The sequence below is a fragment of the Carya illinoinensis genome, chromosome 5 (assembly GCF_018687715.1).
Source record: "Carya illinoinensis cultivar Pawnee chromosome 5, C.illinoinensisPawnee_v1, whole genome shotgun sequence".
NCBI classification, from domain to species: Eukaryota; Viridiplantae; Streptophyta; class Magnoliopsida; order Fagales; family Juglandaceae; genus Carya; species Carya illinoinensis.
The window spans coordinates 15,028,034-15,172,212 of record NC_056756.1 but is presented as its reverse complement, the minus strand read 5'-3'; the positions used below and the strand labels follow the sequence as shown (position 1 = coordinate 15,172,212).

General features: G+C 37.0%; 7 protein-coding genes and 1 pseudogene across 9 annotated transcripts in view; 2 read left to right on the top strand and 6 right to left on the bottom strand.

Moving 5' to 3' along the window:
• Positions 1-54,414: 54,414 nt before the first annotated feature.
• LOC122310121 lies at positions 54,415-61,284 on the bottom strand (annotated as a pseudogene).
• A 4,160-nt stretch (positions 61,285-65,444) lies between these two features.
• Positions 65,445-67,278, bottom strand: LOC122311780. Its single transcript, XM_043126454.1, has one exon. It carries the CDS (start codon positions 67,086-67,088, stop codon positions 65,619-65,621), a length of 1,470 nt encoding a protein of 489 aa, XP_042982388.1. The 5' UTR covers positions 67,089-67,278; the 3' UTR covers positions 65,445-65,618.
• A 2,861-nt stretch (positions 67,279-70,139) lies between these two features.
• On the bottom strand, positions 70,140-78,770 carry LOC122312013. Its single transcript, XM_043126827.1, has 4 exons — positions 78,601-78,770; positions 77,379-77,501; positions 70,820-70,922; positions 70,140-70,710 (listed from the first exon to the last, which is right to left on the bottom strand). The coding sequence occupies exons 1-4, from the start codon at positions 78,693-78,695 to the stop codon at positions 70,468-70,470; spliced, it is 564 nt and encodes a 187-aa protein (XP_042982761.1). The 5' UTR covers positions 78,696-78,770; the 3' UTR covers positions 70,140-70,467.
• Positions 78,771-80,337: 1,567 nt separating this feature from the next.
• Positions 80,338-99,336, bottom strand: LOC122308969 (phosphate transporter PHO1 homolog 3-like). The gene is made up of 12 exons (XM_043122264.1): positions 98,369-99,336; positions 97,823-98,213; positions 97,660-97,708; positions 97,340-97,411; positions 96,997-97,126; positions 96,769-96,889; positions 95,684-95,942; positions 95,471-95,575; positions 95,174-95,368; positions 80,958-81,239; positions 80,722-80,858; positions 80,338-80,629 (listed from the first exon to the last, which is right to left on the bottom strand). The coding sequence occupies exons 1-12, from the start codon at positions 98,961-98,963 to the stop codon at positions 80,521-80,523; spliced, it is 2,445 nt and encodes an 814-aa protein (XP_042978198.1). The 5' UTR covers positions 98,964-99,336; the 3' UTR covers positions 80,338-80,520.
• Positions 99,337-112,929: 13,593 nt separating this feature from the next.
• On the top strand, positions 112,930-117,648 carry LOC122311345 (ribulose-1,5 bisphosphate carboxylase/oxygenase large subunit N-methyltransferase, chloroplastic). 2 transcript variants are annotated; one of them, XM_043125886.1, is made up of 6 exons: positions 112,930-113,531; positions 113,634-113,662; positions 114,432-114,643; positions 115,179-115,304; positions 115,687-116,091; positions 117,147-117,648. In XM_043125886.1, the coding sequence occupies exons 1-6, from the start codon at positions 113,020-113,022 to the stop codon at positions 117,357-117,359; spliced, it is 1,497 nt and encodes a 498-aa protein (XP_042981820.1). In that variant the 5' UTR covers positions 112,930-113,019; the 3' UTR covers positions 117,360-117,648. The 2 variants fall into 2 exon arrangements, with proteins under 2 accessions (XP_042981820.1, XP_042981821.1); XM_043125887.1 differs by having other exon boundaries at positions 113,327-113,531; positions 113,629-113,662.
• A 924-nt stretch (positions 117,649-118,572) lies between these two features.
• Positions 118,573-123,608, bottom strand: LOC122311344 (rhamnogalacturonan I rhamnosyltransferase 1-like). Its single transcript, XM_043125885.1, has 8 exons — positions 122,653-123,608; positions 121,954-122,021; positions 121,784-121,872; positions 121,534-121,696; positions 120,678-120,967; positions 119,911-120,115; positions 119,234-119,391; positions 118,573-119,123 (listed from the first exon to the last, which is right to left on the bottom strand). The coding sequence occupies exons 1-8, from the start codon at positions 122,903-122,905 to the stop codon at positions 118,847-118,849; spliced, it is 1,503 nt and encodes a 500-aa protein (XP_042981819.1). The 5' UTR covers positions 122,906-123,608; the 3' UTR covers positions 118,573-118,846.
• Positions 123,609-134,704: 11,096 nt separating this feature from the next.
• On the top strand, positions 134,705-137,731 carry LOC122311343 (transmembrane emp24 domain-containing protein p24delta9-like). Its single transcript, XM_043125884.1, has 4 exons — positions 134,705-135,020; positions 135,127-135,336; positions 137,230-137,306; positions 137,412-137,731. The coding sequence occupies exons 1-4, from the start codon at positions 134,814-134,816 to the stop codon at positions 137,554-137,556; spliced, it is 639 nt and encodes a 212-aa protein (XP_042981818.1). The 5' UTR covers positions 134,705-134,813; the 3' UTR covers positions 137,557-137,731.
• A 1,438-nt stretch (positions 137,732-139,169) lies between these two features.
• The window catches only part of LOC122311342 (integrin-linked protein kinase 1-like), an 8,490-nt gene continuing 3,480 nt past the window's right edge, over positions 139,170-144,179 (bottom strand). For both annotated transcript variants that reach the window (XM_043125883.1, XM_043125882.1), the window contains 8 exons: positions 143,842-143,936; positions 142,762-142,882; positions 142,571-142,650; positions 141,649-141,708; positions 141,271-141,392; positions 141,090-141,175; positions 140,886-141,001; positions 139,170-139,814 (listed from right to left, as the gene is read on the bottom strand). In XM_043125883.1, the coding sequence (XP_042981817.1) occupies positions 139,688-139,814; positions 140,886-141,001; positions 141,090-141,175; positions 141,271-141,392; positions 141,649-141,708; positions 142,571-142,650; positions 142,762-142,882; positions 143,842-143,936 (807 nt within the window). In that variant the 3' untranslated portion in view covers positions 139,170-139,687. The remainder of the gene's footprint in view (positions 139,815-140,885; positions 141,002-141,089; positions 141,176-141,270; positions 141,393-141,648; positions 141,709-142,570; positions 142,651-142,761; positions 142,883-143,841; positions 143,937-144,179) is intronic.

Below are 144,179 nucleotides of genomic sequence, written 5' to 3'. Positions count from 1 at the left end.
GAATGGCGATGACGAACGGAGTGGTGCACTGGCTAGGGTTTGTGAAACGAAGGGAAGAGGGAGAGGGAGTCGGGACTCTGCCTTGGTTCAAGAATCCAAACGCACGGACGGTATCAGTTTTGACCGATAATCAACTTGGTTCAACCCGCAAATGACGTGGATCCGAATAACCCAACTTTTGTCGGTTGGGCTTAGGCCGGTTATTACGGACGGATCGGCCCACTGCTTTTTATACACTGGCCTAGGTACTAAAGTGATTTGATTAGTAAAAGTATCATTTAATTTTTTCAAATATTCTTTTCTTTCTTGTGGATTACCAATCTTATCTATTAATTTTAATATAATATTTTCATGTGTTGATAATACATTAATAGTTTGGTTACAAATACAATTATTTTTATCTAAACAATTACAAACCTGTACCTCGTCTTCTTCTGACTCACTATTAGAAAATTGTTCTGAGAAACTTGATTTTTTTAATTGATAAATTTCCTCTTCTTGTGAAGAGCTTTTATCTTCCTCACTTAATTGTATAAAAATATTTAGTAATTTTTCTTTTACCGTTTCGTTTCAGTTACATATAATTCGTTAATTTCTTTTTTAACCTTACAATTTGATGAATAGTGTCCAATTTTTCCACATTTATAGCAAACAATTTAGTTTTTCCTTTTATTAAACTTTTTTGTACTCTTTATTGGTTTATTATATATTTGTTTATCTTTCATCTTTTTATAGGATTTTTTATATTTTCATTTTTTATTTGGATAATTCTTATAAATTCTTTTTCCATTTTTACATCTTTTTCCATTTATAAATTCTTATAAATTCTCATATCTTTTGGGCGAAGTAATATGGAAGTTCCGCTATGAACTTTTCATTTTAGTATGGTTGTTGACAGTCATCTTTGATCATAACTTTAGTTAGAAAGACATATTTGTACCATCTAAAATCAGATAATTGATAACATCTTAAATTGATTAATGAATTACTAATTCTTTCTTTAAATTGAACAGGATCACCAACAAAATACTTTGCTAATATAAATATTAAAGTATTAACAGTAAATTCTATAGGTTGACCATCTTCCATTTTAGTCTCTTACATACTTTCATCATGTTTAAAAGCGTTTAATATTCTTATTTTTTGTTCTTGTGAAAGATAATGATCCCACCAACCCTTTAGATGGCTAGTAAAACCTATAACCAGAATATGTGCTACTTGATGGTCTATCATTATACTGGCTTTATAAACATTAGCTACCATAATCATTTTTTGAAAATGATTTAATATTTTGTATTCAAATAATCCATCTATATTTCATTCATATAATGCATCTACTAAAAAAGCAGATTTTACTATATGTTCTCTTTCCTCAAATTGCATATCTAGAGAGGTAGGCATTGGATACCAATTACGAGTTAAAGAAGTATGTCTTTTAGACTCCATAGGATAATATTCATTAGTATGATTTCCTCTAATTTTATTTATTTGCAAATCTTTAAATTGATTTTCAATATTAATAATTTCAGAGTCAGATAAATCAGATGAATCTTTTTTACTTAATATATTAATATGAGATTGCCTTGAAGTAGATGTAGTATTATAATTTGCAAGATATTTGTTCTAGCAAATTGTCTTTAGTTTTAAAAAAATTAGATCTTAAGTGAGCAGGAATTTCATGGGGATGAATAAAGAAATTTCTATTACTTAATTATTTAATAGGAGTATTAATATGAGATATTAGGTTTTCAATAATTTTTAGTTGCTTACTCATGGTTTTTAAATATAAATTAGTATAATTATTTTGTTGAATTATATTATCAGTGTTTTTAATTTTTGGTGAAGTTAATTTCTTTATTTGTGAGGCTAATATTTGTGCACTTCTTTGATTATACTTAATTGCTTCAAAAGGAGGATATTTTTTATAAATAATTTGATTATTTTCTATTTTAACACTTTGATTAGTTGTCCTATTTATAGTTGATAATTGATTTGATTTATATTTTTCAAACCATGTAAAGAAATGTATATTAATTTGTATACTTTCTAAACATTCATAATAAATTGAGTGGATATAATCTCTTTCTATTTTTGAGAAAGTAGAGAAAAATGCTAATCTTTTATGTTTATTTTCTTCGTTCATATAATATTGTTTAAGATAATTTTTTTGATTTTAAATTCTTTTTTACTCAGAGTGAATATTTGAGCATCATCTCTAACTATTTGTGAATATGTTGGATAAGAAAGTTTTTTAGTCTAATGGGGATTAGAGCTGGATACTAAATCAGGGTGATTGACTGAATATATTGGTGTATTAATAATATTTCTAGGAATAACTCCCCAGATTTGAGTATCCAGATTTTGAGATTTGGTATCAAAATTTTGTGATCTGTTTCTAGAGATTGAAGTGAGTACAAATTTATTATCAAAATTTTGTGATCTATTCCTAGTGAGTGTAGATTTGTGAGTATGGTAGCTGGAGGGTGCTGGAGAAGAATAATGAGATAATGATATCATAAAACGTTAAAAATTAATTTGGACTGTTCCGTCCTGATTTTGATTTATATAATCTAAATCGTCTTTAGAATTATTTTCTATTTTTGATAATGGAATAATAATTTCTAATTACCATTCATTAGGAAGAGTAGTCTGATTTCAATGAATCTGTTCAGGAATTTATATTCTAGAATTTGGTATACTAAATTGTAATAATAATGTGCAGCCTTTTAGACTAGTAATAAGAGCTTGCGGCTCTAATGTCTTTTTCATTCATTTATAATGAATCCTATATACTATAATTAAAGGATGTGGTCCTTTCATCATATGATAACCATTTGTTTTAATATTTAATGTTAAAGCATGTAAATATTAACATCAAATAATGAAAGTGAATAATTATCATAACAATTAAAACAAACTGGGCATTGGAATAAGTTAGATTCAACCATGCCAAGTAATGAATCATGGAAATTATAATATCTTCCATCTCTTAAGAGTAATATCGAAACATTTAATCTATTTTTGGTGAGTGATTTTATGTCCACTTATACCAATCCATTATGTATAAACTAGTCTAATTATGTGTAATGACTTAAGATTAAAAAAGTAAATGTAAAAAGGAAAGAAATTTGCTAAGAAAGAGTTAGGTACCTTTTATAAATAGTTTTGTTATTCCTCATTATTAAATCATTCTACAAGACGTAAAAATGGAAAAAAAATGTATAAGAATTATCCAAATAAAAAATGAAAATATAAAAAATCCTATAAAAAGATGAAAGATAAACAAATATATAATAAACCAATAAAGGGTACAAAAAAGTTTAATAAAAGGAATAAAACAAATTGTTTGTTATAAATGTGGAAAAGTTGGATATTATTCATGAAATTGTAAGGTTAAAAAAGAAATTAACGAATTAGATGTACTTGAAACAATAAAAGAACAATTACTAAATATTTTTATACAATCAAGTGAGGAAGATGAAAGCTCTTCAGAGAAAGAGAAAATTTATCAATTAAAAAAATCAAATTTCTCAAAACAATCTTCTGATAGTGACTCAGATGAAGATGAGGTACATGTTTGTAATTATTTAGATAAAAATAATAGTATTTGTTACAAAACCATTAATATATTATCAACACATGAAAATATTATATTAGAATTAATAGATAGGATCAGCAATCTACAAGAAAGAAAAGAATATTTAAAAAAAATTAAAGGATACTTTTACTAATCAAATCACTTTTGTACCTACCTCGACCGCCTCATCTTACAACTTTCTAGAGATAATAAATAGATTCAAAATAGAAAAATAAAATATTAATTTAAAAGACTTATAACAAGAAATTAATGAAATAAAGAAAGAAATTAGAGACTTGACAACTTCTAATATTAAACTTGAAGTTTCTAATGAACCATTATTATAAGAAATTATACTATTAAAAATAGATAAAAATATTGATACTCCTAAAAAAGAGTAAGGAGAAAACTTAGCAATAATTACCAAAGAGGAATCAGATAATTTTATTAATATATTTAATAAAATACATTTTTAAAAATGGTATAATGAAGTAACTATCTCTATTAATGAAGAATTTTTTTTTTTGGTATGATGACCCGCTTTTGCGTGTATTTTCACTGAAGGGTTGTTTTTATTTTAATTAATATTAGTTTATTTATTTAATTATTGCATTTTAAAATTGGTTTTTAATTTATTTGATGTTGTGTTTTATTTATTTTAGTTGTTTTACAGTTTTTAATCTCATTTCGGCGGATTTGTTTTGTTTTCCCGGAGTGAGGATTGGACCTCATTTCTTTCCTACATCTCTTTTTTCCCTTTTTTCCTTTTTCCTTTTCTCTTTTCTTTTTCTTCTTTCTTTTTCTTTTTCTTTTTCTTTTTCTGTTTTTTCTTTTCTTTCTTTTCTTTTCCTTCTTCCTCCTTCCTCCCGCGTCGACCCATCTCTCTCTCTCTCTCTCTCTCTCTCTCTCTCTCTCTCTCTCTCTCTCTCTCTCTCCTCTCCCACGCCGTTGCAGCCCAACCCCTCGACCCGCCGCCTTCCGGCCGCCGTGTGGCACACCGCCCCCACCGGTCGAACCCCCTCCCTCTGGCACACCTCCCCACCAAATCCCAGCCCCATCCGGCCAGCCGTTTGGCCGGAAAACGCCATCAAAGCCCCCACAGTTTTTGCTCTGATCCGCCGCCGTCGCTCCACCTTCGGCCACCATTTCTTCACCACTTCATCACCGGTCCCTTGCCGTCCTAACCCACCCATTTTCGGTCTCCAATAGTCACCGGAACAGCTCCCACGAGTTAGCTTTCCATTTTGGGAAATCCGGCCATCAACCTCCATTTCTGCCGCCACCCACGGCCAACTACCACTTCCAATAGCTTCATAATCATCCTTAGACCATTCCCTATCAATCCCAAGCTCTGGTTTGTCCCCGTTCAAAAGTGGGTATTTTACAACCCACGGCCACAGTGAATTTTCACTGTTACGTTGCTTTTTCTCCGTCATTTGCAACGCCGCAAGCTTTCTAAAAATACCATATAGCGCTGTAAGTATTTTCCAAACCCTATGTTCAGATTTAAAAATATATTGCTCATTCAATAATTTTATCTGCTGGTTGGTTGATTCCGGACTGAGTCCGAGGAGTTCGGGGGTCAGATGGATGGAGGACGGAGTTGCTTGTTTTATTGAATTATGTTGGTTGATTATTTTTTGTGCATTGATATAGCATTTACATGGTGCATGCACGTGTGTTTTTGTTTAATTGTGAAAAGCCTGTTTATTGGCGTAAGTGGACTTACGGGTGCGTGTGTATCACGACCCCAAGCCGGGATGGGGTATTATCTCGGTGGAGCTCCTCTTGTCACTCGGGAGCGGAATAAACTGAGTGATGTCCCCTGGGTTATCGCTGGGCGACGACGGGAGCGGAGGCTAGAGGGTGCTTGGCTACGAACGCGCCGGGCGCGGAACCGGGCATCGCTCTAAGCACCCACTCCGTGGCCCTTCGCTGGCGAGGGCTAGAGGATGCCTGGCTACGAACACGCGGGGCGTGGAACTGGGCATCGCTCGTTAGGTATCACATGCGTGGTGGTACTCTGCGGTGTGGCACTGGAGCCAGAGTGTGCGGATGACCCCTAGGGGAGGTCATGGTGCATACGGGTTAAAATGGATAATGGTTTGAGATGAATAAAGGCCAAATGTGACTTTTGGCGTGATATTTGGAAAGGTTTGTTTTTGGGCCAAATGAGATTTTTGGCGTGTGTGGAAAATTATGTTTTATGGGTTTTGCGCATTGGCATCACTTCATGCATGTTGTTTGAGTTCTATGTGTTTTTATCTGGTGGTGTTTGGGTTTTACTTACCTGCGGTACCTTTTTGATTCCGTAGATTTTGGTGCAGGATTCGAGGATGAGGAGGAGGAGGCTGAGCCCGAGGATGCGGCTCCGCCGGGTTGTTGATGTTATGCTTTATAGTTTGGTTTAAAACTATATTCGTGTTTTGTAATATTTTAATTATGTATGTTTTAAACAGCTTGTATTACGTTAAGAAAAATTCTGGTACTTAGTTATATGACTTTCGTTATCCACTGCGTGTTTCTTCGTGCACATATGTTGCTTTTGCACACACTTGGCACTCGTCGATAGGGTGGTGACCCGGGTTGTCATCATCCGGACGTCTCGATTTCTCCGTGTCCGTGCGTGGGGATTTGGGGGCGTCACATTTGGCAATCGCTTTATTAGATATAAGTGCAAATTTACACTATATACAAAAATGAATAATACCTTCTAAGTATTTTGAAAAAATAAAAGAGACATTATCTCAAGTTAATAGAGCAAAATTAAATATAAATTATAAATTATCAAATGCACATATTTGCAATAATGGAATTTGCTTTAAAATCCATTCCTTACTTTACTTTACACTTTCTTTGTAACAGATGAATGAATTTCTACTAAAATATTAGAAAAAGAAATTCACTTTAAATTTTTATTTCCTCTAGTTTCAAGAAGAGATTAATTCCTTAAAAGAAACTTCATTAACCAAAGAAATTAATTTTTTAATAAAAAATATGATTAAAAGAAAAGAAAAACAAATAAATTTATTAAGATAAGAATTAAAATATAAAAGAATTGAAAAACAATTAAAAGATTCGTTATTGATTCAAAAAATTAATAATTTCAAAAATATAATTGAAAAAGAAGTATGTTCCAATTTACCTAAAGCCTTTTGGAGTAGAAAACAACATATAGTTGAATTATCTTATGAAAAAAATTTTCTAAAAAGAATATTCCTACTAGAGTTCGATCAATCTAAATGAATAATGAATTATTAGAATTTTATAAAAAAAGAAATTAATGATTTATTATCTAAAGGACTTATTAGAAAAAGCAAATCACCATAGAGTTGTGCTACTTTTTATGTAAAAAAAAAAAAAAAAAAAAGAATTTGAAAGGGGTGTTTCTCGATTATTCATAAATTATAAACCGTTAAATAAAGTTTTACAATGAATTAGGTACCATATTCCTTGACTTTATGATGCCACTATATTTTCAAAATTTGATATGAGAAGTGAATTTTAACAAATCCAAATTGCTGAAAAAGATGTGACGCCCCCAACTCCCATGTACGGACACGTGGAAATCGAGGCGTCAGGATGATGATAACACAGTCACACATCCCATCGTCAAGTGCCAAGTGTGTATACAACAAAAATAACGTAGCAGGTAATAAAAGTCTTTTAAATAAGTATCAGAATTTTAAACACAAACTCGTTCAAACATAATCGTATAAAAAATATTACAAATTAAAGTAACAAGTCATAAACCAAAATACAAATATGAAAGCTGAAAATAATTTCCAACAATTACAGCTAGAGACTCCAAACTACTCCTCCGGTAAAGCCGCCACTTCGGGCTCAGCCTCTTCATCATCTGTATCAAAATCTCGGATACCAAGAAATAGTACCGCAGGTAGTAATCATCCAAACAAACTTTGAGATAAAAATACATTCATACAATAACAAAATGCATGAATATGATGGCATATGCATAAGATCTGAAAATAACATTTCCCAAAAATAATCCTTTCCCAAAAAAAGACTAATTTTCCACACGCCAAAAATTTCATTTGGCCCAAAATATTTCCTCACCATTTTCCCAGAAAATTGCCCAAAATCAAATTTCAAATCAATATCCAATTTATCCGTATGCACCATGACCTCCCTTAGAGATCATCCACTATGGCTCCCTTCATCACACCATGGATAACAACCATGCGTGTGACTTCGTAATGAACGATACTTAGTTCTGTGCCCAGCGCGTATGTACCCAATCATCCTCTAGCCGCCGCCAGTAGAGGGGCCACAGAGTTAGCACGACATCGTTACCATCCCGTCCAATCCCGTTGTCGCCCAACGACAACTTATGGGACGTCACTCATTATATTCCGCTCCAGAGTGACCAGAGGAGCTCCATTGAGATAATGTCCCATCCCGGCTTGGGGTCTTGATATACATGCACCCAAAAATCTATTAACACTTGAAAACCCAATTTTCCATTCATGTCCATGAATGTGCATGCACTATGCAAAAACTCAATTTTCATTTTACAACACATGATCATGAGTGCACCATGCAATACATGCAACAAGTCACAAAAATAATCCAACAAATCCCAACATCAACCAAACAAGCAAACAACTCCTTCCTCCAATCCAGCTGACCCCCAAACTCCTCAGACTCAGTCCGACACAACAAACCAAATACAGAATATTGTTAAAGTATAAATATATTTAAATCACAAGAGTTGTTTGGAAAAATACTTACAGCACTTTAAATGCAAAGTTTTGGAAGATTAAACACTAACTTTAGCTCCCAAAAGCTAGCTTGAAAATAAACTACCAAAAATAAAATTTTTGGGACGTAAATGGGTTTTCGAAAACAAGGGGATTTTAAAGTGAACTTTTCATATTAAAGAGCTGATTTGCTGGGATAAAATGAGAAGATTAAAGCTGGAAAAGGAGGCTTACAGTAGAGGAAAAATTACCAAGAAACTCCAAGGTGAAACTCACAGTTGGGCCAAAAACACATGCATGGATTGTTTTCCATTACTACAAAACATTAGGCCATCCTATAATCTATTTTCACCATTATCTTTTCCAAAATTATCAACATACTCAAAAGTTGTTTCTTCTTCTGCTTCTACTCCTTTCTAAATTATCAATCCTCCACCATTATCGACTTAACCTTCTACAACTCCTATTATCCTCAAAACTCATTGGCACCCAGTCTTTCCTATTGAATCTGAATTACAGCACCTATCCGATTATCAAAAATTACTTAATGTTTTTTTTATTACCAAATCAACATTATGTTCTACAAAATATTACGAAAATTCATAATTTTTATGAATTTATTTTAGTAGATACAAATTTTATTATTATCTCTGAAATCCACTATTTCTCCAATCTCAATCTTCTCTACCCTCAACTTTGATTATTGCATTTCACAAAGTCACTATTAAACAAGTTCTTACCTTAGAATAGTGGGGAAAAAGCCCTTATCTGACGAGACGATTTTCTCAGTCATATGATCCTCCTTACTTTGATTATTATGATTATTAGCAGGCATGGACAAAAAGATTTTTAAGACAGAACAAGAATTTGCGTCATTCATAGTTTCTTCATTTTGACAAATTATAGGAAATTAAAACACTCACACGATGGTTTCTAATATGGTGGGATCAGTTTGGACTAGAATCTCTCATTCTTCCTATTCCTCTCAAGGAAAGTCTCTAGGCTTTTACATTACAAAATGATTATTCACTTTCATTATCATACTGTCCACCACTTCTTTAATCTCTTCCTTAAAATCAAATTAAATTGGATTATGAAGTGGGAATATATCGTTAAATCTCATCATTCTCTCAAAAACATTATGTTCTTGGTCCGCCAAGTTTTTGTAAAATGGTAGGAAAAATACAATTATTATCAAGTTGTAAAAATGTTTTTAAAAATTACCAAGGTCCTTGAAGTTCTAGTTCAGAGAAGCAAATTCCAGGCTCAATTAGCATCAATTACCAATAAAAAGGAATAGAAAAAATTAGCTAAGGCAATGTCACAAGTCTTGGACAGTGATGAAGAAGAAGACCATCAAGTCAAATTATCTTCAGTACAGCAAGCAACATCGTCACCATTACAACAAGCCTCTCCCTCTCAACAGACTTCTCATTCTCAAGACAACTTGTCATATTATCCTTCACAGATGATAGATTCTGAAGATCCGTTTTAATTGGAATTTGAAAATTATGGCCCTCAAATTATGTAATTTCATAAGATTATTGTCCTTTTTGTCTGTTATCAGCTTACTGTTCAAGATGTTCATCAGAATATGTCAAAACCATTATCTCTTTCAGATTACTATTCAAGATGCCTATTAGAACATGTCAGAAGCATTATCTCTTTGGAGAAAAGCCAATCCTCTAGCTATCCATTTACTGTTTAGCTGTCCATGCCTATTTAATGTTTAACTGTGTAAGAGTTATTGGAGTTACTATTTATGTCAGACATATCATTGTAATTAAATTACTGTTTGTCACTATTGTGGTGTCTATAAATAGATTGATTGTAAGCATAGAAGGGCATTCAGAACTTCTCATCTGAAGCAATTAACATTCCTTCTCTCACACTCAATCTCCAAAATACTCTCTCTTGTAAACTTCTTTTCATGTCTCTTGCTCTTCAATCTTTTGAGAATTAATCTCCTTATAAGTATTATGTTTTCAATGAAGTTAATTTCATCGTATGATGTTTTTTACTTTTATTCATGTATCAAGGATGGTTGTACCGCCTGCCCTTATATTCTGCACTTCATGCATTTAATTACTATTATATATTAATTACATATCCTGGTACATATAGTTGGTATTAGAGCCATTGGTTATTATATTGATATATTATATCTTATTGTCATTTTATATATAATTTAATTTATAATAATTAAAATTAAAATTAAAATTTTATTTTTTAAATTAAATTAAATTATATAAATAGTATGTTATGTAAATGTCATCAAATATAATTATTAAAATATTAATGATATATTATGTCGTATAGGAATACTTGTTTATTATAGATAGAGCAAGTCCCATACTTGAACTGTTTGCATAGTTTGTACTATAGACCACCCTCACCGAGAAAATCCATTGGGAGAACGTGTGTGTTTTTCAAAATATTTTTTAAATCTCTCTAGATATTTAAGAAAAATCAAAAATTAATTAAAAAAAATTTCCTTAACTGTTAAAAAAAAACTACAATAAGTAACCTTGTTGAATTTTTTCACTGGAATAGCATTTTCCTTCACCAATTTAGGAGTATAATCGGTTCGGTTTGAGACAAAATTTGGGACCAAACCGGTATGCACCGATTTTGTATTTTCAAAAACCGATTACACACCAGTTTCCCTCTTAAATCGGTACCTCAAGTTTGACTGATTTTGATCCAATTCGGTCTGGTTTTAATAGTATTATTATAAATATTAGTATTAGTTATAATGATTAGAATAACTATATATTATTATTTTTTACAGTAATTTTAATTTATTAAAACTATGTCATTGATAGTGATAGTATTAGTATTACTATATCATTATTTCATATATAATTATTTAGTATAGTGATTTATATAGTAATTTATATATAGACTTAAAATATATTAATAATAGTAATATAGTATTAGACTATTAGTATTAGGCCCTAAAATGTAAATTGTAATTAATATACATTATATACTAATGTATATTAGTTTTACTAATTTACTAATGTACTTATTAAAAAGAACATGTTGAGAATTTATTAGGTTATAAAATGTTATTAATATATATATTTTATGATTAAAGCATATGATCAAATACATTTTCTTGTTTAAGATTAAAATTTTATATTATAAATTATGATAACATTATCTTATATATAATTATAATTTATATTATTATATATATCATATATTTAAATTATATATAATATTAAAAAATAATTTAAAATATATAATATAGCGAACTGGTTCGATTCTAAAAATCATAGAACCAGAACCGAACAGATACCAACTAATTTTGAAGCTAAGGAACCGGTCCACCTGTCCACCGGTTCGGTTTTTCGGTTTCCCTTAATTTTTATCCCCTACGTACCATAGAGTTTTAATTCGTGTACTGTTGAGTGTTAGATCGACTTGATTTGATTTATGGGACACTAGTACATATATGTACAAACAAAATTCTAATTCCAGTCACTTTTACAATCTTTTCTGTAGACTCCACTGATGTGATTAGTTGTGTATTAAAAAAATTGAACCAACCAATCACATCAGTGAAGTGTGCATAGAGTACGTAAAAGTGACTATATAGCATTACTCATGTACATATATGTAGTACCGTTTTGAGACAGTACCAATCAATGCGAGGCACATGATCATGCATGGATGCATCAGTTTACATTTCCAAAATTTCAAACCCGTACTCTTTGTTGGATGAGATCAAATTATTTTAGATATAAGTTAAAAATTGAATAAAATATTGTTAGAATATTATTTTTTAATATTATTATTATTTTAAAATTTAACAAGGTTGAATTGTTTATTATATTTTGTTTGATAATTTGAAAAAATTGTAATGATAAGACGAAACAATTTTTTGATCCAAACTAAGCCTTGGTGTCTTTTTCTTCTCAAGTCGATTTCTCCATTTTTGATATCATATTAATCCGAATAGGATCATGCAAAAGAAATTTTGGCCGACATTTTTTAATTAAGGAATGCTACACATCATTCCACACCACACTTTATATATTAAAATATTATTTTTTATTTTTTATTACATTTTATTCTTATTAAACTAATTGAATTATTCTATTTATCATCCACACACTACATATTTATTATTGAAAAAATGAAAAAAAAAATTAAAATAAGTGTGGTGTGTGAAGTATGAGGATGATAAGAAGAATTTTCATTTCTAATTCTATAGCGTCTGAATTTCTACAAGACCACTAACTCATGATTTATATTCAGAAATCAAAACTCAGTTAATCCCTAGGCCAACCAATTAGTCTACATGAAAATGTTAAAAATGTTGATGCTCTAGTCCTGAGAAATGTCAGCCTAAGATTTTTACACCACACATCATTTACGTGACAAAATTTGATTTGTAATATTGAAATTTTAAAATTTATCTTTCAAATCAAATTCCGACATGTGTATGATATTTGATGTAGATGCTTTATAATAGAGTTATTCCTCCTTCAATGTTAAGAAAAAGTTGAAAGAGAATTTAGATGAGTAGATCTTCCCTTGAGAACTCAATTAGGGAACAATTGGCCGATAATAATTGTGTGTATTCCTAAATCTTTTGTATATTTATTTTAAAGTAATGCTACATAAAATCATGAAGTGCGCAAACGTTAAAACTTTATTATATCACATATATAGATATGGTCACCATTGATAAATCTAGGAAATCGTAAAGCCATGCACATGGAATAATTGATCTCGTTACCACGCGCGATTAGAGCAATATCCCTATGTTTGGTGGATCAAAATCATTTAAAGTTTTAAAACACAATATTAGAATGATTGGCATATTAATGTTTAGTCTTATAATTTTTTTACTGTCCATTTGAATATTGTAGATCGATAGTACTAAAACTCAATAAATATTATACAACTCCACAATATTTTATACTTATTTCTCTTCAAATGTAATGTTTAGAAACTCCCGGAACGAGAGACGTTGATCATGATCAATAATATCTATTAATCTTTGTGTTATATAATTGGTCTTAAAATATGACAAATTAATAGGATTCATTTTTCTTCTGATCAATTCGCATTGGACGACCACATTTGACAAGTAGTGATCAGAAGAAAAACATCATCATGTAAAACATGCCAGAAGATTAATAGCTTTTCTTTTCAATTAGGACGACCCTAATTAATGAAAATCTGAGAACCAAGGATTCTGTGATCAACCTCATGAAGTCATGATGATCTCTCCTTATGCAAGATTAACAAAATAAAACACGTTTTAACCCTAATGGCCGCTAGCCCTAGTTTAATTGTGGTAAGCCCAATAATTCGAACATCTTGAGTTTAAGTATTCACTACGTACATGCATTCACATATTTAAAGCCATCAAACTGGCACTACAACAAATTGGAGTTTTTGCCACGAGTTCTCTTTACGCCATACAGATTGGTGACAATAAGTGGGCTATTGTCACATAAACTCTTGGTGACTTTTTCCCATGAGATTATAGTGGTGGATAAATATTGGTGAGAAGATATCCTTTGTAACAAGAAAGCAATTTTTCTTCACGAGTTGATATCATGGAAGGAAGAAATTATATCAACTTTTTTTGGTGATTGGGAAGCTTTTTCCCATGATGTATGCACTAAATCCCGGCTAATGATTCTCGCCGCAAAAACTATTTAAATAAAAATTTGTCCTCCCCACCCCTGCGATAATCTCCTATTTCAATAAAACTATAGACTTTCACTCTTGAAGTTCCCATACGATTTCTTCTTGCAAACTAATCAGAAACCATTCCCTCTGTCTTACCCCTCCCCATTCCATAGCCAATATCCCCACTCTCTCCCTTTGCTGCAGTCACTGATCCCCACCACCTCTCGCTCTTGCATAGACGAAATCACCACCCCCTCCCTCGCATACCTAGTTCATCTCCCCCATTGGTAGTCTAACCGATTTCTCCACACTAACCTCTCCCTCCTATGCAGCCCTGATTTGCCCACCACCTCCCTTTCGCGCAGCCCCGTTTCCACCAAGGACTTTACTTCACGTGTGAATTTTCTCTTCCTCACGCCCACCTCGACACCCATTGTTTGTAAGTTTTCAATTTCTCCCCTAACCCATGTCATTTTCCACTGAATTTTAGGGTTATTGCTCCCATATAACTTGTTGCATTTCATGCGAATCAATTTTTGATTTACACACCCTTTTTGGTAGTAATTTCTATCTTGTTATTCTGCTGCATGGATTTTGCCCTGTTTTTATTTTCTTGATAATGTGCTACATAGTTTGGGTAGTGATTAGTACTGCTGCCCAGATTTTCATTTTTTGCTGCATCAATTTTCCAATCTTATTTCCATCTATTCTGGTTATAGTTTTGCCTTTCTGCTGCCGTGTTGTTTGCCCTTTTTGTAATTGATATGACTGAATTATGCTGTCATGGATTCTACCTATATTTCTGGTTGTCATCTCTTTTTAGAGTAAGTGATTTTCGCAAAATTCATAATTGAATACAACAGAGCATATAATGAATGAAATTTGTGTTTCTATCTATATGGTTAATGATAGCTTTAGGATTTGCTACTACCGGTCCACTACCCATCCAAATTGTTTTTTCCTTTTCTTCCTATCTTCTATCTTCTCTGAGATCCCTTAATTCAACACCAGACCCCTTTTTCTCCCGTCTACTCTCTCTCTCTCTCTCTCTCTCTCTCTCTCTCTCTCTCTCTCTCTCTCTCTCTCTCTCTCTCTCTCTCTCTCTCTCTCTCTCTCTCTCTCTCTCTCTCTCTCTCTCTCTCTCTCTCTCAATTTCGTCTTACTCCCAACTCATGCTTGCCAACAAGACCCATAATGCTTAGTACCCAACACACTATTTTTTGCCACAGTTTATCACCGAGTCCTAGCAGGCTTATGACTCCTTGTTAAATAATTTTCCAAATAACATCTAAGGCAACTGATTTCTAATATATAGAAAGGATTGAGAAATTGAGCCATTATTACAAGTTGGCTAAACTAGAACTCCAACTCCTAGTAGGTGTCATCGAAACAATGAATACACAAGGGTCGAGATCAAAGGTTGCATCCAGCCCCTTCAAACTCATCCAACCGCAATTTCTTAGACAATTAATTCATCCCCTAACTCTAGGATGTGTAAAGTCAATCTTAAATCCATGAATTTGGTTTTAAAATTGATTTATAGCCATTCTCATTCACCATAAAACAGTTCATGTAGGTCACCACCATACTTGCAATATTGATGGAAACAGTTTATACAATGCTTTGGTAATGTTTTTCTAAAAAGCTATATAGAGGGGAAGCTCACTTGGCTTCCATCCACTTAAGTTTGACCCAAAACCAACAACAATTGTTTGTTTTTAAAAGTTATCCATGGGAAATTTGATGATAAGAGATTGGTTACCCGTTTAGAACAATGCCACATGCGATAACCATGATTTGTAACCCTAAACCTACACATAAACTAACTCAAATTTGTCACCAATACTTCTGGAATTGTGTAACCCCTCCTAATGGTCCATTCCTTTATTCACCAAAATTACTCACTAGATATACAGTCTACAATATTTAATATTGGAGCCCTTAATATATGTTATATAAGCTTGTAAGATATTGATAATACATTGTACCAAGTGTAAATAGTAACACTTTTATGGTCAAGAAGTATTCTTCAGCTTTTAGCTTTTGCACCTTTTATATGTGCATAGAATCCATCTATTCATTCAGTATTGAAACTTGTTTTCAATGTAATCAAACTTAAATATTTTTCTGAGAAAAATGCATTATTCTCCCTTAATTTTCAGCATGCATCCCCTCTACAACTGAGAGCCACTACCACTCGATCCCCTACTTCCTCTATCAATTAATTTGAAAGATTATTGCTAACTACAACAATCTTAAATGAATAAGCAAGAATTGAGATTATTGGTACTGAAATTGGGAAATAAGCCAATGGGGAAGGTTAAATTATGCCATGAAATCCTTTTGTGTTTGTCTGATGCAACAATCAAGTCCCTTGGAAGTTTGAATTAAGCATGCCCTTTCAAGCTGACACCCACATACACAAACTAAAACTCAACCATCTCTTTCATTCTCTTTCTTTTTGTGGCTCACCTTTTTAAACTCCAACATGGATTCTTTTTGCCAGTCCAAAACCCATAACTTTTGTCAATAGAGATAGTTGTAGATTCGCTCATTCATCCATTCATCATCTTTGAATACATACTAGCAGACACATGATTGAGAGCCACTTGAAATATATTGTCTTATATTTTGCATGAGAATCTTAGACAGGCCATAGAATTTATCTCCTTGATGGTACTAATTGTGGTTTTAAGCTTTTAATAAACCCACTACCAAGCAATGCTGGCATCATTGTAGCTGAGGTGGTGGGGATATGAGCTGCTTTTAACTTTATTTAATCCTTTTTTGGTAGTGTTGAATGAATGTATGTTTGCTTGAGATTGTGATAATCAAACTTTTTTTTCCTTATCCTTTTGTTCCTTCACTATCCTGGATTTGACTACCTTTTGTATATTAAATGAAAGAACATCCAATCACAACCTTTAAATCTTTGTAAATAAATGCTTGCAAGTTCCCATGGCCTATCACTTCATTCCAAACTATCTTGTATCTGGCTGATACTTTTACATGTGATAGATTAGCCACAAAAATATACTAATGTCATAAACTTAATTGATACTTGTTGTTGAATTGAGAGAAGAAACGTTAACGAGGAATTTTGCAAGACATAATTTATGTAATACAATTATTCAACAGATTTCATGGAACAAAAACTTCACAATAACTATCTTCTTCTGTTAAATGATATATAGAACGAACTTTTCAACACTTAACAAAAGGAGTTTCAGATGTGACAACTCCAAGTCAAGTCATAGAGAAGCGTCATTCCAAATGAAATTCCAGTGAAAATAACAAAACATCTCTTGCCGACTAAAGTATAGATCCACTCTTCTTCACTTCATTCCATTAGTCAATATTACAACATTTGAAAACAACTACTGCCAATAATTAGTATTTGAACACAACCCTCTTTCATATAATTTCCCATTTCTAAATTTGTATTGTCCATCCAAGCTATACTCTTTTCATGACATGTATTGTCACCTCTTTTGAGCATAAAAACAAGAGATAAAAGATATTCAACAAGATTTTTCTGTGGGGAATAATCTCTGCATCATGTTTTCCCTATCACCAGTAAACCATAACAATAATCTTATTTACTACATTAAATGCACTATATCAGTTATATACACATGTCATGGACGATATCATCCCATTATCAAAACACTAAGGCTTTTCTATCCTTGCAGAACTGGTTTTTATTGTTCCTATCAGCATGTACTATTTTGTTGTAACGAGATTAGCTAGATGTTCAGACCTCACACTTGGCATCAATGAATTTTCCAAAAACCATGCACAAATCTTTTTCTCAACAAAAATGGGTAAAAATCTCAAGATACCCGAAATAGCATGATGGTTTGCTGGGAAACCCCTTCAAACTTCGTGAGATGGGTCCCCAATTTGTGGAAAATTTATTCATCCCCCCCAACTCTAGGATATGTAAAGTCAGTCTTGAATCCAAGAATATATGCATTCTCATTTGTTTAACACGGAGTCATTCACCATAAAACAGTTCATGTAGGACACCATCCTACTTGCAATATTGATGAGAACAATTTATACAATGCTTTACTAATAGTTTTTTCTATTAAGCAATATAAGTAGGTATAACAACCTATTTGGCTTCCATCCACTTAAGTTTATCCCAAAACCAAGAACAATTGTTTGTTTGCGATTAATTCTCTCTCTTGGGAACTATGATTCATAAGAGATTGGTTATCCTTTTGAGAAAAAATGCCACATGCGGTAACGAAATTATGAATCCCTAAACCTGGACTTATGTAAACTCAAATTAATAAATTTATTTGGAATTGCTTTCCCCCTCCTAATAGTCTATTTCTTTAGTCACCAAAATTACTCCGTAGATGAATAGTCTACAATATTTAATATTGTAGCCCTTACTTTTTATTTATTAAGTAATTCAAAAATATCATTAATAAAGATATGCAATGCCCTTATGTCCAGTTGCTTTGTCCGCATAGTTGAGTTGATGACAAATGTGTTCTTATTCTTCATAAACTATGGATAACCTACTACTTACCATCTGTACTCTTCACCATTGCATGTTTTGTAGCCCTTAATTTTGATTTCTTAAGTAATTCGAAAGTAGGCTATGGTATTGAAATACTTTGTTGAAACATAAATTTTGTTATAATATTGTTTAAAATTACCTACACGGAAGTAGAGTCTATAAACTGTTGACCATTCTCAAACTATCCATAATCATGGCATCTCATTGATTGTGAAAAATCTATTGAATTAGCTTCTGGTATGGCATGGTATACGTACTACAATACTTTATTGCTTTTTAATCCCCATAATACCACCGTATGTAGAATATTGTACATTCCAAGTCAATATGACTATTGGTTAATAATCATTAGTCATATTTTTTGACCTAGTTTCATATACTAGATCACAAGTATAAGGAACTCTTATAGCTTATCCTTCGAATGTGAGCATTTTTTTAATGAGTTATCACATAGTTATCTTCATTATAAGAATTTTCAGATTTTACTACTGGTTAACAGCATTGTGCTTGTTAATTAATGTAGTTATCACGATGGTATTCGTGGATACAAAGCTCATCTAGAGATGATAGAAGACTAATATCTCTTTATTTTCTATTCGAAAGTCATTGCACAATGTGCCAAAGCTATCCTAATTAGCCTTTTGCAAGTTTCTGAGTTGATACATAAGATGGATAAGTCTTGGATGCATATTGAAGATAGATTGCATTCCACTGAGTATGATCAAGGTGTTCGACAATTCTTAGCCATGGCGCAAGCTCATTCATCGACAATTGATCAGATTAGGTGTCCATGTAAGAGATACCGGAATAGAGCTTTCCACTCTATTCGTATCGTGGAAGATCATTTGTTTTTAAAAGGGATTGATCCAACCTATACAAAATGGATTTTTCATGGAGAAGAGGATCCGATCCTAAATTCTACATTCTCTAACGAAGAAGATGATGATGCATCTCCTTCCAATCACTACATGGATGATGTCAACAAGATGTTAGATGACATTCATCATGGGTCATTCATGGATAATTTCGGTAGCAATGATGGAAATGCCCACTATAATTATCAAGGATCCACCACTGATACTCCAACCAACTATAATTTCAAGGAGTTGGTTGCCAATGCGCAACGGCCACTTTCTCTTGGATATGCTAAGTTCTCGAAACTATCATTCATCGTCAAGCTGCTTCACATCAAGAGCATAGGTGGTTGGACTGTGAAGTCCTTTGACATGGTAATCAAGCTTCTGCATTCTGCATTTCCCAACCTCATTTCCCATATTCATATAAAGATGCTCGTCACTTAGAGTGTGGCTTGGGCTTCAGTTATGAAAAGATACATGTGTGCCCAAATGATTGTGCATTGTTTTGGAAGGAAAATACATCATACAATGAATGCCCTAAATATAAAGCATCTAGGTGGGTTGTAAGCACAAGTGAGCAACGAATGGTACCACAAAAGGTTCTTCAATACTTCCCCCTGAAGCTGCGCTTGCAAAGGCTATTTATGTTAACGAATACTGCCGAAGCCATGAGATGGCATGTCGATGCATGTGTTGACGATCCAGGTGGGTTGTAAGCACAAGTGAGCAATGAATGGTACCACAAAAGGTTCTTCAATACTTCCCCCTGAAGCCGCGCTTGCAAAGGCTATTTATGTTAACGAATACTACCGAAGCCATGAGATGGCATGTCGATGCATGTGTTGACGATCCAGATTGCATGCGACATCTAGCAGATTCAAAAGCATGGAACGATAACAAACATAGTGCCTTTTCCCAAGATCCTCATAATGTTAGACTCAGTTTGGCGAGTGATGGGTTTAACCCATTCAATAACATGAGTAGGTCGTACAATATTTGGCCAGTACTAATTGTACCTTACAACTTGCCCCCTTGTTCATGCATGAAAGATCCATACACCATGTTGTCGTTACTAGTCCCTGGCCCTAAGTCACCAGGGAATGATATTGATCTATTCTTGCATCCTCTTGTTGATGAGTTGAAGGAACTATGGGAAGAGGGTATGCGGAAGTTTGATGCATACAGTGGGGAAATGTTTATCTTACATGCAACACTTCTTTGGACTTCAATGACTTTCCCGCATACGCCAATATTTCTGGATGGAGTACAAAGGGCAAGATGGGATGTCTTTCATGTAGAGAAGGCTCAAATTCACAGTGGTTGGTATATGGGTGAAAGCATTGCTATATGGGGCATCGACGGTGGTTGCCACCTAATCATAGTTGGAGACCAAAAAAATGCTTTCAATGGGTCCGATGAGTATGGACTCCAACCATCAAGGGTCGAGGGAGAGGATTTGATAGAACAATTATGTGAGGTCTCTCATTTTTAGTTTGGTAAAGCTTATTTGAAGAGGAAACGAACGCCCAATCAACTAAATTGGACCAAAAAATTTATCTTCTTTGAGCTTCCATACTGGTTAGACTTGGGCTTGAAACATAACTTTGATGTCATGCATATTGAGAAAAACATATGCGATAGCGTTTTGGGAACATTGCTGAATATTGAAGGAGAAACTAAAGACTCCGACAATGCCCATAGGGATTTGGCAAATTTTGGAATAAGCAAAAAGAATTGCATTTACAACATGATGGGGAACGAGTATTTATGAGTCTTGGTTGCTACATGTTAAATTCATACGAGTGAAGGATTCTGTGATTGGGTGTCAAAAGTGAAATTTCTGATCGATTTGCATCGAACATTTCCCGTTGTGTGAACGCTAGTGACAGAAATATCAGTGGAATGAAAAGCCATGACTGTCATGTCTTCTTGCAATCACTCCTGTAGGTTGTCATTGGTGGGTTCTTACGGTCTTATGTGCGTCAAGCCTTAATAGATTTAAGCTCGTTCTTCAAAGAATTGTACTCTCGAACTTTGAATTTATCAGTGTTGATATCTATTTAAGCTAATATTCCCATCATTCTTTGCAAATTAGAAATGATATTCCCTCTAGCTTTTTTTGATATCATGGTGCACCTTGCCATTCACTTACCAGATAAGGCATTCCTAGTAGGACCCGTGCAATATAGGTGAATGTACCCTTTCAAAAGGTATCTAGGGAAGTTCTAGAGGTACGTCTACAATAGAGCTCAGCCAGAGGGCTCAATTGCTATGGCATATGTACATATCGAGTGCCTAACATTTTGCTCTATGTACCTCCATAATATTGAAACTAGATACAATTGCGAGGAATGCAACATTGATGTTCGTATTGGCACAACTGAGGCAGGAAATGAGCCAAGTTTATATGTGTTCTCACAAAAGCTTAGACCGTTGGGAATAGCAAGATCCCACAAATTGTCAGACACACTATTGGTCAATGCCCAATGGTATATACTTAATAATTACATGGAGATTGAGTAATACATTGAGTAAGTGAATCATCTGTTAATTAAAGTAGGAAATTATCATGTGTTATATAATGTTATCTACCTCCTGGTGAATGATCATGTTACATATATTGATAGGGAGCACCATAAGAAGATCCAAGAAGAGGACCCTCAGAACATCGATCAATCACACCAGAATCAATTCCCATCGTGGTTCAAATCACAAGTAAGATATGAAACTGTCCGCATTTTTTAAACTACATTCTTCTTAAATTACACATATAACTAATTCAGCATAAATCTTCTTCATCTGGTAGATTTGAGAGGTGAGTACAGTTAGGCCAGATGCGGTAATCGATGAGATATATGCCTTAGCATGTGGTCCAGATTCGTGGGTTCCATCTTATGCCGGATGCATAATGAATGGTGTTCGCTTTCATATGAAAGAGAGAGAAAGGCATCATCCTAGTCAAAACAGTGTGGTGAGCATCAGAGATCCCATATTGACTTCTACAATGTGTTGCATGATATTATAAAGTTGCGCTACATGGATTGGCATTCGATATATCTCTTTCAATGCGCTCGGTATGACATTGGTGACCTGAGAAGGGAGAAACGTATCAGGGACAAATTAATAGTAGTCAATACTACTAGGCAATGGTATAAAGATGAACCTTTCGTCCTTGCCTCCTAAGCAAGTCAAGTTTTTTATCTCAATGATCCGATATTGGGGGGAAGTTGGCAAGTAGTCCAAAAAATTACAAGTAGGAATGTTTATAACATTCATGCAAATACTACTGTTGATGATGGGATTGACGATGAGGAAGCATCAAATGATGACTCAAATGATGATGGTGACAATAACACTAACAATTATTCCCTTATTCTCCAGAGTGGACCAGCCATGGCCGAGCCATTGAATCGAGATGATTCAGAGCATTTGCTTGTTGATCCAACTTCCATATCGTGTTGAGACCCAATACAATCAGTTGATGATGATGTATTCATTGATGATGAACTTCATGATGATGACTTGAGCCTGGATGATGTATGTGCGGATGATAGCCCTGGTAGCGAGGCTGAGAATGAGCTGAATGAGGAGGATGATGAAGATTTTTAAAACTTGCCCCCTTTGTATTTGTGACTTGGTTGCCAATGAACTTCATCGGTGTAGTTATTGAAATCATGATATGTACCTTAATATGATTCACATTCGTAAAACAACATATTGCTGTGGTATTCTTCCTGGACCCAGACTGGTCCCCCTTCTCTCATTTTTACAACAAATCTGTCTGTCAAGTATGTCAAAAAATGGGTCATATTGTTGTTACTTGTTATTATTGGTTTAATTAGGGATATCAATCTCCTCCACCACAATCTCTCATAGCAAATAACACAGCCATTACCCCTGCTCCCTCTCAAACTAACTTGGTTTCCAAATTCGACAACATCACATCATTTTACATCATAATTACAGAACCTCAACTTGGACTCATCTACTTATCAGGGCCTTGACATAGTGAGCATCGGGGATGGCTCTAATCTTCCCATTCACAACATAGGCTTCGCTCAACTCTTTTCAACAATTGGCAAATTTCTTTTAAATAATCTTTTACATGTTCCTTCAATTTCTCGTAACCTTATTTCAATACATCAATTTTGTCAAGCTAATAATGTCTATTTTGAATTTCACTCCTCTTTTTCCCATGTGAAGGATTCATCCACCCAGGTAGTGCTTCTTCAGAGCCACATTAAGGGGTTTGTATGTGCTTAGGATGGATGCAGAGCCTACATCATCCTCTCCTTCTACTTCTCCTCAAGCTCATGTTGGTCTTCGCAATACAATTCAGCTATGGCATGCCAGGTTGGGCCATCCTTGTTCACGTACAACATCTCTCATTCTTCATCAATATCATCTACCTCTCAGCACCTCAACTTCCATTCAACACTGCTTTGCATGTACCTCGGCCAAAGCACACACACTGCCTCACCCTCTCTCACCAAGCCAATCCACCTATCGTTTTCAGTTATTGTTTTTTTATGTATTGGGTCCTGGGTCTACCTTGTCAACTAAAGGATCTCATTATTTTCTATCTATCGTAGATGATTACTCAAAGTTTATTTGGTATTTTCCAATGCAATTGAAATCCAATGTCTCAACTCTTTTTATTGCCTTTATTCAATTTGTGCACAATCAATTTTCCTACAATATTGCCTCTATCCAAACAGATGGGGGGTGAATTTCGCCCCCTCAATCTATTTTTCACAATTTTGGCATTTCACATCAAATTACATACTCTCATCAACAAAATGGGAGTGTGGAACATCGTCACCATCACATTGTGGAAAAGGGTCTTGCCTTACTTTCTCATGCCTCGATTCCTCACACTTATTGGGTCGAGGTCTTCCACACCACTACTTACCTAATAAATCGCATGCCTACCTCACTTCTTAAAAATCAATCTCCATTTCAATTATTAATCGGTCAAGTTCCATATTACTCTCTTTTGAAAGTTTTTGGGTATGCTTGTTGGCTCAATTTAATGCCCTATAACCCATAAAATGGACTACAGGTCCAAAGAGTGTGTGTTCATGGGATACATCCTAGATCACAAAGGCTATCTCTGTCTCCACATAAATTTGAGCCACACCTTTGTTTCAAGGTATGTCATATTTAATGAATCCAAGTTTCTTTTCGCTCCAAAGCCCAACCCAGAAAAACTCTCCACTTTGAACTCTTTATCAGCATTTCTTCTCCCGTCTCACATTAATGGTCCTCAGCTCAATATTTCTCTTGGTCCACTCCCACTTTCCTCCATGTCTCCTCTTCGTAAATCCTCTCTAAGCCAAACGACAACTCCTCACTCAGCCCATACACCCCTTCCACACACTATCTCTGATCCAATGACCTCTCGATCATCTCCTAGGGTTTCAAATTCCCCTTCACTTATCTCCTCTCCATCGACCTCTCAACCCATAACAATCACATCTCCCATTCTCGAATCTGAGTCTTTGTCTCATCCTCTAAAATAGCAAATGGTTACCCAAACTCAAACCCACTCTCTCTGTCCTCGTCGGCGCACGGATGGAACCATTCCGTGGCCTTCACCAAAGCTGACAACATCTCTCACTGAGTCATCTTCTTCATGTTCCTCCATTCCTTCTGTTCTAGAGGAACCCACTTCATACACCAAAGCATCTAAGCACCCTGAGTGGTGATCTGCCATGGCCACTGAAATATATGCTCTCATTCGAAACCACACATGGAACCTCTTCCCTCCCTCTTCCACTTACAATCTGTTTGGCTTAAAATGGATTTTGAAAACCAAACGTCACGCTGATGGAACCATTGAGAGGCGTAAGGTTAGGCTTGTAGCTCAAGGGTTTCATCAGCAGTAGGGTATTGATTACTTTGAGATGTTCAATCCTGCATTAAACCTAAGATCACTCGTCTCCTTCTTTCAGTGGTTGTTTCCTTACAACCACTGTTTCATGTACACTGCTTCTTCAAGATCCTCATGCAAGAACGCATTTTATGAATCTGGACTATCCTCTTCATGTCTGTAAGTTAAATAAGTCTATCTACAGTTTGAAATAGGCTCCTAGAGCCTAGTTTGCTAAACTTAGTGATAGATTGCTTACTCTTGGTTTTCGGTGTTCTAGTGCTGACTCCTCTTTATTTATCTCTTGATATATGTTGATGATATTATTGTCACTGGATCAAGTTCTCTTCTAATTTCTCAATTTATTACTAGCTTGCTTGAATATTTTCCAGTAAAAGATCTCGGTTTGTTGCACTAATTTCTTGGTATTGAAGTTCATAGAACATCCTCAGGTTTGTTCTTGTCTCAGACCAAATACATTACTGATTTACTCAAAAGAAAAACTATGCACAACTCTAAGGCAGTGTCCACACCTATGTCCTACTCTGAAAAACTCATTGCATTGGATGGCTATACTTATGAGGATCCTCAATGGTATCGTAGTGTAGTTGGTAGTCTTCAATATCTTGCATTCACTCGTTCTGATTTTTTTTTCCTGTAAATTGTGTCTGTCAATATATGCATAGTCCTCATCCTCATCTTCCACGTTGGTCAGCAGTGAAATGTATTCTTCGTATCTTAATAGTACAAGTCATCTTGGTTTGTACTTTTCTTCATCTTCTTCTACTAAATTAACTACTTTTTCTAATGTTGATTGGGCCGAGTGTCCTGATGATAGATAGTCCATTGGAGGATTTTGTGTCTATTTTGGAAATCATATAATTTCATGGGGTTCTAAAAAGCAACCCACTATAGCTCGGTCTTCCACTGAAGCCGAGTACAAATCAATTGCTAATACTGCTTGTGAGATTCTTTGGTTATAGTCTTTGTTAAAAGAACTTGGTATTGGTCTCTCGGAACCTCCCACACTTTGGTGCGAAAACATTGGTGCCACACATCTATCAATGAATCTGGTACTGCATTCCAGGACAAAGCATGTTGAATTGGACTATCACTGTGTCCATGAAAGGGTTATTGCAAAATATCTCCATGTTGCATTTATTTCTAGCGAAGACCAAATAGTTGATATTCTCACCAAACCGTTGTCCACAGCTCGCTACACACTTTTTCGATCAAGCCTTACACTTGCATCAGTGCCGCTTGAATCGAGGGAGGATAATAAGCTAGGCACATGCATTACCTTCAGCAAATCAACGACAATCCTCTAGAACTTTGGAGAATATTTCTACCGAATCTCATTGTAATAGAAAGAATAAAGAGTCTAGCTAGGTGTCACAATATGAGTGGTCATTAATTTCAATTATGTTATTTACATATTCTATAAATAGTCATTACTGTACACAAATCTTATATTCCAGAATACAAGCAATACAATATTCAGTTCTATAGAATATTTTCACAAACATTTGGCGTGTATTTTCTTCCTTTGTTTCTCCTGAAGTAGGTACCTCCTTGTAGTCTCAAATTATGGTTGAAATTTATCTATAATGAGAATGAAGTCCTCATGTCAGTGTAGCTGTTGGGAGGTGATGTGGAACTCAATTGGTGATTCTTAGCCCTTCTAATGTTGCTTTTATTGTTATTTTTCTTGTGCTAAATTTTATTATTAATACATTGTTTTGCATTTGAATGGTTGGATGCTTGCATAAGGGCAAGATGTTGCCTTTGAACCTGTGTTGGAAATAAAGTGAATATGTTGAACAAGAACAACAAAAGAATTTTCTGGATAATCTGGAGTACGTATCTCCTTCTCTTTGTATATATTTTCTTTCACAAGTACATGACCTTTTTATATTAGTCTCATAGACCATTTTTAGATAATGCAAAATACTAAACATTTTCTTGGTACGTACACATACATGGCACCTAGCCCTTGGTACTCACCCATACATGTATTTGCCTTCTTGATACTCACACATACACGTATTTAGTAAATCAAGAACACATAATAATCCTAGGGAACATATATTAACTTTAATACTCCTTTTTTTTTATGTAAGAGTCAGAGTCACATGTTCAAGAGTGACTCTTCCCCAAATTTATTAAAAAAACCTCACTTATGGCGGAGGAAAAACTGAAACTACAACCTGACACTTAGGACTTACAAATAAACGAAGAAAAAACAACTAAAGCCCAAGCGTCCAAGAAATAAAACACCACTTTAACCCCAAGATCAATGCAAAGAAAAACCAGTCCCAAGCAATAAATTAAATACATAAAAGACAAAAAAAGCCACCGTCCCATCTATACGAAAAGTTCCGTCACCAAGCTTCCATAAGAAGAATTTTGTCAAATTGAAATCCTCTTGAAGCTACGCACAACGCAAGCCATTTTGTGCAAACTCGGCAAGCCACTATTATCCAAGCGAAGAATTCCTCTAATTCCAGCAGGTAACTCAGAGCTTTAATTCTCCTCCTTAATGTGTTTTCCAGTAGCTCCAAGCATATCTCTGAGAAACTGAAATTTGTCCCTTGGAAAACTTTTGTGAAAATGTCTGCCAACTGTTCTTCTGCACTGCAAAACTAAGCTGAATTTCACCATTTGCTTCTACTTCACGCAAGTAGTGATATTTGATGGCAATATGCTTAGTTTAACTGTGGTACACTAGATTTTCTGTGATTGCAATAACTTACTTGTTATCACAATATAATTCAACCGAACCTTGCTTCTTTTCTCCCATATCACTCAAAATTCTTTTCAGGCAAATTGCTTGATTTGCAGCCCTTGCTGTTGCCTCATACTCAGCTTCTGGAGTAGATTGTGCCACACTATTTTGTTTCTTTGAACCCCAAGAAAGTATTCCTGAACCAAGTTTAAAATAATATCTTGAGGTGCTCCTCATATCATCTAGAGATCCTACCCAGTCACTTTAAGTATAGCCAACTAACTTGCATTAGAACTAGTCTTGTACCAAATGCCAAAGTTAGTTGTTCCTTGCAAGTATTTGAGGACTCTCTTTGTAGCTCCAAAGTGGACTTGACTTGGATTCAACATAAATCTAGACAAGAAAAACTTGTGGCAAACATAATGTCAAGTCTAGTGGCAGTTAAGTAAAGCAAACTACTAACTAAACTCTTGTAAATTCCAGCATCTGCTTTCTTAACTCTGTCTTCCTCTTTAACTTCTCACTTGGAACCAATTGAGTTGCAACTGTCTTGCATGCAAGCATCTTGAACTTTGACAATACATCTTCTTTGTATTTTTTTTGCAAAATGAAGATGCCTTCTTTTTCTTGATAAACCTCTATTCCAAGAAAGTAATGTATGAGCCCCAAATCACTCATCTCAAAGGAACTCATAATGTCATTCTTGAAATCTTCTGATCATGACTAAGTTGTTTCTTATAAAAATCAGATCATCCACATACAAGGAAACAATAAGAATGCATCTCCTTGGGTTGTCGTGTAGAGTATAGGCTCATTCTTGCTCTTGACAAACCCTTGTTGTACAAAGTAGCCATCAATTTTTCCATACCAAGCTCTAGGAGCTTGGTTGAGTATATACAAGGCTTTTCTTAGCCTAAACACCTTCCCTTCTTCCTCCATGAAACCTTCATGCTGATCAACATAAACTTCATCTTCAAGTTCTCCATTGATGCATGCTGACTTAATATCAAGCTAGTAAATTTTTCGGCTTTCTTGAGCTGCAAGTGCCACAAGGGTTTGAATGGTGTATAATTGAGCAACTGGAGCAAAAATTTCATTGTAATCCATTCCATACTGCTGAGCATAGCCCTTGGCTAAGAGCCTTGCCTTGTATTTTTTTAATGGAATTGTCAGGATTAGCTTAGTTTTGTAAATCCATTTCACCCCAATTACATATTTGTCAATAGAGCGATTCATCAACTCTCAAGTATTATTATTCTTGATCATCTTCATATCTTCCTCAATGGCTTTAATCCACACAACCTCCTTAGAAGCTTCTGCAAAATTGTTAGGCTCAATAGAAGAGAAATTACAATTTTCATAAATCTCACTTAGAGGTCTCATGTGATACCCTGTATTTTAGTATATTTTTTATTGAATGAGTATTTTAATTTAATTAAAATATTGGTTCTTTTATTTTAAATTTATCGGATTTTAGTTAGATTTTTTTAAGTTGTGAAATTTATTTTGAGGTGCTTTCTTAGTATTCATTATTGTTTTGTGTTTAAATTGCTCTTTAATTTAAATTAGTTTATTTTTAGATTTTAAATTATGCTGTTAGTTTTTATTAATTATTTATTTTATTTTAGCCAGATACTGTGTTTAAATTATTTTATTCAATTTGCTACTTTTAAAATTGTTTTTCATTGGATCAGTTTCATGATCCAAGATGTGAGGATTGAACCTCATTTCTTTTTCTCATATTTTCTTTTTTTCTCTTTTCCTTTCTTCCCCATTTCTTTTTTTTTTTTTCCTTTTCTTTTCTTTCTTCCCATTTTTCTCCAGTCTCTCTCTCTCTCCTCCCGCGCGACAACTCTCTCCTTTCTTCCTGTTGATTTTTTCATCCCACTGTAGCGCCATCGTCTGTCGATCGTGCTTCTCACCGCCCCTCCCCTCCTCTTCCCCACCTACCGATGTCCACCCTCCTCCATTTCCTGCCCCTCCCATGCCACCGATAGCCACCACGAGCCCCTCCAAGTCACGGCATCCATTTACTCTAGCACCGCCATCGCTCCACTTTCCACCACCATTTCTTCACCACTTCATCACAAAAGCAACCACCACGAGCTAAAATCTTATTGGGCCATTTTTTACTTCCACCACCACTTTCGCCGTCATCTACGGCCAACCACCACTTCCAGTAGCTTCACCAACACCTCTAAGCCCTACCCTAGCTTTCCCTAGTCTTAGTTTGTCCTTATTCAAAAGTGGGTATCTTGAGATCCACGGCTTTAGTGCGATTTGCACTGTTACATTGCCTTGCCGCTACTTCTTGTACCTCCATGATCCTTCGAAAAATATTTTATAGCGTTGTAAGTATTTTCCAAACTTCTTTTAAGATTTAAATATATTTTGCTTTAACAATACATTTTGATTTGGTTGGTTGTACCGAACTGAGTCTGAGGAGTCGGGGGCCAGATGGATTTGAGGATGTAATTATTTATGTTTGGATGATTTTGGGTTTATTGGATAATTTTCTTGTCATTTACATTGCATGGTGGATGCGTGTACATGTGTTAGAAATTGAAAACTGCGTTTTCAAGTGTTAATAGATTTTTAGGTGCTTGTATCACGACTCCAAGCCAGGATGGGGTCACTCGGGAGCGGAATATACTGAGTAACGTCTCCTGAGTTGTTGCTAGGTGACAACAGGCTCAGACAATACGGTCATGCTATCGTGCTGACTCCATGGTCCCTCGGCTGGCAGGGGCTAGAGGATACCTGGTCATGGTACATGCTTGGCACGGAGCTGGGTATCGCTCGCTAAGATGTCACATGCGTGGTCGTTACCTGCGGTGTGGAATGAGAGCTAGGGTGTGCAGATGATCCCTAGGGGAGATCATGGTGCATACGAATAAAATTGAAAATTAGTTTTGATATTAGTTAATGGGCCATTTTCTGGAAAAATGACGATATTTGTGGTAGGGATAAAAACTGATCTATAAGGTTTGGTTTTTTGTCTAAACTGAAACCGACCGACTTTTATACATTGAGGGTTGAAACCGCCCGAAAACGATCGTGAATGGGGGAGAAAACCGACCGGTTCCTTTGCCGGCCAGTCATGGTCGGTTTCGGTTTGCATGGTCGGTTTAGGCCGTGGGTTTTGGGCCTTCTATCCATTACATTTTTGGGCTTCTTTTTGGTCGGTTTGTGATTTTTTTTTTCTCAATTCATCATCCAATATCTTTTTAAGTTTTTGTTCTTAACTAATCATTCAATTCATCATCCAAGATCTTGTAAATTCATCATTCATCATATAATAATAAATAACTAAAGCATTCATCATTCATCATTCATCATACTAACTAACTAATTACTATAGTACTTACTACATAATTAAAAATAAATAAAAATAACTTCACTAGATATTTAGTATTACATATTACAAATTTACAAAACAAGCTAAGTTGTCTTAAGCATAGCAAAAAAGCAAGTAAAAAAACAAAACATAAGTAAATGTAAACAACTTGTCTTAAAGACTTAAACATAGCAACAATGCAAAAAATTAAAAATATCGATCTTCATGTTCACTCATTGCTGCTTCAAGTCTTCAATATTTAATCATCAATAGTTGTCACGTTCGATTGTGCGGCCAACTCTATAAGAATAAAATATCAAATGTTAGTGAATTTATATTATGAAAAATATGCAAAATTAAATTACAATGAAAACACAGAAAACATTACCCGATTTTACTACAAAGGTCTCCACATTATCCATAAACTCTCAGATATCAATGGGTGTTGACGGATGCCTTAACTAATTTTAAGTGCCAATAAGTGCCTCAACAGTTCTTGGAGCCAATGAACTCCGAAAAGGATCAAGCACACGACCTCCCGTACTAAAAGCTGACTAGGATGCAACCACAGAAACAGACATGGCCAATAAGTCTCATGCAATCCTCTCAAGTATAGGATAGTTGGCCTCATTTATTTTCCACCAAGTCAACAAGTCAAACGATGCACTGAGTGTCTCACAACCATCTGATAAATATCGATCCACTTTAGTTTTGGTAATACTAGATCCTATGGCGGAAGATGCCCTATACCACTTCTGGAACCATTTGGTCTCACGTTTTCCATCACCTTCATTCACAAATGTAGATGTTGGAGGGGGTTGAGAAACTAGGGTACTCGTGGTGGAACCGAATGTAGCATTATACTCTGCATACAAATCTTCTAATACCTGTCTCACATTCGAAACCAACTCCTCAACACGAAACTCATCATGAATTTTCTTCAAGTGGAAAGTAAGAAGTCCTAACTTGCTTCGTGGATCAAGTACAATAGCAATTAACATGAACAAGTTCATCCTATTTGATGAACCCCAATACTTATCATATTTAGTTCTCATGTTTATGGTCATGCTCCTCAAACAACTATTAGTACTCTCACTCAGCATAATCAATTCAGTTTGGAGATCACAAATCTCTAAAAAACTAGTGTTGGCTGTCACATATAAAGATCTAGAAAATCTAGTAGTAGGTTCATAAAACATCTCTAAAAACTTGATAAACACCCGCACTATCTCCCACTTTGTAACTTTAGGAGGTCCCATGTGCCCATCATCAAAGTAAGATAGGAAATTATAATCCTCACTCTCCATCCGCCTAAAAGCCTTCTCAAACTTCTCAGCCGCCTCCAACATCAAATAGCTTGAGTTCCATTGTGTTTGTACATCAAAACAAAACATTTTCTTACAATTAATTTTTTTCTTTTTCTGCACATCTCTTAAACTTGTCTAATCTTGCAGGGGATAAACGCACATATCTAACTACATTTCTAACCATTGTAATGGCATCATTGCACTCCTTCAAACCCTCACTCATAATAAGATTCAATATATGAGCACAACATCTCATGTGCATATACTTACCCCACAACACATTTCCTGTCAAAAACTATTTCAAATAGAAAATTGCAGTATCATTCAAACTTGCATTATCAACAGTTACAGTAAATATTCTATCAATGCCTCAATCAAGCAAGCACGACTCAACATATCTTCCAATAGTATCCCCTCGATGATTAGGGATTAAACAAAAATTAATTATTTTTTTCTGCAATTTCAATTCTTATCAATGAAGTATGTAGTTAGACATACAATTCAAATTCTATATCGATGTCCATGTATCTGTCATCACCTTTAAACACTTTTTTAAGTTTCCCATTTTCTACTTCATACAACTTCATACAATCTCTTGCAACTGTAACACGACATGGCACTTTAAACCGAGGTTCAAGAGACCAAGAAAATTTTCTAAATCCCTATCCTTCAACAACTCTAAATGGCATCTCATCAATAATTATCATTTCTGCAATAGCCAACCTCGCAATCTCCTCACTATATTTGTGGGTTACAAGAGTCCTTAATATACTATCATCACTCTCTCCAATCCCCTAGCAGCAGAGTGAGAAATCTAGGGGGAAGGGGGGCGGCGGAGTTAAACTCTATTAGAAGAGAGGGGAAGGAGGAGGGGGGGGGGGGGGGGGGAGGGGGAAGGTAACCCTAACCCGTACTTGAGAAACGACCAAACAGCGTCGTTTCCTTTAATTTCTTTTGCTGAGACACTTAAACAAAACAATGTCATTTCGTATGAAATGGCTTCTCTTTATATAAGGTATATATTAAAAAAAATATAATAATATATGGTAGCTTAGTTCAACAGCTTTCTATGTGGTCGAACCGGGACCGAGTCGACCGAAGTCGGTTTTCATTATTTTATATCACCAGCCGACAAGTTGTTCATCGGTTTCAGCATCTGGTGATCGGTTTCTGTCAATGGAGGTCGGTTCTACTATTCTCTATACACCCCTAATTTGTGGGCCATTTTCTGAGAAAATGATAAGATTTTTATTAATGCATTTTCGTGGACCATTTTCTGAGAAAATGGTGTATTCTTATTTTGGGCCATTATCTAGGATAATGGCGAGGAAATGTTTTAAAGAAAATATTGTGGGTCAAAAATGGGAATTTTGGCGTGTATTGGAAAATGATTATTTTTGGGAAATGTTTATTTTCGGATCTCATGCATATAGCATCACGTTCATGCATATTGTTGTGGCTCTAATGTATTTTCATCTTATGGGTTGCTTGGATTTTACTTACCTGCAGTACCATCTTTAGTACCATAGATTTTGATGCAGATGATGAGGAGGCTAAGCCCAAGGAGGCGGCTCCGCTGGATGATTGTGATGACCCGCTTTTACGTGTATTTTTACTGAATGGGTTGTTTTTAATTTAATTAATATATTAGTTTATTTATTTTAAATTATTGTGTTTTAAATTGATTTTAATTTATTTGATGTTGTGTTTAATTTATTTAGTCGTTTTACGGTTTTAAAATCGTTTTCAGCGGATCAGTTTTGGTTTCCGGAGTGAGGACTGGACCTCATTTCTTTTCCCTCATCTTTTCTTTTTCTTTCCTTTTTCTTTTTCCTTTTCCTTCTTTTTCTTTCTTTCTCTTTCTTTTCTTCTTCTTTCTTCTTCTTTCTCTCCCGCGTGCGCCGAACAGCTTCTCTTTCTCCTTACCGTCGCCGCCCCTTTGACCTCCTGGTTCTCCGCCGTCCGGCTGCCGTGTAGTGTACCACCCCCACCATTCTCTTCCCTCCCACCAGAGATCATCCCCACCAATTTTCAGAGCCATCGGACCAGCTGTTAGCCGCCACGCACGGTTGGAAGTCACAGCACCTGTCCTGTTTTTCTCCCCTGTCGCGGGTTGCTTTCTCAACCCAGAACTGCCGCTCGCCGGCAGCGTGACCTACACCACCCACCTAGTTTTCTTCCCCTCTCACCGGTGAACATCCCCACCAAGTTTCACCTCCATCCGAGCCACCGTTAGCCACCACGAGCTCCTCCAAGCCACATGGTTTTTCACCGATTTCGGCGCCGTCGCACCACCTTCGGCCACCATCTCTTCATAACTTCTTCCCCTACCTCTTGCTGACCTAAATCACTCATTTCCGGCCTCGATCCATTGCCGGAGCAGCTCTCACAAGCTCAACTCCGATTTGAGCTTTTTCCATTTCCTCTGCCATTTCCACCGCCACCCATGGCCGAAACTCGTTTCCCTTAACTTCATAAATATCTCAAGACCTTTTCTTATCAATTTCATGCCTTGGTTTGCTCCCGTTCGAAAGTGGGTAATTTATTACCCACGGCAACAGTGTAAATTATACTGTTACGTTGCTTTTCTTCCGCCATTTGCAACGCCGCGAGCTTTCAGAAAATACCATATAGCGCTATAAGTATTTTTCAAACTCTAATTTTAGATTTAAATGTATTTTATTCTTACAATAAATATTTATCTGGTTGGTTGGTTGATTCCGGACTGAGTCCGAGGAGTTCGAGGGTCGGATGGATTGAGGATGGAGTTGCTTGGTTTGTTGAGTTGTGATTGGTTGTTTGGTTTATGCCTTGAGGCATACATTACATATTGCATTCACGTGCATTTTATTTAAAATGAAAAAATCCTGTTTTATTAGCGTAAATGGATTTTCGGGTGCGTGTGTCTCACGAGCCCAAGCCGGGATGGGTTATTATCTCGGTAGAGCTCCTCTGGTCACTCGGGAGCGTAATATACTGAGTGACGTCCCCTGAGTTGTCGCTGGGCGACGACGGGAGCGGGGGCTAGAGGATGCTTGGCTACGAACACGCCGGGCACGGAACTGGGCATCACTCTACGCACCGACTCCGTGGCCCTTCGCTGGCGAGGGCTAGAGGATGCTTGGCTACAAACGCGCGGGGCGCGAAACTGGGTATCGCTCGTTTAGGTGTCACATGCGTGGTCGTTACTTGTGGTGTGGCACAGGAGTCAGGGTGTGCGGATGACCCCTAGGGGAGGTCATGGTGCATATGGATTAATTGGTTAATGGTTTGAGTTGGATATGGGCCGAATGTGACTTTTGGTGGGATATTTGGAAAGGTCATTTTTGGGCCAAAGGGGATTTTCAGCGTGTGTGGAAAATTATGGTTTATGGGACATGTGCATTGCATTCTTTCATGCATGTTGTTTGAGTTTTACATATTTTTATCTAGTGGTATTTGTATTTTACTTACCTGCGACACCATTTTTGGTACCGTAGATTTTGATGCAGAGATCGAGGAGGAGGAGGCTGAGCCCTAGGATGCGGCTCCGCTGTAGTTCTGAGTTGAAGTTTATATCTTGTTGTTGCTTTGAATAATATTTGTGTTTTGTAATATTTTAATATGTAATTTTTGAACAGCTTTGTATTAAACAATGAAAATTCTGGTACTTAGTTTATGACTTTGCTATCCGCTGCGTATTTCTTTTTGCACATTTGTTGCTTTTACACACACTTGGCACTCGTCGATAGGGTGGTGACCCGTGTTGTCATCATCCGGACATCTCGATTTCCTCGTGTCCGTGCGTGGGGATTTGGGGGCATTACAGGTCGTATCAGAGTGGTTTGGCTCTGGGTAAAACCACATGTCCCGTAGGGAGTACCAAAATGTTTAAAGTTGTGTTTTAAAAACTTATTTTAAGTAAAGTTGCTATTTGACATGTTTTATTTGTTTTATTTATTTGAGCTTGTTGGCTTGTTTTTATTTATTTAGTTATGTTATTGCATGCTGGTTTCTTTTGTTTCTTGCTATGTGGTGTTGGTTTTTGATTTTTGGTTTTATTTGTTTTCTTAAAGGGGTCAAAGTTTGTGTTGTGGCAGGAAAAATGGTGAGACCAAGGAAATCTACTCAGGACCCACGGGACGATACATCGAGAGATGATTCTATAGCCCAAGCAATACGGCAGATGACAGAGTTCATGCAACAGAATTTTAGGCCATAATAAGGGGGTCCTTGGCCACAACAAGAAGGGTCTTGGCCACAACAAGGAGGGCTTTGGCCACAACAAGGAGGTCCTTAGCCACATCAGGGAGGGCCTTGGCTATACCCAGGAGGGCCTAGTGGCATGGTGCAAGTTGGATGCACTTATGAGCGCTTTCTAGCACATAGAACTCCACACTTCACTGGAGAAGAGGATCCACTTCAAGCTGAAAAGTGGGTCAGAGACTTGGAAAGAACTTTTGAGGTGTGTGGTTGCACTGAGGCGCAATAAGTACTCTACGCCAGCTATCTGTTGCAAGGCACCGCTTCTGAGTGGTGGGATACCAAGAGAGTAATGTTGGAATTAGAACTAGGGACTTTCACCGTTGTGAGCTGGCAGCGCTTCAAGAAAGAGTTTAATGATCGCTTCTTTCCCGCTTCGGTGAGGCGGCAAAAAGCAAGAGAGTTTTCAAGCTTGGTCCAAGGGAGCATGACCGTGGAACAGTACACCCGAAGATTTATAGAACTTGGGCGATTTGCTCCCCACCTCATCGCCACAGAGGAAATGCGAGCCGAGCGTTTCCAGGAGGGTCTACATCCTGATATACGCCGTATGGTGGTCAGCCACCGAATATCCATTTTTCAGGATTTAGTGGATGTGGCCACTCTTATGGAACGAGAGATTAATATGAGAATGGGCTCCCCTTCAGGACATAAGAGGCGGAGTTTTTCTGGTGAAGGAAGTAGTTTGGGTTCGCCTCAGAAATTTGTTCAGCGGACCGGGATTCGACCATTAGCAGCCTCGGGAGTGCATATGGGAGGACGAGTGCCATTTTGTGGAAGATGTAATAGAGCTCACGGAGGCGAGTGTCGTATGGGTAGTAACCAATGTTTTGAGTGCGGTCAGATGGGGCATCTTGCTCGTGAATGCCCTAGTCGAGTTCAAGAAAGCCGTGGAGCTCGTCGCAGTGCTAGAGCTAACCAGAGGCAAGTGGCTCAGGCTCGAATGTATGCAATGACTCCTGGTACCATTGGAAGCGAGGTTACGGAGACTCAGAATGCTGGATTCATGGCAGGTATGGGTCTAATCTAATCCTTTGTGATGAATGCCTTGTGTGGATTTGTTTCCTTTTATATATATATATATATATATATATATATATATATATATTATCGAGGCTTGGAGAGAATGGCATGATCTGGGTGATCTTTTAGGGAAGTAGAATAATTGAGTTCTTTGGTTCCGTGGAGTTTATGATAATGGCCTATAACATAGTAGGTTGTAAGTTCAACAAAATTTTGATGTTAGATTTTATGAAGTTTCAGCAAAGTTTTAAAGTTTGGGGCCTTATAGAATTTAGGAAAATAAGTTGATGGTAATTAAGGTGTTAGGTTCGACAAGCTTTGGGGGGGGGGGGGGGAACAATTAAATTTCGAGTTTTAGATTTTGTGATTCGGATGAATAATTTGGTGGCAATTGGGGCTTTAGATTTTACAAGCTTTTATGATGAATGTTTTGGATTAAAGCCACCAATCTTGAGAATTTCAGAAAATGATTTATTATCTAGTAATGTTTTAGAATTTGAAGGATTTGAGAGTCGATTTTTCTTTTATGGGATGTAAGTTCCTTGATCTTAGAAGTTCCGGAAGATGATCCTTATTTGATTTAAGGTTTTAGAATTACATAATTGAAGGACTGATTTATAATAAGAATTGAGTTCTCAGTTTTACAGACTTAGTGCTGTAGCTTGATCTACTCTAGTGAGTGATTAGTTTGTAACCATTAAAATGGGGTTAATTGGAGTTGAGTTATTAATATGAAAATTTTCTAGAGTAGATTCCTTTGAGGATTGGAGGTAATGATCTAGTTCGTATATTTCTTTGAGGATTGAAGATATCGAGCTAGTTTAGAAAATAATTATTGTTAACTCGAGTTTGTAGTGGCAGATTTTAGGAAATGATTCTTGTTGAGTTGAGGATATAAGTCCAGGTGATGGAAATGTGATAATGGATCACTTGTACGTTTGAATGATTTTTGGTGTTAGCTAAGAGTACATGAGATCGATGAGTAGTAATGGTAAATGCATATGGATTCCGGGGAGTGCAAGTCCTAATCTCATCTATTTTTGGCTTGGTAGGAGTTGAAGAGGAATCTGTGTGATAATGTTAAATTCAAGAGATTTTGGCTTTGAGTTGTTTGATAAGTTGAACGGAATGTGCAGTCGAAGCGGGTTACGCATTGGGATGATGGTTTGAAACGACTGTTGTGTTTATCTTGAGAATTATTTGCGACTTGAAGTCATAGGAATTTAAATTGGTGAGGCTATACTTTTCTTTGGAAATCAAGTATCCAGTTGGGAGAATTGGGGATATGGTTATTTAACTTGAAATGAGATCGTTAGGTCACTATGTGTGGTGTATGAAGTAATAAATCTTGGAAGTTGAAACTTATGCACCAACGGTGGGTAGCATAATCATACGTGTGAAGTAATAAAGCATTAGGATCCAAGAGTGTTGTTTAATAGTTTTGATGGATTGAAGATTTAAACAGTATGGCCTGTCTTGAGAGGTTTTTGTGAAGTGCTATTGAATAAATTAGTTGTGCTAAAACTAAAGTTTTTGAGAGTACAAGTAGGTGGGTGAGTTACCAAGAGCGTTTTGATTATGTCTAGGTGAAGTCAATGGTAGTTTATAGTGAGTTAGTTATTGCAAGATTAGATGTTATTCAAAATATAGGTAATGAGCTTGAAGTGTGGGATATCGGATAGAGGTTATAGGCGCTCTCGTTGGTTGGCTGGGAAGGACTTGGGCCTTTTGGAGATGTTCCTTATCTTCAGGAGAGACAGGTGTATTTTGGGATGATATTATGTGTTTTCAAATTAGGGCCTAGAGGTTGATTAGTACTGGTTTCCGTCATCAATCAATGGATGTATTTTTGCGGAATGTTGGTTTTCGTTTAGGACAGCGATGGCCAACTGAGGAATGAGTGGAGATTTGTGGTTTTTGGAGGTATATGATTTTCTATGGAAAGGTGGTAAAGCTTTTCTTGTGATTAGGCGTGGATTGAGCTTATACTTCATGATATTAATTTTTTAGGACATAGCCTTTATGCATTTTGGTGAGTTATCAGAGTGTGCGCGAAAGCATGATTTTTGAAGATTCTTAGAAGTTCAAATTTTGTGTTGATTTTGAAGAATTAGTAATGATTCAAAGTTTTAATGAGAGATTAATCTTTTAGTCATGCAATTTGGTTTATGGATGGTTAACTTTGAAAGCGGCTATTAGGTTACCAAAGCTGGAATGGGATGAAAGTTTGGAAGGTAAAGTAGAGACGCCGTTGATATTAGTAATTTATGGTGTGAAGATAATAACCTTTGGATTTGTTGGGAGTTGTCGATGGTAGGTATCTCTCAATTATGTTCAGAGTTGTATCCTGTATCTTTTTGGCGCTGGTGTTTGATCTTGCAAATTTCGAGTACGAAATTTGTTTTAAGGGGGGAGAATGTGATGACCCGCTTTTACGTGTATTTTCACTGAAGGGTTGTTTTTAATTTAATTAATATATTAGTTTATTTATTTTAAATTATTGTGTTTTAAACTGGTTTTAATTTATTTGATGTTGCGTTTAATTTATTTAGTCGTTTTACGGTTTTAAAATCGTTTTCGGCGGATCAGTTTTGGTTTCCGGAGTGAGGACTGGACCTCATTTCTTTTCCCTCATCTTTTCTTTTTCTTTTCTCTTTCCTTTTTCCTTTTCCTTTTCCTTCTTTTTCTTTCTTTTTCTTTCTTTTCTTCTTCTTTCTTCTTCTTTCTCTCCCGCGTGCGCCGAACAGCTTCTCTTTCTCATTACCGTCGCCGCCCCTTTGACCGCCTGATTCTCCACCTTCCGGCCGCCGTGTAGTGCACCACCCCCACCATTCTCTTTCCCTCCCACCAGAGATCATCCCCACCAATTTTCAGAGCCATCGGACCAGCCGTTAGCCGCCACGCACGGTTGGAAGTCACAGCACCTGTCCTGTTTTTCTCCCCTGTCACTGGTTGCTTTCTCAGCCCAGAACCGCCGCTTGCCGGTGGCGTGACTTGCACCACCCACCCAGTTTTCTTCCCCTCTCACCAGTGAACATCCCCACCAAGTTTTACCTCCATCCAAGTCACCGTTAGCCACCACGAGCTCCTCTAAGCCACACAATTTTTCACCCATTCCGGCGCCGTCGCACCACCTCCGGCCACCATCTCTTCACAGCTTCTTCCCCTACCTCTTGCCGACTTAAATCACCCATTTTCGGCCTCAATCCGTTGCCGAAGCAGCTCCCATGAGCTCAACTCCGATTTGAGCTTTTTCCGCTTCTTCCGCCATTTCCACCGCCACCCATAGCCAAAACTCGTTTCCCTTAACTTCATAAATATCTCAAGACCTTTTCCTATCAATTTCATATCTTGGTTTGTTCCCATTCGAAAGTGGGTAATTTATTACCCACGGCAACAGTGTAAATTACACTGTTATGTTGCTTTTCTTCCACCGTTTGCAACACTGCGAGCTTTCAAAAAATACCATATAGCGCTGTAAGTATTTTCCAAACTCTACTTTTAGATTTAAATTTATTTTACTCTTACAATAAATATTTATCTAGTTGGTTGGTTGATTCCGGACTGAGTCCGAGGAGTTCGGGGGTCGGATGGATAGAGGACAAAGTTGCTTGGTTTGTTGAGTTGTGATTGGTTGTTTGGTTTATGCCTTGAGGCATGCATTACATATTGCATTCACGTGCATTTTATTTAAAATGAGAAAATCCTGTTTTATTGGTGTAAATGGATTTTCGGGTGCGTGTGTCTCACGAGCCCAAGCCGGGATGGGTTATTATCTCGGTGGAGCTCCTCTGATCACTCGGGAGCATAATATACTGAGTGACATCCCCTGTGTTGTCGCTGGGCGACGACGGGAGCGGGGGCTAGAGGATGCTTGGCTACAAACGCACCGAGCGCGAAACTGGGCATCGCTCTACGCACCGACTCCGTGGCCCTTCGCTGGGGAGGGCTAGAGGATGCTTGGCTACGAACGCGCGGGGCGCAGAACTGGGCATCGCTCGTTTAGGTGTCACACGCGTGGTCGTTACCTTCGGTGTGGCACAGGAGCCATGGTGTGCAGATGACCCCTAGGGGAGGTCATGGTACATACGGATTAATTGGTTAATGGTTTGAGTTGGATATGGGCCAAATGTGACTTTTGGCGGGATATTTGGAAAGGTTATATTTTTGGGCCAAATGGAATTTTTGGCGTGTGTGGAAAATTATGGTTTATGGGACATGTGCATTGCATTCTTTCATGCATGTTGTTTGAGTTTTATATGTTTTTATCTAGTGGTGTTTGGATTTTACTTACCTGCGGCACCATTTTTAGTACCGTAAATTCTGATGCAGAGATCGAGTAGGAGGAGGCTGAGCCCGAGGATGCGGCTCCGCCGTAGTTCTGAGTTGAAGTTTATATCTTGTTGTTGCTTTGAATAATATTTGTGTTTTGTAATATTTTAATATGTAAGTTTTGAACAGCTTTGTATTGAACAATGAAAATTCTGGTACTTAGTTTATGACTTTGCTATCCGTTGCGTGTTTCTTTTTGCACATTTGTTGCTTTTACACATACTTGGCACTCGTCGATAGGGTGGTGACCCGTATTGTCATCATCCAGACGTCTCAATTTCCTCGTGTCCGTGCGTGGGGATTTGGGGGCGTCACAATGATCGATTGGAGTTTTGCTTGTATTATTTGGAAATTATTTCCTTGCCTTTAAATTATGTATTTTTATTTTATGATGTTACTAGAAATTTGTAATATTTTGATACGATTGTGTTTAAGCGAGTTTGTCTTTTAAACAAATTCTGGTACTTAGTCGACTGACTTTTATTATCCGCTGAGTTGTTTTGTTGTACATATGTTGCATGTAAATACACTTAGCATTTAGCGATGGGATGTGTGACTCATTTTGTCATCATCCTAATGCCTCGATTCTCGTGTTTTCGTAAGTGGGAGTTGGGGGCGTCACTTCTCATCCTCCTAGGTGTTGTTTCTGGTGAGGAAAGCTCTTCTCCTTCAATTACTTGTGGAGTTTCTCCTGCTTCTTCTACAACATTTTGGTTGTGAACAAAATTTTCCTCTAGAATTGTGATGCTCAGCCTTGTTACTTGCTCTCCCTCCAAATTCCAAATTGCATGCTCATCAAAGACAACATCCTTACTTGTAATGAGCTTCTTTGTTTCAAGATGGTAAATTCTGTATCCTTTGGAAAGAGTGCTATAGCCCAAAAAAAATCCCTTCTTTGCTTTCTCCTCCAGCTTGGTTCTTTTCTAAGATGGTACATAAATGTAGTACACACAACCAAAGACTTTCAAATATCCTGCTGAAGGTTATCTACCACTCCAAGCTTCAATTGGAGTTTGATTAGGCACAGCTTTGGTAGGACACTTGTTCAACAAGTACAGTGTAGTGTTAATTGCTTCTGCCTAGAACATCTTTGGCAAGTTCTTCTAATGAAGCATGGATCTTGCCATCTCCATAACAGTTCTGTTCTTCCTCTCAAAAGCTCCATTCCGCTATGGAGTATAAGCCATTGTCAACTGACATTCTACTTCTTCTTCTTCACAAAATTTATCAAAGTGATGGGAGTTGTATTTAGTCCCTCTATCACTTCACAGAGTTTTCAGCTTGTGACCACTCTGAGTTTCTACAAACCACTTGAACTTCTTGAAGAAACAAGAAACTTTAGATTTTTCTTTCAAGAAATACACCCTTGTCATTTTGGTATGATCATCTATAAACAGTAAGAAATACCTATTTCCATTTTGAGATGGTGTCCTCATAAGACCACAAACATTAGTATGCACAAGTTCAAGAGGTTTTCTGGCTCTCCATGCACTACCAGATGGAAAAGATTGTCTATGTTGTTTGCCTAGCATACATCCTTCACAAAAAGCATTATTAGCTTCTACTAGAGATAAATCACTAATCATACCTTTCTGATTAAAAAGCCTCAAGGCACTGTAGTTGTAATGCCCAAACTTTAGGTCAATGCCAAACAATGGAAAAGTTTCTGCTTCCTCCCATATTGATTTGAGCAATCTTCACATCATGTTTCTCATCAAAGATTCTACACAAATTTCCCTCAAAGTGCAAAGAATACTCATGTTGCATCATCTGCCAACACTTAATAGATTTTGGCCTAAAGAAGGAACTAGAAGAACACCTTTAATAAATCTAGTACTTTCTTTGTTTGAACAACCACTGTGCCTTTTCCTTTGGACTCTACTAGATCACTATTCCCCATCTTGACCTTAGTTTTGACAAAAGGATCTAGGTTAATGAAGATGCTCTTCTTAACTGCCATATGATTGCTACAGCCACTATAAATGAACCAAGTATCATTGACTTCTTCTACTACAGCTTGGCAAGTAAAGAACAAATGCTCATGATCTTCTTCAGAATAGTTAGCCTGATGCTCTTTTTCCTTATATCGGCAATATTTTTCTCTATGACCAAACTTTTGATAGTTTGTACGTTGGGACTTCCCTTTGTGAAAACAATTTTTTGCCAAATGATTGGTCTTTTGCAAGTATCGCAAGGTGGATATTCATCATTTTTAGCCTTCCCTTTGTCTTTCTTTTGAGAACTTTCACCCTTGAACTGGCCTTTATTCTTCTTTTTGCAGTCACTTGATTTTGGATTCTTCATGTTGACTTTGGATTGGAAGGCATTCTCAAGAGACTCTACTCTTTCTGCTCAATCTCTGGTTATGGGCCTGGAAAGATCCCATAAGTTTTGTAATGGTTAGTGTAGACAAATCCTTTAATTCTTCAATGGCTGCCACTACTTGGTCATGTATTTCAGTGAGGCTAATCAACAATTTTTTAACAATCCTTTGCTCAGTAATATCTTCTCTATATGCTCTCATTTGATTCACAAACTCAATCACTCTGGTGCTATACTCCGTAGCATTCTCTGAGTCCTTCATCTTGAGATTCTCCATTGCTCTTCTCAAACTTTGAAGTTTGATGGCCTTGATCTTTGAATTTCCTTAGAATTCCTACTTCAAAACCTCCCAAGCTTGCTTTGAAGTTGTTGCTCTCATCAATCTTGGAAAGATTGCTTCACTAACAGCCTGTTGTAGAGTAAACAAAGAGTTAGCATATGTTTGCTTGTCAATCTTGTTTTGGGTTGATTCTAAAGTTCCTTCTGCTGAAGCAAAGACTCCACTTTCAACAACATCCCAAAGATCAAGTGACATGAAGAGAGTCTTCATCTTAATACTCCAATAATCATAGTTCTCACCACCAAATATTGGAATGGTGGTAGATAAACCAAGACCCGCCATGGTGTTTACCGGCTACTACTCGCTTGAGTGCTAACGCCCTGGTAAGATCGAACTTGTTCTGATGCCACTTGTTGAAAATAAAGTGAATATTTTGAACAAGAACAACAGGAGAATTTTCTAAATAATCTAGAGTACGTATCTCCTTTTCTTTGTATCTCTTTTCTTTCTTGTATATATTTCTTTCACAAGTACATGACCTTTTTATATTAGTCTCATAAACTATTTTTAGATAATGCAAAATACTAAGCATTTTATTGGTACGTACACATACATGATACCTAGGCTCCTTGGTACTCACCCATACATGTATTTGCCTCCTTAGTACTCACACATACATGTATTTAGTAAATCAAGAACACATAATAATCCTAGGAAAAATGCATTAACTTTAATAACCTGCCAAACTTTTGTGGCTTATCCAGAGTGAATTTTTACGTAAGTTGAAAAATGCTTTCCTAGAATATGTTTCATTGAAGTAAGAGAAACTCTACTTTGCTGCACGAAGTGTACCGCTCAAGTGTACAGCTCGTCATTTTAATTTTTTTTTTTAACTTAATGATTAAGGAAGTGATTTTAAGTGTATTGGTGTATTTTTTTTTTTATTTTTTTAAAATATTTAAATATATTAAAAAAGTGAAAAGAAAAATGAAAAAAAAAATGTACTAGTAGTAACAATGAGTGGTGCTATTCATGTAGCAGAGTAGCACCGCTCTTGAAGTAATTAAGGAAGCCCCATGGTATCAAGATTTTTATATGGGCTCATTACCTTTTTGAGTCTATTTGTTAACAAATAGTTAAATTCTTTGCGTCTGATGATCTTGTTGACCCCTCGCTCTATTTTATTTTGTTCTATTTTTGCAGTTCTATGGGTTTGTTGAATGGATTTATCTGGTGCTATGATGTATTGGTCCTAGTAACTTCTTCCACAATCAAGGTGATCTGCACTTCATTCTAATGATTTCAAAAGCGTTTGCATTAATATTGCAGTTTATTTGTACTATTGTTTTTTTTTTTTTTTTCCTTTGTAGGAGTAAGTACTTGTTTAGTTCTCGATTAATGTTCTGGAAAAATCCTTGTTAGGTTTTTACACTGCAAGGGAATTATTTATTATGATTTGAAGCTATCAAACATCCTATTGGATGAAAATGGACGTACAAAGGTGCTTATGCATTTTATTTTTCTTCTATGATAAGGCTATTGTTGGTATGTATGATCTATGAATGGATAATTATTCCCTTATCCTTTCTGATCATTGCAACTCTGTGATTTTGAGTTGGCTAGAAAATTGAGTGATATATCAATCTCAGGGGAAAATGGAAGAGATTGAAAATAAAACAAAACACTATATCTTAAACTTTATATGGCTATTTTTTCTTCTCTAACCAGAGCTTAAAATCATTTCTTGGAGATGTAAAACTCAAGGTAAGAACCTTCCTATACTATTGGAACAATCTATACTTTTAACTTAAATAAGTTAATTTTATATATGCTGGTTACGCCAATGCAGCCGCTTAGGCAATATAAGCTTAAGATTGCAATTTTGGATATGAGTTTTACTACATACAAGCACAGTCACGCACTAATCTGTGTACCAACACTGATTTATTCATACTTAAAATTTAAATTAATATTGATTTCAATAAAATCTACTTTTTGACCAATCACATTACATTGGTGTATAGATTAGTGCACAATTGTGCTTGCAACTATATTTTTCCTTTGGAGATAAGTTGCTAGTGAAAATCCAAGTGATTCTAGAAATCAATAGAAATTAGAGTTTCAAATGTAATAATATTATATATAATACTTAAATCACTTTCTCATGTGATTTGATTTGTAATTTCTTTTTCTTATTACATCAATAATTACTCATTATATTATATTTATTATTAATTTGTGTATTATAATTTTTTCTATTATGGTATTTTCTATTATCGTCATTTTGATAACACTACAACATATATGGATTTTACCCACAAATTCTTTCCCCAACGCATATCATGGTGGGAAATAGCTGGCTATACACACTGTGATGACCCCCTTTTACGTGTATTTTCACTGAATAGTTGTTTTTAATTTAATTAATATATTAGTTTATTTATTTTAAATTAATGTATTTTAATTGGTTTTTATTTATTTGATGTTGTGTTTAATTTATTTTAGTCGTTTTACAGTTTTTAATATCGTTTTCGGCGGATCTGTTTTGATTTCCGGAGTGAGGACTGGACCTCATTTCTTTTCCCTTATCTTTTCTTTTCTTTTCTTTTCTTTCTTTTTCTTTTTTTCTTTTTCTTTCTTTTTCCTTCTTTTTCTTCCTTTTCTTTTTCTTTCTTCTTCCTCCTCTCCCACGTACGCACAGCAACCCTTTTTTCTCCTTCCGTCGCCGCCTGTTTGTCAGCCCAGTTCTCCGCCGTCCGGCCACTGTTTAGTGCACCGCCACCACATTCTCTTCCCCTTCCATCAGAGATCATTCCCACCAATTTTCAGAGTTATCGGACCAGCCGTTAGCCTTCGAGAGCCGCCGGAAGTCGCTGCACCTGCTCTGTTTTTGCCCCTGTCTCCGGTTGCTTTCGCAGCCCAGAACAGCTGCTCGCCGGTGGCGTGGCCTACACCACTCACCCAGTTTTCTTCCTCTCTCACCAGTGAACATCCCCACCAAGTTTCACCTCCATCCGAGCCACCGTTAGCAGCCACGAGCTCCTCCAAGCCATAAGGTTTTTCACCGTTTCCGGCGTCGTCGCACCACCTCCGGCCACCATCTTTTCACAGCTTCTTCCCCTACCTCTTGCCGACCTAAACCACCCATTTCCAGTCTCGATCCGTTGCCGGAGCAGCTCCCACGAGCTCAACTCCGTTCAGCCCCTTTTTGGCCTTCGACCGCCATTTCCACCACCACCCACGGCCAAAACTCATTTCCACCACCACCCACAGCCAAATCTCAAGGCCATTTCCTATCAATCCCAAGTCTTGGTTTGTCCCCGTTCAAAAGTGGGTATTTTACAACCCACGGCCACAGTAAAATTTCACTGTTACGTTGCTTTCCTTACACCGTTTGCAACGCCGCAAGCTTTCTAAAAATGTCATATAGCGCTGTAAGTATTTTCCAAACTCTACTTTTAGATTTAAATATATTTTGCTTATTCAATAAATGTTTATCTGTTGGTTGGCTGATTCCGGACTGAGTCCGAGGAGTTCGAGGGTCGGATGGATTGAGGACGGAGTACTTGGTTTTGGTTGTTTGTGATTGCTTGATTTTATTTGAACCATGAGGCGTGAGTTGCATTTTGTGTATATGTGCATTTTTTTTAATTTGAGAAAATCCTGTTTTATTGGCTTAAATGAGTTTCGGGTGCGTGTGTCTCGCGAGCCCAAGCCGGAATGGGTTATTATCTTGGTGGAGCTCCTCTGGTCACTCGGGAGTGGATAAAACTGAGTGACATCCCCTGCGACGACCGGATCGCACGATACGATAACGCTGTCGTGTCGACTCCGTGGTTCCTAGAGTGGCGGGGACTAGAGGATGGCCTGGCCAGGTACGCGCGGGGCTCGAGTCTGGGCATCACTCATTTAGGTGTCACATGCGTACTCGTTACCTGCAGTGTGGCACAGAGCCAGGGTATGCGGGTGATCCCTAGGGGAGATCATGGTGCATGCATAACCAGATTGTTTTTATGGTTTTCGGATGTGGGCCATTTTCTGGGAAAATGGCAATGCTTGGTTTCCGAGGTTTTTGATCCATTTTCTGGGAAAATGGTGGTTTGGGCCATTATCTGGGATAATGGCGAGGCTTGGTTTTAAGGATATGTTTTTGTGGGCCAAATGGGTTTTTGGCGTGCGTGTAAAAATCATGTTTTATGGCGCATGTGCATTGGTTTTTATTTCATGCATATTGTTTGAGTTTTATATGTTTTTATCTAGTGGTGTTTAGAGTTTACTTACCTGCGGTACCATTTTTGGTACCGTAGATTTTGGTGCAGAGATCGAGGATGAGGAGGAGGAGGCTGAGCCCGAGGATGCGGCTCCGCCGAGGTGCTGATTTTATGTTTTGTATTTAGTTTAAAATTATATTTGTGTCTTGTAATATTTATTTATGTATGTTTTGAATAGCTTTGTATTAAACAAGAAAAATTCTGCTACTTAGTTATTGACTTGCTTTTCGCTGCGTATTTTTCGTGCACATTCGTCGCTTTTTCACACACTTGGCACTCGTCGTTAGGGTGGTGACCCGGGTTGTCATCATCCAGACGTCTCGATTTCCACATATCCATGCGTGGGGATTTGGGGGCGTCACACACACAACTACTACACGTGAAAAAAGAAATGGCTTGTTACAGCAACCCGTTGACCGACGATGAGGTTTTTGTGGAAATAATGTCTTTTTGCCACGAAATTGAGTTGCCGTAAAAAATATACACTTACTTTACATGCCCATTGCAAAATGTTAGTCTCATTTTGGACAATGTTTCTGTGGGAACATATTTTCCTCTTCCTCCTTCGATTTCCGCGGTAAATCATCGGTTTGCCCCACTCGATTTCTTCCCAAGATTTCCCGTTTCCTGAAATTTTTCCCCCATTGATTTCTTGTATTCCCCTGATTCATTTTGTGGGTCACGATCAACGTAATTAGGGCTTTGTACTGGAGATATTTACACTGTGCAAATCATAGAGAGTCGCAGTCCAAGAGCTGGTATCACTCCTCACAACATGTCCACAAGAAGGATTTCACAAACGCCCTCCCAATATTTTCTTCATCGTCCCAGGTGTGTGGTGCGTATAAATGTTATTTTATTTTCTTCATTTCTGTTTTCAGCATTTAGTATTGATTCTGGGCGTTGTTGTGTAGAGTTCACTCTCTATTTCTTCCTTGATAAGAGTTTGGCGGGGCTACCCAAATTCTTGCTAATGTAAGTTTCACTACTGCCTCTTTTTCTTGGTTGTGCTTGAATGTTTATTCTTGGTCGTTGGCTTCTGGGTATCAATTTTCATATGATTTGAAGTATTTGTTTTGCACTTTGGCTTTTGGTTTTGGAGAGTGTGAAGATGAGAGAAAAAATAATATATAGGCAACCTGTAATTTTCTGTGAATGGTTCATTTATAAGTGAGGGAAAAAGTCTAGAAAAAAGTATTGCATGTTCTTGGTACATGAACACAGTAGATTGATCGAAGGGTGTTGGCATCTAGTTTATGAACAGGGTACACCTTGGCTTCAACAGTTTTTAACTGTATTTGGACATAATATTTTTGCCTCTGGGTTTTGTGAAACGCAATTTTGAGGCATCAAGTAGGACAAAATACTACTTTTTAGGCAACATTTTTTTCTTCAATTTGCAACTTTTTAACCTTAAATAGTTGTAGATCTAGCCAAATGGGGTCTTGTGCTTCCCATAAAATTTCTAAGAAAATATTACTACGGCTTAGCTCAGTATAAAATTTTCATGCTATTGGGTTCGATTACCATTTCATTTTTGGAATGCACAAGACACGATCTCTTGGGTAATTTTGAAATCTTGCTACTGATGCTTGTTGGATGTTCTTGTAGAGATGATTTCAACTATCAAATTGCTTTCTATTTATCTATTTTGATGACTAGCATCTAATTGTTTCTTTAGTTTCTTTTACCTATTCATTTCTAAGGAACCTTGATTGTCATTGGTAATTTGATTCATGTACCATCTAACATGAAGAAAGGGGACTAAGAAGTGAAATACAACATTAAAATTTAATGATAATATTTAATTCCTTTAGTAGAGATGCACTTTATCTTTCTCACAAAGTTCTATATACAAATGGTAGCCAATAATATTTTTAATTCCTTCTATATGGATGAATCTTTGTTGCCGCAGAGTCTTGGAAGGGGTTCATGCATCATTTGTGGAGTCAGTACCATTTAGTATTATATAAGAGAAATATAATACTTTTCATTGTGAATTTTATTATTTTCAATCAAATCAATTGATGCGTCAAATTTTATCTTAGTTATTTCTCTTTATGTTATTAAAGTGATCGACTATAAAACCACAAAACGTGAGACTCGCGTCCCAACATATATTGATCAAACATTAATTTAAGAGTAATGCTTGATATATTTGTGGAATACGCAAGTACTATGCAATTCTCTTAAAAAATTAGAATTTATTATTAAATTTTTTTTTCATGTGATCTTATATTTACTCACTTTTTTAAAAGAATTGTGTGATACTTAGCATCGCCCTCATCATTGTAAATATATTTTTCTTTATTTATTAATTACTTAGATGCGGTTTGGGCTGTTGAACAATACCATCAATTGTTTTGAACATAAATGATTTGTAGTAAACTTCAGCACTTCTGCAAATATCTTGGAAATTATGGTGAGCCTGACCATATAGGAAAAATATCTTCTTCTCTGCAAGTTAGGGATATGTGTATTGTTTTAATTTTCCTCAGTTTTTTGCTGATGAGACTCCATATCTTGTAAATCAACATTCAGTCCAAGGATTGTGGTGAGCTATACTATAGCTAGGCTTATCTATCTAATTTCTTGTAGCAGAACTTCCATGAAGCAGAACTCTGAAGTCTCCCACATGCATTTTCCATTGACAATCCATGTAGTAATCAAAATGTTTGGAATGCATGTAGATTCAGAACTAGGCTATATAGCCATGTGAAGAGATTGGATGATGATGATAATACTCATGCAAAAGGGTTGAAAAATTATGGTATTTGTTAGTGTTGATGATACTTACAAGCCCAAAATATGGACCGACACAGAATTTTATTGTTTGTGTTTTTGTTTCTATCTAAGCGCTGGTTTGGGAAGCTTTTATCAGATAAAATATAAATATTTAAATCCACTTTCCGTGTGGGGTTTGCTTAAACATGTTTTTAAATACATAATCCTGCATTCAACCGTGTGCATGGCAGATTAGATATTGATCACACTGGTATATTGTGTATGAGAAATCTAGATCTCTGTTTATATCGCATAGTTTTTATCCTATATTGGTTACAAAGCCCTATACCTAATTGATATACACCACCTACGCAATGGTTGGTCTTATTGTCTACTCTAATAGTATCATAATCTTTAGGATACCAGCTTTTTAGTATATAATTTTGTAGAAATGTACAAGTCTAAACTAGACCAAATAATGGGTGACATGGAAGCTATGAAGAGAAATTTTTCTGAGTGTGAGAAAGGAATGAACCTCCGGATGTCTGAGTTGGAGTCAAATCGTGAGTCTCAAAGAGAGACTCCGGAAGATGTTTAGGCATCCATGTTAAGAGAAAAGCCCTACCTTTTTTGATATCATGGTTTGGTGTTAATCATGTTAGTAGGCTAAAAACTTAGTATTTGGGAACCACATGGCATTGTTGAAGTTTTGCAAACTCCAAAACTTATTTTGTGGGCCAGCAATGCTAATTGTTATTGGGGTGTTGTTTTTGTATGATAATGTTGCAAATTCACTGCTGGAGGCCTAAAACTTTATCTCCCGTACTATGGAGTTGGTCTTAGTAGGTAAGAAACAGTTTGTAATGACTAAAACAGTTTGTAACACTGTTTTTTCAGGTATGTGGAGCTGGAAGAGGTTTTGCACCCAGATTTTTTGGACATTTAATGGGAGCTTCAGCATCAGCTAGGCATGGAATGTTGAGGGAGTTGTGTCTAGAGCCTAAAAAATATGTAAACCATGTAGTTAGGCACTTGTATATGTTATGATTTAAATCTACCACTTTACAAGAGTATGCATGTTGCCAATGTCTTATGTACTTCACACTTTGACCACATTGATGTATTTGCAAAACTTGTATTGACTAGTTAACACAGTGGAATTTCCCTAATTAATTATATGTTGTGAATGAATTGTTCCTTTATGGATATTTTACTTCCTATTGCTTTCGGGACATGACAAGAATAGAATGGAGCAACATGTGAAAAATTTGCATTGATGTAGACATTCTTCTGCTTATTATTAGTATATTAAATTTAACTTATTATACAAGGAATTTAAGGATGAAGGCAGCTTGTGGGAAAAGATGCTGCTGTAGAAATTTTCTATCCGAAATTAGCTTTTGGTGGAAAAAGAGCTTTACTGATGAATTGCTTTTGTGATAATATATCTATACTGCACGATATTTCTATGTGAAAAATGCCTTATAAATCAATATTTCTCAGCAAAGGGCTTTGTGGATAATAACTTCTACACACAGGCTATGCTCTTGGCAAAAGTTGGTGATATACATTTATTTCCAAGAAGTGATTCCATCAGTTTTATTATTTCTTAGTAGCTAGCTTCGTGGGAAATAACTTTTTTCCAGGGGGTTTTCCATCACTTTTGGTATTACCAACCATTGCATTTCATGGGAACATGTGGTATTCCTCACCATATTGATATCTCTTGGAGTATTTGCGATGACCCTTTCCTCCTTTAGCCACAGTTACTTTCATGGAAAAAAATGACTTTTACCCACGAATTAGACGTCTTGTGGGAAAATATACCTAAAGTCACCAATTTTAAGTCACGAACCACCCAGGAAAACATTTCGTGAGTAAAAACATTTTCTCATGGAATCCATACCTTTTCCAACAAAAACCATTCCTGGAAAAAACCAATATATGTTGTAGTATAAATGTCAATACAGATTAAATCGCTTTGGACTTCTGTATAAATTAAGTGGCATTTCAAAAAATGCCGATAACATAAATATTGTGACGTTTATTTAAAAAACAATATATGCTAGCAATCATTAGTGATTATTATTGATGCTTTAAAAATGTCGGAAAATCATTAGATTCAGTGGAAATTCTAATAAGATGGCAGCACTTACAAAACGTTGGGAAAAAATATCTAGTGGCATTTATGTAATGTGTCGAAAATGTACTGGTGACGTTTATATAAACGTCGTTAATTTATAAAATGTGCCGACAATGTGTTAATTGTGGCATTTAAATAAATGTCGTTAATTTATACAATTTGCTGGCAAGGTAATAGTGTGGCATATAGATAAACACCATTAATTTATACAATACGTTAGTAATGTGCTAGTGCCGGAGTTTAGATAAAAGCCTTTAATTTATACAATACGGCGACATCAGCGGCGTTTAATTAAACCAGTTAATTTATCCAAAAACGCCGGCATTAAATTAAAGTTTGATTACGTAATAGTGGCGGCATTAAAGTTGTTGTTATGTCTATCCCAGTACACATTATTGTGAAAATAACTTTGATCGAATGCATGTTGAAATATTATGTTGACATACACAAATCCTATACATTGAATTATCTTACAAATGAGATCGAATTATCTTACAAATGAGATCCTACCCATCTTCTAAAATTTCCCATGTGACTGCCTTCTGAAACTGTCATTCCAATCCCCGTCCTTCCTCCATACCCAACACCTACATAATACAATCTCCATTTATCTTCATTATCCTCCATCTGAACGAGACATGGGGATCCCACTCCTTTATTATCCCATCCATCCTCTTCTGAGGGCTTAACAATAGGGTCCCCCTGAAGCCTCATCCAATTCTTCAACCCATCGGGAGATACTGTCAGCCCAATACTACTTTTCCCACCTGCAGAAACACCCTCATATGCCATCAAATAGTTTCCTTCTTTGCGGTTTCTCACCACACATGCATTCTTGACCCCAAGCTCATCAAAAGAACCGATTGATCCCCCACCATTATCTTCCCCACCTTCACCCATCTGATCCCATCTCTGGATCTTGCAATTCCAAGAGCAAAATGCCCCTTGTCCGTATCAAATGAATGATAATACATCCTGAGATCATCGTTTCTGTGCACAAAAACATGAGGTGCAGCAATAAACAAAGAATCCCACTCCTTGTCTGATCACCCCAAATCTAACAAGGCTCCACTATGATGATCCCCTTCAATTCTGGCCCAGTGCCTGCCATCCTGACTGCATACCAGGCCTGGGAGAGACCTAAAAATCTTTCCAATTTTATCGTCTCCTTGTGAACTCTTTCTGGGTTTACAATGTTGGAACGTCCTGGAAAGTTGACTTCTTCAGAACTATATCCTGTGTAATAAAGCCAGTAAACGGGATCTGTACATTGGGCTAGACATAACAACAATCTCAGAAGGCCTAATGCTCTCGGTGTCAAAAGCCCACCAATTATTGCTGCAATTCATTACCAATCCCACATCCCCACATGATCTAACATGGTCTGCTCCTCTTGCCCAATGGATTCCATTGCTTGAAATTGCTAACCCTACGGAATCGGAAGTGTTGTTAGCATCAGATCTTCCATGGTACCACATGCACCACCTTTCCTCATTGTCTCCAATATATCTTTTCACAGCTGGTGAGCCAATTTCAGCGCTATCCCAGGAGTTTTTGGGACCCAAGTCAAGCACCAGATCACCACTAGAAGAAGTAGATGTGACTGCTTGATTCGGCACGGGAGTTGCCAAATTTTGAGATTTCGAACTTGAATCCCGTTCAATGGAAGGATTCTTATTTGTTGCATTGTTGCTATCAATGCTAGGTTTTGTGGAGCATTGGGTGAGAAAGGTGCTGTTTCTAGACTTAGGACACGAACCTCTTTGGTGACTTGGGAAGCAACTGCACAAAGATGTGCTAGAGGCATGCAGAGCAAATGTTTGTAGTTGGATAGAAGGCCATGGAGATTGGATTAGATTTGTTGCCTTCGTTGCTCTTCCTGCAGCATAAAGATGCAAAGAAACAAATTGTTTTGAACCCTGTAACTGCTACTGAGTCCATTATAGGACCATAAGAGAGCTGAAAGGTAGTGGGAATGAAATGAGATTAGTGTCAGAATCAAATGCAAATTGGCGGGTGCCACATTAATCAAGCGGCTTTTATGTGAACTACACAATTTATTTTTGGACTACTTGAAAATCTGCCCAATTATTTTCTCTATTTAAAAGGACGCCCTAGCTTAGTGTGAATTTCATTCAAATGCCTCATTGACCTGAAGTATGCCTGACTATCACTTGTTACCTGAAAATCTGACGGGTGAATCTTAAGTATGCAGCAAACATTAATCTAGAGCTCAATGAGAAAAGTTTAAGTTCAAAAATTTCGAAAGGTAAATATTTTAGAAACGTCAAGTTCTGTAAGAGGTATCCATATATAAAATACCCATATGCTATGGGTTATTCAGAAATATCTACTTAATTATATATATAATATAACAACTTGTTGACAATTATGTAATAAAATAATATTATTTTAAATCTTATTTTGACTTTGACTTTTGAATCTTAAAAACTAAATTACAGGATCCTTGAATGTTTAGGATAAAAAAAAGTTAATTCAGCATGTACATGAATATCACCACCCTCTCTGATCCCTCTTCGTACTTGCCCTATCTACTACTCTTCCCATGCATTTTGGTGATTCAATCTGCTTTGATCCCTATCTACTAGTTGCTTTGGTTGAAAACTTGGCCTCTTTATTAAAGCGGCGAATTTTTACTATGCGCTGCTTTGGGCAAAAAAGATGCGATTATAGCGGCGACAGTGCAAGGATTTTTAAAGCGCTGGAATTAAGTATATACAGCAGTTTATAGGCTTTATTGCAGCGATTTTATGCGCTACAAAAGTCCTGATTTCTTGTAGTGATTCTACTAGAAGAAAATTAATATCTTTGTGCGATTGGTAATAACAGAATAATTTATTATCTGCATGGCAGCGCAGTTGTCATGATTCCCTAGAAGTTCGTTCGGTACAAATATCAACTTGCTATTCTTTTACTCTTCTCCACTTTTCTTTGGTACTCTTGTAGCAAGATAGAAACGACTCCATGGACTGATTGTCGATCAGTTGCTGAAAAGTAAGTAAATTTGGCTAAAGGCGACTAGGTATGCAAAGAGGAATATCTAATTATATTTAAGAATCCTACTTTACCATGCATGTACGTAAGAAAATACATATAGCTTCTGTAAGAAAATGTATATAGCAGAAAATTATATAAGAAGTCTGGTCTAGCTCGAGTTTTTGGCCTCTCACTGTACGTGGCTGCACATTGTCCATTGAAAGTTACCCTGCCGCTGGCCACTTGTCTTTTTAGAACTTTTGAGCTAATGATTTGTCTAGTACTTGCTTTTTTAACGAATTCACTGGATTTCAAAAAAATATATATATATATATATATATCATAGCTAGGGGTAGTTTTGCGTGTTCATCCGTTGTCAATAACACTAGAGTCGATGCTTCATATATATCAGCCCCAATAGAATTGCGACACACGTTCTTAGCCAAACTCGTTTGTGAAAAAAGAGTAATAGCCAAGGATCAAGTTGGACAGTGGAAACTAACTTCAAAACCTTAGCCACTCTCATAGGTTTACTTTGTCTCTACCTCGAATCGGTCCTATGAACCCTTGACTTTCAAATAGTGTTGAGGAGGATGCAACCAACTTTCAACTAATGTTAGTCATTCAAAGATTGGTAGATAACTAATTAATGGAGTTTGTAGACTTCTCATAGAATTGACTTGATTGAACTTTAAGGGAGGTTTGGATAGTAAGCGTTATATAGTTGAAATGAGATGAGTTGAGGTGAAAATTAAATAAAATATTATTAAAATATTATTTTTAATATTATTATTGTTTTAAAATTTAAAAAAGTTGAATTTTTTTATTATATTTTGTGTGAAAATTTAAAAATATTATAAATATTAGATGAGATGAATTCGAGAAACTTTTATACCTAAACCGAACCTAAGGCAATGAAAGAGATAGCTAGACACATGAAATGGGTGTGATAGTACTATTTATTGAGCATTGCATTAAATGTTGATTGAAAAATTCACTCGTGTAGCTATAAGTGCGGAAATGTTTGGAGAATAAGATGGTATAAGAATTTTGTAAATAATAATAAGATAATTTGTTAATAGTAGTGATGAGTTAGATAATTTGAGTTAAGTATATATTGGGTTTTAGGAAAGAATTAGGGAAAAAAAAGTTGAATAAAAAATATTATAAAATTAAAATTTTGTTAGAATATAATTTTTTTGTTTTTAAGATTTGAAAAAGTTGAATTATTTTTTATTTTCTATTTGAAAGTTTTTGAAAATTGTAATGATTAGGTTGAAAAATAATTTACAATGATTAATTTGAAAGTATTTTTATTTGAATAATGTTTGAGAAAAAATGAAATAAGAAGAGATGATATGATATGAAAAATTTTTTCAAGCAGTGCCTAAATTTTGTGGGTCAAAAACTTTGGAGATCTCAATTCTCAGAAATTTTTACAAACTCCAAAAAATAGAAAAGTATTTTAGCTACAAAGATATTACACAAAAGTAATATTAAAAAGTTATATAATTTGATGTGACTTGTCAGATTATAAAATTATTTTTAATATTGTAAAGTAGATCTAATAGATCAGATGAAATGATATCAATTTATAAGATTACTTTTTTATATATATATATATATATTTAGATATAGCAGTATTCCAAGAAATATCATTCCGGGCAGGGAGAGTTTGCGGAGACCATGTTTGCTAAAGTCCTGATCCTTTCCATCTGGGTTGTGCAAAAATATTTATGGGTTTCAGATTAATAGAGCTAATTTTTTGTTAAAAAATGCTAAATGTACTCATAAAAAACTTACCTTTCAACGTGACTTTTCACGGTTATTTTATTTTATATTTTTTAATAAAAGTGGTATGCAAACAAAAATATGACATGAGTTCATGTATATGTTTTTAATTTGTAAGTACATTTGACTTACTTCTCTAAGTTTGTGCTTAGATAGCAGAGTAATTAATATTTTTTATTTCATTATTTATTATTTTTTATAATTACTTTTCTATTAATATTCACAAATTATCTAAAATTAGCTCAATACCCGTAAATAAAATCGACGCTATGGAGTTAGACCTGACGATGACAGTCCCACTCTCATGAGAAAGCTAGGTGGTAAACATGTCAGGGAGGCACCACTCCCATTGTCAGTCAAATCTATTAAGATCTAAATTAAAACCTCGGTGGGTTACGTCGTGGAAAATGAATATTGCTAATAGTATTATTCATATTTTTTAATCATCATCTTCTTAAATAATATTAAATTAAAAATTCTTTGAGATAAAAAAAAGAAAAATGATGAAAAGTATTTATAAATAGAAAGTTAATTAGTTTTATGAATTAAAATCCAAATATTATTTTTATAAGTAATGAACTAAATTGAAATCTAAATAGTTGGGTACATAAAGCAAAGATGAATTCATCCTAAACTTCTATGAATTGGATAGGTGGATTCGTGATAAATGAATAAATGGCTTGACTACATTTTCGAAACTTCATGATCAATATCATTCTTTGCATTGTACGTACCACGTTTGCCCATAAAAAAATAATAATAAATAAATGGCTTTTGAAAGCAATAAGTTGTTGTATAAAGGTAGACAGAGACACACGAATAATCCCTACTTCAGTTTATGTCTCATTGGCAAAAGCACGCAGCCGACGTAATAACTGTAAAAAAGTTATATAAAATAAATTTATAAATTGATGTAAGTTTATAAAATTTATTAAATTTATTTTTTAATAAAAATAATTTTACAATATGATGTACCATATCAATTTATATCAATTTATAAATTTATTTTTATATAATCATTTGTGCCTAAAATATTTTCTATATATAAATATTATACCAATTATTTTTTGAGACAATTGTTGTTCTAATAAGTGGCAATATTTGTTGCAGCATTGTCACCGTCTGTTCCAAGTCACAATATGGTTCCAATATAAAACTTATGATTCTCCATCAGTCATGATATCAATGTAAAAAATAAAAAATAAATAAGCTGAAAATTTTTATGCAACACTCTCCGTATTGTCAAGGTTTTTTTTAGATCAAATGGTATAAGGTCTGATTTTCAAATAGAAAAATTAGATTCAAACTCCCCATCCCTATAAAAAAATAAAAAATTAAATTAAAAAAATAAAAAACTCTCCAAATATATTGAAAAAAGGCTCACAATCAAGAAATAACCGATTTTTACGAAGATTTGATCAACAATTACTAGATCGAGGTAATATTCTAATAATTTTTATTATTATTATGAGTTAAATTTTATAATATTTATTAAATATTTTTTTAATTTTTTTTTTAAGAAATTACAGAAAAAATAATAAACACCATGAGATCACTTTTATAATTAAATTGTTGATATAAATTCTAACAATTCTTTACACTTTCTCCTCTATAGATTAAATTTCCAATACAAATTGTTGATATTTTTTAATATATATATATAGAAATTTTTGTAACGTATTTTTTGTTAATGTTTTATTAATTGTGGTGGTTTTTTCAAATTCATAATTTAAACATTAAATTCATAATTCATAATTTATAAATCCTAGAGTTGCATTGGATTAATTGTTGGCCATTGAGTGTTTTTTAAGGATTTATGATAGAAAATGACGTTTTTTTCTTTTTTTTTCTAATCAAGCATGAAAAGTAATAGAAAACATGTTCAAGGAGGTTTAAAAGAAATGAAAAGTAAGAAATAAAATTTTGGAGTATGCTACCAAATACAAGATTGGTGGCTGCCCATTGTGCAACAGAGTGTGCACATCGATTCTGAGATTGATAAATCTTTGTTAGGGTCCAATTCATATTGCTTCAAAACCGCTTTTGAATTTCTTCAATGATTGGAGATATTCGCCATAAGGAAGAGAAGTGTGGATCTTGTATTGCTTGGTTTACCTGTGGGTCATCCCCTTCAAAAATGATTTTTCTATGATGAAGTGTTGATGCCATTTGAGTAGCTAGTAAAGTTGCCAAAGCTTTTGCTATCAATGGGTTTGACGATGGGATTTGCTCTGTTCTGATGTCTATGATGTCTCCATTGTGATTTCTGCATAATGCCGAGATTATAGAAAAGGCATTTCTAATTATAGCATCAAATGTGATGCTTAGAAAGAGAGGAGGTGGAACTTCCCATTGTTTCTCATTAGTCCTTTGTTTCCTTTCCCAATCATTTGTATAGTTCTGATAAACTTTCCTGAGATGGGTTTTTACCCTGTTCAGATCAAATGAGGCATGATTGTGGATGATGTCATTTCTCAATCGCCAGATGTAATCCATGTTGACTACCGCATAAAGCTGGAAGTGGTGTTTCTCTGGTTCTTGTAGCCCCAACTTCTTATCTGGATGTATGATCATTTTTATCCAATCCGATATAGAATTAATCGGGAGATTTTTCAAGTGCAATGGCCAAGGGCCTTGACATCAGAGTATACGAGTGACCAGGCATTGTGTGAAGAGATGCTCAAGAGTCTCTTCTGCTTGGTTACATAGCGAACATTCATTTTGAGGTAGAGAGGGAATTACTTCTTTAAGTCTTCCTTTGGTGGGGAGGATGTTCCAAATCATTTTCCATAATAGCAGCTTATGACGCTCATGGATTTTCATATTCCATAAAGGCTTGAATAGATCCCTGGTATGGCTCTCTTGATTCTCTTGAGCTTGAGCTTGTTCTTTTATTACCAATTTATAAGCTGATTTGACTGTGAATTTTCCATTATGATTTGGGGCCCATACTATTTTGTCAGTCTACTGTGAATTGCTTGAGAGTGGGATTTGTTGAATTTGTTAGATGTTATAAGGATCAAAGAGAGTTTGCATTTTCTGTATATCCCAGGATCTTTGATTTCTAAAAATTAAGTCAGAGACTTTTAAGCAAGAGACGAGTGGCATAGAGCTGTTTTCAACTTGGAATGGCTTTGGTCTGTAGTTTTCGGCAGTTGGTATCCAAGGGTCCAACCAAATATCGACTGAGGTGTCATCATTGATTTGGAAACATCTTCCTTTTTTGAGGAGTTCTCTTGTTTGGAGTATTCCTTTCCATTGGTTTGACTCCGATCATTTTGGCATTACATTCCAAAAGTCCTCTTTGTTAAGATATTTGGTGCTTAGAATGTTACGCCATAGCCCATTTCTATTTTCACTTATTTCCCAGCATGTTTTTGCCATTAGTGTTGCTTTGAGATTTTCCATTCTTCTAAGTCCCAATCCCCCTTCCTTTTTGGGTTGGCATATTGACTTCCATGATTTTAGGGTCACGTTATGAGTTTTTTCTTTTAGGAATCCCTACAAAAAAAATTTTGAATTTCGTGTCTAGGGTCTTGGACACTAATTTTGGAAATTTGAATAAGGTCATGACATATGAAGGAATTGTACTAGCAACAATTCTGATTAACATAGTTCTTCCTTCTTGTGAGAGTAGCTTCAATTTCCAACCTTCTAATTTTTTCTCAATCTTTGTCATCATTTCTTGGAAAGTGACTGTTTTATTAATCCCCATGGAGGTTGGAAGGCCTAAATATTTCATTTTCACCGATGAGCTTTTGAATGGCAGTCTTTGAGAGATAGCTTGCTTAATTACTTGGTTGGTATTCCTTGTGATGTAGATAGAAGATTTGCCCAGATTTACTTTTTGACCCGACCATTCTTAGTATTTTGCCAAACTTTTAGAAATGGATTTTGCATTGCTTTATGTGGCTCTTGCAAAAATTATGGCGTCATCTGCAAAAAGCAAATCAGAGATGGATGGGTTGTTTCTGCTGATTTTTATCCCTTCTAGTTTGCTTTGAGCTTCTTCTTTGAGTAGTATTCTGGAGAGAGTCTCTGTTACTAGAATGAAGAGGAAATGTGAGATTGGGTCACCTTGTCTAAGTCCTGTTCGTGCCTTAAAGAAGCCTCTTGGGATCCATCGATTAGAATAGAGAAAGTGGACGTGGTTACACATTCTTTAATCAAGTCTATCCATTTTTGGCTATATCCCAAAGCTTTCATTATGGCAAAGAGGAAATTACATTCTACTTGATCAAAAGCCTTTTCCATATCCAATTTGACCACCATTAGCCCTTTTTTTCCTGACTGTCTGATCTTTAGATGGTGAAAGAGTTCTTGTGCAATGATTGTATTTTCTTTTATGTTTCGATTGGGAACAAAAGCTACTTGCAGAGGGGAGATGATCTTTGGGAGTGTGGCTTTGAACCGATTTGAAAGTATTTTGGTTATGATTTTGTAGAAAACATTTGTGAGACTAATTGGCCGGTATTGGATTGGAGAGTTTGGGTTATGGGTTTTTGGTACAAGGGCTATGTTGGTGTGGTTCAATTGTTTCAACAACTTGCCACTCCTGAAGAAATTCTGCACCACTTCAATTGCTTCATTTTTTTATTATGCTCCAATAGTGTCTATAGAAAAGAGCTGTCATTCCATCTGGGCTTGGAGCCTTATGGTTTGGAATTTGCTTTAGTGCTCCGAGTATTTCTACTTTGCTTGGAATCACTAGAAGTCTCTCATTTTCTTGATCTGAAATTTGCTTCTCAAAGAGGTTGTCCAGTTGGTTTGGGATGTGCAGATTGGTTGAAGTGTATATTGCTTTGAAATGATCTATAACAATATTTTCAATAGCAAAGGGGTCCATAAACCAAATACATCGGCCCAATTTAATGGATTCGATGGCATTTCTCCAACATCTTATGGTTGTTGATAGATGAAAGAATTTGGTGTTCAAATCTATTGAGGTGAACCACGATATCCTTTATTTTTGTCGCCATAGCATCTCTTCATACTCCCTTGCTTGTTGAGCTTGGATTGTAAATCCTTTTCTCTAATTTTCCCTTTTAGCTTCCTCAGTTTTCTTACTGATCTAGATTGCATTTCCACTAGAGTTTGGGCCAAGATTGACACATCCGATTGAATGACCATTTCTTCCTTGGTATTTATGGATTGCACCATTTCTGTTGTTACTACTTTGCAAATTTTTTCCTTTGGTGACTCTGCCTTGTCATGCACTTGTGGTTCGGCTGGCCTTTTTGTTGGAAGGGAAACTATCTCCTCCATTGGATGGGATGACTGTGGGTACTTCATGGGACATTTTTTCAAGTTAATGGGATGTTCATTTGGGGCTGGTTGGGTTGGTTCTATCTCAGAGTGTGGTGGGGATTTTCCTGGAGGGATTGTTGCAAATGATTGACTATGGGCATTAGGTAAGATGTGGTAAAAGGTGGGGAAGAGGCACTGAGATCCATTATAGTCGGATTATATGCTGATGGAAAGGATGAAGGGGTTGCATGAGTGTGCATGGTCGGGTTGTTTGCACACATTACACATAATTTTTATCTTTTTATTTTTTTTCATTTAATAAGTATATAGTTAAGAGATGATGAATAGAATAACTCAATTAATTTAACACAAATAAAATAATAAATAAAGAAAAATACATATAGTGTATAATATATAAAACGATGAGTAGCAAAGTTTGTTACCTATATAGAGTATACCGTTCCGTACCATAATTATGGAGTGTGTTTGAATTGCTTTGGGCCAAAATGAAGGAATGACAGAGTTTTTTATATTTTTTTATTATGAATAGGCATTAGATGTGGGCTACGATGGCCTTTCCTACTAAGAATTGTATGGAGGGATCACTTGAAAAGGCCCATGATATAAGTGGATGATGAGTCTCTTGATCCACAGAAATTTTATGGAGCCATTCTTTTTTATATTGTTTGCAGGCCTTTCTTAATAGGTGCATCTTCTTAATTCGGACTTCGTCAATAGATTTTAGATTCCGTTTGTTTGCGAGATCTAGTAAAAATCAATTCAATTTAATTTAATTTAATTTTAAATTAAATATAATATTTAAATATTTAATTTTCAAATTATTAAATTTATTTTAACTCAAAACTTTTTTATATGTGAGAGTTATAATCTTTTTCAACTCAACACATATATATGAGATTTATAACCTTTTTTAATTTTTTATAAATAGTACTAAATTCATCTTAACATCCAAACACATTTTTAGATTATTGTATATAAATCCAAATTTTAATAGCAATAAATTATTTGTTGGATTAATTACTTAACCACTATGCGTTTCCTTTTTTTTATTTTTATCGGTAACAAAACCTTATTTAGCATAAAATAGGTAAGAATCAGTACACGGGAGATATACAAGAGCATCGTCTCCTATTCGTGCTAGCTTAAAACCTATATATAGTTCGTTTTTGGGCCAATGAGAATCCGACACGTGATATTTTTCGTAATAAAAAAATGAAAATTAAGTAAATAAATGTGCAAAATTGGAAAAAGTAAAAAGGCGCCACCCAGGCTATTCATCCCTGCTGCTGAACATTTTTTATATTCTAATTTTACAGGACCACCAAAGACTACTTGCACCAAAGCAAGAACAAGCTTTGCAAACGAAATAGATGATGCTAGACATTAAAGTTAGGCCACCCAAATGGAGATACCGGAGGGGTTTGATGTTTAAAATCATAACAAAACTGAATAACAAACTGACTCTGTGGGATCAACGTTGGGAGCTCGATCATGTATATAAAACTAGTAATTCAAGATTTTTCTTTCAAGGGTTCTTTTTCTTTTGTGATTTGCTTTGAGGCCTGACATAGATCTTTTTCTGGTTCATGAAATTGGAAATACAATGAGATACTTCTAAATTTGAATGGATAATAACATAGTCATATACCTTTCTTATAATTGAATCCTGTCCATCTTCTAAAGCTCCTAATATCACTCCCTTCAGAAACTGCCATTCCAATACCAGTTCTTCCCCCATTTCCAACACCTTTATAATACAACCTCCACCCGTCGGAGTCCCGGTCCATTTGAACCAGGCATGGGGATCCTACTCCTTCATTATCCCATCCATCTTCAGCCGATGGCGCCAGAGTGGCCTCATCATGAAACCTCCTCCAATTCTTCAAACCATCTGAAGACACAGCTAACCCTATACTTCTCCTACCATCAGCAGCAATGCCTTCATATGCCATTACATAATTCCCATCTTTCTGGTTTCTCACTACACGTGCATTCATAACCCCAAACTCATCAAAACAACCACTTCCTCCTCCTCCCATTATCTTCCCCAACTTCACCCACCTAATCCCATCCCTTGACCTCGCAATTCCAATACCAAATTCCCCATTTTCTGCATCAAATGAATGGTAATACATTCTAAGATCACCACTAACATGAAACACAACCTGCGGGGAGGCAATAAAGGATGAATCCCACTCTCTTTCAGAACCCACATCAAACAAAGCTCCGCTGTGATGCTCAGCTTCAATTCTAGCCCAATGTCTCCCATCCTGACTAATTGCCAAACCGGGCAAAGACTTTGAAATCTTCCCAACTCCACCATTTTCACCGTTCACCTCATCAATGTAAAATCTCTCCGGGTTTTCCAAACTGAATTTCAAAGAATCCTCAGAAATCTCTGCCTTCTCAGAACTGCATCCAGTGTAGTAAAGCCAGTAAACAGCACTGGCAGCTCTAACCTTTGCACTGGACATGACCACCACTTCACAAGGCCTAATACTCTCAGTATCAAATGCCCACCAATCTGTACTACACTTCATCGCCAAACCTGCTTCCCCGCTCGATCTAGTAGGTCCTCCGCCTCTCTCCCAGTGAATTCCATTTCTTGAAACTGCTAAGCCTATTGCCTCCGAACCTGGCTTTCCTTTAGACCTTCCATGGTACCACATGTACCACCTCTCTTCCTCATCACTAAGGAACCTTTTCACAACAGGTGATCCAATTTCTGCACCGTCCCACGAGTTTGTGGGGCCCAAACCAAACACCAACCCGCTAGAAGAAGAAGACGACAATGTTGATAGAGACGAAGAAAGTGCTTCATTTGAAACAGGGGCTGAGGATTTCGAGGTTTTCGGATTTGAATTGGATTCAAAGGCCGAGTTTTGATCAATTTCATTGTCAGTGTTGGTGTCGGGTTTTGTGGAGCAGCGAGTGAGATAGAGAACACTGTTCCTGAGGTTAGAGATTGACGCATAAAGGGTGAGCATGCTGGGTTGGGTTGAAAGCCATGGAGGGGTTAAGGTGGTTGGGCTAGTGATTTTTGGGATGGTAGAAATTGAGAGTGACTTAACGGTTTTAATCGATGAAGCTCCAACTGACGCTGCATCCATGGCTGCAGATGGAGGAGCTCAATGGGAGTGTATTGGGAGACGTATGGATGGTTTAAGGACCCAATAAAATGGTGACACCTTTGCAAATCGAATGACCTTGAAAGAGATAAGAAACAAGATGGACGACTGAATGGGCTAGAGAGCCTCTGGGGAAACCACAAAAGGACACGAAGTTGATCAGGTTTCTATTCTACCCTCGTCATTATCGAACTGTTTTATATAGAACTTAAAGTGTTTTGAGCTGTCGGTCGGTTCAAAAGCGAACGTATTCCAAATGAGTTTTATCACGTATAAGTACAGTTATGCATTAATCTGTATATCAATATTGATTTATTTATATTTAAAATTTAAATTAACATTATTTTTAATAAAATCTACTTTTTAACTAATCACATCATATTAATACATAGATTAATACACAATTATACTTATAATTATACTTTTCCATTCCAAATTGTCAAACTTCCCATGGAAAATACAAAGAAAGTGGTAAATTTGGAGCCGGCACCGACAGTTACCCACAGAGAGAACAGACTTTGAGGCACTTACGGTAAATGAGCATTGCTACTCATAAGCCTCATACACCACACACCACATATTTTTTATTTTTTTAAATTTTTTTAAATTTTTTTTTAGATTTATTCTTTTTAAACTAATTCAATTTTTCTATTTATTATTCATATATTAAATATTTGATAAAATAAAAAAATAAAAAAATTTAAAAAAATGGATGGTGTGTGGTGTATGGGCTTATGTTTAGAATTTTTCATTCAAGAAAACAAATTTAAGCGTTTTGTTAGATTTGGCTGCACTCCAAGAGTATCCCTTTTTATTGTTGATAAGGTTACTTGTTCATATAGGAAAGTTTTGTTCGTGTATCATATTTCCAATGTATTATATTTTGAGTGTCGCTTGGATTGGAAAATGGGCGATCTCGTGAAGCAAAAGTGAGTGCTAATGATATTAGGGGCTTCATTTTGTCCGATATGCCTCCATCTTTTCTAAACAAGTACAGTAAAAGTGTCTCGAGAAAGAATCATCCCTCACTTTTCTCTCCCCCTTCTAGGGCTCTCGTAGTTTGGACAGGATCCTTTCTTCCCTCGGAGAATCATCTTTTTCATTGATAATTTTTCTTTTGTGCTTAAAATATACAGAAAAATGAAGAAATAAAGAGTTGTATTCTTTAACTGTTGAAAAGGAGGGGATAATTGATTCAGCCGGCCCTAGTTTTTGAGAGAGAGAGAGCTCCTCCTTCTCTCCGGACACCAATCCAAAAGAGACCTATGCAGAGGGGGGAAGGAGCTTAGTATAGAGGAAGGTCCTATTGCTTTCTAGAGTCTGGCAACAACCACGCCCCCTACGGTAGGCTTTCCAACGTGCCGATCCTTTATATGGGTGAAAAAGTTCACCGTATAGCGTGGCGCTTGAGCCACATATGCAGTTTAAAGTTGGCATGTGAATCTCATGCACTTCCGCCGGAGTGCTATTCTACCGCTACACACAACTTTTCTGGGTCTAGAGTTACCGGTTACTTTAAACCTGACTGACCGCTATACTCTCAAGATGTATTTTAGTTATTTTTCATGTATATTTAATTTTATGTATTGTCTTTTATTTTAGACAAATAAAAAATTAAAAAAAACACATTGCCTTTTGGACTTTTGTCCATAAAGTATGTTCTTTACTCAATTTTAGACAAAATATGGGATTTATTCACTCTATCTTGGATAGAATTGTGTCGTCTTTCAGACTATGGGTCTGTAAGGGTTTGCAACATGGACTAGACCATGTCAGTTACAATTATGTACTAGGGAGCTATTAATATTATAGTTGACTTGTAATGTATGTTTTAAGTCTAGTTGTAATATCCGATATTAATAAATACAATATGCTTTAAAAAAAAAAAAAAAACTGTAGGAAAGGTGTGAGGATCAATTCTCTGTCTCTCTCTTTTCAATCCACTAAACCCAGTATAAAAACATAAAATTAGATAAGATAAATTCAATCCAAACCTGTTTTCCTAGCCCAAGCCTAGGGCTAGGGGATAGCAACTTTCATATAGTGAAACAGGTTATCTGAATGCGGTTGAAAGCTGCATCTGAAAGGAGGGACTAAAGCTGTGTTTGGGTGTTGAAGTCTCTTCAACACTTCTCAACACTTCTCACTACTATTCATTACTTTATTATTACTTTTCACCTACTTTTTTTACTATTCATTACTTTTTACCCACTTTTTATTACTATTCATTACTTTATTATTACTTTTCACCTACTTTTTATTACTATTCACAACTCTCCTTAACACTTCTCAACACCCAAACCCACCCTAAATCTTGTTGTTTTGGTATTGTCAAAGAGATATCCAATACCTCTTCCTCTTAATCCTTAGTTATGAAAAGTAAATACATAGATAGATAATTAGGATTGATTAACTCTAAACAATGAAAGCACAAGGAAGCCATTTTTGGGGGTACTAGCGCTGCTAATGGGCACCAACAAGGTATGTAGATATGAAAGACCCAACGGCAGGGAGTTTAGTAATACAACACATGACATTTGGCCAGAGGCATGGATATGCAGTGATGTGTGAATCTCACACTTCCATCTTTTTGCAATGTTTATAGGAAAGTCTTGATGAAGATCGGCGGTCAATAAACATGATAGATAGTATGACAGCGTGACGTTTTGGAGACCATAGAGCAATAGACTTCCAATCTAGAGGAAAGAGGAAAAAAATAGTAAATAGAAACTTACAAAGAGAGGAAAGAAAAGGAAGGAAATGCTCCTTCCTTCCCTCCAAATTCCAATCGGCGTGATTTGACGGATATTCGGGAGATTTTTTTCTTCTGGTAAAGGTTAGCACTCGCTTCAAACAAGTCCGATCTTGAAGACTAGAACCACCCAACCCCATGATTGAAGCACCAACAAAGAGAGACTTCCTTTCACAATACCCTCCCGATGATCCACATTACAATCGGACACATCTGAAGAAACTTTTGACCGTCCCGAGAACCATGAATTTCCAAAGAATCTACCACTTGTCCAAAATACATTGGGTAATCAAAACCTTTAATTAGACGTTAAAAGAAATATTGCTAAATCCACCAAAGTCACGTATGATACATATTTTCTCTAGGCTTTAATCAATAACAGAATTTATAGTTTTTGGTGACCCAATAAAAAAACATATGCTTAAAATAAAATAAAAAAATCATTTTTAAAGTACTTGGTCTGATAAACTCATCTCATATTTGACAAAAACCCCAAGGCCAATATATGAGCACTCTAATAGTTGATTGGCCATAATTATTGCTGGGGAAAAATAAAAACCAAGCATCTAGAAGGAAAACAAGGCACTCTGCTCTCCTGCCACTTTAACGTCAATAGCCACCTCTGAATCTGTCCTGCATCTCAGCTGCCCTATCCTCTTTCAACTTCTGCACAATTTCAAGTATCTTGGGGTTGAAGAAACGGTCATGAACATACTTCCTCTCCTCTGCTTGAATCTCTTTGATAGCACTAGGATACGGGTTAGGAGGAGGTTTCTTCCCTTGAACTCGGGCAATCTGCTTTAAGCGAGCATACGCCTTCTTCTTTGCTTTTTTCTCCACCCGGTATTCCATCTAGACATCAAGAAACAGCTATTAAATTAAGAGAGGGTGTGGTTGGGTGTGTGGAACGGAGAGCACACATTTAGGAAAAGAGCTAAATCCAAGAGTCTATGATACACACGTCAGCTACAGCCATTGCTTCTTCCTCACTAACTCCCTGCTCCTTCAGGTCAAGCACCCGCAAACCAAATAAACGAGCCGGAGGTGGATCGTAACCACACAACCTGTAGAAACAGGAAGTCTTAATGAATTAATGTTTGATTCATCGTCATTTGAATCCAGAGAACTAATTCCCTATTTCTAAAAGAATAAATCTACCATGCCACCCCAACATTACCGCTCCAAACGACTGCTCATCAAAAATTTTAATTTTTTTTACTTAATGATTAAGGAAGTAATTTATAGTGTATTGGTGTTTTTTTTTTTTTAAATATTTAAATATATTTGAAAAATATGAAAAAAAAAAAACATAAAAATAAAAACACAACATTGCCAGGCGGCAACCTAGCACAGCTCATTTCTAAAATGATCATGATAAGACACTAAACTTAACTTTAAGTAAATTATACAGTTGAAAAGTCCATGACCTGAAATTGAGGGTTTTATGCATATTATTTGATAGTCAGGAGTTTAATATCAGATATAGACCCACATATCACGAAGATTGATTCTTGAAAATTAAACAAATCTTCCCTTCAAAAAGATGGAAATCAGTTTAAAGTACATAAGATAGAAAAAACAAAGATACTAGAAAAACTATTTGATAGCCACCCATGACTGGGGAAACAAGAAAGGACAGCCTGAACATCATCCTAGAGCACGAGCAAACCTTCAGTATGGCAAGTAACTTATTTGTTAATAGTTGACTCAAAGTATTTCCGATACATTCAGTTCCTAACTGACATGTCTGAGTTCAACCCAAAAAATAAAGATCAACAGTCCCCATCCTGAAAAACATTTCTGTTCATTTCATTTAACTAATTCTCTTTCCCATTCAGCTGCTAATCACTCCTAGGCATCCAAAGCAGGATGAAAAATAGTAAAAATCGTTTCATCAAAACTTTTAGTAAACAATGAATTTGAAAGAGTTTGCATCATTAAAATCAAGCAACTAGTTTGTATATGTCCCGTGTACTTGGTTTTGCCTATTATCGGTAAAATACTTATTTACTGTGTTGCAGATGGAGACAAAATAGTGAACGGTGAGCCATGCACCGTTTGCTCCTTTGTTTTATTAGGCACCTTAGTTTCTGCAGCAGATTGCTGCACCATAAATGCTCTGCTCTCCTATAAATAGGAGAGCTTAAATGTGCAGAAGGTGTAGAGTGTGCAGCAGAGAAGTGCATCAGAGTGGGTGAGAGAGAGATTTCTGTAAAAATTATTTTTATAGTGAAATTACAGCAGCTGTGGACGTAAGCAATTGCCGAACCACGTTAAATTTCGTCCCTCCTTTATTTAGAATCGTCTCTGTGTCAGAACAGCTCCCAACAACTGGTATCAGAGCACTGGTTTGAGCTGTCCGAAAATTCAAGTTGTTCAAAATCAATTTTTGACAACTCCACGGTGTTCCTCGCGTCGAGACGAATCCGTTGCCGCAAATGGAATCGAAAACGGAGGTCAGACGAGGCTACACGCGCCCCTAGCGCACTGTACAGCGCGTGTATCTCACGCGCCAGACAGATCAGAACCGTCCGTTTTTCAGATCTGTTTTTTGGCTAAATCTAAGTCATTCGGAGTCCGATTTTGACGATCAAATAGTGCTTTCCAACTATTTGGATCATTCCGGACTCATCCGTACGATCGAAATTTTGAGATTCGGCATCAGTACATTGGATCTGAACCATCCACGTGTTGCAGATCATTTTGGGCTAGATCATGCCAGTTGGAGTTCCATCGCGACGATCAAATAGTGCTGACAAACTATTTGGATCATTCCGGACTCGTTTCCAGCTAATTCGAGTGTTACGGACGCAACGGTGATCTTTGTTTGTTTGAATTTGAACTCATTTGTAAAGTTATGGCTGGAGAATAAGCTAAAGGTGTTGGTATCGAGAAATTTGACGGTACAGACTTTGCCTACTGGAGAATGCAGATAGAGGATTATCTCTATGGGAAGAAACTACATCTTCCACTCCTAGGAAGAAAGCCAGATGACATGAGCAATGAAGATTGGAGTTTCCTTGATAGACAAGTGTTGGGAGTCATTCGACTAACACTGTCAAGATCAGTTGCACACAATGTGGGAAAGGAGAAGACCACGACAGATTTGATGAAAGCTCTATCAGACATGTACGAGTAGCCATCAGCCGATAACAAAGTGCATTTGATGTACAAGCTATTCTACTTGAGAATGGCAGAAGGAACTCCAGTTATTCAGCATCTGAATGAGTTCAACACCATCATCAATCAATTAGCTTCAGTGGGGATTGAATTTGATGATGAAGTACATGCACTGATTGCTCTAGCTCAATTGCCAAAAAGCTGGGAGGCCATGAGAACAGCTGTTAGCAATTCTTATGGCAAAACAAAGATGAAGTATCAAGATATCTGGGACCATATTCTTAGCGAGGAAGTTCGCAGAAGAGATACAGGAGAAGCATCAACTTCCAGTTCTGCCTTAAACCTCGAAACGAGAAGTAGAGGAGCTAGTAGAAGTTCAAATCGGGGCAGATCGAAGTCCCGAAGAGGCAGAAGTAAATCTAGGTCCGGAAAACAAATACAGTGCTGGAATTGTGGCAAGATTGGCCACTTCAAAAATAATTGCAAGGAGGCAAAGAAGAAAAATGAGCATGACTTTGCTAATGCCACAACAGCAGATCTCCGAGATGCCTTACTCCTTTCAGTCGACAACCAAATTGAATCTTGGGTGTTAGATTCAGGAGCCTCGTTCCACACTACAGCACACCGAGAAATCATGCAGAATTATGTCACTGGTGATTTCGGGAATGTGTACTTAGCAGATGGTGAAGCGTTGGAAATCGAAGGCATGGGAGATGTACCAATCAATCTGCCCAATGGAAGTGCATGGTTGCTACAGAAGGTGCGACATGTTCCCAAGCTCATGAGGAACCTGATTTCTGTAGGACAACTTGATGCTGATGGGCATTCGGTACTATTTACCGGTGGCACGTGGAAGATAACAAAAGGAGCTATGGTAGTAGCTCGAGACACAAAAACAGGTACTTTATACATGACTTCAAGTATTAGAGATACTATTGCAATTGCTGATGCAAATGCCAACCTATGGCATCAAAGGCTTGGTCACATGAGTGAGAAAGGAATGAAAGTACTATTATCCAAGGGGAAGTCACCAAAGTTGGAATCAACTGATTTCGACATGTGTGAAGGTTGCATTTTTGGGAAACAGAAAAAAGTTAGTTTCCTGAAAAATGGTAGAACTCCAAAATCTACAAAGTTGGAGTTGGTGCACACAGATTTGTGGGGGCCATCCCCAGTCGCTTCTCTTGGAGGATCGCAGTACTATGTTTCATTTATTGATGACTCAAGCAGGAAAGTATGGGTTTATTTTTTGAAAAATAAATCTGACACATTTGATACTTTCAAGAAGTGGAAAGCCATGGTTGAAAATGAAACAGGCTTGAAGTTAAAATGTCTAAGGTCAGACAATGGAGGAGAGTACATCGACGGAGGGTTCAAAGAATTCTGTGCTACAAATGGGATTAGATTTCAGAAGACTATTCCCGGGACACCGCAGCAGAATGGCGTAGCTGAATGCATGAACAGAACTCTCAACGAACGTGCCAGAAGTATGAGGCTGAATTCAGGATTGCCTGAATGTTTTTGGGCTGATGCAGTTAACACTGCAGCCTATTTGATTAATATGGGACCTTCAGTTCCCTTAAAGTTCGATCTACCAGAGGAAGTCTAGAGCGGAAAGAAGGTAAATCTTTCCCATTTGAAAGTTTTTGGCTGTTTATCATATGTTCACATAAATTCTACTGATCGTAACAAGTTAGAAGCCAAATCTAGAAAATGATTTTTCATCGGTTATGGTGATGAAGAATTTGGCTATCGATTTTGGGATAATAAAAATCGCAAAATCATCAGAAGTAGAAATGTGATATTTAATGAGCAGATTCTGTACAAAGCTAAGTCACAAGCTGAATCTGAGGAACAGTCAAAGAAACCTGAGGTTGTTGATTTTGATGTTACTAGAGTCAACACTGATCAGAACGAGGATCAAGAAAATGATGATACACAGATTGAACAACGTACACCACTCACTGTTATTTGAAGATCTTCAAGAACAATTAGGCCACCACAGCGGTTCTCACCATCTCTATACTACATCTTGCTAACAGATAGTGGTGAACCGGAAAGTTATGATGAAGCTCTACGAATTGAAGATTCGATCAAGTGGGAGGAAGCCATGCAAGATGAGATGGAGTCACTGATGTCAAATCAGACATGGGAGTTAACTAAGCTTCCAAAAGGCAAGAAGGCTTTGCACAATAAATGGGTGTACAGAATTAAGGAAGAGCATAATGGTAGCAAGCGCTACAAAGCCAGAATGGTCGTGAAGGGGTTTCAACAAAAGGAAGGTGTCGACTACACAGACATTTTCTCTCCAATTGTAAAATTGACAACGATCAGACTAGTGTTAGCAATTGTGGCTGTAGAGAATCTACATCTTGAGCAGTTAGATGTGAAGACTGCATTCCTTCATGTTGATTTGGAGGAAGACATCTATATGCACCAGCCACAAAGATTCTCAGTGAAGGGAAAAGAGAATCTAGTTTGCAAACTAAAGAAGAGCTTGTATGGCCTAAAACAAGCTCCACGACAATGGTACCGGAAGTTTGACAACTTTATGTGCAGTAATGGATTTACAAGACTGCAGGCTGACCATTGTTGCTATATGAAGAACTTTGACAACACTTATATTATCCTACTGTTGTATGTGAATGATATGCTCGTTGCAGGGTCAAGCATCGAGGAAATCAATGAACTGAAGAAGCAATTGTCAAATCGGTTTGAGATGAAGGATTTGGGTGCTGCAAAACAAATCCTTGGTATGAGAATTATTAGAGACAGATCTAATGATACTCTCAAGCTCTCGCAGGAGGAGTATGTGAAGAAGGTGCTCAGAAGGTTTAACATGGACAAGGCGAAACCAGTGAGCACACCCTTAGCTAGTCACTTTCGACTAAGGATCAGTCGCCAAAGACGAAGGAAGAGCAAGAATGCATGAACAGAATACCCTATGCATCTACTATTGGTAGTCTTATGTACGTCATGGTCTGTACAAGGTCAGATATTGCACAAGCAGTGGGAGCTGTGAGCAGGTACATGAGTAATCCAGGAAAGCAGCATTGGGAAGCAGTCAAGTGGATTTTAAGATATCTACAAGGCTCTTCAGATACGTCACTATGCTTTATAAAAGCAGATTTAAAACTACAGGGATATGTAGATGCTGATTTAGCAGGTGACGTTGACAGCAGAAAAAGTACTATTGGATTTGTGTATACGCTGGGTGGTACAGCTGTATCGTGGGCTTCTAAGTTACAGAAGATTGTTGCTCTCTCAACTACAGAAGCGGAATACATTGCTATAACTGAAGCAGGGAAGGAAATGGTTTGGTTGCAGTCATTCTTGGAAGAATTGGGAAAGAAGAATGAAAAAGTTATTCTGCACAGTGATAGTCAGAGTGCTATTTTTCTTGCAAAGAATCCAGCATTTCATTCCAGAACAAAACACATACAGTTGCGATACCATTTTATCCGATTTCTTCTCGATAGTGGACAGCTGATACTTGAGAAGATTCGAGGAACAGAGAACCCAGCAGACATGTTCACAAAAGTAGTTACTGCTGACAAACTGAAGCTGTGTATAGGTTCAGTTGGACTTCGTACTTAAAGGCATGACTTGAAGTTGCTGTGATGATTGCTATGAAGATATGTAGACTCATTTGTCTCCAAGTGGGAGATTGTTGCAGATGGAGACAAAATAGTGAACGGTGAGCCATGCACCGTTTGCTCCTTTGTTTTATTAGGCACCTTAGTTTCTGCAGCAGATTGCTGCACCATAAATGCTCTGCTCTCCTATAAATAGGAGAGCTTAAATGTGCAGAAGGTATAGAGTGTGCAGCAGAGAAGTGCATCAGAGTGGGTGAGAGAGAGATTTCTGTAAAAATTATTTTTATAGTGAAATTACAGCAGCTGTGGACGTAGGCAATTGCCGAACCACGTTAAATTTCGTCCCTCCTTTATTTAGAATCGTCTCTGTGTCAGAACAGCTCCCAACATACTGATTAAAAAAAACAAGCAACTAGTCTACTTATGTGTTTGCAAGAATATGAAGGTGTGCACACATGCAACCACAAAACCCTTGTAAATTGAGGTCAGCAACATTAAGAATTATATACAAGCACACAGATAGCGAATTCAACCTGTATTAAAATATTAGCAAGCATTCAAGGCTTCCAACAAAATAAAGTACCAAGCATTTAAAATATACATGCAAAAAAAAAAAAAAAACACGATAGTTTTGTTGCCATCTCTTTTCACAGTTTAAATTTTCTTGATGAACATACTGCTGTCGCCTTAGGAAACCCAAGTTCATAGCATGAGACGTATGTTTACAAGCATATTATAATTACTGAACTGAAAAGTAGATACCAAACATTGCAGAGATACTCAGATATAGAAATAAAGCAATACTTGATAGCATCTTCATGTTTCGAGTCCGGATGTTTCTGAAAGAACTTTTTTATATAAACATCCTCGGGTAGACTGATCCTTTTAACTTTCCCATCAGCACGAGGAAATGTTGCAGGTGGTGCACTGCACATAAATTAGCAACATTCTCAAAATTTATGAAAGGCAGCTTAAGGAAGATATGACTAATTATTATAGGGGTTTTTTTCTTTGATAGGTTAAGAACGTTCACATTATGGATCAGTAAACAGATTCTTAACATGTGCATCAATGGCATCAAAAGCTTAATTTTGATAAAGAAGTCATCACATTAAGAATTCGTGAACTCAACAACAAACGAATAAGAAAAACCTATATTCATCATCACATTAATGAAACTGAAATACGATGCCATACTCCAGGAACTAGAATCTTAATTTGATATACGTATATAAGCAAGAGGCTGAAATACAATTTTGGGTCCTTGAGATTTAGCTTTAGATGGAGTTTCCTTTTTAACTTTTAAACTGCAATTGAACAGGTTAGAAGGTAGCAATGCCACCGATCAAAAAAAGAACGTAGCAATGCCATCATCACGTCTATTAGTCATGAATTGGATCACACATATGAGTGACGGAAGGTTGAAGAAGCACAATTAAAAACAATTGGTGGATGGAAGGATAAAATTGTTCCCGGCGACGCAATTCAAAGTTTGTAAATTTCAGGAATGAAAATCCGAAATAGGTCAAACTGCAAAACTTGACTGTAAACAGAATACCTTCAGCACAAGTATTCTTCTATTATATCTATTATATCATTCACCAATGTGTTCTTTAGCAATTAAACATCTAAATCAGCACAGAAATACCCAAACAAACATCCAACAATCAATTAAGCAAGTGCAGAAATGAAAAGGCACAAATCTGAATTTGGATTGGCCAAATTTGAAACCATAACGAGCCAATGGGTCAAGAACTTAAGAAACTTTAACGTACGAAGCCCAGGGAGCTCAGAAGCTCCTTGCTAGTCTTTCCAATCCCACCAATTTTGTATCATAGAACCACAGAGTAATATAAAATAAAACCTTGAAAACCACATAAACATAAAACCTACAACTCTTTGAATTCAACCATATGAATTAGAACTAGCCGTGAACGACTTTCAAAAGCCACATAGAGAGAGAGAGAGAGAGAGAGAGAGAGAGAGAGAGAGAGAGAGAGAGAGAGAGAGAGAGAGAGGGACGAACTGTTCCATGGCTTTGAGCCAGACGGGCTCAGCCTTGGCCAGGCCCTTTACCAGCTTTCTGGTTCGAGTAAGCAAATCCCCTTTCATGAAAGACATGGCTGCCTCTTTCGCTTCGCGTTCTCTTCACCACTCTCTTCCGACCATGAATATGAAAGTACTGAAGCAGAATACGACGACGTATGCATCCATTTCAGCTGAGATAGATCTTCGAGAAACCTAGATGGGCTAGATTAAAAAAATAAAAAATTACTTGGATCTGGGCTCAGACGCAACATGCCGAGATTCTAGTCCTGGGCCAATGCGAAAATATGGCTTGCTATAGTCCAGCTGCCGTGGGTCAACGTTTGGATGATGGAAAATAATATCCCATTGTTATGCTTTTGGGTCAACTTTATGCTTCTGAGAGATTTTATTTTTTATTTTGACTTCTAGAATGAAAATAAGTTTTTTTTTCCTAATAATTTCTCGTATTTTACTTCTACGTGGACATAAAGTTTTCTTCTTCTTTTGATAATATTTTTGCATATTTTTGTTAATGAGGTATCGAAAATTGTAGTTAAAAAGTTAAGATATAGAGAAACATAAATGCTAAACCCACATTGGGATTCTGATGGTGGATCTGACAGTGGATTTTTTTATTTATTTAATGATTAAGGATGTATTTTCTAATTAAAAAAATATTTTAAGTGTTAGAAAAATACATAAAAAAATAAAAAATAAATAAAAGATTAAACTGTCACTGTCACTATAAAGAAATGATATTTATGGTGTTCCGATGTGAATCATGTGACCATTATCTCTTATTTATTGGGCTTGCGGCTCCACATTCGTGGGTCTCTAAAAGGCAAGTTAGGCCGAGGGTTGAATATGTGTCCGTCCAAGTACGGTATATTATAACAAATGAGCAATATTACTTTACCGCCTGCATTTAAACTCGACATGTTACTGCTAGATTAAAATCATCCTATTATTTTTTTTATTTTTTATTTATATTTTTTTATCATTTTAAAATATTTTTAAAAATATAAAAAAATATCAATAAATTAATAATCATTTCCTTAACTATTAAATAAAAAAATTAAAAATATAATATAATATAATAGGTATCAAAATGAAGTGTCAAAATAAGGTGTCAAAGTAGTATTTTTTATAATAAATATATGATCTTACTCGTGTTTTAAATTTATTTCTCTCACAAATTTAAAAAGCAATTCCTGTCACGCTAGCTAGCTAACAGTTTGCCAATATCATTATATCACCACTGCGGTGATTTTCTATGTAAAATTCCCTGATGATCAAGGAAATCGAATTTAATACATGGATCATTGTACGTATAAGACTCAGGTGGACGGCCCTCACACACAAAGATTAATGCGGACCCAAAAAATAATGTGAAAATAACATGATCACGTGCAGCAAAAGAAAATGCTAAAACCCACCGCTCCCAGCATCCCCTGAATCTACCATTTTCAATTTTTATTTTTATTTTTTATTTTTTTATTTCATAATTAGGGAAGTATTTTTTAATAATATTATAAATTTTTTAAATAAATATATTTAAAAGTATTAAAAAATACATATAAAAAAAGTATAAAAAATAAAAACACACTTTTGAACTAACGGGAAGCAGTGGCTGTAGAGTGTCCGCATTAGTATAAACTTTCCTTTTTATTTTATTTTTTTTATTTTTTACATTTTTTAACGTATTTAAATATGTAAAAAAAAAAATACATCAATATATTAAAATTCATTTTCTTAATTGTTAAATAAAAAAATATTTAAAAAAGTTAAATATATGAAAAAATTACATACTAGCATTTTAATTTCGTCGTAGAAAGTGTAATTCATGTATTCTCTTCTCTCCTTTTATTCGTTTCCAGTACTACAGCTCGTGCGTACTTCCTTCCTAATTAATTGAATCCTATTCATCATGATCATCCTCGTCTTCGTTTTCATCATAGTTGAAGGGTAGAGGAACAGACTTGAATGCACGGTACTTGCCAACATTGTTCAAGTGCTCATTCTCCAACCTGATCATGTTGTAAATCACCAGAAAAATCGAGAAAAAAATATATTTACACAAAAGTAATCTCAACAAGTATAAGGTAGAGCTCTTGGTTACCTGAAGAAATTCCAAATTCCACGACGAATGATTTCTAGGCTGGCTAAAATGGTGATTAAAGATTCTGGATGCAAGAAAGATAGCTCGAAACCCAAAACAGTTCTCAACCAGGCAAACCTGAGGAGGACATTCAACACCTGCATATATTGCCATGAACTCAAAAAAATTGTGAGTACTGCCGCCGGATGCTGATGAAAACTGATCTCCGTATGTACTGAAGTCGTTTAATTACTCACCATGGCTCCAAAATATACACTTTTGTGAGGGATCAGAAGCTTGTCTCTCAACCAGCGGTTCTTGGATTGCCGTTGCAGGAGTCCCCAGTCGAAGACAAGGTCCCAATATGTACTGATAATTGATGCAATGGCTGAGAAAACCCATGCTAGTGTCTTCCAACCCGATGATTTCTTGTCAAGACTGGAAGCTGTTCTCATGCAAACGGCCACGATTGTAAGAAAATATTTCAGCCCGTTGTATCCTTGCATAGCATCTTTCTCTTCGCATAGGCGACGGAGGCACTGACAAAGAGAAAGGAACAAGTGCATACAACATTAATAATCATTTCGAGTTGCAGCGAAAGGTTAAAGCCCTCGCCCGTCTCAAAAGTTAAACCCGACCCCGCCTTGCGTGCAAGCCGAAAGGCACGCGGACCCATCTATTAGGAGAGGATCGAACTTGATATTTTAATTGGAGAAGATCAAATTCAAGACCAATACTATAATATTTATTGACAGATCAGTTCCATAAATCAAGCAAAGATCTCTTCCATTTATTTAACACCATGATTTTAGGATAAATTAGCCGTTACTTTTCTAATTGTAAATTCATACCATACTTAGTTAGTTACCTTTGATAGATATGTTCTTGTATCTATTTATTTTGACCATTCTCAATGTAAAATTTAAGTTACAAAAATACAAAAGATTGAATTCTTAACATGGTATCAGCCTAAACACGATCCCTACCTACCCGAGACCCCCATGGCCTCTTCTTCCTCTTCCTCTTCCACTGTCCTCTCTTCATATATCCTCCATCCCTCTGACAATGGAACCAAACTAAAGATGTGGTTCTTACCTGGCTCTTAAATTCCATCAGTCCCTCCATAGCCAACTCCCTTGAGTTTTATACCGATCCTCGAGCCATATGGCTCGATCTCGTGGCAACAATGCCAAGATTTACCATCTCAAGCGTGAGTTATCTTCCCTGCAGCAACACAATCATTCTGTCCATGATTATCACAATCAAACCAAGCAAATTTAGGATGAACTCAGTCACTTACAGCAAACCAACAGCCTCAAACAATTGCAGCAACAAGCTGAAAATGAGAGAGTTTACTAATTTCTTCTTGGCCTCAATGACTCTTTTTCCCAACTCAGAACCCAAATCTTAGCCATGGAAACCCTTCCCCCAATCACAAAATTTTTTTCCATTCTTTTTCAAGAAGAGCAGCAATGTCTTCTCCACCTCAGGCCACCACTGATGGATGCCTACATCCTTACTGCTCACTTCGGTGGACCCACGAAACGGCTCCTGCAATGCATTGTCTGCAGCAAAATGGGTCACTTCCGTGACCGTTGTTGGCGTGTAATTAGGTACCCAGCAGGTCGCGATACCCATGGTAAGCAGCGACCGTCTCTCCTTGGCAAATCACCTTTAACCTCGGCGTCGATGGCTCATCAAGTTTCCACCTCTTCCCCACTTCTTGGTTTGACCCATGATATATATCAAAAATTACTTGATCTGCTTGAACCGACTCCTTCCTCTACAAACTTCATGGGTAAAGTCTCTTGTTCCCCTCCCTTTGACAGTCACTCTGATTGGGTGGTGGATAGTGGTGCCACCGATCACCTATGCCATGACCAACGCCTCTTCTTTACTCTGTCTCCCCCCTCTTATGACCAAAAAATCACTTTACCAAATGGGACCAGGAAGTTACTTTACCAAATGGGCATGTCATAACCATTGAGGGTGTCAGAACTTGTCATTTGGCCAAACACCTCATTTTGCATAACGTCTTTTTTGTCCCTCAATTCTTATTTAAACTCCTTTCTATTCCCAAACTCACAAATACTAATTTATGCATTATTTTTTTTTCTTCTTCTACTTTTTCTTTTAAGGACCCACAGTCAACGAGATTGATTGGAGCAGGTGAGCTTTGCAATGGACTTTATGTGCATCAGCCCTAACCCATTACTGCTTTTTCTACTCAAACTACTGCAAATAAGATCTTATGGCACCAATGCCTAGGTCATCCTTCCCTCTTAGTTATTCCTAGTCTTTTCAATAATCCATGTGTTTTCTCTAATTGTGATATTTGTGCTCATTCTAAGCACACTAGACTTCCTTTTCCAGTTTCTTCTAATAATAGTACTATGATTTTTAATAGAATTTTTTACAATATTTGGGGTGGCTATCATACTCCTTCTATTTGTGGTGCTCATTATTTTCTTACTATTGTTGATTATTTCTCTCACTCGCACTACTTGGATCTATCTCATGCGCTATAAATCTGAAACATACACTTTCTCATGCATTTTTTTTCCCATATCAAAAATCAATTCCAAACTATAGTTAAAATTATTAGAACTAATAATGGCCAAGAATTCCTTTCTCACAAATTTCAAAACTATCTTCATGATCACGCCATCCTTCATGAACGTACTTGTGCTGAAACTCTACAACAAAACAATATTGCAGAATGTAAACATCGGCACCTCCTGAATGTTGCTCATAGTCTGCACTTTCAAGCTCACTTACCCTTGAAAATTTAGGGTGAATGTGCACTCACCGCTGCCTATCTCATCAATCGCACTCCCAATCGCCTTCTTCAAAATAAATCTCCTTTTGAACTTCATTTCGCTATCCCTCCAACCTATGCCCATTTAAGCGTTTTTGGCTACCTTTGTTATGCCCAAACTCTCCATGCTTCCCATGACAAATTTTCTCCTCGTGCCTCCAAATGTATCTTCCTCGGTTATCCTAGCACTCATAAGGCATACAAACTCTATAATCTAGACACTCAGGTTGTTTTTTATTCTCGTGATGTCACTTTCTACAAACATTAGTTTTCTTTCCAGGATATTTCTATTTCTTCCCCTACACCTCTTCCTATTATTCCCCTCCCCATCCCTGAACCCATCTTACCACCCTCTACCCCTACCTTTAATATTTCCAACTCTTCCCTCTCCTCCTCCTCCTTGTCCTCGCCACACCACTACTTGACTCGCATATCTTCAGGACTATATATGTCCGACCATACACACGGAGTCCACTGCATCCTCACTTGCTGCAGCAACCTTAGGTGCTGCTCACTCCCTATCTGCTTTTCTTTCTTATTCTCGTTTCTCCCCTTCTCATCTTATTTTTTTAAATGCTCTCATTGTTTCTGCTGACCCTACCTCTTATTCCACTGCTACTCGTCATGCCCATTGGCAAGCCGTCATGTCTGCTGAATTTCATGATCTTGAAACTAATTCCACCTAGACGCTTGAGCCTCTTCCCCCTGGAAAGAAACCCAATGGCTGAAATGGGTTTTCAAAACCAAACTTAAAGCAGATGGCTCCATCGAAAGACACAAAGCTCTGTGACGCCCCCAAATCCCCACGCACGGACACGGAAAAATCGAGACGTCCGGATGATGACATCACGGGTCACCACCCTAACGACGTGTGCTAAAAGTGTGCAAAAGCAACAAATGTGCAAAAAAGGGACACGCAGCGGATAGCAAAGTCATATAACTAAGTATCAGAATTTTTCTTAATTTAACACAAAGCTGTTCAAAACATATTTATTAAAATATTACAGGACACAAACATAATTTTAAACTAAATACAAAGCATAAACTTCAGCACCCCGGCGGAGCCGCGTCCTCGGGCTCAGCCTCCTCCTCCTCATCCTCGATCTCTGCACCAAAATCTACGGAACCAAAACGGTGCCGCAGGTAAGTAAAATCCAAACACCACCAGATAATAACATATAGAACTCAAACAATATGCATGAAGTGATGCCAATGCGCAAAACCCATAAAATCATATTTTTCCACACACGCCAAAAATCTCATTTGGCCTAAAAACAAACCCTTTCCAAATATCACGCCAAAAGTCACATTTGGCCCATATCCATCTCAAACCATTATCTAATTAATCTGTATGCACCATGACCTCCCCTAGGGGTCATCTGCATACCCTGGCTCCAGTGCCACACCGCAGATTACGACCACGCATGTGACACCTAACGAGCGATGCCCAGTTCCGCGCCCCACGCGTTCATAGCCAAGCATCCTCTAGCCCTCGCCAGCAAAGGGCCACGGAGTCGGTGCGTAGAGCGATGCCCGGTTCCGCAACCGGCGCATTCGTAGCCAAGCATCCCCTAGCCCCCGCTCCCGTCGTCGCCCAACGACAACTCAGGGGACGTCACTCAGTTTATTCCGCTCCCGAGTGACCAAAGGAGCTCCACCGAGATAATACCCCATCCCGGCTAGGGGTCGTGATACACACGCACCCGAAAATCCACTTACGCCAATAAAATAGATTTTTCTCAAATTAAATAAAACTCACGCGCATGCACCATGTAAATGCAATTTCAATGCACAAAATGATCAACCAACCATAAATCAATAAAACAAGCAACTCCGTCCTCCATCCATCCGACCCCCGAACTCCTAGGACTCAGTCCGGAATCAGCCAACCAACAGATAAATATTTATTGAATGAGTAAAATATATTTAAATCTGAAAGTAGTGTTTGAAAAATACTTACAGCGCTATACGGTATTTTTAGAAAGCTTGCAGCGTTGCAAACGGCGGAGAAAAAGTAATGTAACAGTGAAAATTCACTGTGGCCGTGGGTTGTAAAATACCCACTTTTGAACGGGGACAAACCAAGGCTTGAGATTGATAGGGAATGATCTAAGGATGATTATGAAGCTAGTGGAAGTGAAGTTTGGCCGTGGGTGGCGGCGAAAACGGTGGTTGATGGCCGGATTTCCCAAAATGGAAAGCTAGCTTGTGGGAGCTGTTCCGGTGGCTATTAGAGGCCGGAAATGGGTGGGTTAGGACGGCAAGGAACCGGTGATGAAGTGGTGAAGAGGTGGTGGCCGGAGGTGGAGCGATGGCGGTGGATCGGGGCAAAAACTGTGGGGCTTCTGGGGCGTTTTCCGGCCAAACGGCTGGACGGATAGGGCTGGGGTTCGGTGGGGTGGTGCGCCAGCAGGAGGGGGTTCGACCGGCGGGGGTGGTGTCAACAACGGTGGCCGAACGGCGGTGGGTCGGGGCTGGGCTGCAACCGGCATGGGAGAGGAGAGAGAGAGAGAGAGAGACGAACGGGACGCGCGGGAAGAAGAAAAAGAAAAGGAAGAAGAAAAAGAAAAAAAAGAAAAAAGAAAAAGAAAAAAAAAAGAAAGAAAAGAGAAAAAGAGAAAAAGGAAAAAAGGGAAAAGAAGAGATGTAGGAAGAAATGAGGTCCAATCCTCACTCCGGACAACAAAACAAATCCGCCAAAAACGAGATTAAAAACCGTAAAACAAATAAATAAATAAAACACAACATCCAATAAATAAAAACCAATTTTAAAACGCAATAATTTAAAATAAATAAACCAAGATATTAATTAAATTAAAAACAACCCTTCAGTGAAAATACACGCAAAAGCGGGTCATCACATCCTCCCCCCTTAAAACAAATTTCGTCCTCGAAATTTGCAAGATCAACTACCAACTTAAAGCAAGCCACATAAAATCACATAAACCAACTGTGACAAAGATTAAGATACGTACCTTCATTACTCAAACAAGTATGGGTACTGTTCCCTCATGTCCGCTACTCGCTCCCAAGAGAAGTCTTGAGCTAACGGATCTCCCCACGCCACCTTAACCAAAGGTATCGTCTTGGACCTCAACTGTTGCTCCTTCCAATCTATGATCTGCGACAGAACAACCTCATAAGTGAGATCCGGTTGCAATTGAATACCCTCTAGGTCGACGAAGCGTGACTCTTGCTGTCCAAAGCTCTTCTTCAAGGACGATACGTGGAAGACATCATGAATATCTCCAAAATACTCTGGCAAAGCAACTCTATAGACGACGGACCCTACCTTCTCCAGAATCTGAAAAGGGCCGACATACCTCGGATCTAGTTTCCTCTTCTTACCAAAACGCTTAACACCTCTCATGGGAGAGACTTTGAGATAAACCCAATCACCAACTTCAAAAGATAACTCTCTCCTCCTGGTATCAGCGTAGCTTTTCTGGCGACTCTGAGCTGCCGCCATTTTATCTCTGATGATCCGGACTTGGCTTTGCATCTCTTGAATTATTTTGGGTCCAATAATCTTACTCTCCCCGACTTCATCCCAACACAAGGGCGATCTACACTTCCTCCCGTAAAGAGCTTCATAGGGAGCCATCTGAATGGTCGCATAGAAGCTGTTATTATATGCAAACTCTATGAGCGGCAAATGGTTTTCCCAACTCCCTTGAAATTCCATGACACACGCTCGCAACATGTCTTCAAGGGTCTGAATGGTGCGCTCCGATTGGCCGTCTGTCTGAGGGTGGTAAGCAGTACTGAACTTCAACTTAGTACCCAAAGCTGCCTGCAAACTTTTCCAGGACTGCGACGTAAACCTTGGGTCTCGATCCGATACTATACTCTTTGGTATGCCGTGCAGCCGCATTATTTCTTTCACGTACAAGCGTGTCAACTTACCCAAGAAGTCGGTGTTATTAACAGGCAAGAAATGAGCACTTTTCGTTAACCGGTCAACAATCACTCAAACATAATTTTTCCCACTAGGCGTTCTCGGCAAACCCACTACAAAGTCCATCGTGATGTCATGCCATTTCCACTCAGGAATAGGGAGGGGTTGGAGCATACCAGCGGGTCTTTGATGCTCAGCCTTCACTTGACAGCATGTGTGACATTTCTCAACATATAAGGCAATATCCTTCTTCATTCCATCCCACCAGTAATTTTTCTTCAAGTCCCGGTACATCTTTGTACTGCCGGGATGAACTTAATAAGGGGCCGCATGAGCTTCTGCCATGATCCGCTCCTTGAATTCCGAATCTTTGGGGACCACTCTGCGATCTCGGAACCGAAATATCCCATCTTTATCCATGCTATAATGCAACGACCCTCGAGATTTTTGACTCTTTTTCTGATATTCAACAGTTTTGGATCATTCCTTTGAAAAGTCTTCAATTCTTCAAAATCAGTTACCCGAATATCAAGAACTAAAGATAAAATCTCTTCTTGCTGCGAACTCTCAATAAGGAGTCTTCTCATCCCACAAAGCAACGAATTCAATTCCAATGGCTTGGCTTCATCTTCCAAGTGCGATTTTCGGCTCAAAGCATCAGCAACTATATTAGCCTTCCCTGGATGGTATTTGATCTCACACTGGTAGTCACTTATTAGCTCTAGCCATCGCCTCTACCTCATGTTCAGGTTTTTCTGGGAAAACAAATGCTTCAAGCTCTTGTGATCAGTGTATACCTCGCATGCTTCCCCATACAAAAAGTGCTGCCAGATCTTGAGTGCAAAAACAATCGCAGCCAATTCCAAATCGTGCGTCGGATAACTTTTCTCATGGTCCTTTAGCTGACGAGATGCATAGGCAACAACCCGTCCTTCCTGCATAAGGACACAACCCAAACCAAACTTAGACGCATCACTGAAGACTACGAATGGCTTATACGGTTCTGGAAGCGCTAACACTGGTGCCGTCGTCAACCTGTTCTTTAATTCTTGGATGCTTCTCTCACACTTATCTGACCAAACAAATTCTGTATTCTTTCGAGTCAAAGCTGTGAGAGGTCCAGATAAGTGAGCAAATCCCTCCACAAATCTTCGGTAATAACCAGCAAGCCCCAAGAAACTCCGAATCTCGCGCACTGTAGTCGGACGCGGCCATGACAAAATGGCTTCCACCTTACTAGGATCAACAGCCACTCCATCTCGGGAAATCACATGCCCAAGAAATCTGACTTCCTCCAGCCAGAATTCACACTTGCTAAGCTTGGCATAAAGCTGGTGTTCTCTCAATTTCCCAAGTACCAGATGAAGATGATACACATGTTCTTCAACATCTCGGGAATAAATCAGAATATCATCAATAAACACTACCACAAAGGAATCCAGATAAGGTCGAAATACTCGATTCATCAAATCCATGAAAGCAGCAGGGGCATTAGCTAACCCAAACGGCATCACCTTAAATTCATAATGCCCATACCTCGACCTGAAAGCAGTTTTAGGCACATCCTTGTCTCTGATCCTCAGCTGGTAGTATCCCGACCTCAAATCAATCTTCGAGAACACGGCTGCTCCTTGAAGCTGATCAAATAAATCATCTATCCGCGGGAGAGGATATTTATTTTTGATGGTCACCTTGTTTAATCCCCGATAATCTATGCACATACGGAGGGTTCCATCTTTCTTTTTAACGAACAACACTGGCGCACCCCACGGTGAAGTACTAGGCTGAATAAATCCCTTGTCTACCAGCTCTTGCAACTAAGTCTTCAACTCTTTTAATTCAGCCGGTGCCATGCGATAAGGAGCTTTATGTACAGGAGCCGCTCCAGGTTCCAAGTCTATAACAAACTCCATTTCCCGAATAGGGGGTAGTCCGGGCAAGTCATCCACAAACACATCGGGAAATTCTTCCACAACTGGAATGTCTACTAAAGACTTCTCCTCGAACGGCGTGGACACCATCTGAACTAAGAATGCATCTGCTCCCCATGCAATCTCTCTTCTTGCTTGAATTGCCGATATAATTACCGGCTTTTCTTTTAACTTACTCCCTGCAAATTCCAGACAATCACCATCTGGAAGCTGAAAGGTAATTACCCGACTTCTGCAATTAATACTCGCAGAATATCGGTATAGCCAATCCATCCCGAGGATGATATCAAAACCCAACAGCTTAAACACAACCAAATTAGCATCCAAGAACCTTCCATCAAAATTTAACGGGCATCCCAACGCAACCTTGGAGCACCATACCATTTCACCATTGGGTAAAGCCACCACCAATTGCTTTGGCAAAGGTTCCGTGATCAAATTACACATCCGCACAAACATGGAAGATACAAATGACTGTGAAGCACCGGAATCAAACAAAGTGCAAGCATAAAACTCATACAAACGGACTCTCCCTGAACCAAACACATAACCCATGAAATCCAAAATAACAAAGGAGAAACCAAATACACCAAAATTAAATCCAACATAAAATTAAATTAAATTAATCCATACTTGTAATTACTCCAACATCATGGGTCGCTGGTGCCTCATCATCCACCTCTCCGGGTGTGACAGCATAAACCCGGGCTTGCACTGCTTGCCTTGGATTCGTTCTTCCACCGCGTCTACCTCCACAACTTCCTTGAACTCTGACAGGGCACTCCCGAACAATATGTCACACTTGGCCGCACCGGTAACACTGGGGTCCACCACTCAGCCGACACTCGCCCTCATGAGCTCTATTACATGCTCCACAAATTGGCACCCGTCCTCCCATACGAACACCTGAGGACGCTTGAGGTCGAGTTCCAGTCCGCTGAATAAATTTCTGAGGAGAACCCGAGCTGCTTCCTTCACCAGAAAAACTCCGCCTCTTATAACCCGAAGGGGAGCCCATACTCAAATTATTCTCTCACTCCACAAGGGTGGCCACATCCACTAATTCCTGAAAAGTGGATATCCGATGACTGACCACCATACGGCGTATATCAGGGCGTAGTCCCTCCTGAAAACGATCAGCTCGCATCTCCTCTGTGGCGATAAGGTGGGGAGCAAATCGCCCAAGTTCTATAAACCTTCGGGCGTACTGTTCCACTATCATGCCTCATTGGACCAAATTTGAAAACTCTCTTGCCTTTTGCTTCCTTACTTATGCGGGAAAGAAGCGGTCATTAAATTTTTTCTTGAAGCGCTACCAGGTTACAGCGGCGAATGATCCCAACTCTGCTTCTAAAATCACCCTCTTGGTATCCCACCAATCAAAAGCAGTGCCTTGCAAGAGATAGCTGGCGTAGAGTACCTGTTGCACCTCGGTGCAACCACACACCTCAAAAGTTCTTTCCAGGTCTTTGATCCACTTTCCAGCTTGAAGCGGATCCTCTTCTCCAGTGAAGTGTGGGGTCCTATGCGCCAGAAAGCGTTCATAGGTGCATCCGGCTTGCACCATGCTGTTAGATCCTCCTGGGTAAAGCCAAGGCCCTCCCTGATATGGCCAAGGACATCCTAGTTGCGGCCAAAGTCCTTCTTGTTGCGGACAAGGCCCTCCTTGTGGCGACCAGGGACCCCCTTGTTGTGGCCAAGGTCCCCCTGGTTATGGCCAAGGCCCTGTCTGCTGTGGCCTAAAATTTTGCTGCATAAACTCCGTCATCTGCCGTATGGCTTGGGCTATGAAGTCATCTCTTGACGTATTGTCCCGTGGCTCCTGAGTAGATTTCTTTGGCCTCCCCATTTTCTTGCCACCACAACCTTTGACCCCCTTTCAGAAAACAAAAACAAATAAAACCAACAACAAACAAAAACAGAACCAAAGACCAACACCACATCACACAAGACAGAAGAAACCAACTTGCAAAAACATAACTAAATAAATAAAAACAAACAAACAAGTTCAAACAAATAAAACAATTTAAATAACTTTACTTAACATAAATTTTAAAACACAACCTTAAAAGCATTCTGGTACTACCTACGGGACATGTGGTTTTACCCAGAGCCAAACCGCTCTGATACCACCTGTGAAGCCCCCAAATCCCCACACACGGACACGGGGAAATCGAAACGTCCGGATGATGACATCACGGGTCACCACCCTAACGACATGTGCTAAAAGTGTGCAAAAGCAACAAATGTGCACAAAAGGACACACAGCGGATAGCAAAGTCATATAACTAAGTACCAGAATTTTTCTTAATTTAACACAAAGTTGTTCAAAACATATATATTAAAATATTACAGGACACAAACATAATTTTAAACTAAATACAAAGCATAAACTTCAGCACCCCGGCGGAGCCGTGTCCTCGAGCTCAGCCTCCTCCTCCTCATCCTCGATCTCTGCACCAAAATCTACAGAACCAAAATGGTGCCGCAGGTAAGTAAAATCCAAACACCACCAGATAATAACATATAGAACTCAAACAATATACATGAAGTGATGCCAATGTGCAAAACCTATAAAATCATATTTTTCCACACACGCCAAAAATCTCATTTGGCCTAAAAACAAACCCTTTCAAAATATCACGCCAAAAGTCACATTTGGCCCATATCCATCTCAAACCATTATCCAATTAATCTGTATGCACCATGACCTCCCCTGAGGGTCATCTGCACACCCTGGCTCCAGTGCCACACCGCAGATTACGACCACGCATGTGACACCTAACGAGCGATGCCCAGTTCCGCGCCCCACGCGTTCGTAGCCAAGCATCCTCTAGCCCTCGCCAGCAAAGGGTCACGGAGTCGGTGCGTAGAGCGATACCCGGTTCCACGCCCGGCGCGTTCGTAGCCAAGCATCCCCTAGCCCCCACTCCCGTCGTCGCCCAGCGACAACTCAGGGGACGTCACTCAGTTTATTCCACTCCCGAGTGACCAGAGGAGCTCCACCGAGATAATACCCCATCCCGGCTTGGGGTCGTGATACACACGCACCCGAAAATCAACTTACGCCAATAAAACAGATTTTTCTCAAATTAAATAAAACTCACGCGCATGCACCATGTAAATGTGATTTCAATGCACAAAACGATCAACCAACCATAAATCAATAAAACAAGCAACTCCGTCCTCCATCCATCCGACCCCCGAACTCCTCGGACTCAGTCCGGAATCAGCCAACCAATAGATAAATATTTATTGAATGAGCAAAATATATTTAAATCTGAAAGTAGGGTTTGGAAAATACTTACAGCGCTATACGGTATTTTTAAAAAGCTTGAGGTGTTGTAAACGGCGGAGAAAAAGCAACGTAACAGTGAAAATTCACTGTGGCAGTGGGTTGTAAAATACCCACTTTTGAACGGGGAGAAACCAAGGCTTGAGATCGATAGGGAATGGTCTAAGGATGATTATGAAGCTAGTGGAAGTGAAGTTTAGCCGTGGGTGGCGGCGAAAACGGTCGGACTTTTTGGCCGGATTTCCCAAAATGGAAAGCTAGCTCGTGGGAGCTGTTTCGGTGGCTATTAGAGACCCGAAATGGGTGGGTTAGGACAGCAAGGAACCGGTGATGAAGTGGTAAAGAGGTGGTGGCCGGAGGTGGAGCGACGGCGGCGGATCGGGGCAAAAACCGTGGGGCTTCTTGGGCGTTTTCCGGCCAAACGGCTGGCCAGATGGGGCTGGGGTTCGGTGGGGTGGTGCGCCGGCAGGAGGGGGTTCAACCGGCTGGAGTGGTGTCGACCACGGTGGCCGGATTGCGGTGGGTCGGGGCTGGGCTGCAACCGACGTGGGAGAGGAGATAGAGAGAGACGAACGGGACGCGCGGGAAGAAGAAAAAGAAAAGGAAGAAGAAAAAGAAAAGAAAGAAAAAAGAAAAAAAAAAAAAAAAGAAAAGAGAAAAAGAGAAAAAGGAAAAAAGGGAAAAGAAGAGATGTAGGAAGAAATGAGGTCCAATCCTCACTCCGGACAACAAAACAAATCCGCCGAAAACGAGATTAAAAACCGTAAAATAAATAAATAAATAAAACACAACATCCAACAAATAAAAACTAATTTTAAAACGCAATAATTTAAAATAAATAAACCAAGATATTAATTAAATTAAAAACAACCCTTCAGTGAAAATACACACAAAAGCGGGTCATCACAAACTCGGTTAGTCGACAAAGGCTATACTCAAGTTAAAAGCCTCGACTACCATGAGACTTTTGCTCATGTTGCCAAAATGAGACGTTTGGTTTTTATTGGTTGTTGTTGCTTCTCCCCAGTGGATCATTCACCAACTTGAGGTCAATAACGCCTTTTTACATGGCAACCTTGATAAGGAAGTCTACATGACTTATCCTCCCGGCTTTTGTTCGAAAGGAGAGACTCACGTCTGTTGCCTTCGCAAATCCCACTACAACCTCAAACAAGCCTCCCGCAACTGGTTTTTTAAACTAACTACTGTGCTTCTTAATGCAGGTTTTTCTCAATCTTAGGCGGATCATTCTTTATTCACCTTGGTTACTTCTACCAGTGTTACTCTTGTTCTTGTATATGTTGACGATATTTTGGTGGCCGGCAGTGATTGCTCCCAAATTTAGGTCTTCAAACATGTTCTCTCCACACACTTCAAAACCAAAGATCTCGGTCCTTTCAGATATTTTCTTGGTCTCAAAGTTGCTCGATCATCTCAAGGCATCTATCTCAATCAACACAAATATGCTCTTGAAATATTATCTAATAATGGACAACTCAGTGCTCGAACCGCTTCCTTTCCCATGGAACAAACCTTGAAGCTCACCGATCACGACGGCTATCTCCTTTCAGATCCTTCTCCCTATCGTAGACTTGTTGACTATTACTCGTCCTGACATTGTTTTTGCATTGAACATTCTCAGTCAATTCATGCATGCTCCTCGTGCTTCTCACATGCAGGCTGCCACTCAGGTTCTTCGTTACCTCAAAGGCAGGCCCGGACAAGGCATTTTCTTCTCCTCCTCCAACACTCTTCATGTTACTGACTATACTGATTCCGATTGGGCTAGTTGCCCCACTACTCGTCGCTCCACCACAGGCTACTTTGTTCAGCTTGGCTCTAGTCCCGTTTCTTAGCGTACAAAAAAAAAAAAAAAAACAGACTACCGTGGCCTGGTTCTCCGCTAAAGCTGAATATCGCGCCATGGTTGTCACCACCTGTGAACTCACTTGGTTGAAACAGCTCCTCACTGATCTTGATGTCTCTCATCCAGAGCTTATCAGCCTCTATTGTAACAATCAATCTGCACTACACATTGTTCACAATCTTGTATTCATAAGCGCACTAAACATATTAAAATTCGGTCCAAACTCCTTACTGCTGTTCACACCTGCTCCCATGAGTAAGTTGCTGACATCTTCACTAAAGCATTGGGTCATGATCTCTTCCACCATTTTTATGTAAGTTGGGCATTACAAATCTCCATGCACCAACTGGAGAGGGCGTATTGACAGATCACTTCCATAAATCAAGCAAAGATCTCCTCCATTCATTTAACACCATGATTTTAGGATAAATTAGTTGTTACTTTTGTAATTGTAAATTCATACCATAATCAGTTAGTTACCTTAGATAGATATGTTCTTGTATCTATTTATTTTGACCATTCTCAATGTAAAATTTAAGTAACGGAAATACAAATGATTGAGTTCTTAACAATGTTAAATAATCATTTATCTAAAAATTCTAAGCCGTAAGGAATGGATGAATTTAACAATTTGATTGATATTCTCCAATAGTGAGTTGGGTACCTGAAGGAGTCGAGACCAGTATGGAATCACTGCAACAATGTAGAAGAAAGCTTTGTATATGTCGTTGTCTTTGCAAGTGTTTTCTCTATGCTTGTAGTCTCCCCAAACGTAGTAGCATATGTAGAACTCCAAACTTCTAAAGGCTTGCACCTGGCTAGTAAGCTGATCTGCCAAGAAGAAATCTGGGAGTGTGACCTGTCGTATAAAGAAACTCCCAAACTTTTATAAACGCCCACCTCAGATCAATGTCATTAAAGTACTCTTGCATCATAATCAGTTGTCGACGACAATACGTACCTTGTACAAAGGAGCACAGATACAGTGAAAGAGACGTGTGAGGAAGAAGAAACGACTTGAGCGGTACATGACGTTGAATGGGCAGAAAAATATGATAACTACAAGCTACATGAGATCGAAAGAGAGGATAAATTAAGTCTCTGTGTGTGTGTATTCAGAATTTAGATGGGGAAAAATTAGGTAATTAAAGTTCGATATATATGCTGATCTTACAAGAACTAAGCCAAGAGGCAACAGTTCAGTCAATCCTTCGTAAGCTTTCGTTTTTGGGTCCATTTCCATGTCAAGGTTTAAGAGAACACTAGCTAGGGCTAGTACTGCAAGACCGAAGCTGAGAAGGAGAACTTGTCGGTAGCCCAACTCGGTTCCTTGCTTGAATCCGAATATGAAGGAATAGTTGACTCGGTACCGCCTCCAGAAGTATATGTTCGCAGCATACAGTACCGTGTGAAGAACTATGAAGCCAAACAAGCTGTGGGAGCGGGGAAGTTTAAAATACGAGTAATGCTATATATAATGGTAAAGTATATAAATATTATATAGTTGCTTTGAAAAAGAATGAGGTCTATATTAAAAAATTAATTTTTTTGTTATGTGAGTCTCATACTTATTTATTTTTTTTTCAAAATGATTACGCAATATTTGCATGTAGGATAAGAGTTTGTCTAAGTTAATGATAGGCCATAGCACAAAACTAGTCAAAGTCAAATAGCTTAATATATACTCTAATCCTGTTGTATTTGGGTACTAAGAGTATCTCAACACTTTTCAATATATTTCATTATTTTATTATTATTTTTTATCTACTTTTTATTAGTATTTAATATTCTATTATTACTCTTCACTTACTTTTTTACTACTATTCATAATATACCTCAACACTTCTCAACACCCAAACCCAACTTTACTCTTGACGCAATTTTTCTCTCTTCTCCCTGCTCTTTAATTTTTCATATGCTGTCGAAGTAGTGATCCTAATTAAGTTCTAATCATAATTATAATTCGTCATTTGATGATCTTAATTCTCATTTAATTAAATACTATACGGAATGAACCCGCTTATTAATGAGGAGTTTTGGTCAACCCGTAAATTAAGGAGTATTAAAATGTAATTTAAATAATTAAATCTGTCTATTTCTATCCGTTTAAATCTTTGGGATAATTAATGATTAACATTATCAATGCATAAGCAAAGATGTAGGATTATCATGCAGTTCTTAATAAATTTTTTGGAGCGGATCAGATCATGTATATATAAATATATATTAGGCATATAATATAGAGAGAAATGAAGTCACCTATATAGAGGAAACATGTTATCCATGTAACGAGTCGCCCCTTCCTTAGACATGATTTTGCGAGCACGTATAATTAAAATAAGAGATAATATCAGAGCTGCTGTGCCTCCAGCCAAAAAACCTGAAATAAAAGTTTTCCATTAATCATGATGACCATGATATCCATCCAAATTAAGGGTGATTTAGTTCATATATATCGATCGATGGATATTCAAAGATCTTACGTACCCATGGAAAATGTTATCCGATGTCTTTCTCTCTTTGCCTTGGGTCTTAAGATGTTCATGGCTCTAATGCGGTTAGAGTTGGAGAAATGCTTGATGAATGTAGCTTCAGTCCTTTCCAAAAGCTTGGTAACCTGCGATTGGCAAATGGCAGCTTATACGTACATATATCAGAATATATAGAAATGACATTAATTAATGCAATATTGGACAAATTAATTAAGCAATTAGTAGCTAGCACCCCCCTTTTCGAAACCTAAAGCTCTGACCCGGTCGACCTTGATTTCCTCTTAATTTCATGCACTTCACCTAGCTAGGCCGATCAATCTAGAAATGATCGATCTCACCTCATCAGAGCTGCCGAGGAAGGAGCTATCCACCATTTTCATGTAAGATTTTGATGCATCTCTTGAAGTGATCTGCAATGTTAATTAATTAATACAAATAATTAACTATTATAAGCTTGTAATCAATTAGCTAATTAATCTTTTACGATATCCAATTGCATGGTTTACTTTTTCCATTTTCTTTACCGTTCTAATTATTATAAGCTTGCCAGTAAATTGGCTAAAATTTGAGACAAAATATGCATGATTCATGATAACGCTCATGAATTGGAAAATAAGTTTGTTTATTTGGGGGCCGGATCGAGGGAATTAGATGGTACCTTATCATATTTCTTCATGATCTTTGAAAATGCCAGCGTATTCAAGAAGCTGCAATGAAGTATCAATATTCAGAGAAAAATATTTCACAGCTTACTGCATAAATGAAAGGAAAAACAAGAAAAGCCAGCCAGATCTTAATAAACTGGCATTAATATCGATTACCTATAGCTTTTTAGAAGCCGTAGCTTCTGGTAAAATTCAACAAAAGCCCGTTTGAGTAGTTGTTCAACTTTCTTCAGATTTTCCCTGCTGAAATTCAGCTCTGTCTGCATAGGATAACGGAGGAAGCTCTTAATGGTGGAACGGGGAGTCTCCAGTGTGTTGTTTATTTTCACACGATTAAGTACTTCTAGAGGAGCTGGTCTACTACTGGACGGCTTGATGCTATTCGGCTTCTTTGCTTGAACCTTTCGGTGGACAACTTTAAAGGTCTCCAGCTCGTCATGATCATGATCTTTATCCTGATGATCACTGGATTCATCTGCTTGTCCATGGCTACTCGATCCACCGGCCTCTTCAATCACATCCATGGACATAGGAAGTACTACTCTTCCTGCGTAATTGAAATCAAACTTTTACTCTTTATGTTTCAGCTAAAAGTACGAGAAATGCTTTCAATTTCTACGCACTGATCACACTCCAAAAAGAGAAAAACTGCACTAGACTACCATATTATTAATATATATATATATAATTTACAAAACTTACTGCTGCTTGCTCTGACCCCTCTCGGTGTTGAAGCCGACAATGCAGCTGCAGAAGCCGCAACATCTGAAGCAAGACGAGTCATCTCTACTGATCTATCAAACCAACCTTGAGGATTCTCCACTTTTATTCTAAAAGCAATGAAAGCATCCATTTGCTTATTCAGCAGATTGGCTTCATTCATCACCTCCTCCACCTTCGACCTGTAAAACTTGTCCACTTTGTTGAATTCATCGTCAAGCCTCCTGAAGAAAACCAACTCGTACTCTCCCCCTTCGTCTTCGGACATTAGAAACGTAGTCTGATAGCTTTGAGAGCCATCTCGGTTCACTGAGTTGACGAGAATGGCTTGGCTTTCAATGTCATCTGGAGTGGATGGGCTCGTGGGGTGGTTGTTGTATCTTTGCGTAAGGCCGCTAAAAGCTCTGTAAAGTGTGAGCTTTCGCTTTAGGCCGGCCAGGGTACTGCAGGCAGGTGGCTGCTTTCTTTGCTTGAAGCGTAGGATGTCTTTCAACAAGGTTTTGAGGTTTCCATAATCCATGTATGCTTTTTGCCATTCGGGCACCATCTGTGCCGTGAATTCCTTCCCGAATTTCATGGTTCTTAGGGTTTTGTTGCAGTAGTACTATTCCTGCAAATGAAGCAGCAGTACTACTTCATGATCTGCTGGAGAGAGTGGGACGACGATCCCTCGATGATGACATTGATAAGTGCCATCTCAGATCGATACAGATTTATTTATATATACGTGCTTGCCAGGAACGACCCTTTCAACTCATGTTTTGTTCTTCGAAAATCCATGCATGAAAATTTCAATCGGAGGAGCAGACAAGTGTTGGCTGGTTCAACTTTTCCCAGAGATCACAGAGAGAGATCTGAGAGTATACAAAATTTTCATACATTCCAAACATGATATTACATACATACCCAAATTTTACAGTACGATTGATCATGATCTCTACGATCAGCAAATTAATGAAAATAGTGCACATAATAAAATTCAACATAAATTGTGATCAATGTTAGGTGGTGATCATCAATATTGTTAGGTACAGCGACAAGATCATTATTCTTCCTTGAAAAAAAAGCTGGGTGCAACAAGATTCAGAAAGTCTCATCGACCGGAGCTAGAAATAGCTAGCTAGCTAGCTAGTAATTGTGATGTTAGCTGGGTTCCATAAATTGTGCATATTTTTCCTGACAATATACTATGATCAATAATATTGTTAGGAATTAGCAAGATGATGAGAGCTGATCTTTAATTAATTAGTTGTATAGTGTACATTATGGTTGCAATATATTGCTTGCTGATCCACCCAACGTTGAATTAATTATAAATAATATTGTTGAATGTTCAACTAATTAATATTAATTGCTAATTACTTGATCATTATTACTTTTTGGAAGGTGGTCCATAACAATAATTTTCTTATAATTAGAGCTAGCTAGCTTTCTTTCAAATTAACTTAATTCATACATGATCTGCTCCTTAACAATGTGAACGTACAATATAGCATCACATATAAAAATACATTAGTTTATAAATTATTTTTTATAATATTTATATATATCAAGCATTTTTCATGATAAAAAGATGTCCAAAAGATTATGAGAAAATGCTTATAAACAACGACAATATTTGTCTTTTTAAAATTCCATTCTTTTAAAATTTAACCATTAGGATTGTAACATGTTTTACGCATATCTAATTTTCTTATCTATTTTAACTCTTTTTTTATTCTTTTCCGAAAGAATCTATTTTAAGTGGGTGTAAAAATTAACAGAAAAATCAGATCATATCTGCCTAAATGACCGGTTTCCCTAGTTCCAAAACCAGCCAGTACTGGTCTGGTTCCAATTCTATGCTTTTTTGGACCGGACCGGTTCACTATATTTTATGTTTTAAATTAATTTTTTTAATATTATATATAATATTTTTTTATTATATATAATACATATAATAATATAAATTATAATTATATGTAAGATAATCTTATTATAATTTATAACATAAAATTTTAATTTTAAACATGAAAATTTATTTGATCATATGCTTTAATCATAAAATAAATATAGTAATAACATTTTATTGCATAATAAATTCTCAATATATTTTTTTTGATAAGTATATTAGTAAATTAGTAATACTAATATACATTAGTATATAATGTATATTGATTACAATTCACATTTTATGGCATAATACTAACAGTCTAATACTATATTACTATTAGTAATATATTTTAAATCTATATATAAATTACTATATATCACTATACTAAATAATTATATATGGAATAATAATATAGTAATACTAACACTATCACTATCAATGATATAGTTATAATACTTTAAAATTATTATAACAAATACTAATATATAGTTATTCTAATAACTGTATCTAATACTAATATATATATTAATACTATTAAAACCAAAAAATCGGACTGAACTGATTGGAACCAGTAAAATCGGAGGTACCAGTTTATGAGGGTAACTGGTGCATAATAAGTTTTTAAAAATGCAAAACCGGTGCATACTGGTTTGGTCTCAAATTTTGTCCAAAGTTAGACCAAATTGGAACCGTTACACCCTTAATTTTAACTCTTTTTTTTTAAGAAAAGCCGGAAGCCACCCACATAGAAGCTCTGTCTCAATTTTATTAATAAGACCTCACTTGTGACGGAGAAATACCGTAGTTACAACCCGAGGCCTGAGGGATATAAGCTAAAACCAAAACCCAAGCCTTAAAAAACCATAAACTCAACCACAATACAATTGCACTAAGAAAGCAAAGAAAAAAAAAAACCGCCAAGTGACCACCTGCAAGAAACAACCTGCACAAACATAGAGTAAGAAAAGTATTAACAGAGTGCAAAAGAGAGACATACCTGGAGATAAAGTCAGCGCCCAAAACACACTATCAACGTCTTCAAGTTTTCCATATATAAGGAAAGGCCCCTCTGTCCAGCCGGATATTACCTCTAATGTGAGTAGGCAATTCAGATAGATAAAACCATGAACCAGTTTGACCATTAGCACCCATTTTAACAGAGCCATAAGCAACAGAATCTCTATAACAATGAAAAAGAGAAACTTGAAGCCCAGTTAGACTACTCTGAATTTCATCCCAATAATCTTCCATGTACCATAGACCACATCTCTGATTCCGCAACTAGTTAAGTACTAACATGGAGTCAAGTTCAATTTCCACAGATAAAACAACCATCAAGCCAATATGCCAAAGTCCATGTAGTAAACCCATCAACTCTGCATAGTTATTAGAATTGTGCCCAGTGTCAACTACAAACCCGCAAAGCAGCTCACCTTTCTCGTCCCAAATAATGTCTCCCACATCCGAAGGACCTGATTACCAAGAGAATAACCATCCACGTTCATTTTAACCCAACCTTACTTAGGAAGCTTTCATTTGACTGGAATAATTTACTCCTTCCTCATGACATTTATTGGCATATTAAAACATTGTAAAATACCTTCATTGTGCCGAGTGAGCAAGTTAACATTCTTAAACTTTAACGCAATCCAAGAGACCCAATATTTGATAGAACACCAAACCGTTTGAACCGATTCCATCAAACCTTCCATCCTGGCCTTACAATGACACCCCCATAATTGCCAAGTCAAGATGGCCGGAAGAAGACCCAGCAATTGACCAAGGCGAGTATAATTTTTTGTCTGTCTATACCAACACTCCACCCGTTGTCTCCAAGAACAACCTTCCCTCCAAGGAACTCCAAGAACCACCGAACATATACGCCAAATTTTTTCAACAAAATCTCCACTCGCAAGACTATGGTTAAGATCTTCACACTTGGAATTTGAGCAGCAATCGCATCAGGAAGCAATAGAAATACCTATTCTGCAGATTCTATCATCCACAGGAAGACAATCATGTATGGCCTTCCACATAGTAATCAACATTTTTTTGGGAAGAGTAGGATGCCAGACCCATTTTGCCCAAGGAAAATCTGGGCCCCTTGTGCGAATACAATTCCATGCACTTTTAGGAGAGAAATGCTCGTCAGCATTAGGGATCCAAATTAGAACATCTTTCCCATTAGTAACTCAACCCAAATGCAAAATAAGTTCCTCACTTTCTGATGGCCAACTAACCGAGTAAGAAGCTCTATATTCCAACCCATCCCAGATTTGCAGTCTTCCAATCTAAGGTTCGGCATATTGGAAATCTGAATAGTGTTGCAAAGAGGGCCATCATCAACCCACTTATCATGCCAAAAATGGAGTTTGCCTTTCCGAACTTTCCATTTAGAATTAGCTTGCACTGAAGGAATAATATGCGAAATCATCTTCCAAAAAAGAGACCATTTCTTTGGATCCATCATAGAGATATGTCTATCACCATCATATTTAGCATGAAAAAAATTGAACCAAAGAGAAGTACCTTGCAAAGAGTTCCAACCTAACTTCATGTGGAGAGAAGACTCTACTTCGTGGAGGCTGCGAATTCCCAACCCACCTTCCGAGACAGGCTTACAAAGATCCACCCAAGAATACCATTTTTTCTTAGCTTTGCCATCTTTAACACCCCAAAAAAAGGTATTGATGATTCTTTTAAGTTTCTCAATCGCAACTTTAGGCATCCTTAAGATCGAAATGCTATGTACAGGAATACTTTGGAGCACATGCTCAATAAGAATCAAACGTGCCCCACTAGATAACAATCAAGCTTGCCATCCCTCCCATATGGATTGAACTTTAGCCACCAAGTCATCAAAATGAGAAATCTTCAATCTTCCAGAAATAATAAGAACTCCCAAATATTTAAAAGGAAATCGTCCTTCCGTAAAACCAGTGAACCGAAGAATCAGAAACCTGCGAAGGGAAAAAAATAGAGGACTTTTTTGTACTCACTACTTGCCTCGACCACTGTTCAAACTTCTTCAACACGTCAGTAATAGCTTTCAGAAAAGCCTTACCCCCATTACAAAAAAGCACCATATCATTTGCATAAAATAGGTGAGAAATAATAGGGGTACCCCTCGGATGGTAAAACAGAACAATCTTACCTGTATGAACCTGATTTTTTATCATCCTAGAAAAAATTTCCTCCACTAAGATGAATAATAAGGAGAAATTGGATCACCTTGTCGCAACCCACAACCACCTTTGAAAAAACATTTGGGAACACCGTTCATGACCACGGAGAACCAGGGATTGGTGATGCATTGCCGAATCAATAGACAAAAAAATTCTGAGAACCCAAAAGCTTTAAGAACATGTAGAAGAAATTACCAGTCCACTGTATCATAAGTCTTTGCCATATCAATCTTCAAAGCAACATTCCCACCATGAGCTGGTTTATTAATAGAGTGAATCATCTCTTGCATCAGACTAATATTTTCAAAAATGTTTCGGCCCGAGAGGAAAGCTCCTTATTCAGGAGAAATCATTTTAGCAAGTAAGGGAGAGAGGTGATTAACCATAATTTTACTGCATAGGCTAATCGGCCTAAACTTATCAAAACTCGTCGGATTGTCCACCTTCGGGATTAGAACCAGGAAAGTAGCATTAAGAAAATGCGTAAGAGCCATACCAAGGAAAAATTCTACCACTGCATCAACGACATCGATACCCGCTATGTGCCAACAAGATCAATAAAAGCCCGACCCAAACCCCTCAAGACCCGGGCTACTATCTTCTGGAATGGAGCAAAGAGCATCATAGACTTCTTGAGATGAAGGAACACTAGAAATGAACTCATTATCATCCTGCAAAATAATCGGATGGACTAAATCCCCCAGAAACAGCTCTTGGCAACAATGACCAGCCTCCAAGAATTGCGAAAAATAGGAAATAGCCCCATTGTGAATTTGCACTGGAGAGGAGAGAATAGTACAATCCTGCAGCTTCATCTCTATAATCTCTTTATGATTACGACGACTAACAGCACGGAAAAACATAGAGTTCACTTCGCCCTTCTGAATCCAGTCTTGTTTAGCAATTGGGCTAAGCGTTTTTTCTTCCCTATCCTGCCACACAGAAAGCTCCAACTGGGAGGCAATCAGATCATCATCCATGTCGTCTGCATAATCAGATTGCAAGTTTGCCTCCAAGCCCTATATTCAATCCTCAAGCGCCACTATATGAGTGTCAGTTCTTCCAAAAATTTGCTTGTTCCAAGCTCTCAAAACCATTTTTAGTCTTTTAAGTTTAGTAACAAGCATATACAAACGTGACCTCCCAACAGGATCACCATTCCAAGAGTTCGAGACACAATCAAATAACTTATCATGAGAAATTCACATTTGCTGAAATTTAAAAGAAGGAAAGCCTTACTGAACAGACTGATGCTTCAATAAAACTGTTATCAGTGCATGATCAGAAGAGGTGCACACCAAGTATTCCATATTATCCTTGAGAAAAGCATCAAGGCCAGTTGTATTAAGAAAACACTGATCAAGTCATGCGCATTTTCTGGAGCTTTCGGAATGACTATTTGTGATATCTGCTCCTTTCTTCTTCTTTAAGTATGAGCCTCGATCTATGTGTTGAGCTTCGGTCAACATGTCAAGCCTTGTTCTATGTGTCAAACTTCGATCTATATGCTGAGCCTTATCCTACGTGTTGTACCTCGATGGCGTGTTTCGAAAATTATCCAGCGAATTTCAAAGTAAGATAGATATTTTAAAACTTACGGATATTTTAAATATTATGAAAATATCTATAGAAAATATTTTCAGTATTATTAGATATGCTTGTTTTTAAAGTAACACAATTATAATATTTTAATGAGTTCTAAAAATATTATAATTGTGGATAATTACTTAAATTAAATATTTTATTTTTTTAAAATATTAAGATATTTAACTTTACTTTGAAAACTGTAAAATTAATTTAAATAGTTTTATCCTCTTTGAGTAATTAACGATATTTTATCATTTTAAATAATGATGAAGAAATATTATTTTATAAACTTTTTTTTATAAAATAATATTCTATCCTAATTCCTCTAAGTGTTTTATTTAACACTTACGCGTTTTCAAATCAGTGTTTAAATTCATCGCTAGATCGTTTTAAGGATCCTGAAGCGAATGATTGAGATTAAATACCTAGGCCCCTACCTTTTTCTCTTCACTTTTTCCTTTCTTCATTTTTTTTCTTCTCTCTCTCTCTCTCTCTCTCTCTCTCTCTCTCTCTCTCTCTCTCTCTCTCTCTCTCTCTCTCTCTCTCTCTCTCTCTCTCTCTCTCTCTCTCTCTCTCTCTCCCCCATGCATGTCCAGCCCGTGCTCTCTTCTTCACTGTGCTTGTTGCATTTCCAATCGGCCCCACCACCCATCACGGCGTCTCACCTCCACCTCCAACCTGATCCTTCCCCACCGGCGAGCACTACTCCACCGGTGGTGAGCTACACCGACAGCCCCATCTCTCTCCTTCTCGCTCCAAGAAAATGGATTTTACACCCATTTCCTCCACCTAGATCCACCGTACACGGCTAAAACAGCCACCAAGCACCCCCAATGGCTTCACCACATCATGGTCTTCCTCCCCATGTCCTCCTTTCTCCCTAACTCTCTCTCTTTCTCCGATGGGTCTCCACTCACACACGTACTGTTGCACCGCCGTGCACAGCCGTGCATGGCTACCCACAGTGTTTTACCACCATCACCTTTTTCCTCTCATCACCATGATCTTCTCCAATAAATTACATACCCAACGGAGCTGTACATAGCTCCACTCTCCAAGGCACGAATTTAACTTCTAGTGGCCGATCCGCAGCCGTGAGCCATCGCCTGACCACCACCTCACCACCATAGCTCCACCACATCTTCCTCTAGCTTCCCATGAAGTTCTATGGCCTTCCTCCACCTCAAACAAACTCCCACCATTTTGGATGTACAGTTCACAGAGTGATGCAGCCGTGCTTCGCCACCTTTGACCACCACAAGGTCACCTTGAGCCTTTCTAAGGCCACGCCTAGCTATTCTCAAGTCCAAACCGCCACTCTATGTGGTGGAAAACCATCGTACGCGGTGTTAACGCCATGTACAACTCCTCCGACGCTTGGTAGTGATGAGCAATGAGCGACGCACGGGTTATCCCGTCGATGGTATAACCCTCTATCTCTAGTTATTTATATTTATATTAGTTGGTTGGTTGGATTGTAGACTGTGTAGTTAGTATTTGTGGAGTTCACTCCGTAGTTGTAAAGTGAAGTATAATTGTAAAGTGTTAGACTTGATTGTGTAGTATTGTGGATTGTACTGTGAAGTATGGGCGTGAGATAATGTCGTAGTTGTAATATGGCGTGAAGTGTAAAGAGGGTACGTGTGGAGCGTACTCTGTGTAGTACAACAACACACCGTGTGACGTACGCTATAGTAACGTGTGGCGTAGAGTGAATAGAGTACACTTGGCGTGTGCTCTGTGTTGTATGGCGATGCACCGTGTGGTATGCGTCGTGATAATAAGCATTGTAGCAAAAGAAGTACGTGTGGTGCGTACTCCATGTTGTGTAGCGATGCACCATGAAACGTGCATCGTAGTGATGTGTGTCGTAGTGTGTATGGAAGAGAGTTCATGTGAGTGTACTTTGTACTATGTCGTGATACACCGGATGGCATGTCACGAAGGGTTGGATGGAATAGTAGAGAAGCATGGAGTGTATAGTGTAGCATCGGGAAACTGTGTAGCAATGTCCCGAATTAGTGTTGATGTGGTTGTGGTCCGATGTGGCTGTAGTCCAAGGTGACGGGTGTCGCCTTGAAGCTGACATGTGGCTGAAGGTATGTGTGAAACGGTGAAAAGGTATTAGAGAGTGCAGTGGAAATATGATGGGCATCGTGCTGTAACTCAGGAAATGGTCTCGAGTTGCATAATGTGATAGAGGCGCATTTCTGGATGCAGTCCTCTTGTTAAGTGGAGCAAACTGTGTAAAAGTGTCCGGAAGCAGTGGTGATATGGCCTGTAGTCCAGGGTGACGGGTGTCACCTTATGGTTGACTATGGCTAAGAGTATATGGAAGTGATGGAAAAGTATCAAAGAGTGCAGTGAAAGCATGATGGGCGTCGTACCGTGACTCGGGATTAGTCTCAAGCTGCGTGACGTGACAAAGGTGCATTTGTGGATGTAATCCTCTCCTATCAAGTGTTGGGATGAACTTGTACAGGGCCAGAAAGTAGAAAAAATCCTATCGACCAAATCTGAGCAAGTTGATATTGGAGTATGAACTTGTTTATACAAACGGGCGTTTAGTGAAATTATAAGTTGCTCTTAGATAATAAAAGGGGGGTAAGATATAGGTGTCTCTAGCAAGACACATGTACCGAGCATGTTTACCATACGTAACGGGTAATCTGTCCTAAGCATGGTTACATAATGTTTTAGCCCCAGAGTTGGCTTGAATTCATGTAGCCTGTCTGGATGGAAATGAGGATTTAGCATAGGTTAGGATACGTGAAGGTAGTGACGAGTATCTTGTCTAAGGTTGGAATGTGTGACTCTATCGGTCGGAATTATGCATCGGATTGTGGAAATAGAAGAACGAGATGAAAGTTTTAGTGTCTTAACCTAAAGGTGAATCACAGGAGTTCACTTTAAGGAATAAGACCCCGAAGGTTTTAGTATAGTAAATGGCACGTAAGAGCCCAGGGATGGACGAAAAGTGTTCCAAGTAAGACATAGTTATATTTTTAGAATAGTTACTTATGCATTAGATAGATGATGACGTAAGATTATGTGTATGCATGCAGGTTGCCATCTGACACGCACACGAATGGACTGCATGGATTGAGTATGGCATGAAGTCCAAGTAAGTATTACGTTCATACTCTTCTAGAGTTTTCTTTATACAAACAAAGAAGAAGACGAAAGCTTTTCCCCTAAACGGAGAATGAAACTTTTCTCTACAGAGACACGCTTCAATTTAAAAAAAGAAAAGAAAAAAGAAACATAAATTTTCAAGTATAAGTACATAACGGACCTCCTTGGCAACCTCTTTTTGCGCATCCAAAGTATGTACGTTTATGCATATGAATGGATGCTATAAGTAGTACGTATTGTATGTATGTTCACGAAAGGAAACGAAAAGAAGTTTTAAAAGACACATAAGAACTGTTAAGAACGGTACGGACCGAAACTGTAATGGACTATTCCTAAAACAACTCTTAAGAAAAGAAAGAAAACTATTTTTTTTAAATAACTTTCTAAAACAACTTTTATGAAAAAGAAATAAAACTATTTTCTTTTAAAGAAACTTCTTTTAAAATAACTTTTACAAAAAGAAAGAAAACTATGCTTTAAATGACGCAAATAAAGTGTTTTAAAATATCCCTATGAAAGTGAGGCATCGGCCCTATGTGCTTTAAAATGTCCCCATGAAAGTGTTTTAAAATGCTCCTATGAAAGAAGATGCTTTAAATGATGCTTAAAATGACTTTTACAAAATAAAAGAAATAAAACCATTTTTCCTTTAAGAAAATGACTTTTATGAACCGAAAGAACTGAAGAATAGTAAGAACTGTAAGAAAGGTAAGAACTGTAAGCACTGAAATGAAAGAATAGACTGTAAAGGAAAGGAAATGACTGTAAAGGAATGAACGGACTGAATGGATGATGTATGAAAATACGTAACGGCCACATGGACTGAAATGGAAATGGTACCAATGAATGGACTGGACGGGACAGATTGCAATGCCGGGTAAGTAGTACATGTAGTGCACCCAGTGCTGCACCCTGATGGAATGGATTCTCAACCCGTAGCCACAGGCGGAATCAGGTCCAAAAGACCGCTAACCCCAGCATACGAGACGTAACAATATGCTATGGACAATGAAAGTGATAAAAATGAACATATGCATGTTAAGAAAGAATGCATGTATGTATGGATGAACGGAATGCATGAATGTACGTAAATAAGAAAATATGAACGTATAAATGTATATATGCATGAATGTATGTAGAAAGACGTATGCATGAACAAACTCTTTAAGAAATGAAGGCAGTAATGTATGGGGAACTGTTTAAAAGAAAAAAGCATGTTTTTAAAGAAAAACTGCACCTCGCAATGTTTTTAAAAGAACTGAAAGATGTATGCATGCTAAGTACAATATGTATGTATAGAATGATGAATGCATGACTGAAAATCTATGTTATTATATTTTAACGATATGAAGTAATGCTTACGAGTCATCGACTTATTTTAATTTTTATGTGTGTCCTCCCAAGGACAAGCTGAGCATGACAAGTCAGGACGGGCACAGTCCAAGGGAAAGAGCACGAAGGCCTAGGTAAGATATCTTATACAAGAAACTTTAATTATAAAATTTAATGTTTTCCATTGTAATCTTTTAATTAAGAAAATGAATTTTATTTATAACATGGAGTTATTTGTATCCTGACATGAATGAAAAAAATTTTTAAAGGAATCGTAATTCCCGTCGATTTTTATCAAAATCATTTTGAAAAGGTCCCACCACAAGGACGGGTATTACACTATTACACCAAGAAAGAGCATTCCCACGAAAAGGAATATCAAGGAGCCCACAAAAGCTCACCCAACCATTAAGCTCCTCCATAACCAAAGCCAACCTTGGCCTGCCCCCTCTTCGCTCCAAATCATTCTTGATAAAATTAAAATCTCTCATTACCATCCATGGTAAATGATGAATATTAGCATCCATCAACGATCCCCATAGTCGTCTACGCTCCAAGTATGAGCATTTCACATACACAAAGGTGATCCAGAAATCATTTGGATTAGTGATAGAACAGTCAAGAATTGATCTCCCATACAATCAACAACTAGTTTTAAATCCTGAGGCCAAAACATCCATATCTTTCCGCCTTCATCAAAATTAGAGCAACAACAATCAAAACATAATTTATCACGCCACATATCTAAACGAGAGTTACTAATCATAGGCTCTGTTATAACAAGGAGTTTAGGATGAAACTTAGATATCAATTTTTTAAAGCTGCTTTCTCGACGTTCCAACACACCAAGCATTCCAATACAGGTATGAGATCTTCATAAACTAAGGCGGGAGGGTTTGCTTACAACCCTGGAAGAACCCCTCACTTTAATACCCTTCCCATTCCATTTCTTTTCTAACTGAATATTTGAGTTCGAGACCACAAGTTTGTTCTTGGCTAAATGTTCCAAGACCCCTTCTGAGTTAGAGTCGGAGCAAACGTGCTCCTCAGAATAGTCATTTTCACGTTCAACCTTCGCATAAGTTGGATCACTTCCGTCCAGGGCAAGTATTCCATCCATCGTCTATGTTATATGGTTGATCGTGATTGTATCCTCAATCATGGGAACAAGGTTTGCACCAGAATTCAAAGCATGCATTTTTTACTTGAAACCCGTATCCAAAACTTCTTGGTCAATAGTTTGCCGCAAGCCCTCAACTTCTTCAAGAATAAGAGCGTCCTGTATCCCCTCCTTTTGAATAGCCAGCTTGCTAACATTTATTTCAGCATCAATAGAAAGTCCAAGTTCTTCTTGGTTCACAACTGAAATGATGGTAGTCCCTTCAGCCGAAGCTTCAACCTCCCTGTCTTCAACCTTTTTCTTGTGATCCCTTTGCAGGTTCTTTAGTGCTTGATCATTTGACGGAGTTCCTACCTCTTGCATCGGTTTTCTCCCATCTTACTAGACTCGCCCTTATGAACTATAGCAACAGGATGTTGATTCTTATTCTCCTTGATAACCTAGACCATGTTCGATTTATCTTCCTCTTGTGTTTCCTTCAATTTCACGTTCCGTCGCTTCCCTTCCCATTTACAAGTCTAGGCATTATGACCTTGCACATGGCATCTCAGATGATATATAGGCAGTGTCTCAAATTCAATTATTTGATAAAAGCTTTGAGGATTTCTGGGGGTGCCTATCCACAAAGCCATAATCGGCTCTTTTGTGACGTCCATCTCTACACAAAGTCTAGCACCGTCCATACAAGTTGCACAGTGGGTTGGATTATCCCGTTTAAGAAACCTGCCGATCAGGGTCGTATACTGCAAAGGAAAGACTCATGGTAAAAGTTTGGAGGGAGACCCGGCAACGTAATCCACATCGACACATGAACAGGTTCTTGATCTTCATGGAAGTCAAGAGTCCAGTGAAAAACTCTATACGGAACACTGTTGATCTCACATTTTTCACTGGCAAAAGCCTTCACAAAATCTTCCTCCAACGAGATGCACAAAAACATTTCACGGCCTACGAATTGATGAGACAATTGATTGGTTCAACAATCTCCATCTGGCTCTGATGAATGATCTGATAGAATCTAGGGAAGGTCTTTGTCGAAGGAACTTCAAAACCAGAGACTACTGGAATGGAATGGCCGATCTGTCCAATTCCTCAGAGAAAACCACTCAAACCTCACCATCAACTGTTTTATGGGATCGGAAGGGTACCACGGCTTCAGGGATATGCTAAGGGGATTGTAGAACCATATATACGAAGGATCTAAGGTGAGGAGCAGGCGCCGAAGTGGCCTGGAGGCCATCAGTGGCAGCTATGCATGAAGAAACCCTATTCGCTCGCGTAGAGAGAAAAAAAGGGCAAAAAGGTAATTAAGAAAAAATTGAAAATCTAACTCCAAATTTAAAATGGTGACCATTGGAAGAAGTCCAATCTTGCCCTAATTTTAACTTATTATACTAGAGAGAAATTATAATTTATGTTTCAAAAATTGAAAAAAGTGATACTTTTAAGAGAAATGTTAGAGCATTGGCATTGGATTGGTTATTCTAAACTTCAAAATTTGAATAATATGTAACTTTTTAACTTTTAGTTAACCACTAAACACTTAAAATCTACATTAGATTAACTATCACATTCTCTATAATAATTAAATATTATCATTTTTTATTATTTATATTTCTTTAATAAATTATATTTTTTATTACTTTTATATTTTATTTTCCTAATCTTCAATAACCTCCAACAATCATATTCATTTTCATTTTCACAATCCAACAATATATAATATAATAATCTCATAATCTCATATATAATATAATAATCTCATATTTACATATATCATATGTAAATAAAAATTTCATATATACAATCCATAAAAATGCCAGATCTATAATATAATAATCTCAAAATATAATAAAATAACATAAGAGAAAAAGATAAAATAAATAATTGATATAGACTTGCAATAAGACTTTTCATATTTAAAGAAAAAGATGAAATTATTGTATCTCATATTTGGGATGAAAAGGGGTTGGCTAATTCAATGTGAGCCAACTTTTGATAAAATGAGTTAAATTTAAAGATGAAAAGTAATTTAAATAAATTAATGTGGATGCTCTTATAGTCACAAAAATATTATATAAAAATAATCTCACAAATTAACGTGATTTTATGTGATTCATTAATCTGTTATACAATAAAATTAATTTTAAAATCTGAAAAATTACATAAAACTATATTAATTTGTAAAATTATTTTTGAGTAATGGTTAAAATATTTCTCTAATTTTGATAACCCGAATGCACACGTGTGTTTTACGGATCAGACCCGACCAAAAATGGACGATCGAACAAACCGCAGAAAAGCCTATCCATCCGGGACCGGGAGCATTGTATTGGACCCATATCTTCTTCCTCGTCTCATCGCATGCATTGTCGACTCAGCACAAAGAGTCGGAGAGACAATGGTTACTCCGTTCCCGTTATCTCCCTCCTCTCCTTTCTCCTCCCCTACCAAATTCCTCAGAAGCTTCTCCTCCATAACGGTAACAAAAGCATCACCACTTCCATTCCTCCACTGCAAGCGGTTTCTCTCTGTGTCTGTGACGTCCTCTTTTCAGAACCCTGACTCTGACTCGCCTCCTTTGCCTCCCAAAGTCCAAACCTTCTGGCAATGGTTGCGCGACGAGGGTGTAGTTTCCGCCAAGACTCCGGCGAGGCCAGCTGTCGTCCCGGAAGGTCTCGGACTGATTGCCCAGAGAGACCTTTCCCGGAACGAGGTCGTTCTGGAGGTCCCCAAGAGATTCTGGATCAATCCAGATGCTGTGGCGGCCTCCGAGATTGGTACTGTGTGTAGCGAGTTGAAGCCTTGGGTGTCTGTCGCTCTGTTTCTGATCAGAGAGAAGCTGAAAAACGATTCTCCATGGCGCTATTACCTCGACATTCTTCCGGAGCACACGAACTCCACTATATATTGGTGGGTTTGGCTTGGTTTTGGGTGTTTGTGCTTAGGAATTTGGTGTTTTGATAGAATTGAAATTGCAGGGTTGATGAATGTGGTTTAATGGTTCCAGTGCAGGTCAGAAGAGGAGCTGGCTGAACTTCAAGGTTATTGTAGTTGCTGTTTCACATTGATCTTTCCAATGTTATTCTTGTGTTAGGCTTAATAACTTTCCAAGATTCGGATCTAGCAGTGGATTAGTTCTCAACATTTTTGGCATTTCTGACTATGGTTAGCTTCATCTGCAAAGAATTAAAATGGTGCTAGTTGTTTGTTGTTTGATACGAACTAATATATATATATATATATATATTGTGTGTGAGCAATTGGTGGACTTAATCTAGATAATTTAAGGCTAGTGCAAACTGCTTACCCTGTTTGAGCGTATTATAATCATGATGGTTGCTATATTCCATGACAATGGGAATATTGTTCTCTCGTGTATAGATGTTTTGAAATGGAAGTGCATCGGCTCGACATTCTAGATATGATTGTGCTGCGAGTGTATCTTCTTGATTTTCTTTCACTCTTTTATTTTTTAATATTGATTGGATATTTAGGGAGGCAGGTGCAACAGGTTTTTAAGCTCCTTGGGAGGCTTAAGACTATTCTGGGAGCCAAGACATTATACCCAAATTATTGGCGTTCTCTGGTCTGTGAAGACTTAATGAGATTCATCGGAAATTTTCTAATGTGCATACAGTCACAACCTTATTTTTTCGGTTTGCCAACGGATTAAGTTCGATTATATGTTCCTTGCTAATGTATAAGAGCATAGTATGGCTTTGATGATGACAGGTGTCATAATTTAATTTACTCAGAATGCATTGTGACTTGCCATTTGTCATTGGAATTCAATTGAATTGACATTTTCAGGAACCCAACTTTTGAGCACGACTTTGAGTGTGAAAGAATATGTGCGAAATGAATTTCAAAAGGTGGAAGAAGAAATCATATCCCCTAACAAGCAGCTTTTTACTTCTCCTATAACATTGGATAAGTTCTTTTGGGCATTTGGAATACTCAGATCAAGGGCATTCTCACGCCTGCGCGGACAAAATCTTGTTTTGATCCCCCTTGTAGACTTGGTAAAGCATTTTTTCCCTCTTCATATTAGTTTTCAGTGGCAGTCACCTGATTTCTGAATTATCGACAACACTAACTTGTATGGAAAAGTGAAATAATGTCTCCTACAATATATGTATGGACACTATATATGATCATTTATATTTTATTGAAAAGATTTGCTGGATTATTCTTTAATAATGGAGAGCACGATTATCAATCATCTCCATATGCTGATGCCTGTAAAAATTTGACTCCAAAAGCTGTGTTGGATATCCCATAAATGGAATGCCATTTAGAATTTACTAGGTTGTAATGTACTCGTATTACTTGAGTAGTAAATAGCTGTGAAGATGATGCCTTCATTCAAAGCACTTGTCATATAAATTGGTCTCAAGGAACTGTCCCATTAAACCTTATTAAAAAACTACACATTTTATTTATCAATTTTACATAAAGTCTGTATTTCACATTGGAAAAAAAAAAAGGGGTGCACTTTATGCAATTCTGTTGCTATTTCCTTTGATAATGGCTAAGCCACCTCCAGTTATGAATCAGATTAACCACAGCCCTAGCATAACCACAGAAGATCATGCATGGGAGATTAAAGGAGCAGCTAGTCTCTTCTCTTGGGATTCCTTATTTTCTCTACGCACACCCGTTTCTGTCAAGGCTGGTGAGCAGGTGAAGTATACCTGCTTCTGATGTTCCTTATTGAATTTGGTTCCATTGGCATTCCATATATCTGAGCACGCATGTTTTTTCTATTTGACATGAATGGTTATAGTTTTTTAATTCATCAATAAGTTGGACAAAGTTAATGAAAAATAATGTTCCATAAATGGAGAGTCATTTTGTGTCGAGATGAGGTGATGTGTTCAAAAGAAGTGGGATATTAAGAACAAAGTATCAACGTGTTCATGCCTTGAAACCCATGACTGATCTTTTGAGTTTTCATGACCAGCACTCTCATTCCTTTTTTTTTTTTTTTATAGCTCTTTCATTCCTTATGAATGAGTTCTGATTTTATTTTGTTAATGGTTGACAATTGGAAGTTTTTCAATAGGTTATGATCCAATATGATATAAATAAGAGCAATGCTGACCTGGCCCTCGACTATGGGTTCATAGAACCTAAGGATGATCGTAATGGTTATACTCTAACACTAGAAATATCTGAGTCAGACCCATTTTTTGGTGACAAGCTTGACATTGCCGAGGCAAATGGTTTTGGTGAGACTGCATACTTTGACTTTGTTTTTGACCGTCCACTTCCACCATCAATGCTTCAATATCTGCGGCTGGTAGCACTTGGTGGCACCGATTCTTTCCTATTGGAATCTATTTTCAGAAATTCTATATGGGGCCACCTTGACCTACCTGTAAGCCGTGCAAATGAAGAACTCATATGTCAAGTGGTCCGAGATGCCTGCAAATCTGCTCTTTCTGGGTATCATACCACCATTGAAGAGGTAAACTTTTGCCCTCCATGTTGCCATTACTTCTCATGCAATCTTATAATTTCTTGTTATATGCACTTCACATCATAAGGATGATAATGAAAAAGGTTAAATTACACTTTATCCACTTTTGTTCCGAGTTGAGTTTCCAACCTTTAATTTTTAAGCATGTGCTTTATGTACCCCAAGCGTAATTGCATTTGCTTTAGAATCAGTTTGCTATCAATTTTTTTTATAAGTTGTTGGTGTAATGTAATGAGGTTGCTACAACCCCTAGGGGTTGGCTCAAGTGGTAAAGGCCTTGAGCTTAGTAATATTCTCCTCACATGTCTAAAGTTCAAATCACCTTGGGTGTAAACAATCTCCGGGGACCATCATACTAAGGGATTTTCCTCTTGCATTACCTGAGGTGCACTTGCGGGAAACTTCTTGCCGAGAGCCTGTGCATCCCTAGAATTAGTCGGGATGCTGTTCCCAAACACCCGGTGCCAATAAAAAAAATCAGGTTGCTATATTGCGTTTTTTTTTTTTTTTTTCCTTTTGTGACATGTGATTTAGATGTATGAATCTTAAGTATTTTCAAATGAAAGTCTATTAAAATATGTGATCTCATGTGAGTAACTGCCCCAAATGAAAAATAGAAGTACTATTTGTATTTTGGTTGTAAAAAAATGAAGTCTTATTTATTAAGGCGTTCTGAATGCAGTACTATAAGCTGTATCAAATATTTGCTAGGTAGAATTCCATCATCTGCAGAATTTATGATGGTAGGTTATCATGTGGAAACTTAGCCATGCACCTTTTAAGATAATGGTTACCGGTTGATAACAGCTCAGTTTGGCAGGTCCAACTACCTGAGTTAGCTACAAAAAACAATTGTTAAAGTGAAATATTACACTGATCTCCCTGCCATGCCCCTTTCATTTTTTTTTCCCTATGGCTGGTGGGGGGAGCTTCTCCTTGTCCTTGGAACCTTCAATCTCTTCTTTGGAATTATAGATGGGTGGTGTCCCCCAATACTCAATCCATCTAAACTGATTATAACTAAATAGAAATGTGTATTGCAGGATGAGAAGTTAAAAGGAGCAAATCTTGATCCTAGGCTAGAAATTGCTGTTGGGATAAGAGAAGGGGAGAAGAAGGTGCTCCTACAAATTGATGAGATTTTCAAGGGTAGGGAATCAGAATTGGATGAATTGGAATACTACCAAGAAAGGAGGCTGAAGGATCTTGGCCTATGTGGGGAGCAAGGTGAGATCATCTTCTGGGAGCCCAAGTAGGGCCAAGTCTTCAAATGCACCTCCTAAACTATGATCATTAGGTTATTACCTGAACAAACCACTTTCTTGAGTTCTCTGAGGGAAAAAGGGACAGCCACTAGACAGCTTTTTACATGGTGAAGTGAACTCTCTTCAATTGCATCTCAATCAGGTTTCGATCTAGGATTCCACTCAGTTTAATTTCTGCAGCTAGTTTGTACTTGTACTTCAATAGCAGCAATATGTGATTGGTTGAGCTACAATCTTTCTCAATATACAATATACCATAGCTAGTGCATATTCTTGTCAACTCTCTTGGAGTAGCACCCTTCACTTGTTGAAACTAATCGTGCAAACAAATTTCTACACAAACTAGCTCTTAAAGGAAGTATATAATAGCTCACGATCATCCAGACCATTACTAAATCAATTGCCTATCATTTTGCAATTACAAATGAAGTTTGATGGAAATGCTTACGAGACTCTGAAATTCATAGTTGCAAATGTAATTTCTTCCCAATCATATTCAATTGTAGATGTGCCAAAATATGCCCAAAACTTGAGCTAGTTTAGCCATCAACAGGGCCTCTCTTTGGCTTTAATTATCTGAAAAGAGTCCCACTGAGATGGAGACATAAAAGACAATGAACTTGGACAAATATCTGCAAGTGTAATACAAGATCGTATGCGAAAGTTTTCAACGACGTGGTTTTAGAAGTGCTAGCAAGTACGAAGTTCATAAGAATATTTTACATGAATAAACAATTTTAAAAGCATCAATATTTGCTTATCTACATCATCTTTCTCCTCTATAATACATTATATCTTTTAATTTTTCTAATGCATGTCTTCATCCTTTCAACTCATGCAATTTTTTATTTTTTTTTTATTTTTTTTTAACCCATGAAGTTATAAGAAGTTACTGGGTTTTGTAGAAAGTTAAGAGGCTTACTAGTTATGGCTCTTGTTGGATAGAGGTACTTTCACATACCCTGTACAAGATGTCAAGACCCTTGGTCTCTCTCTTCACTTGAGGGTACAGTTTGTGACATTCTTCATTACCAACCCTCTGATTTGCGACTAATGGAATTTAAAGGTAATGCACAATACTGATGTCGATTCTGTTCAGTATTTTGTATATCACTGAGAATTTAACTCATTTGAACAATGATGTAGAATGTTGGATTTCTCGTCACCGAGGAGAGGTATATATCGAACCACTGGGCACATTAACTAGAGAAAGAACGAAAAAATATATAAACAAAAATAACACTGAAGATGCATCTTTTGACACCCAAATGGGCACTCAACTGTTTCCTTTGTTCTTCTTTCGTTCTTTTTTTTTCCCTTTTATCGTTTCGTGCAAAACTCTTCTGAAAGTGGTCGTATACATTGCATATATGCCTTATCTTATGAACGTGACGGTGACATGAGCTGTTTACAATAGCATCCCCGGAAAAATCTCAGAGATTCACTTTCCAAGATGATCTCAAAGTTGTTGATTGTAGTCACCTTAACCTAATTGACTTTCCAGGGCCTAGCAAGTCGTCACAATCTGCAATTCCCTCACAGAGGCACTCCTGCGGATTTGCATAAAAATAATCCTCCTCCTTTGGTTTGTCTACGATAACCTTACGACGTGTTGGCTGTCCCATTCTTTTCTCATGAGCCAACCGGACAGCATCGACAAACTCGGTCCATGAAAGTGTTCCATTCTGATGCATATCCAGTAACCCTACAAGCCTCTTCCGATCCAATAGGATAGTTTTTTTAAACCCGAGATATCTGCAAGAGATTAATCAGAGGTGTCCTTAAGATCTAAAAATAAGAGTGCTTAGCTTCTGTGGCCATTAAATCAACTAAAAGGCCAACTTTGGAAGGGTAGGTATACAAACCTGCGGTGACCTTCCACAACTTTTGCCATGTTTCCATCATAGGTGGGAATAAAAGTGCTACTGGCCACCGAAACCATAAAATCTAAAGCTGCCATTTGTGATGAATGATTCTGGAACTGTCGCAGCTCCTCTGGAGCTAGCAACATTTCTTTTTTCACCTGAAGTTTTTGGGTCTCAAATTTTAGAAGGATCATGTGCAAAGATATGCAAGATGATCTGAATGATCCAAAATGTTTGTCAAGTATACCGGTAAACCCGATATATCACTTCACAACTGCTCAACAGACATAAGGATTAGCTATTAAGTGAAACTTATAAAGGAAAACCCATTAATGTCGTGCTTGATCCTCAGCTTGTGAAAATCACCATGTCATTTGGAAAGATTTTCAGTATGTTACAACTGAAATCACTCTTTAACTAAAAATAACTACCAGACAGTGAGCCAATGAGCTATGGGCCAACTGGCCAACACTGGGGGGTTTTAATCCCCCCCCCCCCCCCCCCCCCCCCCCCCCCCGGGGCGCGCCTGGGGCAACAACTAGGCACCAAAATTGCCAAGCATAAAAAATAATAAATAAATAAATAAAAACCTACTAGAGACTGGAGAAAGTGAGTGGAGTGTTTTCACTAAAAGGAAAACAAAGATAAGGGCAAATGCAGAATAGCAATAAACTCACAATCTGAGGAAATGCAGCTCTTAGTGCCACAAGCCTCTGTTCACTGCCATAAATTTCACCAGCTGCGATATAAATCTGTGTCTCCTTATTGAAACCCAATGCCTGCAAAACCAACACCATCTCCTCTGGTGTCAGAGGACACAAGCCTTGTGATCTTCTCTCTTCCGACACTATCTCTTTCTCTCTCCACCAAGGGTAAGCATACCTGAAAGAAAGGTGTGAAAAGATGAATGATATTTGTACTTAAAAAACAAATTTACAACTTATCAGAAACGGATGAATGCTATTTGTGAGTGTGTATTGTAGTAAGGGGATGAGTACAAAATAGTACAAAATAGTTTTAACTTGAGATACTGTCATAGACTTGAGTGAAAATAATAGATACACTTTGGTCAGGAAGGATCATACATGATACCCTTTCCTCTGCCCATGCTAAAGCCTGAGCTTCTTGTTTCAGAAACAAACAAGCGGGAACTGACCTTATTAAAACTCAATCAGGACATTTCAGGATTACTCCATTGACTCATCATACATTTGGCATCCTCTCCAAATCATCATACACAAGGCATTATAGCATAAAGAAATTTCCTGATCATTTGAAAACAAACAATGACTATTCTATACTGTTCCTTGGCCTTTGTTCTATGCATCATCAAGTGAAGTGCTTCCTAAGCAAAGTACACTTATAGAGAACGTTGGTCAAGTTTTTGAAATGAGCATTTAGAACTAGAAGAGACCAAAAAACTATAATTTTAAACACTACAAACCTCATCCTCTTGAGTTCTGCAGCTTCTTCCTCAGTGCAGCCATGTGTACAACCTGAGAAAGCCAACATGTCCATCTCATATCTCAGATGCAGAGCCAGGAAAGGTCCCTTTTCTTGAAGCATGCGAACTAATTTGAATCCCAAAGTCTCAATCTGAGGAGTGAATTTCAGTGCCTGGAAATTAACACGACACCTGAGTTTCTGAAGATCAGCTGGGATCCCATTATTCGCCAAACGTGCATCTGTCTTGTTGAAGTGCAATACTTTATACTTGCCAAAAAGAGGAAGAATCTGCAGAATGTGATCAAAGACTTGGGATAATGATGGATAGCTGAAATTTAACAGTTAATTTTTATTCATTTCTTTTTTTCTTTTGTGGGGTGGGATATAGATGTCCTACTTTTTGGTTCAAAATTCAAATCAGCCGCTCCTTTAAGGTTTGAGGCCAAACTTAATATGCACTCACATCATAATTTGGCAATGTAAGCCCCACTGATAAAATGGATTTTGTAGAGAAATGAAGCATGCAATAGCCATATGAGGTAAAAAGCTCATGTACCCTGTAGACAGGCGGTAACGGTGACTTATCTGTCAACTTTTCCACTATCACCCCCAAAAAACCATACTCTGGCAACAGTTCAAGGAGCTCTTCAAAACTACCTTTACGCCCCCAAAAAATTGAGGGAAAAAAAGTACTTCAAGTTTATCAAAATTAAACTTTGTAAATTCTAATTATCCAAACTATCGATACCCATGAATTGAACTAATAAAAAACAAATATACAGGCATGCTGCGAAGTTGATATGTATAAAAAAAAAATCATTAATTAAATACAAACTAATAAAAAGTACACAAACCTGTTGCAAGTAATATTTTTCATTTGACCAGCTAACAGGAGGCATCTCAAGTGGAATGAGACCATGTTTCCTATTAAACCTCTTTGGCAGCCTTTTTATGATTCGGACTTCATCTCTTAGTGAATTAATGAAATGTCGCACATCAAAGATGTCCTGAAAATTACTGCAGAAAGAATGTTACGGGTTAAAAATTCTTATATAAAAATAAAAGAAGAAAATTAAGCCAGTTCTTTTAGAACAAAGAATACACCTAGGGTCAGCCCAGAAAGATGTCTTGTCGAGCTCTGGAACAACCAAAGTGAGATTTAAAAGCCGAGCAACAGTCACCATGTCACATATCTGAAATGTCAAACTAGCTAAATCAACAATTTGACATATGGTAACAAAAGCAGGCAAAGAAAAAGAACAAAGGGTACCAACCGCTGCACGCATTTGATTCAAGCCTCCATTGCAAGACACTCGTAGAATACCATTACTTTTATACTTTCCTGGAATATTTCAGGAATTAAGGTTCCATTTGGAAAGCAAGAATAAAATATGCTTAAAACCAATTAAAATACAGGTACTTCATACGCTAAATTATAATACCCCATAATTCCCCAGTTGACTATGGTCTTGATATAAACTTCGTAGAAGAAAATAATTGTGAAGGCATGGAATGCGTTGGTATTTTAGAAAACCATACGATGGAAGCACTTGGGACTTTCAAAATATCACCAGAACATGATTAGAAATTAATCACGAAATTTGATCAGGAATGCAGCAATTCAGCATCATTATTATGTCAGACAGCATGCAGGAGACAGCAAGGCATTAGAAAAGTGGCAATTTAGCATAACTCATGCGGCTCCAAGCAATGGAATCCCCAAACTTTTCTCAGTATCCATTCTAAAATCACGTGGTGCTGTAACATTCTTTTGCTCTAATCAAATCAAACTATGCATCCAAAATTTATATTATATTGAAGTGCAATAGAAGTTTTTTCATCTGCAGTTTTCTACTATCCATAGACGCAATATATCGCATGCAGTACTAAACTGAGACAAATTGAGTAGCGACATTATTGATGATCCGATTCCGATTACTAACGCACTAGAGCTTTGGGTCTCGAGAACTCACTTGCAGGTAGAAGAGGCGGCAGCGATTGAACCTCTTCGACGCGAAGCTGAGCTACCCTCGATATTCGATTTGTAATCCCAGCCAGCAAATGCGGATGCCATAGCTCCCCGACCGCCACCAGCTGAACCAGGCACGTCCAGAGCACAATGCTCGAGCACACGCGGATGAACCACAACTGCAATCGCGTCCTCGGAATCACTGGAGCCGGTAGCTTATCGCAATGCACCATTATACTCTCTGATCTAACCTCCATTTCTCTGCCCAATACCTCATCGCCGCTTCATCGAACCTCTCTGCTTCCACACCAATTTTTAACCCCGATTTCGCTACTCAATTGCAACACCACAAAGCCAGCATGAATTTCACAAACAAATAGGCATCCACACTGTAAACCCTAAGCTAGACTTATCCCCGAATCCGAAGCAGGAAAAGAAAATGGGAACGCAAGTAACTAGGATGACGCAATTAGGAGGTTGTGAAAGATCGAGAAAAATAATAAAACCTTAAGAGAGAAAGAACACGAGCGGAGAAAAGGAGGGATAAAATGGAACAACTTTTATCAACAGTAGTACAAACCGATCAAGTCAGGAGGTGCTTCGTCCTGAATTATTTTGGATTTTTTTCGGGAAGAAATTATCCTTTCCTTTTTATTTTCCTCACAACGGAACCGTCAGACGCTGCATCATGTTTTCATGGGAAGATATAATGCGAAAATGACAAATAGAAATTTAGTATGGCTTTCAATCTCCTTCTTGATCCATCTCTTTAGTATCATGGACTCCAAATAAAAGAAAGTGCTGTAAAGATCAGAGGCTTTTGAACGAAAAATCTTGGGAAATAGATCTCTCCATTTCTGATGGATCCGTATTCCGTACGTTCCTAAACATGCTATATACTATATGCTATATGCTTTCGAACTTTGAAGAGGCCGGTCTCTACTCGGCATTGAAATTTTCCCCGTTTATATAATTTTTCAAAACTGCTGAGATATTTGCAATTGATTTTATTTTGATTATTCAAGTCCCAGAGGTAGGGGCAGTAAACCACATTCTTGGGCATTGTCAAGATGTCGGTCCAAGTTTTAATTACCTGTATATAAGTATTTGTGTATACACTAATGATAAAAAAAAGTATTTGCTTATATTTTTTGTCTTTTTACAAACCTCTATCTAAATATTTGTATCATCTAGTATAAGATGCAACACCATGTCGAATTAGGGTTGGGAGGCAGGGCTTTGCATCTGGCCTGCTCGCCACTCTCGTGCCTCTGGGTGACCAAGAGCTATGCCCAAAGTTTATCACATTCAGCTCGCATATTATATATAAATATATTTAAAAAAATGTTTATAATATTATAAACGACGTCAATTCATTACAAGGTTACAAAATCTTATATTCACAGGGGGCAAGGTTAGGGCCTAGGAGCCCAACTCTTCTCTCGACCCATGTGAGGGCCAAGGGCTGCTTCCTCGAGAGGTGCAGATAACACCTCTATGTCGAATATGGATTCGAATGAGTTACAATTCTGTATTTTGCGTCCTGGAGGGAATATTATGGACTAGATTATGTATATAAATATAGTGCTAAGTTATTAAATATCCATTGATAAGTGAAGCCACAAAAATAAATTAAAATTAGATTTAACAATGTTTATAACTTGATTGTGAATTTAACGATGTTTATATAAAGTCTCATTTTAAGGATTAATTCTTATAATTAGATTTTGTATAAAATATTATATCCTTTTTGTTTTAAAGAAACCAATATCTTATGGGAGCAATTTTCCTTTGTGCCCATTCTCCTTTGAGGTCCTATTTTCCTTCTCATAGAAAACTTCCCTTTTACGAAAAGCAAGGTGGAAGGGATGAAAAATGAGTGATGACATGCAATGATATTATACATCCAAGAACCTTAAATGTGACAACATTATGATTATACGTAAGGGACCAACAAGTATCGAAGTACTCTCTTATTCAAGGAAACCCCCAAACCGTAGTGAGCCTCATGTACTCGTGTTATGTGCATATACAACCCGTTGATAATGAGTAACTTTGATAATAAGTTTATTAAAAGAAATGGTTTAGCCGTAGAGAAATTTCATAAAAATAAATTCACAAACTGATGTGATTTGATATAATATGTTATATGCATTTTACAATAAAAATAGTTTTACAATTTTTTGACAAGTAAAAATATTATATATATATATATATATATATATATATTAATAGGAATAACAAAGTACATTGGACGTATATAAGAAAACACCTAACCTATACTAGAGTGCCCCAAATCACCCAAAAACCTGTGAAAACTATCCTAAATACACTAAACCCAAATTGGAATGGAACACATCTCCCCAATCCCAGCCCCTTATTTCCCGTACAACTAATTCAAATCCCTCTACAAGACCATCTTCACAATGCTCCCTTTAGTCTTCCCTCGACTCGAACTACCTCCCTTAGCATCGTAGTTAACTGTGTATGAAAGACGCTTTAACTCCCTGCTTTTCTTGAAACTTGATTTGGTTTCAAGCGCGTGGCTCACTTCAATCATAGTGAATAGAGTTTTAATTTGGTCTTCATATGCATCATTTGAAATCCTCACGATTTGCTTAAACCATTTAACTATATTAAGAAACAAATCCAATGGTGAACCCACTATATCATTTAATGGAGGAAGAGAAACCAAGGGAGCAACATTATCCCCATACACAGTACCCAATTGCACTCCCAACTCTAAGCCTTCCTCCACACTAGGCACCAATGACAAATCTCAAGTCTCCTTGACAGCTAAAAGGCTACTGTCCATTGTTTCTATCACCATAAAAGGTTCTTCCCCTCCATCGATGATAACATTGTTAAAATTTGCTTCACCCCCGACAATCCTTGTAGTTCCACTTTGTCAGACCCTACTACTTGCTCAAGAATAGAACAGATAGGGGATGCACTACCTTTTATTGCCCCATTTTTATCTTCTAAACGAGGTTCATCTAATTCTTCCAAAGTACTCAGGACCCTGGAGGGACCCGCATCTTCAATTGAAAGTGAACCCTGGACAACAATACCAGCCCCATCTTGAGATCCAATTGCTCCCTCAGGTTTAGTCGACAAGTTGCCAATATCCTAAGTGATACTGGCGTGGATGATGTTGATGTCTGGACCTATCTATGACGACGAAAAAACACCCTTTGTTGGCACACTTGAGGCCTTTATCTTTGACCCACCTCTGAAACCCGCTACTAGCTCCAACCTCTTATTCACTTTAATCATCAAATCTCTCATACACTCTATAACTCCCGTCAATTGAGTCAATTGAGTTTTGACATCCCACAAGACCCCTTCCACATCTCCCAATGTAATCTGACATGCTTTGTCACCTGCAAGAGCCTTATCCTTTCCTCCTTCCATTCCAAAATTATGAGAGTTGCAAGAAGTTGCCCCTTGTGTTACTAAGATGTTGAATGATGAATACTCCATTATCCATTCTTGGCTCTCTGAAGAATCCTTCATGACAGTTAAGAACAAGAAAATACTCAATCCCTTTAACCACCCACGAAGCTGTCGTTCCACCTAGATACATGAACTTAGCAAGCCTTTTGTTATGTTTAGAAATACGAAAACTATTTCCTCCCTCTTTTGTAAAAACGAAAGTTTTTTATTCCACCTTTAGCCACATCTTGCCTTCCGATTAAGATGAATCTACATCGCGCATCGTCATCTTTAAATCCCAAATTAGAGGTACCTACTGCTCCTGCTTCGTCGTCTTAAGGAAAACTACCCTCAAAGACCAAATATGTGCCCACGAAATCAAAGGTACCCCTTAACTGTAGCTATAGAAAAAACGGAACAAAATACCCCATCGTCGGAGGATGATTGTGACGCCCCCAAATTCCGTTTGAAATCGAACGGAAATTTGAAGTGTCGAGACATGCAACACAAGGTTACCTGCCCCCGTTCATAACATATAAGATGCAATATTCCTAACATGCATCTAACATTATGCAATATTCACAGCGGATAATTTTTTTTTTTTAGCAATACTATGCACCAAACTGAAAATATCCCAAATACTTAAAACATACTTCATATATAAAGATCCATTGAATAACTAAAATCACAGCACTAGTTCAAAATAGTTATAATCCAAAAGTACTGGAGATGCAACTCCATCATACAAGTAGTAATTTAACTACTATATTAACATTAACGACGCACCGTCGTTCAGGCGACTGTGTCTAGTTGGTCAGCTCCTGATCCTCTTTTAGGTCCTGTAACAAGATCTACCATTCGGGGGGGAATGGTAGTTGGGACTACCACAGTGAGATTTGATTACAAATCTCAGTAAGTTAACAAAAAAACTTCCACACAGGCTAATGATGCATGGATGACAGTAAAAGCATAAATGCATAATCAAATTCATAAGTAATTAAAACATAACTTAGCGTACAACATAACATAATTGACATAACTTAAATTGAAACATGAACTAAACTTGACTTGACATGAACTTGATCTGAAACTTGACTTAGCTTGAACTTGCTCTGAAACTTGAATTAACATGAAAAATACATACTCCACAGTTGTTGTGGCCCTATGTATTCTACGTGTAAATACATACTCCAAAGTTGTTGTGGCCCCATGTATTCTACGTGTAAATACATACTCCACAGTTGTTGTGGCCCCATGTATTCTACACATCACAATACAGTTAAATACATACTCCACAGTTGTTGTGGCCCCATGTATTTTACATAAACTGAATGTACTCAAGATGAAACGTGACTGGAATACGAAAGGACTGGAGCTCTAACGTAACATAACGTGATTTGAACATAACTTGAAATACATGACCAACTTGAGATAGAAACATTTCGTAACATGGCATAACATATAATAAACAACATATTTAACATGACATACTTGTAATGTACAGTAATACATGACAAAATATATTATGTAACAGATAAAAATTGATGACAGAATAAATTCTGTATAATAGACAATTACGTGATAACTTGGCATGGCATGACATATATGATAACATACATACATACACTGTAGTTCCTTTACTTAGCACACATACACAGTAGACTGTTAGTAAGTTAAAAGTTAACTTACCTCAATCTCCGCGTTTCTTATAAAACTTCAAGTGCGATCAAGAGGAACTGTAATTAGTGATTCTAAAAGTTAGAACTAAATCACTAATAATTTGAAATATGGAAAATACTAACTTAAAGAGTAAAATTTTTATTTTACTCTCTACATGTGGGAAAATAACCGTTTTACCCATAACTTAAGGATTTTGCATACTAACTCTAAAAGTTTCCAAAATTTACATTCCTCATGTAAATTTTGTCCTAAACTTAAATATCAACTCAGAAAAATTTAAAACAAAACACAACTATGAAAAACACACTATGGCTGAAACATCCATAGGCCATTTCCCTTGATTTTTGTTGCAATTCCTTCCAACTTCAAAACTCATGCTTAAACCAAAATTTTGCAACAAACATCTTTCAATCCTAAGTTCAAAACCATACTTAAAACATCCATTTAGAAAAAGCTAATAATTAACACTAAACTTTTTTGTAAAAAGATCTAAGCACTTGAATCACAAGTTTTGACCTTAAATCAAAACTTCTCCATGAATTTCAAAAATCAAATCTTACTTCTAACATATTCATAATATCATCCTAATATCAACCATGCTTTAAATCATCAAACTATAGTCACCAAAATCACAAAATAACATTTGGAGTTTTTGGTTTTACACAGTCCAAAAACAGAAACTTTTTCATCAACTAGTTTTGATAAATCTCTTGATCTATGACTTATAAATATATGATCTTCAAACCAAACCATCACATGGTTTAAAAAGATGTCCTAAAACATATATAAGCTTCTAATTCAAGATCACATGGTTAGAAATTAACCAAAACATAAATTTAGCCAAGAATATCCACACTTTGGCTTATCTGAATATCTATTTGCATAAAATTTCATATCTTTGAAACTAATATCAAATATCTTCAAAATAATAATATAACATGTATATAAGATGCTTAGGATCCTCCAATAAAATTATTAAAGTCATTAGAATAGGTTTAGACCACCAAAGAGTTAAACTTTCTCAAAACGGAAACTGTTTTTCTTCTTCCAGTTTTTAAGTTTCTAAATCTAAGAAAATCTTTCATCAAAACCTTTAATCATGCAAAAATCCTCAACCAATAGTCATATATACATGTTAAAAATACTCCATAAAAATTTCGGACCAATATCTATCCATTAGCTTGGTCAAAAACTCCAAACTATAATATATTCTCCAGTTTATCTCCTAGAATAACCTTTCTATAGTTTATATAATATTTTACTGACCAAATGATTTTCAAATGGGGCAAATAAGATATCCATGTAAACTAGACTCAAAAGAGAACAACTTATATGAAGGAAACTTTATGATAAAATACTTACAAAAGCTTCGAAATGGGCATGCAAAAGAACTCCTAAAAGCTGTCCGAGAGAAAATATTTGATATTCTTTTAAAGGAACGTGTAAATGAAGATAAGTTTGTAGGTGATGGCTGGAGCTACTTATGGACGAGATAAGAAAGATGATAAGGCTAGAGTTGAGAGTTGAGTGTAGTTTTCTCCTACCCAAAATATCTATAAAAGATTATCTCATAATATTCTATCCAATAATATCTACAAAAAATCAACTTAAGATATTTTTATCTAATAATATCTATAAAAATCAACTCAAAATATTTTTACCCAATAATATTCACGAAAATTACCTCAAGATATTTCTTTTTATTTTTATTTTTATCCAATAATATCCACAAAATCAGCTTAGGCTATTTTTCAAAAGTGGAGAGTATACTTGGAAGAGTAAGGTGGCTAAAATCTTTCCATGTGTCCTATTAAAACTTTCTAACTATCTCCAATAATAAAAAACATACTTCTGATACCATAGTGAGTAATAACATCAACTATACGATTAATAGATTAGTGAAAACTTATCAGGTCTTCACGAGATTCCTAAAGCCAATAGAAATTTCACCGTTAAATTTCTAGCGGGCTGTTACAATGACCGACGTTAGAGGCCCCTCTGTAGTCACCGGAGTCCTTCGATCAAGTTTATGTCGTACCTAAAGTCAGAGACACAGGTTGCAATGCCTAGCAAACTGCACTAACGAAACAACAGAAGCAAACTCCTAGCCACCAGAAAAGGACCAACATCGAAGGCCCCTTAGAGGAGTTGCTAGAGTTTGTCGGTCAGGTCTGTGGTGGTGGCAGGTGTGATATCTCCTCTTTACATGTATTTTTATTGAATAATTTTTTAAAAAATTATTATAACCAGTAGTTTCTTGTTTTAAATTAAAGGTGATTTTTGCGGTATTATGTTATGATTTTTAAGTTGTGAAATTATTTTAATATACTTTGTTGTTATTTATTATTTTTTTGTATTTAAATTATTATTTTTATTTAAATTAGTTTATTTTTTGGCTTTAAAATTATTATGTTTTTAGATTTTATTATTTTATTTTATTTAATCACTGCGTTTGAATGATTTTATTTAATTTGTTGTTTTGAAAATAATTTTCGTTTGATCAGTTTAGTGACCCAAGTTATGAGGGTTGTACCTCATTTCTTTTCTTTCATTTTGCTTTTTTTCTTTTTCTTTTTTCCTTTTCTTTTTCCTTCTCCTTTTTCTTATATCTTTTCTTTCTTCTTTCTTTTCTCCCGTGCTTTTCTCTCTTCCTGTGCGACATCCCCCTCCCTCTCCCCATCCGTTTCTTTCGTCCGCCCCTAGCACCTCTGTCGCGCCGCCATGTGCCTCACTGCCCACCACACTTTCTTCCCATCCGGCCAGTGAATATCCACCTCCATTTCCAGCCCTTCTCGTGCCCCCGATAGCCACCACGAGCCTCTCCAAGCCGCGGCGTCCATTTGCTCTAGAGCCACCATCACTCCACCTCCGACCACCATTTCTTCACCACTTCATCACCGGCCTCTTGCTAACCTAACCCATCCATTTCTAACTCCAATCCGTAGCTGGAGTAACCACCACGAGCTAAAATCTGATTGGGCTATTGTTGACCTTCCGCCTCCATTTGTGCCGCCACCCACGGCCAACTAACACTTTCATTAGCTTCATCGACCAGTGTTTTAAATATCGTACCATACTGGTCGGTACGGTCGATATATGCTATACCGGCCACTGGTCCAGTACAGGTATTTTACGTGTTTCGTACGGATCCAAATACGAACCGGTATTTCGGTCTGTACAAGCTACGTACTGGCCTATACCAGCTTGTATTTCGGCCTTTACTTTTTCTTTTCTTTTTTTCATTTCTTCAAACTACAAGTTCATTTTTTACCTTCAATTCAGACCAAGTTATTTATAATTTATATATATATGTATTTATGTATAATTTATTCATATATCGACTATTTCGAAATTGTACACGAAATGGTACTAGTACCGAAATATTTCGTTCTAATACCTTGACCGGTACGACATCTGTTGCAGTATTCAAAACATTGTCACCAACACCTCTAAGCCCTACCCTAGCTTTTCCTAGTCTTTTTTTTTTTTTTTTTTTTTTTTTTTTTTTTTTTTATTTCCATTCAAATTTGGGTATTTTGTGACCTACGGCTACAGTGCATTTTGCACTGTGATATTGCCTTTCCGCCACATTTTACAACTCCTTGACCTTTCAGAAGTTATTTTATAGTAGTAGTACTGTAAGTATTTTCCAACGACATTTAAGATTTAAATATATTTTTGCATTAACAATAATTGTGATTTGATTGGTTCTGCCCGACTAAGTCCGAGGAGTCGGGGGTCGGTTGGATTAGAGGATGGAGTTGTGTTTGTTGTTGACTGATGTTGGAAGTTGTTGTTGTTGGTATTTTCGGTATCTTGTTATATGCATTGCATAGTGCATGTATGTTCATATTTGAAAAGGAAAACTGAGTTTTCGTGCAATTGCATGCATGTTCATGTACATATTTGGAAACTGAGTGTTTATACGAGAGAAGATTTTTGATGTGTTTGAAATGAACGATTTGATAGAGAGTCACTGTAGGGATGGTGGTAAGCAGGAACAGTGGTAGAGTCTCACCTGTGATTCCCACCTACGGTGCACACATAGGGATGGTGGTAGAGTCCCGCCTGCAATTCCCGCCTATAGAAGGAGTTGTAGGGATGGTGGTAAGCAGGGATGGTGGTAGAGTCCCGCCTACAGTACTCTGATGGTTGGTTATTGGGCTATTTTTTAGAAAAATTGCGAGATTTGATGTTGGGTAATTTTCTCAGAAAATGATGGTTGTTTTAATGGATTGGAATTTTGGCGTGTGTGAAAAATTGGTTATTTTGGGAAATGGTGATTTTCGGGTTTCATGCATGTGGTATCACTCTTTAGTGCATATTATTGTTGCGTTAATGTATTTTTATCTTATGATTTGTTTGGTTTATTACTTACCTGTGGTATCGTTTCTTGGTGCTATAGATTTTGTTATAGATGAGGATGCGGCTCCGTCGGAGAAGTGATCGAGAATCACTTTCTCGGAGAATGGGATTTGTGTCTTGCTTTGGTTATTATATTTTGGTTTAATATTGTTTTTATTGGATATCTGTATAACTTTTAAAGGCTTTTTATTTTGAAATTTGTATTTAAACAAAATTCTAGTACTTAGTTGACCGACCTTAATTATTCTGCTGCGTTCTTTGTTGTACACGTGTTGCATGTACACACACTTAACCTGTAGCGATAGGATGTGTGACCCATGTTGTCATCATCCCGGACGTCTTGATTCTCAAGTTTCCATATGTGAGGGTTGGGGGTGTCACAGCAAGCCCAGGTGACGGTCATTGACGCCTAAGAGAAAAGAGAAATTGAAAAAAAAAAAAAAAAAAAAAAAAAGCCACCCCCCGAAGGGACGACTGAAGTCGACCGGCCCTCAGCGAGGGCACAGGGGCTCGTCAGCCTCGTTTATGACGATAGTGATGAGTTACTTGCTGGTCAGAGATGGGTGTGGGGTGGCGGTGGGATGGAGTTCTTAGGGTTTCTTTGGCTCACTATTCTCTCTTAACTATTTTTACAATTTAATATACCACATCAAGTCACATCAGTTTGTAAGTTTATTTTTATGAAATTTTTTTATTGTAAAAATATTTCTCTTACTAATAATGACTTCACAAACAATGAAGGAAAGACAATAGTTATGATCGAGATATCGACGAAGTGTCTCTATTCTATTCTATGATGATGATGATAGAGAACGCCAACACCATAAGGTTATGCTTTAATCCATAATGCCATGTACAACTTCATCACATCCATTTATTTAGTAGTTTGTGGTGTCATAGTTAATTAATTATCCAAGTAGGATGGGTCCATTAAGGTAAGTTTACATTACTCTTCAATTCCAAGCAACAAAGGACTGACGAATTATTGTGTTCAGTTTATGAACCATATTAATTACCGGGTATAAAGTAACCAACACGAAAATTAGGATTTCGGAGTAACTTGTGCCCGTGAAGAAAAATAAAAGCACGTCCTATCTAATATGAGACATGACAGTTATAATTATGAGAATGCAATTGCTATATAATTATTTTTTAAAAAAATTAAATAAATATAATATTTATATAAAAAAATTAATTTTTTAATAATAGATTTTATTTTTTTAAAGCGACTATACAATATTTACACACTCTATGACTATGTATAGTATTACTTATCGAATATATATTCGATATGCTATACTTTTATTAAAAATTATATTTACAATCATAAAGTATACAAGTACTGCGTATTATTTTTAAAAAAAATTATTAAATCTGAGATCTATATAAAAAATTAATTTTTTAATAATATATCATGCTCTTTTTTAAAATGAGTGTGCGATAATTATACAACTATAACTACATATAGGAATACTCTACTTTTATCTATATTTGCATTGTATTGTTTGATTTCAAGAAACATTATTGTTCGCATAATTTGAAAATATGTTTCTTCAAGTCCACTGAATTCTACAATAATAAAGATTGATCTTATTCTTATCCATGTTTGGATGTAATAACGTCTTTGACCTTACATATACTAAAAATAAATAATTATATCAATTATAGATAATTTTTTATATGAGAAATGATATTTATAATTATAGAATTTATATAAAAAATAATTTTTTGAAAAAAATAATTAAATATAAAATTTATATAAGAAATAATTTTTTAATTATGTATCTTTTATTTTTCAATAAGAGCATACGATATTTACAAAATCTGTAATATATCTACCATTATTCTTTTGTGCTCAATCATACAACAGAAAAGATGGGCCCAATCCATGAAATATGGGCTTTGCATCCAAAATATGTGTTGGTGGTTACTTGGTTTACATTTGGTGAAAGCTTATTAAAAACATCCTATTAGTATTTATCATTTTTTAGTCTATCATTTCTTTATCATCTTCTTGTATAATATTAAATTATTAAATTAAATTAAATTAATTTTTTTTAATTTTTTAATACTATATAAAAGTAACAAAAGAAAAATGATTAAAATTGTGACAATACATTTCTTTGAGCTAATTCATAAAATAAATAGATTATAATAAATAAATAACTAAATAAATTATGCTCATCGATGACACTTTTCTAAAAAATTATTTGATATTTTTATAAAGGTTCTCCTATTGGTATCGATAAATGGTACGGACTAATAAGAGTAAAAATTTTATTTTATATTTTTTAAATATTTTTAAATATATATTTTTTTAAAAAATCAATTCACTAATAAACATTTCTTTAATCATTAAATTTTTATTTTAAAAAACCAAAAATCGGTCAATTTATTTTTTATAAAATAGATGACGTGGTATTTTTTGTATATATAAAATTAAAATTATTTATATAAATATCAATTAATCAAATTTAAACACAGGCCAATCAGCAAGGTCCACTTAAATGAACTTACGCGTCCCATGCAATCACAGATCACCACGTGGCTAGAATAAATAGGAAGGAAACGACGACAACTCCTCCTTCCTCGCTCGGATTTCGTCTTTCGAAGTCCAAATCTCCTCTCCCTCTCTCTCTGAAAAAAAGAGAAAAGAGCAAGATTTTGCCATATAGCTCTCACGCTATGATTCAATCCCAGCATCTATATTTTCTGCTAATCTTAGGGTTGCTATCGTGTACATCGGAGTCGATTCGGTTTGACCTGCAATCGGGTCACACCAAGTGCATCTCCGAAGACATAAAGAGCAATTCAATGACGGTGGGAAAGTACAGCGTCGTCAACCCCAACGAGGGTCATCCCATGCCCGATGGCCATAAACTCACCGTTAGGGTATATATTTTTTACTCTTTATTTGTGGTCGATGTGTTGAGGTTTTTGATTGTGAGTAGACTACGTATGGTAATTTGGCGACAATTTTTGGTGTTGCTATGCATAGGTAACTTCGTCTTATGGGAATAGTTACCATTACTCGGAGATTGTGGAATCGGGGCAGTTCGCGTTTGTGGCCGCGGAGGCCGGAGACTACATGGCGTGCTTCTGGGCAGCAGATCACAATCCCCAGATCACGTTGACTGTGGATTTCGATTGGAAGACTGGTGTAGCCGCCAAGGATTGGTCTAATGTTGCAAAGAAAGGCCAAGTCGATGTAAGTCTCATTTTTGCACCTTTTATTGGTCTAATATTACTTCCGAGAATCCAACAGGTTACTTGGACACTTTTGTTCCTTTTTCATGTGATTATGGTTAGGTAGTTAGATTTATTGTTGGTCTTTGGGCGATGAAATTTGAGATTTTTTAATTTAATACAGTGTGGGCTTGAAGCTTGTCCATCACTGCGTTAGCAAAGTTGAGTTTTAGAATTTTATGCTGTTTTATTCAGGAGTTACAAAACGAGATGCCAAGAAAATTTTGGGAGGGAGAGTTTCTTCCCTTTCCCAGTGAATGCAAAACGCGAGCATGGTTTTTCAAGGCAACGGATCTTGTTTGCTATTGTTTATGAGTTCTATAGGGTGTGAAGTTGATGAAAGTTGCCTTCAGATGGATATGTAGAGAACCCCATTTTTTAAGGAGTATACCCTAAGCATGAATGAAGAACATAGATCTATGTATATAGAAGCCGATCTGTTCAGTTCTGGGAAATGATTAAAAACACCAATAATGAGTTTATAAATTCTGGCTGTCTTATCTGTGTCCCTGCTGCATTTCTTATATAGGTGGTCCAAATAATGTGGTGGTACAGTTGAGGGCTGGTTTGTTATCCACCTCTTCTGTCGCAGCAGGAAATGCGACTTGTCAAAATTAAATGAAATATAGAGGAAATATTGGTGTAATGGGTAATGGAAACTTTGGGTGTCTTGAATTGTAAAGAAGCTGTACTGCAAGTGTGCCACAAGTTAAGAATCTGAGTCGCTTGAATGGTTGGAGAGTACAGCCGAATTCATTAAGAGTGTGTATAGTTTCTCACTCCAGAGGCACCCTAACTAGAAAACACTTTGGGTGCCATCTTTGAAACCATTTTTGGCTATAGGTTTGGTCTCACTTTTGATAGTTCAATAGAAAGGCCTAGCTGGTGCTTTTATTTCATGTTTTAGCAGCATTCACTGCCCTTGAAGTGGCATTGGTGAAGTGCAGTTCAGAAGGAAGTCATGATTCCTCATTGTTGTTTCATAAATACGCTTGATTATAAATATGGCTGAGATGATGTGCTTGTGTATTTATTGGGTTTTCAATACAACTGGGCTAAGATAGCCTCTTTTACACATTGCCTGCTGGGAGAGATTGGTGAACTAATTTGTGGTTTTGATTTCAATTTTTTATGATCATGTTATGTTATCATAGAACTCATTTCATTTGCTATATCCACAGTGTTTTTGCCTACTCTTCAGACTTTTATTTATACAGTTTCTCAGTCATCTTGTTCGATGTAAAATTCTGGAAAGTCAAGAGAAATGTTTTTTGGGGAAGTGTTTTGTTTTCCATAGTTCTGCATTTTTTATTGCATTTTCCGAATCTTCACTTGTGGCACACTTGCAGTACAGCTTTTTTGCATTTTTATTTTTATTGCATGCCACAAGTGAAGATTCTGAAAACTGTTTACTGTTGACTAACAAGTTTTGTTGTGCCAAACTTCGGAAAATGCAATAAAAAATGCAGAACTAAATGGAGCCTGTATATGGATAGTTCTTGCAGAGGATAATCCTCTTTAGCTATTTATAGATGGTTTCCCTGGACTATCCTGGGATTGGGAGCTGGGAGTGAATAGAAGTTGGTGTTTTTCATGTGTTTTTCTTATTAAATAATAACAAAAAAGTAAAGAAAGGAAATCTATACCATATGATATGATTAGTTACTTTTCTTGGAATTATGCTGGAAATTTAGTCTGTCTATTTTCAAATAATTGTATTCCTATTGGCCTGCCCTTGTTAATCAATGTATTTTTAATGGTGTTATTTTCAATATAAGTCTTCAGCTTTTTACATATTCCAGGGTTGAGATGTGAGGGGAAAAACTTACGTTGTTGTTATTACTTCATATGCCAGGCCATGGAACTTGAACTTAAGAAGCTGTATGATACTGCTATTTATATTCAGGAGGAAATTTATTATCTCCGGGAGAGGTAAGGAAGCATCTTTATCCCGACCAAGTCATAGAACGAGGGAGATTTTATATATATATATATATATTTTCTTGTAATTGGAGCTATTTTTGCTTGATGTTTCAGAGAAGAAGAAATGCAGGAGCTCAATAAAACTACCAACTCCAGGATGGCCTGGTTGAGTTTTCTTTCGCTCTTTGTTTGCTTATCAGTGGCAGGCTTGCAGCTATGGCACTTGAAAACCTTTTTTGAGAAAAAGAAGCTCATTTAATCTTATTCTGGACGGGTTCTACAATTTTTCTCATCTGTTTCAATTTACAACATAGAATCGATGTACCTTTCGAGTAGACTACTAAAGTTGAAAATTGCTTTACAGCCCGCAGAATCTTGTCTGTGTGTAGCTACTTACCTTGCATGAATCTAGGAGCTGCGTACCTTAATCATCAGTTATTTTGTTTCAGTTAAATTTGAGATGTTGTAGAAGGTTGGATTTAGGTTCATGTGACTTTTAGGCCTCGTTTGGGTAATCAGATCAAATGAGAAATGTGAAATAGGAGTGAGATGGTTATGAATAGTATAGAAATAGTTTGTGATAATATTTTTTTTATTGGGATTTGGAAAATGAGAGAAACAATTGAATAAAAATATTATAAAGTTAAAATATTGTTAAAATATAATTTTTTAATATAATTTTTTTTTTTGTGATTTGAAAAAATTGAATTGTTTTTTATGTTTTATATAGAAATTTAGAAAAATTATAATGATTAATAATGATTAAATGAAAAAAATATAATTGAAAAATGTTTGTGTTTGAATATTTGGATATTGAGATTAGACGAGACTAATTGGCTATCCAAACGGGGCCTTAGATTTCCATATTATGCGTTCTAGGAAGTTCCTCACATATGTTTATACCCGCAAGAGCATTTAGAGGAGACATAAAAATTAGTTTACAATGGATGCTTCAGAATCATCATCCTCGTAATTGATTAACTTCTTGTTGCATGGCAAGGTAGCATCAAACCCTTTCAAATAAAATGTCCAAAGGCACCATATAATCTTGGTTGAACTAAGGCTAAAAAAAGGGTTCAATTTAAGCCGATTCAAATTGTATCAATAAGAAATCGATTCTATTTTAGTGATTTTTTTTTATTGTTTATTAAATTGCTTAAATCAGCTGATTTTGACCGATTCAAAATTATATTTTTTAAAAAGTTGTATGATAATTGAAGTTTTTTTAATCAAAGAAAAATTGAAAAATAAAAATCTAGTTATTCATTTTCTTTAGTTGAACAAAAAAATTAGGAGATTAATGATTATTAGGTATCAAATTTGTGGTTGTGAATAAAATACTACATTTACCATGTGCTTATAATTTAATGTTCTTTATGTTCTTGGAATATGAGCCAAAAAAATGTCAATATTTAAGGTTAAATACATGAATTCCATGTTTATCCAAAACTATTTAGATTCATATAATATTTTTATTAAAACAATTAAATGAATTTATATTTTGATGCTGATTTTTCAAGTTACTTTTCTTCTGATCTTTTAAGATCACCAATAAAGTCATTCAAACAGATTTCAGGGTCCATCATAAATGGTCACAACCTCTCTCTTTGGAGGCACTTAACGTTTATATGGCCTCAATTCCGAAAAAATACTTGTAAATTTTCAAGAATATTTTGTGGGTTTCAGAACTTGCATCAAGAAAATCATAAATCTGATCCATCTTGATTAATATTTTTAACTATTGCACACTGCTAAACAATCTCCCTAAAAATGTTGAAAGTTGTTTAGATTACAATCAAAATTGGTAAAGCTAATTAATCGTTCTCGGCTACTAATTACTAGACACCAAGTACAAGGCTCCAACTGTAACAATTAACAGCAACAAAAAATACAGAAAATCCTCACTTTAAGCAAATACTTCCTTTTACACAAAGGATATGGGAGCTTAACCCACATCTAACTGTTAAAAGAGAACGCCAAAAGAGCCAGATATACTAGATGTTGCATGTTCTCTGCTCTCAAATCCACTTCGGTACCAAAAACAAATTACAACTAAACGAAAAAAAAAAAGAAAAAAAAAAGCAAAGAGAATTAAGGTCAAAGGACGAAAAGTTTCATACATGTCAATTTGGACGAGACTCTGAAAACAGGGTTGTTCACATCGAGATAATTGTAGAAAATGAGAAAATTAATCAACATCATCTATCCGTTCATGACAAGATTCCAAACAGAATATTCGTAACCTCAGTAGTAGCTATTTCATTCCTTGCCAAATACCAGTTTGAGTCTATTCACAATCCCCATCTGCTCGATTGGAGGCACAGGAGAGGACCGGTAGAAATGGCAATTATATTATCCACAAACTGATCACACAAATTGGACTTTGGATATTATGTATTGAATAGGCTCCAGTGATGGTCAGTTGGTAGGATTTCCTTTATCTTTTCAAGCCTCTTGAGGATTTCCAAGAAAGAAGGTCTTCGGTTCATGTCAGCAGCCCAGCACTGCTCGGTTAACCTAAAATCATTCAGTCCTAATGGAGATCAGAATAATTTCTAAAAAGCTTTTTGACTGATCAACACAATAGTAAGTAATCGAAATATAAAAAATATTAATATCCTAATTGCATATTGAGAAACATGAATAGTTTTGGCTGAAAAGATTACAACAATGTTGAATAGGACTACTAAGGGGATACTTGGAGAATGGGATGAGATGAAAAATCTGTGAATAGTAATGAAATGATTTGTGAATATTAGTGAAATGGTCTAAGTTATGATATTTTATGGAGTTTTGGGAAATAAGAGAAAATAAGTTAAATAAAAATATTATAAAGTTATATTGTTAGAATATATATATATATTTTTTTGGATTTAAAAAAGTTGATTTTTTTTTTTTTTGAAAGTTTGGGAAAGTTATATTGATTAGGTAATGATTAGATGAAAATGTTGAAATTTTAAAATTGAAGAGTGTATGTTTGAGTGGTGTTTTGATGTTGAGATGTGATGAGATGGGATGAGATCAAACCATTGCAACATCCAAACAACCCTAAATGTGCTGAGATACCCATTTTTTCTCAACATTGGCATCTCCAGATTCTCCACCCGAAGGATGGCAGGGGTGGGAGAGAGAGAGTAGGAGCAGAATGAGGTGTAATAGGTTGTATGATGCACCATATACCCAATGGCTATATTAATCAATATTTTTACCAAATAAGATATCAAAGTATTTGCTCAAACATGTAGCACAAAATGTGGAAAAGAGAAAACAAAAGGGAATAAAAACAGATAGCAAATTGGATGAAGGGAAAACAATGGCAAGAAGAATGAAAGCAATCCCGAATCAATTAATCATTGCATAAGGAGACATTAGTTAAGTTAAAAGAGTTACAAGGACAAGAGAGATGGTAAATAACTTGGAGCATGGCCGTGAAGATGACAAGATGGCCGTGAAGGAGGGAGGGAGAGGGAGTCAAACAACCACAAAATCATGGATTCAATTCAATTAATTGATTAGAGAAGAAAGAAACAAAATAGGATCCAACTCCTCAATGACCTTTTGATTGACAGGAAATTATGGCAAACTTACTCTTTCAGTTCAGGGATGTATCCTTTTGAGCGAAATGTAGGCCTGTGTCCTTCAGCCACATATTTGGCTGCTTCATAAGGCTCAAGATTTGAAAGCGGTGGGTCCCCTTCAAGCATCTGAACCGGTTTGAGAATGTGATGAATTAGAAATAATGTCAAACACTTGTATGTCTTAACTCGAACTCTGTATAGAAAGTAGCATTACCTCATACAGTATCATGGCGAAAGAGAACACATCAACCTTCTTATCATATTTCCGATGCTTGAAAACTTCAGGAGCCATATACCGATCTTTCATTTTGTGCCATGCCAAAAAGATATAAAAAAATTTAAACATTCGGTATTGAAATTTCTATCCGCTACAATAACTTTGTTAAGACACTCACAGCTTCCAGTCTCTCCGGTCATCTTGTACACATCATGAGAATTCTGAACCTTGATGAGCTTGCTTAGTCCAAAATCTCCAACTTTCAAATGGTCAGCACTGGAATTTACCAGAAGTACATTCCTGAAATTGATAAACAAATTTCAAAAGGTAAAAATGAAAACCCAATATTAAGATCACTAATGTTCTTGACGGTGGAAGCCAGAGAAAGAAATAAAAGGTGCCTTTTCAATTGGGTAAAGAAGCAATCCACCTAAGAACAGTAATCTCCTCAATATGAAGATGCATTAAGGGTACAAATTAAAGTATAGCATCTTCAGCTGCCAGTACAACACAGAATATAGTACACTCACGAAGATCAGATACAAAACCAACTCACCTTGGTTTTAGGTCCCGGTGAACTATGACATTTGGTTCATTGTGAAGATAAGCCATGCCTCTGCCACATAAGATTTATATAAGATTGGCATAACAACTGAATTCACAGAGGGTGCATCTTTCTCTTAGTATATGGTATGATTCCATAAACTCAAATTGGGCATGAAATCTCTGGACAACTAGGGGTGCTACCCGCACCATACGGTGCAGGGTTCCCCCTCCCCGCACCCTGCCCCGCATGGTGCGGGGGTGGGGTTTTCCTCCCTGCCACCCGCCCCCGCATCCCCGGGGCGGGGTGCGGGGCGGATACCCAATCCGCCCCCACCTTATTTTCACTTCAAATATTAACTATATTTTATTATTTTAAAAAATTATTTCTAGATCTAAAAGTGATAAAAAAATATATTTTTAGATCTAAATTGTAAATTTAAATTTTGTAAATATGACTATAATTTAAAAATTATGTAATTTTTAAATTTGCTAATGCATAATTTGTGAACAAGTCTAACAAATTATAATATATATATTTATATATACACAATTTGTAAAATATAAATATATATTTATATATATAAACATATATTTATGTTTTTGTATATATAAATATTTATGTTTATATAATATATATATAGGTGAGGGGAGGGCGGGGCGGGGGCCCCCGTCGGCCCATGCGGGGCGGTGTACCCCGCCCCGTCATGCGGGGGCGGGGCGAACGGGGGCAGGGTAGCTGGGTGCGGGGCCCCGCTGCCCACCCCTATGGACAACTGTGTCTCCACACAAAGTTATTTCATACAACCTCAAAAAGGTGTGGCTTAATTGAACTTTCCCACTTAGACAGCTTCTATTTACGATGCACAAGTAATCATAACTTAGGGATACAGGCCTGGCATTTTTCTTTAGGCAGGTATAAGAAGTCGAAGTACCTCGCTATGTCCAGTGCAAAGTTGATAGCCGTTGAAGGACTGAGGGAACTTTTTTCCTTCAGGTATTGATGAAGATCACCCTATAACGGGATATAAATGCAATAATTAAGTGTTCTGCAAGTACATGTTTCAGATCACTGAAAAGGACTTCTCACAATTTGAAACACAAAATAAACAGGCATTTTACTCACCCCTCGTAAGTATTCAGTAATTAACATAAGGGGCTTCTTGTCAGTGACAGCTCCGAGAAATTGGACTATATTTGGGTGACGCAGCTTCACTAGCAAATTAACCTCATGTCTAAAGTCCTGACTGAATCAGGAAAGTGCAGAACAGGTGAGTAATTTACATTCTCGATCAATAGCACTCGATTAATAATTTTCATGAGGATAGTTGGCCTCCAGACATGTTGACATATGAATAATAAAGGCCTTTCTAATTTCAATAGACACACCATTTCTTGGGAAAAAACGCCAGGTAAATCATTAAAGAAAAGCTTTTTTGGTCCAAATAAAATATCTCACCCATCATTTTGGTTCTAGTTCCATTGTATATTAGAACAGTTCATAATAAATCTACAGCCATAACTGAACTCAACTATGCCTTACTCCCAGCTACTTGATGTTATTTTTTTTTAATGTCGGGGAACCTCTCTAAGGCAGGGCCCTTTGGACCCACTCCTGTAGAGTAAACCCCGGTTCTGTGCACAGCACCCTTGGAAGTTTCCCTACACTAAACTGGTTAAATCGCTGGCTTTTCACCAGGGGGTGTGACCCCAAATGATTGTTTGCACCCATGAGGTGTTGAACCTTGGACGTTGAAGGGAGTGAGACCCCAAGACCAAGGCCTTCACCACTTGGGCCAACCCCTTGGGGTTAAAAGCCACAACTCACCACTTATTAGAAGGATCTTATGCCGGTTGGTCCACACTAGGGGCATATCCCTAGTCATATATTTTCTACGTCAATTGGGAATGCCCAGAATGCCCCAACTCATATCTCAATAGGATCCATGCTTCATAGGAGGTGAAAAGTTATGTGCTGGCTGTCTACCTGCCATAACCCTCTGCCTTTATCCAGGCTTGGACTCACTATCTAAAAGGATATAACATTTAAGCATGACTTAAGCAAGTTACTTCCAGAATATACATGCAGATATACAGAGGAAATATTGTACTATTTCTCTAAAATAATCAGCTTATACAGGATTAAATAAAACAAACGAATAACAACCCCTCTATACGAAAATGTCATAAGAAAAATGGATCTTACATCACCAATCTGTCATCTGAAAGTGATGGGAGAATGCGTTTGATAGCTACAGGTGTTCCACGCCAATAGGCTTTCAAAATCTCACCAAAAGATCCCTGCTAGCATCAGTCATCATCAGTTAAAGTATGTCTGACAAATGGACTAAAAAAACACACCAAGAGCTGAACTAGATTCAAGTTGCAAACAAAATGACCAAAAAGTCCAAGGCACACCAGACCAACAGAGTGAACTACGAGAAAGTGCCAAATACAGATGAAATCATTTTAGCCCAAAGAAACTATCCTCTCTTACAAAGATCAACTTCAGAGGTATTCAATACAATCTGTTTCTTTGACAAG

What these genes read in the sequence shown, in the direction of transcription:
- LOC122311780 (XM_043126454.1), bottom strand. Translation starts at nt 67,088, where the DNA reads ATGGATGCAGCGTCAGTTGGAGCTTCATCGATTAAAACCGTTAAGTCA.
- LOC122312013 (XM_043126827.1), bottom strand. Translation starts at nt 78,695, where the DNA reads ATGTCTTTCATGAAAGGGGATTTGCTTACTCGAACCAGAAAGCTGGTA. An exon ending in TGGCTCAAAGCCATGGAACA is followed by an intron (nt 77,502 to 78,600) that starts GTTCGTCCCTCT and finishes ATTTATGTGCAG; the next exon opens with TGCACCACCTGCAACATTTC. An exon ending in AAACATGAAGATGCTATCAA is followed by an intron (nt 70,923 to 77,378) that starts GTATTGCTTTAT and finishes CTGTTTCTACAG; the next exon opens with GTTGTGTGGTTACGATCCAC.
- LOC122308969 (XM_043122264.1), bottom strand. Translation starts at nt 98,963, where the DNA reads ATGAAATTCGGGAAGGAATTCACGGCACAGATGGTGCCCGAATGGCAA. An exon ending in TCGGATAACATTTTCCATGG is followed by an intron (nt 96,890 to 96,996) that starts GTACGTAAGATC and finishes CTTTTATTTCAG; the next exon opens with GTTTTTTGGCTGGAGGCACA. An exon ending in ACTGGTCTCGACTCCTTCAG is followed by an intron (nt 81,240 to 95,173) that starts GTACCCAACTCA and finishes TCTCTTTGTCAG; the next exon opens with TGCCTCCGTCGCCTATGCGA.
- LOC122311345 (XM_043125886.1), top strand. Translation starts at nt 113,020, where the DNA reads ATGGTTACTCCGTTCCCGTTATCTCCCTCCTCTCCTTTCTCCTCCCCT. An exon ending in ACGAACTCCACTATATATTG is followed by an intron (nt 113,532 to 113,633) that starts GTGGGTTTGGCT and finishes GTTCCAGTGCAG; the next exon opens with GTCAGAAGAGGAGCTGGCTG. An exon ending in GGAGCTGGCTGAACTTCAAG is followed by an intron (nt 113,663 to 114,431) that starts GTTATTGTAGTT and finishes TGACATTTTCAG; the next exon opens with GAACCCAACTTTTGAGCACG.
- LOC122311344 (XM_043125885.1), bottom strand. Translation starts at nt 122,905, where the DNA reads ATGGAGGTTAGATCAGAGAGTATAATGGTGCATTGCGATAAGCTACCG. An exon ending in GCAGAACTCAAGAGGATGAG is followed by an intron (nt 120,116 to 120,677) that starts GTTTGTAGTGTT and finishes CCTTTCTTTCAG; the next exon opens with GTATGCTTACCCTTGGTGGA. An exon ending in GAGCTGCATTTCCTCAGATT is followed by an intron (nt 119,392 to 119,910) that starts GTGAGTTTATTG and finishes CAAAAACTTCAG; the next exon opens with GTGAAAAAAGAAATGTTGCT.
- LOC122311343 (XM_043125884.1), top strand. Translation starts at nt 134,814, where the DNA reads ATGATTCAATCCCAGCATCTATATTTTCTGCTAATCTTAGGGTTGCTA. An exon ending in GCCATAAACTCACCGTTAGG is followed by an intron (nt 135,021 to 135,126) that starts GTATATATTTTT and finishes TGCTATGCATAG; the next exon opens with GTAACTTCGTCTTATGGGAA. An exon ending in ATTTATTATCTCCGGGAGAG is followed by an intron (nt 137,307 to 137,411) that starts GTAAGGAAGCAT and finishes TTGATGTTTCAG; the next exon opens with AGAAGAAGAAATGCAGGAGC.